This window comes from Pezoporus wallicus, unplaced genomic scaffold (genome assembly GCF_028554395.1).
Source record: "Pezoporus wallicus isolate ANWC-B61680 ecotype Strahan unplaced genomic scaffold, APGP_CSIRO_Pwel_v1 contig_6428, whole genome shotgun sequence".
NCBI lineage: Eukaryota > Metazoa > Chordata > Aves > Psittaciformes > Psittacidae > Pezoporus > Pezoporus wallicus.
Genome location: NW_026639269.1, coordinates 3,253,074 through 3,397,252, shown reverse-complemented (window position 1 = coordinate 3,397,252; position 144,179 = coordinate 3,253,074). Strand labels below are relative to the sequence as shown.

General features: G+C 39.1%; 1 protein-coding gene across 3 annotated transcripts; it reads right to left on the bottom strand.

Annotated features, from left to right (window-relative positions):
- Positions 1-33,808: 33,808 nt before the first annotated feature.
- PRIM2 (DNA primase subunit 2) lies at positions 33,809-143,773 on the bottom strand. Of its 3 annotated transcripts, XM_057414057.1 has the most exons (14): positions 143,723-143,773; positions 143,342-143,512; positions 142,569-142,672; positions 142,189-142,268; positions 139,417-139,537; positions 122,070-122,165; positions 121,096-121,233; positions 69,036-69,103; positions 65,310-65,382; positions 63,991-64,176; positions 47,075-47,201; positions 46,145-46,227; positions 38,882-38,950; positions 33,809-34,412 (listed from the first exon to the last, which is right to left on the bottom strand). In XM_057414057.1, exons 2-14 carry the CDS (start codon positions 143,493-143,495, stop codon positions 34,185-34,187), a joined length of 1,527 nt encoding a protein of 508 aa, XP_057270040.1. In that variant the 5' UTR covers positions 143,496-143,512; positions 143,723-143,773; the 3' UTR covers positions 33,809-34,184. The 3 variants fall into 3 exon arrangements, with proteins under 3 accessions (XP_057270040.1, XP_057270041.1, XP_057270042.1); XM_057414058.1 differs by lacking the exons at positions 121,096-121,233; positions 122,070-122,165; positions 143,723-143,773 and having other exon boundaries at positions 143,342-143,590; XM_057414059.1 differs by lacking the exons at positions 33,809-34,412; positions 38,882-38,950; positions 46,145-46,227; positions 47,075-47,201; positions 143,723-143,773 and adding an exon at positions 60,970-62,942 and having other exon boundaries at positions 143,342-143,590.
- Positions 143,774-144,179: the final 406 nt, after the last annotated feature.

Sequence of the window (144,179 nt, the reverse complement as noted above, 5' to 3'; positions counted from 1 at the left end):
CTTGCCAACTGATTCCTTTTCTGTAGTGATCCCTGCACATCACTAAACTTCATGTGAAGACCAAAGGTCTACTTTATGGCAGTAGTGCTGCTTTACTGTTTCATTCCCTGTAGAAGTGAAACTAGAGCAATGGAGGCTCTTCTTTTCCCATTGGCATAATGGCATTACATTGACATGAGTGGTATTAAAGCTTACTAACAAAAGAAACACTCACTGTCTGCCTTCACACATCTTACTCAGAAACTAAGGACCTGCGACAATGACAGCTGTAATCAAGGGCAAACTTGCTGCCCCTATGTCTCCTCTTATTGATGGATGCTATTCACAACATAGTTAAAAAACATTTAAAACTAACCCTAGCATGAACTAGTGTCCTCCGCATGCCTGAAAGTTTTATTCCTCTTCAATGTGGCGTCTCAGGGGTATGTCTTAAACAAAATTTTGTTTCAAAAGACAGCTGAACTTTGCAAACCCATTCTGCACAAGCAGCATCAAAGGAGTTCCCATGTGTTCATGGTTTATGTGAGAGTTGCCCATTTCACAAACAAGGAGATGGGTATTTCTGACTCCTGCTGACCCAGGGCTCCTTCTGTGTTACTCCCGAGCTGTACACAACCTCCACCACTGAAATTTTCATGTCCTTTCTCTGTGCCTTTAGAGTCCTCCCACAGATCTAAATGGGGGCTCAATTTGGCCCTCCAAACCAAATCTTACTTCATGGCTCTCTTGCGTTGGGAAAGTCAGAAGAAAATCCATTTCATTCCTCTTCAAGTGTATCTGCAGGCCATGAGCAAGAAGAAAATAAGCAGAAGTAGTTAGGAAATTCATCTGCAATGAACAAAACTAAATCCAAATCGGTATGCACACAGGAAATGAAATTGCTCCATAAGAATGTTCCACTTCTATACATTAGCTCTCCAGAGATAAACTGCCCTTTAAGACGTGAATTCTGGACAGCATGGGTAAGCAACAAGAGAATGAAATTCCAGTTATTCGCCTTGTGCGCTAAGAGGAAAACTCAGAAAATAAACACACTGCTTCTACTGTCCCTAGATGCCCTACCTATACACAAGGGCCAGAGAGAGTTTGTGATCCCCTCCAACGTGAACAGCAAAATAGATAAACAATAAGTCAAGAAAAAGAGCTCTTATCTACTTAATGTAGACAAGTGAGCATATGAACAAGAGGCCAAGGGGATTCTCTGGTGGAAAGCAACCAATTCTGAACTTTGATCCAACACGATGGTCACAAGATACTTCCATGGGGACTGCAGCATGCCGTAAGACAAACAAAGACGAGGACATTACATGGAAGAAAAACATACAGGAAAAAATACTTGCCTGTTTGATAGAAATGCGATAATGGAGAAAAGAAGTTCAGCTCCTTAGAATGTAAAGAAAGCATATCATAAAAACTACCAGAGTAAATGCTAAACCATAAAAAGCACATCAGATAAGACAGTTGTATGTTTAACTAGCTTAGAAGTTACTGTATGTATTTAGCCAACCTTCATCTTATCGCACATATTAACACACAGCTGTATGAGCACACTCACCTGGGTAAAATATGGGTTTGGCCACTTACGATGACTCCAAGGATCAGCTGAAGATCACTTCCCGCCGACAAACAGGTCCCCAGGTCCGCTTTGGCTGGACAGCCTTTGATGCCTGGGTCACTTGGTACAGCACCTCTGGTGACACTGGGAGACAAAAGTCACCCCTTCCCTGCACTGCCCCTCCACCTGCGCAGCACAGACACTCATGGAACAGCACTAAGACACAGACTACAGCAATGGACTGGACTGAAATAACCCTCCCAGATGAGCTACCTGACAGGCCACTAGCTTGACTTCCAATTGTCTGTTTAAAACTTGTGTTTTTCTTCCCCACCCCCAAACACCACTGTAACGACCACTTCAGCATGCCACAGTTGGAAAACTAACTTTGCCGATTTTATGCTTTTTGTGCAGCTTAGCACTTTTCACATTTTTTTCTGGACCTGCTGAAAATTCTGCTGTGGCCATTTTGAACCGAGCCCATACCAGGCAGGACCATAAAGCAGCATGTGAAGCAATCAGCTATGAAGAACAAGCTAGAGAAGGATACGAAGTGCAGAACTGTTCTCATTTTTAAGTACAAAAGATACAACTGTAATGCATTATCTTCCAGTTACTAATGGTTACTGAATATTTTATTATCTCTCATCCTTTTAATATCCCTTTTCCTGGAGAAATAAGGAGCATGTGTGATTATATGCAACTGACCACATCTGCTCCAGTGTATTCCGTAAAGAAGTATAATTTATGATCACCATTTATTATTTACCAGATGGTTTGCTGGACAGTAAGAGCAGAGCTCTTCAGTTTTTATTGTCAGCGGCAGAGGATGAAGAAAAGAGGAGTTGCGAGTGTTAGAGCAGCATGGCTGAGTGACCTAGCCCCCCATCTGCATGGCATGAGAGGAGCTGCAGCACTGCTCTGTGGAGTCAGCAGTCCAACACAACTCTTCAGAATCATTTTTGACATTTTACCTGTAAAACATTGATGGTTTTTGAGCAGCAGCTGGCAGGTAAAAGGGCAAGGAAAAGGTTCCTGCCTGGCATGCAGCAGAGATGACCTGAGGGCCACTATGCCAGGCCCATTCCAAAGAGGACATCCCCAGCATTGATGGAAATTGTTTATAGCTCATTTGCTTCCTCCCTTCCCTCATAAATAAGATAACAGGCACATCATTGCTGGGACACTCCCAGCCTTCTTGAAAACTGCTTGCATTTCATAGCTAAAGACAGGAATTACATGATGAAATGGGTCATTAAATAAAGCATATGCTTTTATTGTAGCACATTAACTCCTGCTTTATTCTAGAAAAAATGCTTACGCTTGCCTGAGTGCATGCTCCATTCCTCCAAAGCCAGCCACTAAGCTTAAGCCATTTGTCAAGCATTAAGGGAGTCAGATCTACACTCTCAGAGGTCACTGACTGCCTCACACATTCATTTGCTGTAACATTTTTTTAAGCATCCAAGGCACTTCTTTACAGTACCCGCACATCTGACCTGGCTCCATTTCTTGTAATGTCATATAGCGCTTATGGCATCTGTCAACATCTGTAGCTGCTCCCAAGGTAATCTGGAAGGCCACCCTCAAGGAATAATCACCCTGTTCAGGAAGCAGCTTCTTGGGTTTGGAGGGTTGGAGGTTTGGAGGGTTGGAGGTTTGGGTTTAAGGTAACACAGTGCACTTGTGTCTGTCAGCCCAGCTGATTTTTTCAGCGTACAGAGAAACACCCTGTGGGAGTCACAGAGCAGGTGGTGCACATGGGAGTCTGGGAAATGAGATTGGGGGTTTTGTTTTCCAGAAAGGACACGGAACGCATCTTCAGGAAGGACAACAGTGCACAACAGAGAAAGGATAGAGCTGGGTAAAGGGGGGAGGAAGAGAGGAACACCCTGAAAGTCCACCTCACAGCATGCTTAGTGGTAAAATCAGATCCTTTTAGCTTCTAATAAGATGGATGAATGGAGCTTACCATTTTGTTTCTGCTTGAGAAAACTGTGCTGATGCTTGGATACATCTAACATGCACTTTCATTTTATGGCAATACAACTTTTAACATTTCAACTGCTCATATCAAAAGTTGTTTTGATGCCAGCTGAGTTTCTGAGCACTGTTTCATTGGAAGGGTTTTTTTTTCACCCACAACTGTAATATGTTTTTCCTACCAAACAAAAAATTATCCAACAAAGGTAGAAAGAGAGTAACTCCACAGAACAGCTGTGCAGTGGGATTCGATTCTTCAGACTAACCCCATTAAAAGGATTTTGTACTGGCATGTCCCCCCTCTCCTTTTTCAGGCTTTTGAGTGTGCCCCTAGGTATTTGCACTGCAATGGGACAGGCATCCACTACACCTACAGTCTACAGGAGCAAGACCCAGATGTGCCACAGTACAAGAAGAAAAGTGCAGCAGCTTCATACATCAGAGATTGCTCTGCAGGCCAGGGTGCCCTCATCGGGTGTTGTCAGAACCCCATACACGTCTCCTCCTACCTTGGCAAGAGCACTACAGACACAGGCCTCTGCAGGTTGGAACATAAGTCCCTACAGCATCCTCCTGGTACCAGGTAGGTCTGGGTAGCAAGGGAAAGCTTCCCTTTTGAAAGGGAAGAAGATTAAAAGAGAAAAGGATCTGCAGAAACCGGCAGTCAGTTTCTTTTAAGCATCAGTAAGCCAAGAACAGATTTTCCTCCCAGTGACAGTAATTTTTTTTTACTCTGATAGATACATTTCCTCACTGGAGCATCACCTCTCACAGCTGCCCAGGCAGTGGACAGGACAGGATGCCTTGTGCCACCTGCCCTGTGAACACATCCCAGTATTTTCCACCAGCTGCTATATCCTCCTTTACACTAATTCAGCATAAAATACATTGTTTAAGGTTGTCCAAGCCATCAAAAGCAAGAGCTGCCTTTCTGCCTCTCAGCATGCCGGCAATCCAGCCCTACAGGACAGAGGACTAACCAGGGACAGGGCAGGATGGAAAAGCACCAATGATGAGATGGAGGGCCAGCACAGCAGCTCTGGACAGCTTCCTCCATTCTCAGTAGAGGGACAGGGATGGAGGACAAGGGAGTCCCAGGGAGAGAAAGGACCCAAGGCTGCCCCTCACATACAGCTGGGAACCACTGCAGCAGCTGTCCAGGGCTCTGCCAGGGGCAGAGCATGGCAACAAAGGTCATGGTAGCATCCCTGATTCCCTAGGCACCTGCCTCCTTTGCACATGAAACTGAAATAAACCACATGGGATGGGATAGGGATGGAGGGGAGGAGGGACTGCAGCGCCCCCCTGCACAGAGGCTGAGCAGTGGTAATTTTTTTACACAACTCTGCTCCTCCTGTGTCAGTTCTCATCTGAGGGGGAAATAATTAAAAGCTGTGGGTTGATACTTTTTAAACCCTTCTAACAGAGGGGCAGAGTTCCTGCTCTTATACCCTCCACAGCAAAGGAAATTATAGTTTAACCCTCAAAGTTAAACATCTATTCCTCGCCAGTATCAAAAACCTTAGTGATTAACCAGAACCTGAAGCTTACTCCAGCAAGGAGATTTACACTGTACTATTGAAATGTAAATTAAGGTCTCTCAGGGCTGCACTCTAGCAATTTAATTTTAGGCTGTGCAGAGCTGTGGAGAAATGCCAGGAAACAACCCCCCTTCCCCTGTAGAAAAGCCAGGTTAAAATATGGAAGCTGGTTTACAGTCTTTTGTGCTGTCGTTCACCCCATGCTACCTGCGTCAAACAGCTGGGAATCAACTGGTCATCAACAAGTCTCAGAAACATCAGTGAACTTTACATGCAGCCTTCGTGCTTTGGACTGGGTACCAAAAATACCTCACCAGATGAATCCTCTGAGGTGAAGCTGCAGAAAACCAGTGCTCTACACCTGTGAAGCACCAACCATCATAGTATCTGCACCGGAGCAGAATAGGTGAAGCTTCACGCAGAAAGACCATGGGGGTGAGAAGAAAATGTATTTCATCTGAAGCTGCCAATGTTGCCAGAACCAGGGACTGTGTGGTGGGAATTCAGGTGCTGAAGTAAGTGCTCCTCTGCTAAACACTATGACATAAGTGGCACTAAACTATAACCAAGTTACATCCCATTGTAAAGCAGAATAGAAAAGAAAAAAATCAGTCTCTTCCCCTCACCACAGTGGAAATGAAGCAGGGGAGGAAGCCGAGGGGGAGAAAATTCTCTTTAGAAGCCATGAAATACAGAATAATTTCCAAGACCAAACATTCATTCATCCCCTCTTCTGCCTAACCCACTCTCTGGCAAAATTAATTCTTGAGGCTACAAATTAGCATGTGTGCTAGTTCACTCTAGAAAAAAGGCAGTCAGCCCCTAGACGTCTTGCTCAGTTTTGGGGACCCCACCATCACCAGTGTAACAGAGACACCAAAGCTATTTTATCACGCCATGCAAGTCGGATTTGCCATCCACAACCACAAGAAGAATGCACTATGCCTTGTACAATGCCCTGTCCAAATTCCTTCCAGACCAGATGAGGGAATACTCTAAAAAGACCATAGCTGAAAAGAGAAAGTAAACCCATATATCCTGACTGCTATTAAAAAAATTTATTCAGCCTTCTTCAGTAGAATTAGAAAAAGTTGCTGTATTACATCCCAAAAAGAAAAAGCTGTGCAACAAAATGTTCATTTAACCCTGCTGGCTGTACCAGAGCAGCAACCCTTCCTCAGAAATTACGGCTGGAGAGACAGAATTGCTCGTGGCCTCAGTCTTGTGTCTCCTCAAACCCGCTCTATCCCTTCATGACCACAAACATCCTTCATTTCCCACCTCCCTTCACTGCAGGTCTCTCCTCATTGCTTTCTGGGTCCCCGAAGGCCAACACTTGGAAGGAAAGTCCTAAAATCAGCAGCGCAACCTATTGCTCTGCATACTGCAAAGGTTGTACCCATGTGAGGTGAGGTTCATTCCTTAGCTGCAATAATGACTAGGCAGTCCTTTCACACCAGTGGGAGTGCTGCTTCTGAGGACAGTGGTGCTGAGCCTGTGCCCCACAGCGTGCTGGCCAGATGGCTTCTCCTGAGAGAGCTGGGTGTGAATTAAACATGCAGGAAGCACAGGGAGCAGCAGATACTCTGATTTATTTTAACAGGAACTGGTCCCCATTTATAAAAACTTGAATTTTTGCTCTACAGTGGTGTGATAAAAAGCCTCTGTAAGTCATTCCCTATCCAATAGTTACATTGAGTTATCACATGAACAGCCATCGCTCAGGGTGACAGTCTCAGCACAACAAGCCCATGTTGAGGGCACATGAGTTTATGTCAACATGAAACAGATGAACCTAATGGATATCTGCCTGGATGAGTCCAGCACCTGCACATAGCCATCAGCCTGACCGTACACAGTGGGACAAACCAACCGAGCAGTGCATATCCCCAGCATTACTGTCTGCACAGTAAGACTGGTGTTTTTCTGCTTTCTTTTAGATAAGCCTCTAGTAAAAATAACTCCCAGTTAACAGCCACCAGTCACATCTGGCAGCATGTTTCGCAGTGGGACGGGCAGTAACCTCTCAAAGGTGATGGGAGAAAGATAACAAAGATACACAAAGGTCTGGCTATGCAGCTCACTTTGGGGAAGAAAGAGGCTGTGTCCAGTTTTAGTGCATGTTAGACCAATCTTGGAGGCTATTCTAGCCCAAAATCTATGACCTTCTTTAGCTAGTTCTGTGGTCTTACCTGTTTTATCAAACATCTTGGAAGGCAAGTTTTCTAAAGCGCTATCTGAGAAAGATCAGGGTTTCCTCCTTGGCTCTGTCTCTTGATTAGGAGATATTTCCTTACTGCAAGCAGACATCACAGATCTGATCTGATCCCAAATCATTTTTGCTAAAACCTACAGCTGAGCCTCACGGTGCAAAGAGAGGATTAATTCCCTAACCAAGGATAGCAGAGAACAAATACAATACACACCAGTTATTTTCCTACTGCCAAGGTTACTTCATTGTTATTTTTTTAATACACAATTCTCTAAATTACATGCTGAAATTTCCTTCTTCTAAAAAAATTAACGAAAGTCAATGTCTGAAAGTAAAATATTCATCTGACTTTTTTTACTGCTGTTTTAGGCTTTTATATCTTCACTGCATATTAGAAGGAGGAAAAAACCAAACAGTAAGTAGCTAGTGAGATAGATTTCTGGAGCTGTTATTTAATCTCTGGAGGTTTTTTCAGCACTTAACACAACATAGCCAGTAGGCAACAGTCACATTTTGTGTTCATTCATCTGCTTAAGGAGAAAAAGTAACTTCGTAGCACCAGACATTGAGCAGGGATTAGCCAAATAACCAGTGTCTGAGTCATCAAGCCCATCCCTCCCCTCTGTCCATCTCTGCACAGCCCTTCAAGCAGGGAGATGCAGGGCATCAACACTCCCAGCCCCTGTGGTGCCACCACTCCCAGAGCAGGGGCCAGCCAGGGCCAGCACCAGCCCCTAAGAGCTCCCCACAGCCCCATGGTTAACACAGTTCCAGCAGAGCCAGGAGCCAGCAAGGGGCTGAGAAAGTCCTCCTCACCATGGGCACCAAGGAAATGCCACCACAGACAAGCCAGAGGGAAATTACATCTATCTGGAGTCTTTTCTTTGGAGCTTTGTTTAAAAGGTACACCAGGCAGATGGGGGTAGAATAAATCCAAGGTGAGAAGTGAAGTGGGATAACCAATAAGACAACAATACTGAACTCTATTCTTCAGCTACTGCTGAACCCAGGACATATTCTTATCTAACAATATGTCCCTTTAGTGATAATACACTGGAAACAGTGCAAAACCACATTAATATAACTAATGGGTGGCTGTTACCAGAGCTCAGTTTAAATGACAATGCTGTCTATTAATGTGAATTCTTTAGTATCCTCTTCCCTGGATATCTAATTTACAACTAAATTGTTTGGGGGCTTATGCTGTACACAGCCCTGACCTGATGCTGCAGTACTTTTACTCCCAGAGAACCAGAGGTGGGAGGGGTGAGGAGCAGGCTATCTTCTGAACCATTGTGAAACACCAACAGGAGCAGCACAGCAACTTCAGTACTTGATCAGGCAAAACCTGCTTTAAAAGGCAATGGCTATTTGCAGAGAGAGTAAAGAGCAAGAGATCAGAGCTCCACCGTGTGACACAGCCACAAGAAATTGCACCATATCTCTCTGACCAAAATGGAGAGCACCACTTACAGAAACCACAGCAAAATTGGTTGAGTCGTCCTCCATCCATCACAACGTCTGCAGCTTCCTCCTCAAGGCGGGCAAGATGATGATAAATATGGCGCGACAGTATTAAAGTGTGTCTTTTTCTGAGCTGCAAATAAAGCTGCCTGCAGGATCTGCCTCCCCAGCAGTAGATGCCAAGAAGAAATCCAGGGAAAACAAAGGGAGCTGGTTAATTGAGTGATGCCCACATCCCTCAACAGACATGATCCGAGAGAACGGAGCATGCAGTCTCAATCTGGCACTGTTTACAAACACAATGCAACTGGCATCGTTTCAGTACTGTTGTAACAGGTGAGCACATGCATAGCCTGGGGAGGAAATAGCTTTTTTATTGTCTGGCAGATTGCAGTACTACGTTACATTGAACACCCCACTGAAAATGGAGTGAGCCCTGCCTAAAATACAGCACTGTGCAAAGGTTAGCAATACAGTGGCCATTTTTCCAAGCTTTGCTGTAAAGCTTTGTGGGTACAGCTATGTTGGTTATGATTGCTAAATAAATAAACAAACAAATGCATACTGTATCGCAAAGCCAGCTTATCTCTGCCAGGGGAACCCATTGAGTAGGTACGGATATGCTTTTATGAGCTTAGTGAAGCTGTTCGAAGAAATAGCGTAACAAAAGTGGCATCTATGTCTGTCTGTGCTGCAGAGCTCAGCAGACACACAATGCTGCAGCAGCACTGCTTCCGCCTTAGATCACCCTGATGCAAGTTCTATGCATGTGTGCATGCACATATAGATAATGTGTGTCTGTATATACATACTCTGACCCTCAAGTCCCAGTTCCAGCTGTGGCCATGGCCTTTGGCTGTTTCTGGGGCATGCGCAGTCCCCAGCAAGCTCCTGACATTGTTGACAGTCACTGCACTGGCCCCGCCACCTCTGTCACTCTGCACTTCTGACCTGACATTTAGCATACTTTAGCACTGAAGGTTTTGCGTGGATCTGAATTACATCTCTGCTAATTACACATCAAGTTTTCCTCACTGACAAATTCATGACTGGCATTTGGTTGACTACGATTTCTGCACTGAGCTTCAATCTCTACAGCAACCAGTGCTCAAGGACTCATCAATATCATTAATCATCAAATACCACAGAGAGTGAATGTTCCATGTTGTCAAAAACTAGGGCTGAAGAAGGCCCCCATGAAAAATTAAGTCACTTAAAGACCTTCAAGGAATGTCGTGGAATAGCCAAATAAGTCTGGATGTGATGACCTTCTTGTCTTGCAAAAAATTTTTAAAGGTTTTGGGTTTTCCCTTGAATGCTGATGTAATGGGATTTTGAAAGAAAACTGGACATCATATATTTCTCAGAAATTACTACTATAGCAATCAGAACATGTACTCCAATGGAGAAAGATGGGAAGTAAATCCCTTGCCTGCCTCTTTCAGACCAGGAAGTTCCCTATGAAACCCATTCTCTCTGAGAAACCTGTTTCATAAATACGTAAAAAAGAAATAAAATGATAAAATTTGGCAGCCTCTTTAACTTACCTGCAATGTAAATTCTGCTCTGGACAATTAGACAAGAAGGAAAATTATAACAGCTTACATTAAGGTTAGAAACACGTATATTTAAAGTAAGCTTTCGCTGATAGCTGAGCCAGCCCTGAGTGCTGGCAGAGCTGACCGTTCCATCAGCTGCCTGTTCTCATGCTTGTGCAAAGAAGGATGTCCTAAAAGCTGCCTATTTCTATTCCCTAAACAGCTACTCAAGAATGAAGCTCTTACAGCCGGGTCTAGTGTGAGGTGGCCCTGCCCATGGCGGGGGGTTGGAACTACGCAATCTTTAAAGTCCCTTTCAACCCAAACCATTCTGTCATTCTATAATCTCACATCCTGTGCCACTTGCCCCTTCCCTGAAGTCAGAATCTGGCCATTCCTGTCCAGAATGACAATGCTCAGGTCAGCATCTGGTGCTGAGCAGCTCTGAGCCAGCTCTGGGATTATGTTGGCTCAGTCACCCTTAACCAGCCAGGCAGAGCTCGAGTCTCCCAGCTAGATTTACTGAAACAGCAATTAATGAAAAACTGGAGATATTTCTCCCACTTGTTGTGTCATCAGCATGCGCATGGGCCCTGTGTATGCTGAAGAACAATGAGGAGACATCTGCAGAGTATTCACACATATGTCTCTCCACCTTTTTAGACACCAAAAGCTACTGGCGCTAGAAAAGCTTTACAATGTCCCCTGGGCTCATAGACCTATATAGCATTCAGTATCCCTTAAACTCTACTGCACATTTGGACAGAGCCAGCACAGCATTTCTTTCATTGACTTCATGTTACACAGAGTCACAAGACTCCTTGGATGGAGCACAATTGGAAATCCATTTTGGGGAATCAAATCTATTACCGCTAATTATGACACTGCTCATAAACACGGACAGGGAACACCAGTGTTTAGACAACTAACAAACTCATATTGTCTACATGTGGACACCCTTGCTCAGTTACTGCCAGTCATTTCTCAAGTACTTGTCAGCTTGGACAAGTGGAGAGGGGGACTGGGAAGTAACCCACTGCCTAGGAAGCTGCTCTCTCTTTCTTGGCTTCTCCTTTGGCACAGCTAAGTCTGGGGGGAGGAAACAGCAGGAGGACCCTGCCCCAGGCGTTGCACTGGGCTCTGAAGCTCACACTCCATGTGTGGTTATGCTTCCTGCTGATTTTCAGAAGCCTGCTCATTCTTTCAGAATAGGCTGCTCCCATGAAAAGAAAAAACCTCCAGCAAACACAGGAGATGAAGAGCATGAAATTGTGCATGGAAAAGTGGGGGGAGGATTACCAAAAAGTAGTTTTTCAATTATCAATTTCTTCCAAGGTTTGAAGTTAACCTAAAATATTTCTGCAGTCGCCTCAGCCAGCTCATGCTCTTAAAACACATGGAAATTTTAATTTTCAAGATAGCATTTGAAGGCCACACTGGATTCCAGACTCTTTTTAATCACAAGACAGAATAATCATCAGATCACAACCAATGAGGCCAGAAGGAGCCAAACCCACTGAAGCTGAAAGATACCTCCAAAAGCTCTAGTAGGGTTTGTTCCAGAGTTTACCTTGTACTCTAACCACCCTAACGGCTGCTGGCAACGGGATGGTATGATTTCACTATTTTCATCATGAGAGTCACATGAATCGATAAATGGTGCTTCATTTGAAAGCTGGGTGCTTAGTCCCTGGCTTTAATAACACTCTGCAGACTGATGACTGATTAATTGACAGCATTTTTGGGATACCTACTGATGAATATCAACAACAAAGTGAAATGTCAGCGAGTGAATGAAATACATTTCAAGGCTTGCGTGGATTATGAGAAGTTGCATTATCAAACAAGACAACCAAGTCAAGGGATAAGCAAGTATAGAATCAGAGCATCCAGTAGGACAGTGACAGTTAAGACCATGGAGGTAATTTTATAAACACAGATTTAATGGCTTTACTTAGATTCTCATCTTATTTTGTATAACCAGTAGGTTTATTCCAAGATCCAGTTAATAATCCACTCAAGTAGAACTGGCAATGTGAGTTGAAAAGGGGCTGCACCGATGAATAGTTAGGTTGAAGCAAAGCAAAATTACAATTTCCCTGCTGCCTAATGACTTAACAACTTCAAATCTGATCTATAGGGGGCCACAAAAGGAACCTTTTGAAATTCAAGCAGGAGTTTCATATCTGTTATGCTAATTCTCAGACAGTAATGTGACTGATTTTATATATAAACGACAATTTAATCTGTCATTTGGAGTCAAGTTGCAATCCTTTACAGTAACAAAAATATCAGCAAGTAATAATGTCCCTTAGGCTAGAATTATGACCCTGGTGTCACCCAAAAAACAAGCTGTGTTAATCAAGTAGCTGCAATGCCATGAAAATAAACCCATCAGTTTATGGGAGCTGCCTGTTCTTACATACCTGCTACTGGGTGCATCATATGCACCACTGTACATTTATAAGGAGGCTAGCCAGAAAAACTCTGCTTAACAAAATGGTTCATATTTCACCACATAGTTTTGCCTGTTCTAAGGATAAGCTGGAACAACTGTGCATGGCTTTGGGAAGAAACAGGAGAAAAACTTGGTGGTAAGATAATTGCTGCAGATAGCCAGTGTTAAATTACCATTCCTTGAGATCCCTGATTTCCCAGCAGTCCCCCAGCCATGACACTGTGCAATCAATATTCCACACTGCACATATAAATGAAATGACTGTCTTCCAATTCGCAGCCTCTAGATCCCTAAGGAGTGCTTTAAAGTTGTCCAAGAGAGGAAATAACAAAAGCAAGCTCCCATAGTCCACATATGATCGGGTGGAGAGGTTTTCAGTGTCCACAAATTGCTAGAAATTGAAATTCCCTAAAAGAAGTTTTAAATAGGTTAAGGGGAGTGGTAACACCAAAATCATGAGGCTTGACCTGCAGACTCAATAAAACAGTGGAAGTGCCACAGCCATCAAGGGTTAATTACCTCAATATTTCTGATGCACACACCAAGCCAGAGTCTGAGGAGCCTTTCTAACAGAAACCCCCTTGAAACATTTGCCCAAAACTATTCATTTCAAAAGATGGTAATTTTCCTACATTAAAAACTTTCCAGCCACCTGTAATAAACACAGGTTTGCACAAAGAGCTTCAATCCATGGGTTTTGTAAGCTTAGAATCAACAATTGAACTGGAAAACTGAAAAAAGCCTCAGTGTCACAAGAGATCATAACTGAACAGAATTACCATAAATTAATATGAGAACAAATATATATTCTTTTCAAACACTGTAAATTCTGATATCATATTTAAGCAATTGTTTCATTATAGCAGTGCTTAAATACCTAAATAACTACAATTACATGTTGGTTTCTATTGCTCAGACCATTTTCTATGAACACATAAGGCTAAGATATAAAGCCCAGGTGGTGATTATTTTTAATAGTGCAATTATTTTCTCATCGTAATCACTGGGGTACTATTCCTGTTAAACTATTCGGCATTCCTTGAGAAAGTTAAGTAAAAATCAATCTGATTTACTTTAAGGTAAGAGCTTCCCAGCTCTGTTCTTTCCCTCTCTACTCAAACAAATATAAATGTGTACTGGCTATGGGGAAAATCAATGAAATTATATTAAACTTGCAATTCAGCCAAGTGTCTGCAAATTCAACTAATTATTTATATTTTGAGTCATGTTGATGCTCTTGTTATTGAAAAGCTCAACAGCCAATCTCTTTAATGTAAGCAATATCCATGGCTTTTAGACCTCCATTTCATTAAAGTTAAAACATTTTGTGGCCCAGTTAAGTAGTGTAGGCAGTGTTCTAATTGTGTACTGGAAATTGTGAAAGAAAGTTTAGTGTCCTGAAAGCCATTTTGTAAAGTAGCACATCTTGAATAGGTGCTGATAGCTTAGTCGACATGCTGTATAAAAAGATCTGCACGTTTGGACCTTATGAAATCATGACTGATGATTGTGTTTACTTTCCATAAGACTTCTCTGAAGAGTACTTGGTGAAGGTGAGAGAGGAGCAAGTCCCTCCAGACCCCATACAGCAGGTCCTGCTCCAGAAGCTCTGTAAAAAAAAGCCAAACCCCCTAATCTTCCCTATTCCAGCAGTAAGAAAGCGGTTAGCCTGATGTTAGTAAACCCTAACAGGGATGAGGAAAGCCAGCCCAAAGACTGTAAGGCAATGAATTTCAACCTATAATATGACAGACGTTGGTGTAAATACCTCAAAATCAATTTGAATCCGCAAGGATAAGTTCACCGCAAAGACCTACCCTCCTGCAGTTGCTAATCACCCTATGACATTTATCAGAGGAGTGCAGGTAACAACCTCACTTCTCTTTGCTGATTACATTCTGCCTCCATGAACTCACCTTTAAAATTTCAAATGGAGTGTACATTAATTTCCTCTTTCAAAATGCCCATTATTACCAAAAAATGACATTTCAGTAGAGAGAGACATGATTTCAATGTAATCTGCAAATCGATTTGTAAGGATTTCGGCAAAGCAATTAGGGGAATTTCTGGACTACAAACACTGCGTAATGTGAGATTTCATCTTGATTGATAGACCCGCCAGGATTTCCACCCAAAAATACAGCTGTGGTTCCCTCTTCACCACCCCACCTTTTCCTGAGTTATATCTGAAAGTTTTGTTCTTTCCTGTATTTATTATTGGCACTTTGGCACTTTACCCAGCTTTAATCCATTTTAATCCTCTTGTTGTCCCACTGAGCACAACAGGTGCTGAGCAGGACTGGAGAAAAGGAACAAATTAATGCCATATCTTCAGGGCTCAGGAGCCACCAAAGAGAAATGCAGACCCAATTAAAAACCTGTAAAATATACTGAGTGCTCGTTGGGCAGGGAAAGCAAGGCTGAACAAAGCTGAGTTTGGGTACATCATGCAGCCTGCAGATGACAACCAGTCTCAATACGTCCTAACAAAATAGGCAAAATGCAAGATTAAAAGTTATAAGCACTGCCAAAAGGCCCCAGGGCATCGTTTTAGGAAGATACATGGCTGGGTTTGGGGTGCAGAATTGAGATTTTTTTATCCCTCTTTCTCTGTGTGAATTCATAGTTTTGTTCCGGTTTCTTCTGAACTGTGCACCAGAGACATCATAAATAACAACCTTGCCGCCATCTCATTAAGACTCAGAAATTTTCCAGCCATTAAAATCCTGAATTCCTTTCACATTTGCAGGTTGTGCTGTCTCGCTGGCAGCTTCCTCTGAAAGGTTCCCTGACATCCCAAGCTTACTGCAAATAAAATTAAAACCTTCATTTATCCTCAGTCTTCTTCTCCCCCAGCTCTTTGTAAGAAATGTCACATTCACAACACTATTTTCAGCCCCATCTCTCAAGGGTCATCTGCAGTTTCCCCTTCCCTCTGTTATATCCCATGTCAGTCAAATCTATTAAGATATATTATTTTTCCTTTTCTCCTTGGAGGCAGTCATGTCCTGGTTTGCTTATTGCACTTTCACTTCTGGGGCCCTCCTTCACTTTAATTTTTGCTAGTTCATACAACACCAGTCTTCCTTTCTGCCTTGCAAATCCCTTCAAACCTATCAGGAAGGTAAGTGTAGATGGTTAAGCCAAACTGAGCTGAAGTAATTATATATTGCACAGGTATAAAGCAATGTCTTATGAGAAGCTGGCATCCCCACACCAAGCCTAGCTCTTATTTTGACCTTCCTGTCTCTGCATCATCACGCCACAGTAAGAGAAATTCATGAAGTATTTAACCAACTTGCAGAGATTTTGTGTTGGAAATAGAAATAAACAGAACAGCTGAGCTGGTCAAAAGCACCCAGCTAGGACCCTCTTCCCTAGGCTTCAGACACAGCCATGCCGGCTGCTCTGGGAGGGAACAGGAGCACAGGTAAAAAGAACATTCAAAATAATTAAATATCTACAACACTACAAATGACTTAAGCAGAAGTTTTCATGCTCTGAAGGAGTGGGATGGAGCTGCTCACGACAGACTTCTCATGTCTGCATCTGAACTGACTATTGAAGAGAATAGGAGAGCAGACAAGTGAACTCAAGGCAAAAGCGGCCCACACTACCCATGTAACCAGAGGAAATTTCCATTTCCTACCTTACACACACCATGCTGCAGCCCCGACACACAAACAGTACGTGGCCCTTAGGAGTACAGCAGGGGATATGTTGTGAGAGGGGAGTGGGAACAGTTCCAGGTGAGCTGCAATCACTGGAAACTTGAAGGCAATATCAAACGGCAGACAGAAATCTAGCATCCTGCACCAATGTGAAATCCAACAATTACAGAATTAGCAACCAGGAATGTCCCAAACACCCCGAAATTTTAGCATCAGGATGCTAGAGGAGGCCACCTGGAATATTTGTGTCTATTATAATCCAAAGTTATTGTTCAAGTAAAATACAGCTTTACACATCAAGTGCCTGGAAAGAGAACTTTTACCATTGCTCATTGTCACTGCAGGCAAGCTTGGAGAATCAGCTGAGACAGTGCTCTCACTATGCTACACAAAGTAGCAGACACAATACACATGGTATAGCCCGAAGTAGATGGCTCAGAAATGGGGTAAGGAGGAATGTTTCCTCTGCCTTGCAGGTGAGGCAGGTAGACAGTTTGCCATGGATCACCAGGGAACTCCATGGTCGCAGTGCAAACTGAACTGCAGCATGGCCTTTGAGTGGTAAGAAAGGTGACGGTCAGTGGGTAATCGCTAACAGCAGTGATGTGGTTGTGCCTGCTCAGCCAACATGATACCTGGTACATTAAGAAGGAAAAATGAATGCATTTCACTCACTCTTGTCCCAACATGTCCAGCACCCCCCCACATAAGGGCTTCTCTGGCCACTGCTGGTACACAGAAGCTTGCAGCTCTGCTGGTCAGTCCCCATTCCCTCAGCTTGTAGGAAGGTGTTTTCCTCTCCTTTTGAACAGCCCTCCAAGCAACTCTCCTTTATATGTAATAACGTGATGCTCTTCCTAAAATTTGTCACTTGAAAAACAGGCATACACAAAAGCATTGTGAAATTAGCACCTTTCCATACACAACCAAAGCCTCATTCCGGGCTCCAGCAGAGGCCTTCATTTTTCCACTTCCTCCTGTTACGCAGAAAATGCCATGTAATTCCAGATTAAGGAAATGAAAGTGGAACATGACTGCTTGTGTCAGGAGCACAGCCCATGGTCAAGCTCATTGAGGGGAGAGCTGTGCATTTACTCAAAACATCATGGAGAGAGGAAGAGATTAACAGGGCAGGAAAAGCCAGGGCCAACAGCAAAATCTGTTGCTGCAGCTGCACCGCTTGAGATCTTTAGACAGCAAATTGTGTATTTGTGCCCTTCCACACAGCTCCCCAGGCAGAGCATGCTATTTTAGAGGTATGACCAGATAGATGCAGGTTCAGCCCCACCAAAGTTTCACAGTAAAAAGATTTTGCAGTCAGGAATATTCTGGAAATATTCTGGAATATTTTGGAAATATTTGGCCTTGGGCTCACCTCTGGCATTAAAACCTGTCAGCTCCTGGGAAGCAGGAAAGACAATGTTTTTCTCATCATATCTTAATGGTCTTGCCATCATTTCCCAGTTCACCAAGGCAAACCCTATTTCACCTCCCTCTGATCAGATATCTTGGCAGGATTACCCTCCTAGCCCCCATTTACCATACTTCATCATGCAAGCTGAATACTGTACCTGCTTATACAGCCTGAAGCTGTGACTGCACATTTTCATTATTCTCTTTGCAAACCGTTCTGTATCCTTTTGTACTGCCAGTAGATGAAATTGTTTTCCCCCTCCAGGTCCAGGAGTATTTTAATTTCTTTAAATATTGAGTGAAACAAAAAATCACGCTAAATGACTGCTTTAACCTATACTTATGCCTAAGATATGCCACTTTGTGGTACACTAATAACAAATACGTGTCAGAACACAGAAGCTGCAGGTTTGCCTGCAGTCTATTGTGACAAAGCATTTATTTCTGACTGTATTCAGCCACCATCTGTGGTCACTGGGCAACTTGACAGCTGCCACTGGTGGTGGGACCTCCTGAGTAATCCTTGTTAGTACAGCTTCTTACCCTAACATTTAAGGAAAAGGAATGACTATGAAATAGCTCCCAAACGTGCACCTCTCCCTGCAACTAAAATTCAAGGGATGAAGCAAAAGAAAGAACATCTGGCAGAGAACAGTATATTTTATATATTAAGCAGCAGTGGAGAGCAAATAAAACACGTTCGGGAAACAGAAAATTGAATTCTTCCAAATCAGGAGAGATTATATCTGTCTATGCTGAATAGGAAGAGCAAGTGACTGACCCTGCATACAAGAGCATTCCCAGTTAAAGGCTCCCAGCTGTTCAGGAGGTGTCAGAAACACTCCCTCTCCCACAAAGGCTGAGGTTTTGGATGATGGAAACACCCTGCCATCAGTGTAGACTTCAGGCATTATTTAAGGGAGTAAGGTCAAAAAAATATTTTGTGTTTTTGACCTTCCTGTTGGGTATCTTCCGGCTATTTGATGCTGTTTGCTTGGAACAGAATGCTCAAAAAGCAGCTAGAGGAAAATGAGTTTTCACTCTTCTCCACTTTTTGTCAGGAACAAAAGCATTTGCTTCCTGAACCACCTGTGGAGAAACACAAAGCAAGACTTTGCAAAAACCCATTCCAAATCAGAAACACAAGGTAAAAGCCAAAAAACTGGAAGCCTGATCAAGGATCACAGATTTCCTTACGCGACTCCAATCCTCTTACAAGTTCAAGTCTCTGCTCCTGAAAGTACTGTTAAAAAAAAAGAAATAAATACATGGGGGGGGCGGGGGGGCGTGGAAGCTCTCCTTTAAAGCAATTCTGGAATGGCAGGCAGAAATTAATTACGAGACCAGAGCACTGTTGTGAACGTGTCCCCAGTGCTCATGAAATATCTTAAACATACTCAACCAACAGCTCTGAAAATAAAACCCTCTATGGATAGGAATAGCTGAAGAGAAGACAGAATATGCTTCTTGCTTAGCTCCAGACATGTCCCTCTAACCTTAGCACATTAGGGGAACATATCTACAGTGGGATGAATAAAGTATCCAAGCATCTATTATGGATATCCAACCATCCAAAAAAATGTTCAAATTATTAGGTTGCATTTAAACAGAGGATAACAAGAACAGGAGCTCTATTATTCTTTAGTCAACCAAGCTGCCAACCAAAAGATATTTTTATTGCTTTTTTTCTTAACTGTGTATTAATTTGCATATTACAAATTGTTAATAGCTATAATTATGTGTATATATAATTTTTATATATGAAATTATATATGTACTTATATATAATTATGAATATAGAATTTACATATAATTTATATCATTATAAAATATTACAAAAAAAACAGACCAGTTCTATGGCACGAATCCAAAATCGTTTGCTGCAGCACATAAGCTAGCGTATGAAACTTGCTGAAGCCAGAGTTTTGCTCCAGCTGCAGTATCACAAGACTACAATACAAAACGGCATTCAAATACAAAGGATTTATGAACATTAAATACCTGTGTTTAAAGGCTATGAGATCTGTAATGCTCAGAAGAGACAGCAACTACAAAGTGCACACAATCCTGTTCTTTGGTTGATCTTGTGCCCTCAGCAAGTTTGCCGATGACACCAAGCTGTGTGGTTCGGTTGATACGCTGGAGGGAAGGAATGCCATCCAGAGGGACCTTGACACGCTTGTGAGGTGGGCTGATGCCAACCTTATGAAGTTTAACCATGCCAAGTGCAAGGTCCTACACCTGGGTCGGAGCAATCCCAGGCACAGCTACAGGTTGGGCAGAGAAGAGATTCAGAGCAGCCCTGCAGAGAAGGACTTGGGGGTGTTGGTCAATGAGAAAATGAACATGGGCCGGCTTCAGTGTGCACTCGCAGCCCAGAAAGCCAACTGTATCCTGGGCTGCAGCAAAAGGAGCGTGACCAGCAGGTCAAAGGAGGTGATCCTGCCCCTCTGCTCTGCTCTAGGGGAGCCTCACCTGGAGTATTGTGTGCAGTTCTGGTGTCCTCAACATAAAAAGGACATGGAACTGTTGGAACAAGTCCAGAGGAGGGCCACGAGGATGATCAGGGGACTGGAGCACCTCTCGGATGAAGACAGGCTGAGGAAGTTGGGGCTGTTCAGCCTGGAGAAGAGAAGGCTGCATGGAGACCTCCTAGCAGCCTTCCAGTATCTGAAGGGGGCCTATAGGGATGCTGGAGAGGGACTCTTCATTAGGGACTGCAGTGATAGGACAAGGGGTAAGGGGTTAAAACTTAAACAGGGGAAGTTTAGGTTGGATATAAGAAAGAAATTCTTTCCTGTTAGGGTGGTGAGGGACTGGAATGGGTTGCCCAGGGAGGTTGTGAATGCTCCATCCCTGGCAGTGTTCAAGGCCAGGTTGGATGAGGCCTTAGGTGATATGATTTAGCGTAAGGTGTCCCTGCTCATGGCGGGGGGGTTGGAACTAGATGATCTTTAGGTCCTTTCCAACCCTAACGATTCTATGATTCTATGATCAGTAATTATAAAAATATTTTCTATTTGGGGCATTTCATCTCATCTTCAAGACCTCACATAGAGGAGTATGGTGATAAAACACAGGGCTGGCTTTGGCTTTCACAATACTGAAATCAATCAAGTATCTGTATGCAGTCCAAAGGGACAACAAATCATGTTTGTCACACCTACAACCAATCTTCTCAAAACAAAAGATGTAACAATTCAGAGATCCTTAGATGCCCTATATTTATCCTTTCTCTGAGAGCTGGAAGTGAAGACACAATCCACCTCTCCCTTCTTTTTTTTAATAAGTCTTTTTTTATAGACCCTTTTATTGTGGTAAATTTGCTACTACAGCTGAAGCTTTTGCCTGGGGCGTAAGACGTTTGAAGTGTTTGAAACAGAACACTCTGTGCTCCATGTGGCCTAGATTATACTTCATATAAATGAAGTTATTATATTAATCTCAACATTCATCATGAAGTATGACAAAGTGTAAAATGTCTTAGATTTGTTATGAAAAACAGTATTAAGAAAAATCCTTCCTGTTACATCTGTTTAATTTACTGACTCCTTCTACATATATATATATTCTAGCTGCAAGACATGTTTGGGTTTTTTATTGGTAAACATTAGAGCAATATGAGAGACTAAATTAGAAAAAACACGTGCTGTTGTGAACTCTTAGTTACAGAATTACTTGCTTCCACTGCACTGCCTAGATAATTTGTTGATCCATATACCCTAATAGATATTCACGCAGGTCGGTCTCAAGCACAGATCCTTATCAGGCAGACATGTTTGAGGCTTATCAGCTTCTGGAGCCAAGAAAACACAAGAGATCCATTTTTTCCCTCATCGTGTCCAGCCACCTTTGGTTACCCCTAGCCAAAATTACCAGGTACCCAATTAGAGCTAAGTTAGCTGGCAGCAGCCTTCATGCAGGTTCCATGTGAGATGTGAACTCGTGCCTCTGGGTGCACAGTGAGGCTCATTAGCTGCACTGTAACAGCAACTGAGGAAGTCTCTGGAGCACAGGGACCGCAAATACGGCTTGAAGTCTGGGATAGAGATAAACCACAGACAAAAAAGACAGGAAAAAGAAATATCAGAGGCATAGAAGAACATCCATGTGAAGAAGTATTAAACACAGGTGGACTTCTCAGCTTAGGAAAGGAATAACTGAGGAAGGACAGCTAGGACCGGTTACTCTGAGAAGGTGAAAAGAACAGTTAGTTGCTGTTTCTCATCATTACAACATAATGATACAATCAGGCACCAAGCTTAAAATAATGAAAACAAAGTGTTTTTTACATAATACAAGACCACATCATGGGAACTATTGTTATACAAGCATGCAAAGGTATAAAAATTACTTCAAAAAATGTTTTAAAAATTCATGGACTGCCCAGGGAAGGATCACTGCCCACATGTCCTTTTTCCCTTCCTAAGCATCCAGCCAGTTACAGCTGCCAGGAATGAGATACGGACCAGGAAGCTATCGGACTCACTCACTTAACTTCATTAGGCAGAAAGCACTCATCTCAATTTAAAATGCTCAGGGAGTTCAATGCAGCAGCAATAACAATGAAAATTTAAGATGTGCCCATCAGAATAAACAATATACCAAGTAGGCAATAAGTATATATCAAGCTTGTTATTGCCATTCTATGTTATAAGAATTAGAGCTGGGATTGAGAGATTGCAAGCAGCTCCAGTATTTCTCACCTGAATTACAGTGCTTCTTTCTAACAGATGGTCTTTCAAAAGACGGAATCATGACTAGTTCACATTCATAATATTTACTTACTTACTTGGATTGAAGCAAGCGAAGAAATCCAGGCTCTAGATGCCCTTGCGATCACTCATAAATGCAATTTAGTGCATCAAAACCCAATGCATTAAAATAATCTTTATAAATAATTATGAGCTAACACCTAAGAGCTAACACAGCTGAAATGACAAATGAGAACTGTCATCTCACGGTGTGTGTTAGCCCAGTGTCACTCAAAGCCAAAGTATTTTTACTCATACCAAATTAGAACTGCCAGCTAGTCTGGGGGCTTTTTTTTTAACTTGAACAAGGTACAGCTGAAAGGTCTGCTAAGACAAACTTGACTTTGAAGCATTTCTTTTGGAGCAATCCATAAACCATCTCCATTAATGCTGGACATAGGAGCAGGGCTGCTGTGCGTCAGAATGCTCACATGACAAAAGGGCTTCTTTGGAAAAACGTTTTTTTCTAAGCTGACAAAAAATGTTACAAAGCTGAATGAAGGAGACTTAGGCAGCAATAAAACAGAAAGACCTGGGCTGTTCTTTCTCCAAAAGTCACAGGCAGGGGAACAGGTAGAGCTTTCTGGACTCTGACAAGAGCAACATCATGAACGAGGTCTTGCCAGACACCAAAGCATCCTCAGGGACACACATGTAAAACAGGCACATTCCTGTGCTTTTTGTTATCGATGCAAATCAAAAGAGCCAGAAACTGAAGGCCCTTACTTAGACAAGAGCTTCTGCATTGTCAAAGATCCTGAAAAGTTTGTAAGCAGCCAGAGAATTCAGACAGTAAAGGAGGCACAGGCTTCAGCTCAGGGCTATTTAGCATGTAATTTGATTTCATATGTTTTCCTGCTTTGTATTCATTGATTTAAAATCCTTGCTCAGTACCCATTTCTGTCAGAATAGCTATGGTAAATTGCCAGCTCATATTAGATAGGCAAGTGGCCAGCTGAGACTATGAACGTAATTAATGTGTCTATTTTAACAACCCTCCTCAAACCTTCAATCTATACAGCCCATCAGTGTATAAACATCTTCTGGTCACGGTCCTTTCCATTTTTTTTTATCATCTGCCCCTCATATTGGTTACATTCACCCATCACAACATTCCATAATTTAAATTGTAAGCTGCTGAGGACAAAAAAAATTCTGTTTTGCATATCCTTGTGCAATGAGACCATGAACAATGAGACCCTGTCACAATAGCTCCTCCGGAAACTAATACACACAATAATGTTATTATAACCTTACCACCATTTCCTTAGCATTTCCAAGTATATTTTTTAGGCAGAGCAGTGAAAGCTGCTGTCTGATTTGCATTCAAACGTGAATAAGATGCCAAGTGCTGAACCTCTTTGCACTTTGCACTATGTGCTCCTTACAGCATGCATCTTCCACAGAGAAAAGTGTGCCACAGCAGCAGCAGATTAAATGAATCCAGACAATTTTTGTCTTTCAGGGAAAGGCGCCCAGTCATGCTCCAGTCTGTTGCTGCTCTGAAGTCAGAGGATAGCAATCTGCAGTACATGGCATCTCAGCATTTGCACTTGAGATTAGAAATGAAAATTGTGATCTTCTTTAGGAAAAAAAAGATCTTTCACACAACATCTAGTGACCAAAGTGCTGCAGCTCTGGTGAGTAGTTATCATTTAAGCAGCCTTCAGCTTCCCACAAGGAAGTAGAGGGTCTTAACACATTCCTGGTGCATATTTTCCCTCTTCCCAATTCCCTAAACATAGAACACATAAAACAAGACAATGACAACATGAAGTTCATCTGAATGTTTACATTAGGCCAAACCTGTTTTGAAGACCAAACCTGACATCAAAAACCCACCTAGGGAGTGTTTTCCGTTGAAACCCTCCTAAGAGAGAGCACCTGCAGATGCAAATGCCTGCTTCCTGCCAAAGGAAAAAAAGCTCTTGGGGTTGAATCACCCATCCATTAGTAGCTGTGAATAATAACAGCATCCTGTAACCATGAATACTATGCCCTGAAATGATCACTGCATGCTATTTTGCTTGTGGCCAAGGGTGTTCTTAATGGTTTGGGGGTTTTATGCTAAACAACCAGGTTTAACATGACATGTCTTTTGATATTGTGTTTCTGTGCATTCACAGAAATTAAAATCTATATAGGATTATTTTATCTTTATTCTTTTTTTAGGTATTTGTCTTCTAATAACCATGAAGGTTATTAACCTGAAGAGAATATATATATAAGTATATATATATATATATATATATAAGTACAAATATGTGATACTTCCAGCTTTGTCAGAAACCATCTAACACCCATTTTTGTGCAAACTTGGAATAAACAATTACCTCAGTACTGCGTGTGAATTGGCTATTGCACAATGGGTAACAGACCCTCTTTTCAGGACAATAAAACTCACCCCAAAGGACCCCAAGGACCAGCTGGACTCCCTTCAGTGCTAAAAACTGCTCTGAATTATGAGCCTTTCTTCATCCCTGGGAAGTTAAGATGTTACCAGGCACTTACAAACATTCCACAGAGACTAGTTTATAAGTATGTATTTATTAGACTTCAGTTTCCCACGCGGCAGAACAAACAGATGCAGAGTAACCCATGGCTTTAATCATTTTCCCTCCATAGGCATAATTCCGTCATACATCTAATTTGCGCAGTAGATTCTGCTTCATGAAGCCCTGTGAATTATCCGCACAAGCAAAAAAAAACACTTCCAGAGAGTACATTTAGGTTAGACATCATACAAGGATTTGTATGCAAGACGTTCACCACAGTGAACCATGAAGACATTAACATCATGATACACTGAAAAGATACACCAAATGTATTTATTTATTTAGAGCACAGACAGAAGCCAACTTTTCATTCCCAAAGCAATCATTCAGTGACAGCTGAACACTAAAACTCTTCAAAAGTAGCCAGGGATAGCATGTAGTGGCGATGTTTGTTTAGTTTTAATTAATGTATTTAGACATCTGGAATTGAAGGGAGGACCAACAACCTTCAACTTATTGGTAGAGAGAGAAGATAGGATACTTCTACTATATCCCTACATTTTAGTTCACACAATTAAAAACATCAGTCCGAATTAACTTATCTCCTTGTGTAGCTATACACTGAATATTCAACTTCATGTAAGATCTCTGCTTGCCTGGCAGATCTGAGTACATAATCCTTAGCTGAAAAGAGTAATGAAGAACAAACAGCTTAATCTGATACTATGAATCGTAGCTCTACTAAGACACCAGTTGATACCAACTGCAGTATAAATCATGCTCAGTATAGTAGAAAGAGTCTATTCACTTCTTTATAATGTCAGTTTAACAATGTCTGTTAAAAAATGGTCTTTACTAAAGCTTGGAATGTGCCTATTTAGACATTTCTCCCAGGTTTATGGACAACATCAGGTCTTTGTACTTAAATGATCCCTACAGTTATAATGACTAAGGTGGTGACAACTGAATATGTAGCACTACATACAGAACTACTTTCTTTTCTGTTTTAATATATTGTTCTTGCAGGGTACAGAAAAAAAAATCCTCAGATAATTTTTGCTAGAGAAAATGGTTCTTGCACCCATTGTCAATAAGGAAGTCTAATGGCTCATATAGGTTTAGGTCTACTAACATAGAGGGAAAAAATTAACATAGAGAACAAACTTCAGCACTGGCAATAAGCTCCAACTGACTTTAAGAAACTGTAGTAAGAGACCATAATTAAGAAATGCAGCATTTTTCCAAACAGATTAAATATGATTAAAAGCTTTTTAATTTTATTTATTTTTTAACATTTCCGAGAAACACTGGATCACTACAGCTGAAGACAGGAAGTAAAATTTTTGAAACAGCACTGATCTCTAATGAAGAAAACCAGCAATTCTATTGTTACATGTTCAAAACCAAGCTCAATTATTAACTAGCTTTTTGAGAAACTGGATCTGAACTGAGAACCAAGAGTGCTGGTGGCTGGGATTACTGCAGAGATTTGAGCAGCATTCCCAGAGCACTGGGCTTAGTGTGTTTTAAATTCTGCAAACAGACAATATAATAAATATTGAACCTATCATGTAATAAGAACATTGCTTGCAAAAATAAGTGTTACCACTACAGCTATTATTTTTTTCAGACATAAAAACCATTTATCAAAAGTACTTTAGCAGAACCAGTTATAAAGCTATATGGTCTACAGGAACAATTTCCTTCACCTGGGCCCCAGGGAGGCAGCAGGCTTCCCTATGTGTGATTCAGTAGGTTTCTTGGTATTTTTCTGCAGCCAGCCACTTCTCTGAAACTTGTAGTTGGCCAAGCCACTGACACTACAAAGACCTGAACACTGAGTAGCTGAAGCACACATTTCTTAGGTCTCTCTACTTAGATTGCCTCTATATTCTACCCAAAAGCACTAGAGCATGTGTCTGAACCAAGGACACTTTGCAGCTTGGAAGATTAAATTCTTATTAAACTCAAAAATAAATCCAAGTGTCATAGACTTTAATGGCCAAGCCAGATCATCTACTGTGAACAGTCCAACACAGACCATTACATTCCATCCAGTAGTTCATGCATCAGTTTGGCTAGTTCAGTTTGAGCAAAGACATTTCTTCTGATCTAACTTGATTTTCACTGTTCACTTTTTAAGTGCTTCCATGAAGCATGGCAGAATTTCTGTTTGCATTATACCTCTTACAATACAACTCTGACCCTGAGTAGAACATAACGTTCCTCTAAAAAGTAAATATTAAGATTATGCCATATCTACTTCTGCTATACTAATGTCCTTCTCATTATCCCATGTTCATGAAGAATATTAATTAAGGTTTATATGACAGAACATCTTCCGACTTGGCTGAGAACTTTTATTTCAGCTAGAAAGATAACATCTTGTGATGCTTTCATTGTGGATATATTTTATTTTTCAAGAGATATTTACAGTTCATACATCTTGCTGCTTTTTGCAGACTAATCACCAATTCCTGTTCTCCCTCAACAGATCTGTGTTGATATCACCATCCTGTCTGCAGCTATTAATCTAATTTTCACCTACCCTAACCCACTTCTAAAGTCTTCCAGTGCTTCCTCTGTTAACAAGTTAGTATTTAGGTATCTATGCCTACCTATTTCCCAGCTACAATTCACCCTTGACATTATTCCAGACATTTTTATATCTGTTTTCCAAGTGATTTACCTATGTAAATGTGTCAGGTTCCTTGGGGTACTGAATTAAACCCACTGACCATATCCTTTGTCTGATTCAAATACGTTAGATCCTTCAGCATTTGAGGGATTTAAACAAATCTTAGCACATAATGGTGCTAAAGGATGAAAGTCTGTATTTTACTTTTTGTTAACTAGACACCAAAGGTAGAAGTTTTCATAGAGATAACACTGTTACCGGGAGTATACTTCAAGAGTGCAGATCCATGTGGAAAGAAAGGTTAATAGTCTCAAAATGGTCTGTTAGAATCAGTGAAGCACTGTTGTAAACTAGGCTTCTGATTCAGATAGCACAGCAACATTTGTACAGTAGAAGGGATAATAAAACATGAAAAGCAGTGACTGGAGAGCATGGTAGCAAGGACAGGGCACTCTGCTAATGTGAACCAAGAAGTGGAGTTCATATAAGTTCTAAAAACCACCATCAGTAACATCTACCAGATAGCAGATAAGGAAGAATACAAAGGATGGTGATGTAAGGAGACTGAACAGCAGAGATTAGTTAAAAGACTTATTTAGTAAACCTACAGTGCAGTAAAAAGAAGCTGAAAAGTCCTTGACTTAGTTAAGTCCTGCTCAGCAACAACTAAAACATTAGTGTGTTATCAACATTATTCTCATCCTTAATACAAAACACAGCGCTGTACCAGCTTCTAGGAAGAAAATTAACTTTATCCCTGCCTAAACCAGAACAAATTACAAAGGCTTGAGACTGAAATGTTCATCACCTTCCAGGGAATCTCTCAGTCATCTCCATCTATTATGCTTTGGCTCACACTGCTTATCACTATGAGTGTCTGCAAACTGGATTCCTTCTGGAAGAGTCATCCAAAAGGCTCACTCTGCAATGCTCCTCTATCTGCTAATGATCACTACAGCCATACTGTGAGACCGACACTAGTCCAAAGCAAAACTCCCAAAACATGCATGCCTTCAACACCATGTACTCAGCATCAGCTGTTTTACTGCATGGGTCCACTTTTATCATGCCACAATGGTACTGGTTGCTCTCACTGTTCCCCTTGCTGGGGCAGACCTCCACACCTCAGCAGAGCAGTTCATAAGCAACACCCAGCTTGAAAGCTCCTCACATCCTTCTGCTGAATGCCCATTAGTAAAGTTCACTTTTTCATTAGGTTTTTTCATTAGGTCTTGAAAGGCTTTGAAGTCAAAGACTGTTTTGTGGGTTTTGATGCTAGCAATTCAAAAAGATCACAGGCTATGGACCATCATTCCTTTTCAAACATCCACCTCTAAACTGAACTGTAGTACATTTAAGATCAGATGTTGTGAAGAAGAGCACTTCCCACATGAGCACCATGGCTGCACAAAGCTATCTTTGTCACAGTGCTTCCCCTCAGAAATGCAACCAAATGTTATCTCAGCATCTCCTTTACTGACCTGGGTGTTTTGACCTATAGGTGTTTTGTCCAGAACAATTTCAAACTTCAGATGTTTGTGCATCTCTTGTTGTTTTCCCAAGTAACAAAACATAACAAAACTTACTTTAAAGATCCACTTAGGAGAGTTGATGCTTGCAAGGAGATTCATCTGCAATGCTCTACTCCTGAAAAATATTTTCTTTTCAACTTGTAAAAGACCAGAGTTTGGGATTTTCTGGGGGTTTGTTTGGTTATTGATTTGATTATTAGTTTATTTGGTTATACAGTTTGTTATTATTTTTGACTACTGTATAATCATAGAATCATAGAATCATAGAATTATAGAATAGTTAGGGTTGGAAAGGACCTTAAGATCATCAAGTTCCAACCCCCCTGCCATGGGCAGGGACACCTCACACTAAACCATACCACCCAAGGTACCTGGTCTTGAACACTGCCAGGGATGGAGCATTGGGCAACCCATTCCAGTGCCTGTCCTTTTATCCAACCTAAACTTCCCCTATTTAAGTTTTAACCCATTACCCCTTGTCCTGTCACTACAGTCCCTAAGGAAGAGTCTCTCCCCAGCATCCCTATAGGCCCCCTTCAGATACTGGAAGGCTGCTATGAGGTCTCCACGCAGCCTTCTCTTCTCCAGGCTGAACAGCCCCAACTTCCTCAGCCTGTCTTCATACGGGAGGTGCTCCAGTCCCCTGATCATCCTCATGGCCCTCTTCTGGACTTGTTCCAACAGTTCCATGTCCTTTTTATGTTGAGGACACCAGAACTGCACACAATAGCCCAGGTGAGGTCTCACGAGAGGAGAGTAGAGGGGCAGGATCACCTTCTTCGACCTGCTGGTCATGCTCCTTTTGATGCAGCCCAGGATACGGTTGCTTTCGGGGCTGCAAGTGCACACTGCCGGCCCATGTTCATTTTCTCATCAACCAACACCCCCAAGTCCTCCTCCGCAGGGCTGCTCAGAATCTCTTCTTTGCCCAACCTGTAGCTGTGCCTGGGATTGCTCCGACCCAGGTGTAGGACCTTGCACTTGGCATGGTTAAACTTCATAAGGTTGGCATCAGCCCACCTCACAAGCGTGTCAAGGTCCCTCTGGATGGCATTCCTTCCCTCCAGCGTATCAACTGAACCACACAGCTTGGTGTCATCGGCAAACTTGCTGAGGGTGCACTCAATCCCACTGTCCATGTCAGCAACAAAGACGTTAAACAAGACCAGTCCCAACACCGATCCCTGAGGGACACCACTCGTTACTGGTCTCCAGCTGGACATTGAGCCATTGACCACAACTCTTTGTGTGCGGCCATCCAGACAGTTCTTTATCCACTGAATGGTCCATCCATCAGATTGATGTCTCTCCAATTTAGAGACAAGGATGTCGTGTGGGACAGTGTCAAATGCTTTGCACAAGTCCAGGTAGATCATGTCAACTGCTCTACCCCTGTCCATCAGTTCTGTAGCCCCATCAGAGAAGGCCACCAAATTGGTCAGGCAGGATTTCCCCTTAGTGAAGCCACGCTGGCTGTGACCAAGCACCTTGTTGTTTTTCATGTGCCTTAGCATGCCTTCCAGGAGAATCTGCTCCAAGATTTTGCCAGGCACAGAGGTGAGACTGACTGGGCTGTAATTCCCTGGGTCATCCATTTTCCCCTTCTTGAAAATGGGGGTTATATTTCCCTTTTTCCAGTTGTCGGGAACTTCACCTGACTGCCATGATTTTTCAAATATGATGGCCAGTGGCTTAGCAACTTCATTTGCCAGCTCCTTCAGGACCCATGGATGGATCTCATCAGGACCCATGGACTTGTGCACGTTCAGATTTTTAAGACGGTCTCAAACCAGATCCTCTCCTACAGTGGGCCCAAGGTCTTCATTCTCACAGCCCCTGCATCTGCCTTCCAAGACTTGGGTGGTGCCATCAGAGCCTTTGCCAGTGAAGACTGAGGCAAAAAAGTCATTCAGAACCTCAGCCTTCTCCAAAGCCAGGGTAGCCAGTTCTCCTGAGAGCTTCCTGAGGGGTCTTACGTTCTTCCTAGTCTGCTTTTTATTTGCTATGTACCTGTAGAATCCCTTCCTGTTATCCTTAATATCCCTAGCCAAGTTTAATTCTAATCATATCAGGGTCATTTGGTTTTCAGAATCCTTATCTTGTGACTAAATGTAAGTTTTAATAGCACTACCACAATGCAGGAAGTGTTTCAAATGACTGATTTACATATTCTTAATGACTTTGCCTTTCTAATTTCAAACAGCTCTATAATCAAGGAAGAAGCAATTCTTAGCGAATTTACAACACATTAAGAGTTTAAAGCTCCTTTGTGTCCAGCTGCTCAAAAGCAGGATTCTCATTTTGAGTTTTTTGACATTATCAATTCCAAAATATTCTGCTTTCAAAGAAAAATCAAATTATCAAAAAATATGCAAAATATGAAAATTACCATTTTCTTCAAATAGCAACAAAAGCATTAATTTAAATCTTTCGCTACTTACTTGTAACTGTATATTATAATTTGTATACTTTTCTGTTATATACTTTTTTATAGTCATCCTGACAGGTAATAAAAGGGAACAAAATACAGTGTAAAGCAATTTGTAGTACTATTACTTAAGAGGTAAACTCACAGTAATGAAGCAAACCAATGAAGGACAAAGGCTTTGTCACAAACTGTTAAGTTTGTTGCATTTCACATTAAGAATTTTCATTCAGAGGATTTGTGCTGTTATATTCTCTCCCTTGCAATAGAGACTTATTTAATTTTATATTTGAATTCCTAAAAATAACTTTATGCTGCCAGTGTAGCAATCTGTTGTGAGTTACTGGAACAGGTTGCCCAGAGAAGTTGTGGATGCCCCTCCTTGGAAGTGTTCAAGGCCAGGTTGGATGGGCACTTGAGCAATCTGGTCTAGCGGAAGGTGTCCCTGCCTATGGCAGGGGGGCTAGAACTAGAGGATCTTTAAGGTCCCTTCCAACCCAAACCATTCTATGATTGCAGAACACATGAAGCAGCCCATTCCCAACATAACGGATCTCGAAGTACACATAAAACTCAGAAATAGTTTTATTCACACAGCCAGTGATAATGTCTACATGAGCAGGGTTAGGGTACAACAGAATGTTTCTACTGAATCAGAAATTACAATTTCCCTTGGCTGAGAAACACCACTTACATTCAGTTCCTCCACCACCTCCCAGCTGTTTCACTTAGGAACATAAATCTCATTGTAGAACTGAAACCATTTCCCGTCTAGTAAAAGGATCCATGATGTCTACTAAGGCACTTCCAACTCAGGCATTCAGTAACACAAAATTAGATGACAGTTACTGCTTGCAAGGACACTTGAAAACCCTAAGGTCAAGTTTCTTAACCATCTACTACAACCAGTGGACTTCCACACATCAGGTAGGGTGCTGCCAGGAGCTTAACCAGCAAGAGAAACCAAGCCCACGGCTGTTTGTAAGTGCTTGTTTCTTGGGCCCAGAACCAACAGCACCCTGCAGGATCCAGGTGCTGAGCCTTTGCTCAGGGTGGACTTTTACAACTCCTTTGAATATGCAATATCCAAAGGAGTGAGAGGCTTGGTACTTTACACAAAGCAGCCCCTAAATAAATTGAGGAATAATTCAAGGAAGAGAAAAAGAGCAATGCATCCTGGCAGATCCTCTTCTAACAACAAAAGACTTGTTTTAATTTTTAAGCCTGATTTTGCACTGGTCCTGTGTGAGTTATGTGCCTATAGGGGAACACTCTTCATATGAGTTAAAGATCTACAGATAGCCCAAATTCTTATGCATAATCAAACAGTCTTCAGCCCAGCCACAATATTAATAGTCAATGATTGCAGAGAAAATGTCTGACATAATACAACTGCCAAATGCTACCTATTCATACACTCTCTTGAATCTATCCTTTTCTGTAGCATGCACACACTTTTCACTGCCCAATGGGGTCCTGGGATCAACAGCAGTAAGGGTCCCACATTGTTCATCACAAGTAATAGGATGCCAGTGGTGGGGACTGTTCTTTCTTCTCTCCATAGTCCACCTGGAGAACTATACATTTCCAAAACCATTCTGCTCCTTGTTCTTTCTTCACTGGTCTGGCAGTTCCACATTACAGCCAAATAGTGTGGTTTACTCATGTACCAGCTATACTTAGAGCTTCCACCTACTGCATGGTGACCGCTGCTCGACTGAATGCTGTCTATGTGTTAGGCAATTTAGGATTTGAGGAATGGGTGGAATTTAGGTGACTTAAAGCTGCTAAGGTAAACACAGCTGTTTAGCTTAGCAGGATACTGGAGGCTGCAGCCACACTCAGGAAACTGGAAACGGAACATATGCTAGTAAGTTTTTAACTTCTTCAAATAAGTCAGATGGTAGAGTATCAGCTTTTTGGATTACTTTCTTAGGCATCTAAAATAACTGCTTATGTTCGACCACCAAAACAAGCTCTCTAAATTTAGTTTCAAATTAAGAAGCTGATTTCCCTCAGGTCCTCATGCAGAAAAAAGACAGAATCCTCCAGAGGGTAATTTTGATCATAAGAACTCCTACTTAATTACCACCCAAATATGGCTAAAAAAACCCAAAACAAACCAAAAGAAACCCCACAAACAATTAATTTATTAAGAAGAAATATATAAAAGTGACCACAAAATGGGATAAAAATATTTAAACATTTTGAGGAAATACAAAAAAGGTAAATCAAACAAAAATCACCTAATTGTGAAGGAACTCTCATTTCCTATCCTTCTACATGCCACATAAAACAGTATCCTAAAGCAGCAAGAGTAAGTACTGGATTAAATTGCAGCTTCAGTACCTATCTTTCTTTTCTTCGGTCTATTTAAAGCACAAAACACCTGTTTCTTCCAGGAAGTGGAATGCATACTCTTTAGCATAGCGAAAAATCCAGCTATAGACGGGAAAGAAAGAAAACAAACCAAGACAAACCAAAAAGAACAAGTAACACAGCTGCTTAGTCTTCAGTGAAGTATTCGTCCAGGCCCTCCAGTTCTGCATCAGATGTTGCTTTCGAAGAGGGGAGAGTAGAATTTGAATTCATGCCTTCCTGACTATTATTTTTTTGTTGAGAGTTTCCTGAATTACTTATTTCCTTCTTTAGTTCTCTACCACCATTTAACAGCCTTTGACTCTCTGTAAAATATTGATTAGGGTGATTCAAAGAAAACCCAGTATCATCAACCTGCACATAAAAAGAAAAGAAACACTGAGTTATTATATTTATTTCAAAAAGTCATCCTTTTCACATTCAAGGACAAGTGAATTAGCAATTTTGTAAGTTCTGATTTTGTTGAAGAAGGTGGCATCTCTTTGTAAATACTACCCCAGTAAATATTAGCATGACACGGATTTACTTTCATAGCAAAATGTCTTCATATTAGAAGGAAAACCACTGCTTGGCATATTCAAACAATATTTCACAATGTCCTTGCTACAGTACAGAAAAACAACACCCCAAAACATATAAAACAAGTAAATGGCATATATTTACACATGTAGGACAATCAAACCTACACCTTAAAATAGCATTTCCCTACCTAAAAGAGGGACTCAGACAAGTCCAGAGTGCAAATGACAGTAGGGAATACCACCATAAGTTGTAACAACTGCACAATATAAATACAGGTCCTGGGTATCAGTGCGAAACTGTGAATGGAAAGGGGTAACCAAAAATGCAATATTTGCAAGCCAGAAGGCTAAGACAGAAGCCCAACAGATCTATCTTATCTCTTCTCCATCAGCATCCTGAAACTAGATGAACAACCACTGCCAAAGAACAGTAGTCTTCAGTGGAAAGGAACAAAGAAAACCAGCATAAAGGAAGAATATTTTTATTGCTCCTCTCCACTAATAAGCACATTCTTTCAGGTCCGTTATTATTTGACAAATGAACATTCAATTAACGCTTATCAAATATTTCAATTCAACAAAGCTTTCAGTTTTCAAAGTAAGTTATGCTGATAATATTCACCACAAATCTCAGCTATAACCTTTGTATTTCTTTTTGAGGGGCTCAGAAGTTGGAAATGCTTGCTCTAAAAGATGCTTCCACCTAGTACTCAGGCAATCTGCATCTTTTTTTTCCTGTCGGTTCATGTGAATACTAAGAACATTTTAAGAGAAACACTACTCTGGAAAAACTTTGGCAAACCTTCCAAACCTGGGATACAAGAAACCAAGGAAGACTAAGAAATATATACTGTTCATTTTCTGCTCCCGCTATTTTCCCTTTTTCCCAGAAGGGTGGAGCTAATTCAAGCATAACAAGCAACTTTGCACACACAGAGCATCTCATGAGGACACATACTGTGGCTGATTTAATATGCCAAAATCCATCAGTTTAAATTTCAGCCACTTGTGAAAAATCATAAAGCAGAGGATCAATGTGTGGTCTAAATGGCACCCTGATTAAATGCATTACCACTGCCTAGCTTAGCTCCATCAGAAAATGGTGACAGGTGTAACAAAATCTAATTCAGACATGAAAAAGACATTAGCAACTGCAGTAAGTGACCTTGCTTGAAAAATCTTACAAATAAGTGACAGGACCAGCACACTAATTTGGTACTCAAAGGCACAAAAGCAAAAAAATAAAAGAAACCCAAATCCACCACTGAATTTCATTTTAGCCTTATCTGGATGAGTTTCTGCCAGCCAGCTTTCATCCATGCTCCAATTTCCATTATGTTGGAACTAAATTACTTTATTCTTTACACTAAAAAGTCTTAAAAAGAAATGATATAGTGAAAACTTGGCTTTCCTAGAAGCAGCTCTTAATTAGCTCTGGATTTTTTTAACCTTAAAAGCTCAGTTTTCCTCAGACCAATTCAAGAGTCACTTTGTAACTCTTAATTTTGTCCTGAACTTATCTCTCCCTAGCAAATTGGAATAAGCTGTAGAAGCAGCTCATTGTATAAATGAAATCTACAAACAAGTTTTTAGAGGTGATAGAAGGTATTTGGCTAAAATCCATTTACAAGTTGTTAGTTAAAATTGTAGTATGACTCCACGTACAATTTCCCCTTTGCAAACCTGAGTACTACTAAAATAAAGCTCTACTGGATGAAGCTTAGATGATTCTATTTTAATTAAAAGATTTCTGCCCATTCAAACTATCCCCTTTTTCTGAAAGCCTAAGGAGGGAAAGGGAAAACTTTTCTCATAACCATCATCTTGTTATCTAGTCATATATAAGCAATTCCATCCTGTGTAATTTTCAACAAGGTTTAGTGAGTATTTCTCTGCATAAAAATATTCTGCTCTGGCTAGAAATACACAACAAATATGACCACAGAAACAGAGGTGAAGCATACAAAAATTTCCTGGCTCTTCATGCTAGGCTGCTTATGTTACTTTATGTAAATTTACAATATTTTTAGGTATGACAGATCAAAGAACATAAATTTTAAAAGCTTCACCACTAACTTAGAAATAGATTTCTCCAACAGCTTTATCCATTCACACCTTAAATCTACCTGGAGTCCACCGTGCCCAAAGAAAAACGCATTTTCTGTGCAATCAAAAATTTAAGCTTATAACATGTATTGACTCAAGTAAAAAGGCCTGTCACTTTGGTCAGAATAGTTCATTCCATCTCAGCAGTGATACTAGCATAAGACTGTTTTTAGATTCAACAGATTTTGCACGTACTGGCTTTCACACAAACATTAATTTTGTTTTTCCACTATAGCAAATCTTGTTTTGAAAAACCTGAAATGATCATTTTGAAGCTACAGTATCTTTGAGTTTTAACCAAGAACTTTCAAAATGACAGTTGATAATACTACAGCTAATACTACAGAAAAAACATGCAAAGGAATCATGGTGCTACAATAAGTTATATCAATTAACCACATCCCTAAAAAGGTGTTCTTGCAATTTAATCACAAAGAACTAATGAAAACAGTTTTCGCATATGGTTTTAAATAAACAAAGTGTTTCTTCTGTACCAGGAAGTTTCCTATGCGTTAGATGTCATTTACTTCTTAAAAAAAACCACAAGGATTATAAGATATCAGTATTCAAGAATAAAATATTTAGAGATAAATATTTCATACAGACAGTCAGCCATTACAGCTGTAACTGTAACAAGTAACTAATATACAGCAATACTCATGTAACCAACATTAACACCATTGGCTCCTTTGGAATATAACTCAGTGACACAGGCATTAGCCACTTAGACATTCTTACTTATTCACAATGCTCAGGCTTGTAAAACAGTAGATTTATACACAATCAGATTTTAAAGCACTAAGTATTTCTGCAGGCAGCACACTGTCACAAAAATCATTTCTTAAACCTCCTAGTAGCTCATGGCTGCTAGCATCAATCTGTTTTTCTGGTCTACATATACATAGCCAAATCTCCAGACTGTTTGGAGTGGAAATATTTTTCTCTGGTTTGAGATGCCATCCAATTCTACCAACTAAAGTAAAATAAAATCTTGCCACTATTACGACTACTATGACTGAACAACATATCCTATCCCTGGAAGTGTTCAATGCCATGTTGGATGGGGCTTTGAGCAACCTGGTCTAGTAGAAGGTGTCCCTGCCTGTGGCAGAGGTGATTGGAACTAAATGATCTTTAAGGTCCCTCCCAACCCAAACCATTTTACGATTCTATAATTCTGTGATTACTGTGACTATTTATTTTGGGTTATGGTTACACTGCTTACATTTTCAGGATGTTATGTTTGGAGTGATGGTATTTGTCTTCCCAAGTAACCATTACACTGGACATAGGTTCAGTGTCTACCTTTACTATATACTCACACATATGACTGCTGGAAATTTGGGGGGACAACATTTAACTCAAATGTGAAAACCAGTAAGAACAAAAAAGTCAATGGTAAATGTCATTTAATCCCCACCCACATTTTTAGCAAGGCTGTTCTACAGTCTGCTGTTTGAAAGGGATGTTTCCATTTTTTCAGTTGTTGGTAGAAAAAACATCTAAGAAGGTTCACTGCTTCTGCTTCATTGTTCTTTCCTGATGACAAGGAATCTTGAACCAATGCAAAAGCTAGTTCTTTGAATCAAGAAATCACATAGCAGACAGACTGTTGCCATTTACTATCTTACAGTTTTGTGGAGGATCTTACTTTAACTGTGCCTGTGATTAAGCAAATGGGAAAGATATGAGAATGTTCAACTTGATTTAACAACTAATCACACATGGCTAAGGATGTGGAAAAATACCAAGTGAAAATTAACAACATTAGGTATGTATGTGCTGGGAGATTAGAATTTTAATAACACTTTTTAGATCCTTTTTGTTTATTTTCAAGTTATATCTCAAAATATGAAACTTGCATAACAGGTTAAAAAACACAGATTTGATTAAAAACAGCATTATTGAAAAAACAGAATGACTTAAAATAGGTAAAATTCAACAATATTGACATTTCCAGAAAGAAAGCATAGCTCACTACATCTTGTAATGTTGAGGGTATTAATAATATCACTATATAAATGCTGAAAATGACAAAAAATATTTGAAGTTATTGAAATAAAAAATAACAAGGCAAGACAGCTAATGATGGATGTGAAAACCGTGAATAGTCTCTTGGCTTCACACATGATTTCCAAGGCCTTCCTAAAGATAAAGGCAGTGATTATAATTTAACAAAAATTCAGAGGTACTTACATAATGTGTCAACTCAAAGTACTTCTGACAGGCCAGCTGATAATGCATGCCCTTCACCAATTCCAGGATCTATACAGAGGGAGAAAAAGGTAACCGAGTCAAATTATAGATCTTGTTGATACCTACCAGGACAAGATATTTCACCCCAGCCTTGTATAATAGCTCACATAAATTTGCAGCACATAGCATCTTTGACATCTGTGTATCCTGCTAAAACCTAACAACATTTCGACATACTGTTGTTCTTTAAAAATACCCTAGCTGCATTGAAAACAAGATAAAACAGCAGGAAGACACGCCTAGTCCTTAAAAAGCAATTTCAATACTCTTAACTTCAATAATAACTTGAATCGATATTTTGGTAATATAATTGTGACAGTTATTGTCAAAGTATCATATTGCAGCATCTCTTCCATAATTGCAGACATAAATCTAGTAATTCAAGTGGTTGAAGCATGAAGCAATGACAGACACGATTTGTATTTTTATTTTCCACATTAGCAGTTCGTGCAGATGCAGAATAAAATACTACAGTGCTTTCATCAAGACAATTTAATGCAAATCCTTTAGACAAGTATCTGTGAGAGGGGAATGCTTTTACTTTCAATCAGATTTGTCCTTTTTGAAATGAAGTTATTTCTAGTCAAGCTCAGCAGAATATGTAAGCAAATGGCCTGTTTTGAACACCTATTAGGAAAATCATGCCATCTTTTGTAAATACAATTTGCTTCCCAATTCTACTTCAGGTAATCTCTGTGCTGCATAGTCCCATTCTTATCAACAGAATGCAATGCCAGTTAAATTTTTTTTAAGTTTCATCACCTTCTCCCTCCTTTACATAATCAAAATGTGTGCTCTCTCTGCTTATCAAACAGAGAAAATTGCTGGAATTAAGAGAGCCTCAGTGGAAGGAAAAATAGTTTTTAAGAAATGTTAATTTCAAGCCCCTATCCCACACAAGGTTGACCTTTGTGGCAAACACAGCAATACACTTCAGCTTAAATCCCTGCTGTACTCATTATTGGATGCCACCTCGTATTTATTGGCAGATGTATAAATAAATTACATTTGCTGAATGCATGAAACAACATCTTACTGCCAAGAAAGTATCTAGCCACATTGTTTCTCCGTAATAGCCCAACTGATTACACTTTTATCCCTCTTGCCACCTCCTGTTAAATCTTCTGTAAAAGAACAAGGCCAAGGCCAACTAGGCAATGAAGTCTGAAATCTAGATCTCTGTGTACATACTTTTTCTTTATTTTACTTCCTTCCTCACCTGACATTGACTGAAAAAATTAGCGTCGCATTAAGTAGGTAAGGACTGAAGAAACTCAGCTATTCTAAACAGTTCAATTACGTTGCCTTGTGCTTCCCTACTTGTTCCTTACAATAAAATCTATGCATGTAAAAGAGCTATCCTTATTTTTCAGTAAACACTAACAACATTACATGTATGTACTTTCTTAAAAAGTATCTGACCCACCTGTGTGTACTCTGTAAAATAGTATCTGACCCACCTTTAAGGTGGAGAAAGGGACTTTACTCAATCAATGCTGCTGACATGAAAGCTATAATGGTCACATTATCAGAGTTGGCATTGAGGGACTTAAAATTCTGAAAGAGCAACCATGTTATTTTGTAGCAGCTCAGTCTTTGTTGCCCAGCTACACTGCCCTTCCACCAAGAAACTACTCTCCCACATCCCTGACAACCCTCTTCAGACCTCTCGGAGGCTGCTATTAGGTCACCACACAGATTTTTCTACTCTACTACTATGAAGATATGTATCTTGGAGGAACCTCTACCAGCATTTTCCAGTGAAGTTCAGTAAATAGGTCTTCATGTCATTTCTTTTCCCAATATAGAGAGTGCTCCATAGAACAGATGCCCACTAGGGCAGACTTACATCCAGACTTGCACCCAGTTTGTTAAATTTATTAACATACATGATTGCACTGGTAGTCCTCACTTTACACCTGCCTCATTGCCCTCCCCACCACATGAGCTCCCCCACTGCCTGATGGCCAATTTCAGCCAAATTTTACAAGTACAGATGTCAAAACTATACAATTCCTACATGTTGATTAAAAGTGGTGCTTGGCTAGAAAAGCCATACCAACATTTCTGGCTCATTCAGAAAAAAAGCAGTTACAATTCAGCTCCTTCATTCTGAGAGGCAGGCAGAAGGCAGCTAAATGATAAGCCTGGTATTTAGCACATATGTAAGTTTAAACCAGTGACATCAGAGAGGATCAGGTTCACCTTCTGCATTTATGATAGGGTTGGGGAGTCATTAAACATATCCAAAGAAGAACAGGTTCAGTAGATTAACTGGTTTTAACAGGGAACAAGTTTCTAAGAAAAGAAACAAAAAAAGATTAAAAATTGCAATAGATTGGAGACCAGCTAGAAAGGAGTCCTGTGTGAGAGACACTAACAATCCTCTCTTTAAATGAAATGGAATCCTTTCCCTTACATATATTAAGACATTTACATTGCATTGCTTTATTTTGCAAGTAAAGTTACATACCAAAGGACTGTTTTTGTTAGTTCCTATGTGCTTTTATCTTTTGCTGCCATCTGCAACTTGTTTTCCTGATGTTGCTTTACTGACTACTGATGAGGTTAAGATGATGTTTGGCAGCTGTACGCAGCCACCTGCTTTATAGATCCTCAGTATTCAAAGCTGAGATGTTGCATAGCAGGAGTTTGGCTCGGTAATTATCCATTGTTATTTCAGAATCCTAGATAGTTAGGGTTGGAAAGGACCTTAAGATCATCTAGTTTTACTCAGAGTTAGTTTCTTTCATTTGAAAACTGCAGAATTAACTTATATTTTCCAAATTCAAATCTTTCTACTATAGATTCAGTTAAGTGTGACTTATTTATTGCTTTCTTTTTATTTCAAAGGTGACTAAAGATACAGTTGGGTGCTATTGCTAGATCACACATGAACACATTCCAGTTTCTTTTATTTCAGGCCACTTTGTGACCATCTCAGCACTAATCCTACCCTAGGACTGCCCAGTGCCCTTTGCTTCCTGGTCAGTATAGCCATCTGTCCTTTCTGCTGCTTTCAGATGCTACCTTTATATTTTAAACTGATTTTGAAGATTTCATGCTTCTAATGTACACATGTAGAGCACAATTCCCTCAGATTTAAGCTGTTTTCCTTAACGGACTGACTTCCAGGCTGGAAAATCATTGTTACTGCTTTGCCAGAACTCCTTTTTCCTTTACACTCTTTGACTTGTCATTTGTAGTGAAGAGCACTTGATCACACAGTGTTCAGCACTGCACGTGGTAGTACCTCGGGCACTACATCAGATCAATTTCTCCCCTGCAATTTGCATCACAACTGTCAAAAACTGAACTGTATTCCAGCACACTTTATAGAAATAAAAGAAAGAGGCAGTCGTGATCCAGAAGAAGGTATTCATTAATATCTCTTAAAAATACCTGTATTTTTCCCTCCATTTTTAAAGTATAGGTTTTCTAGCCTGTACTTCTTATTTCATGTATGTCAGTAAGGAACTCATTAGATACTTAAGATAAGTGAATGTCTGAATATGTTGATATGTTCCCATGTTTGCAGAGATAACCTGTGGGCAGCTTATTAAATGAAGACAGACCTTAACATAAACTGAGTAAATCACTTTAAAACGAAACAGCTCTAATGATAGTTGGTTTGTTTGCTTGTTTGTGGGCTATTTTGCAAAGTTTTATAGTCATCTGCTAAAAGTGAATGGTGCGAGAATCAAATCTAGAAGGGTTAATGCACCCAAGTATTCCACTTCTCTGTTTTCACATAGTTCTAAAAAACGTTATACATATTATGATTAGAAAACTTTTGGCTGTTTTTCAGTGACACATTTTTATTTAACTGACAAATCCACTTATTTTAAGACAATTACGCCTGGGTTTAGATATGATAAATAAACTGCATTCCTCTGTTGCAACGCTAAGTCAAAGTCCAGACTGTTATCAAGGATGAAAGCAAACATCTGAAATAATTCAAAATTAAAAACCAGATACAAAATAAAATAAAAAAAAAATAAATGCTTCATGCACATTGTAAGTATGCAACATAACTGTTTGGGAGAGCAGTGAGCTGACAGTTTCTTATTTCACATGTGTGTTCTTTGTTGTCCTGTTTTGTCATCCTGAACTGCATGTTAATCCCTTTGATTTTTTTTTTGTGTGCTGCTTTTTGACTTCTTTCTCTTCTAAATAAAAAATTCATGAGTAGTCTAATACACCATAAATTGAAGCTGCTGAACTGTGAAGACACAGCCCCGAATTCTATCCACCCATTCCTGCCAACTCAAAATGAGCCTCATTCCTCCTCACATTCCCCAGGTAAACCTATAGTTGGATAATTTTTTTAATCTGTTTTACCATGTAGTCATAAGGCCAGCACAAAGGAAGGAATGGAAACTCAACAGGCAGGGATGAATGGAGTAGCACTGCCTTCCACACCAGCAGGGCCCATTAACTGCTCCTGGAACTGAAGTCTAACGTTAAAGAAAATTCTCCACCCTAGGTTTCCCACAGCAGAGTCTCAGCCCTCTGATTCTTAGAAAAACAGCTGGAGTCGGATGCCTTCAGGGAGGGACCCAGAACAATGAAATTCCTGGGATTTTTATACCCTTAAATTCTGTGCACCTGACCATCACATGCTGTTGCTGTTCATGTACCTTGCATGCACCTCTTGGGTCAATGGTAAATTTTAGTCTTCTTGTCTTCTTGTCCATCTCGTTTTTTCACTGTCTCCAGGCAGGAGTAAAGCATAAGGCTCCAGCAACTTCAGCTGTCAGTGCTAAGCACTACTCATGCTAAGCAAAACTACTCAGTTAAAAGAACTCAGTTAAAGGAAGTCGCCTAAACTTAATTCACAACAGTCAACATCAGTTGCAATCTTCCCTAGGAGTCGCTGTGGTATCCCTCTGGCCTTTGTCTGCATTATTTCAATCTACTCTTATGGCAAGGTCTAACCATGTTTATCAGATCTCCAGGCACTGGCAATTAGCTCTGTTTGATAATTACAATCCCAACCAGGATCAGCCTAAGGCCAGGCAGTCCAACTTCCCCCTGCCTGTAAGTTAATACCACATTCTTTCCAATTATCTTATCCTGTTCATCTGAACAAAACTCTTTCAGTAACAGGTTAACATCAGCCCAAGATTGGCCATGTATCAAACAAAGGACAAGAAAATAATGATGCAAATCAACCCACATCTTCCCTTAATCTGAGTATTTGACTTGTCCACATAACAAAATCCTCAGGGTTTGCAGGTGATGGGTGTATATAAAAACAAAGAATCCAAAAGCAGTCCACAGTACAATTGCTCACCACCCAGTGACCAATGCCCAGCCTGACCTGAGCAGTCCCCTCTGGGTAACTCCCCCCAGTTTATATACTGGGCATGATGTGCTGTGGTATGGAATACCCCTTTGGCTAGTATGGGTCAGGTGTCCTGTCTCTGCTTCCTCCTGGCTTCTTGTGCCTCTCCTCACTGGCAGAGCATGAGAAGCTGAAAAGTCCTTGATCAGGGTAAGCACTGCTGAGCAACTATAAAAAAACATTGGTGTGTTACTAGCACTGTTCTCAGACTAAAGCCAAAACACAGCACTGCACCAGCTACTGGGAAGAAAATTAACTCTACCCCAGATGAAACCAGGATAGAGATCAATTTCTGAAAACCCAGCCACAGTCAACTTTTTTTACTATTAAGCTTTAGGTAGAGGGTATTTTGTTCTGGGTTACCTTTGGTTTAACGCTAGGAGTGGCCACTGCAGAGCCATGTACCCCGACTGCACTAAAACTGACACCACAAAGTTTGTACACACAACAGAGTCCATTTCAGGGCAAAGGTGACACTGATGGAAACAGGTTTTGTTAGTCACTTTTGGTAAGAAAATGTAAGACTCCTAGTGAACCCCAATCCAGCCTTACAAGAGAAAAAAACCCAAGCACACACAAACTGAAACCCAATTTATATCAAGTAAGGAACTGTGTTAAACATAAAGATACTGCCCTACTGCACAAATTCACCGAAGAAATAACCTTTACTAAATCCTATCCACACACAGCAAGTCAGCTAAACCAGTAAATCCTCACCAATCTTTCCAATGATTAGCAGGATAAAAATCTCACAGCAGCATCAATTTTTGATGCATATAAAATTGAGAAAAGCCAAAGTATCTCTAGTGCCTGTCAGATACATGGAAGACTGTCAAATGCTTATTTATACGAACAAGGAGAAAAGAAGACAAAACCAAAAGGAAAAACATTCCTAGGAAAAAGTCTGGGTATTTCCAAATTTGTTAAGAATGACTATGAGTGAAACTCTTTAAAACTATTATCTTTTAATTTGTATCTTAATCATTCCTTCCAAGAGAGACTACTCTAAGTGGAACTTCCACATTCTTCTCATCTAGTTCTAGCTCAACACTTCGTGGATGCCTGCTAAGCAATGGTGACACTCCACAGAAACTAAAGGTGACAACTTAAAGCAGGTTTTACCTATGGACCACTTAATATACACAACTTTTTGCTGAACTGTCTCAGTTTAACTTGAACCCATGTGACTTCCTCCAGTTAAGACGATGGCATCCTTTTACAGACTTAACCTCCTGCTAAAGGTAGCCATGGAATCACAGTCCTTCAGTATACATGCTGAAAAGTTCCAATTCCCGCACTGTGCTTGCTGTATAAGATTTGGGTTTCAATTTCATGCTAACTTTTAAAAAACTGCTAAAAAACTCTGCTTAATTTCACTATGCATTTTACGTGCTTTTGTGGGTTAAGGGAAGTTAGCACAGTGGATGATTAAGAATGTATGTTTTTTTAGTTTATGACAGAAAACAATTGCTTACATGTACTGACTACAGAGCAGAGTATTGCACAAGTTACTGCAAGAATAAAAATAAATTCTCTAAAATACTGACAGATTCCTTTAAACTTTTTTTTATCATAGTGCAGTAAAACAAAGTGAAACAAAATTCTGAACTGTATCCACTATAGTAATAAACCAACTCATAATATTAAACAATAAAAGATTAGGACAATAATCAACACATCAGTGGGAGCACTAGAGCCAGAAAGCCACGATTCTGGTTTAAACCTTTTATAAGAGGAGATACTTCACAATACATACTGACAAACTGCAGATAGCATTCCTAACCAAATGGAAAGTAAGAACTGAAAGGCAGTGCTTTATTAATATTAACAAAAGTGCCAACCAAACTAAGCCTTACCTGAGTTATTCCACTGGGAGCGATCTTGTATGACTGCAGCTTCTGCTTCAATAGCTCAGGATCACTGTGGCGGAATGGGCACCCTGACAGTAAAAAACACGTAATCTCATAAACAAGGCTGTTTACCCAGGAGTTAGTGCAGTAAGGCACTCAAGAGACCAGCTAAGCTGTTCCTAATTGTCTAACAGCTTATTAATAAAGAAAGTTAATTGCCCATGTGTACAATTGCTTACTTCTTCTAATAATTACTCCACCGCACGGTTATCAAGGCACCACAGGCTCAAGAGTTACATAAAATATCCCAACATAATATGCCACAATTCTCATTCACTGACAGGAAAAGAATTTTAGTTAGCTTTGTCCTGATAATGACAGCACTGGTACATATAATAGCTGGGAAAAAAAAATACAAAAAACCAGGAAAAGACAAGCAATAAGAGTCAACTGGTCTTTAAAGCATAGTCTTTTGTATAAATATTACTTCTAAAATACCTTAGAAAGTTCCACCATCATTTAAGAGTGAGGGGAGTTTTGTCCCAGAACTAGTTTTGAGATACAACTAAATGAATAACTTGGTACTAGAATAACAACAGTGAAACCATTGTGGGTCTTCCATGTTTAGTCACATAGAGGAATAATGCTTTAAAGTACCCTAGCAAACTTCAGAATTTCTGCACAATTTAATTAATCTCAAGACACCTCTAACTGGTCGCTTTTTAAAGCATCTGTACACTTAAAGTCCCTTCCACTGCATGACTCAATGTCTAGAAAAACAGAAAAAGAGCGATCCAGTGTGATCTAAAGAGAACAGTGCAAGCCCACTACAGCCTTGAAGTTAAACATGTAATTTAAGGGACTATAGAAGCAAGTACTCTCTAACCAAGGTTTTATGCTGGTTTTAAACTTCCCCTCTCTCCCCAACGAACTCACCATGATAATCCCCTTGACTTGGTGGATTGGACATGATAATCTTCATGCAGCTATATGGGGTATAATCAGTTCTCTTCCCTTCTTTTCCATAGTTGTGGCGAATGCTATAAGCGTATCCTTTGTCAAACTAAATAAAAGCAAAAGAATTCTTGCATGTTGTGCCAGTGATTCTATCTGCTCTGCAAATAGAAATACTGGATAACAAAATAAATCTTACAATCATATTCAAACTGAGAAGAATCAAAACCTAGTTACTTGCTGCTAGCTTTGATTTTTGCGCTAGATGGTACGCACATACATGTGTTTTACAGATGTGTCGTGAGAAGTGATTATGAGAAGTGATCTAAAGTCTTTTCAGCTGATGCAGTAATCACTTCAAAGATAAGATAATTTCAAGATCACAGTTTTGAACCCCATGATGTTAGTAAGTGGAGAAAACACACCAATTTAAAGTCCTTCATGAATTGATTGCTTTATCAGGGCAAACACCAGAAATATAGATTTCTTTACTCAGGTTCATATTCTTATTCTCCCAAAGCATGCTTCATCTATACTTTGTTTCAACACTGAAGTTCAATTCCTTATATCCTAAAATGGAGTATACTTCACTTGTACAAAACAGAAATATTTTAGCAAATCTCTTTTGTCTACTGGTAGATTATCAGCTCCTCCAATAAAATGAAATCCTCTAAAGTAATAGAGACGTGAACAGATATTTATCTTGGCAGCTGAGTACAGTGCTATCAATATATCATTTTAGATAAGTCCTGTGGAGAACACACAATGATACGAGTTCGTGTTCTTTTATAAGTGATAATAGGTGACAGAAATTCTGTAGTAGAATCAGGTAATCTAACATACTGATTCCATTAAGTTGCATTAGTTACTATAAGACATCAAGAAAGATTTGTTCAAATACTATACTGCTAGTCCTAAAACCAAACCAAAACAAAACCCCAAATGGGATAAGATAATGAAACATCATATTTAGAATTACACATCCTCTCTTCTCCTCAAAAAAGCTATGACAGTACATGAAAGAAAAACTGTGCTCTTGCTCAATTCAAAATTTTAGGATTAAACTTATGCAAAGTTCTGTGTCTGAATATAAATAACTCCCAGAAGAATTTGTTTTCTTCTCCAAAACCACTTTAAAATAATTCTGTACTCTGGTTATTTTATCAGTATAAGACAACATAATATACTAGGAAAAATCATTCAAGCATACAACTGATAGCACTACTACTTCAAGGATACTCTCATTTTCACATAAAAAAGTAGTTCCCTGTTTGGCCTGTGGCCTTCCAAATAGTAATTCAGTATATTCATATACCTATGAAATACTTTGACCTGCTAGAACATGCCTAAAATAAAGTAGAAAAATTAGTGTATTTTTCTTCCTATAAGATACTATAATGTTTCTGAAAAATGTAAGTAATTGAAAATCTATAACTTAACATGCAAATACATAATGAACATGTATAAAAATATACACAACTTTTAAGAATAAAATCCTAAACTGCACCTGGTTCAAAAGGTAAAAACAGTTAGCATCTTAGATACTAGTCATAATCAAAGTCAATATATCAAGAAGAGTAACATTCAACACTCATTCCAAACAAGGTTCCAGACATCCAAAGCTCTGAACAAACACTGGAAAGAGAAAGAATAAATACATAGCATTGTGTTTTCCAGCACAGCCACAAGCAGGATCCCGTATGTAGGAATATTCCTATCTAGTCAACATTTTGGCTTAGGAGAGAAAAAAACTGTTTGGAGGAACAGTAAATCAACACCATTTTTGCTAGCAACAGAGTTGGGCTTACAAATTCTTCATTAGAAAGAAGAGTAAGACTGCAGGTGTGTGCAAGTACTTGGGAAATTACAGGGGAACAGGTAGTCTCCCCTTAGCAGGGCAAGCAGCAGGTCCTGAAGGAGCTGCAAATGGTATATCTATTCCTGAAAAACAGAAAACACCAAATACAAAGATGTGTGTATTTTAATTCCCAACCTCTGAGTGAACTTGCTGACTAAAGATGGAGTCTATCATCCCACAGCCAGCTATTCGTCCATCCTCATTGTTTATTAAAAATGAATAAAGCATATTTAATTTGATTAACAAAGGATATTTGAGCAAGCAGTTAAATTATTTTTCTGTAAGGGAAAAGCAAATCTTGAGTGCTTCAGGATGTATTGCTTAGTTTACCGGAAAATTAACACCCCTCTTTTATGTGTCTGTATACCAAAATCTTGAGCTATGCTTTTCACATCACTTGCCTTAACATCCACAGAAATTACTTTTACTACCTAACTTATTATTTTATGCTGAGAAGCAGCTCTTGCAGTAAATAGAAACAACAGCTACATAATAACACAGCCTTGGGATGGGTTGGATATTTTCTCATTGCTTTCTTGTAATCCTGTTTGGATCTCAAGAGTTTTCACAGTGGCAGAGAGTAACATAGCTATATGGTACAAGTTAGCACATGCACAGTGACATGCTTTAATAACAGCTCTCATTCTTGTGATTCAGCATTTCTTAATATTGATCAAGGAAACAAGATTTTAGCAGGGCAAATATCCGACAGGCTGTGTGGTCATCCTCGGTGGAGAGAAACCATGAATTGCGGCATTTCATTTCAGAAAACACATCCTGTGGCACAGCCCTTTCTGTACATTGGCAGATGAACTTAATAATCAGTCTCATTCTTTACTAATGCCATTACTCTAGGACATGCAGAGATTACAATCCCCCTCAGAACCAATCTCTTTTGCCAGCAATTATTAATATGCAAGGTATAAATAAAAGTGCATTAAAAAAATGTATAAACTACACATTTGCAACTGGTATAGCTTGATGCCAGATTTCTACATTCCAGATAGGAATTTAAGGAATTGCTTTCTTCAATAAATTCTGATCATATAAATCCACAGAATATCACTGGATATGGAATGAGGATGTGCATCAAATGGACCATTTGGCAGGTATATGCTCTCCTTTGAAGAAAAGCTTTCATCAGACAAAGCAGGGAAGGATGGGTCATGCATACCTCATAATTATCAATTTGACACAATTGAATACACTTTCAAAAGAGAACAATAACAAACAACATTCCCAAGGCATTCCAGTGACTGCAGACTAAGTATGTCATGACTGAGTTACTTTCCTTAGATCACTTTATTGTCATATTTGCAGATTAGTATCTGGAAACAGAACTAGGTCCTCCATAAATTTTGTTATCAATTCTGACATTCAGCATGCATGTTAGAGCGGAAAATAATTTGCTGACAGATCTTTGTATGCTCAGGTTCACACTTCTGCAAAACTTTTCATATTTAAGTACTTTTATATACTTGTGCAAATTATTATGCATCTATTCTTTACAGTACTGGGAGATTTATTTATTTAAAGTCTAACAACTAAGCAAACTGATGGCAGTAATTTTATCTAGCTTCTTGGCTGACCACCAGATTAGTTCCAACTCTGCAAAATTCAAAGAAGTAATGGTTTCACATCTTCTTTTTAAACACTCATTGGGTAATTTCCTGTCTAAAAATTGTTGAGCCTGTATGGATAACAGCTTCCAATTCATAAATTTATCGCACACACTTGTGTATCTTCTGAAGTAATTTGTTCACTTTTTCATCCATTTCCTAGGCAGTTGCTCAAACCAGTACTGTTGACATTGCTTAGCTGGCATATCTTTTTCCAAGCAGCTTTTTTAAGCTCACCATTAATATCACCTCAATTTAGATTATCTTTTCCCAAGCACAGCTGTCATTTAGGAGCACAAGTAAATGCTTCTCTATCTGTCAACAAGAAGTTTCAATTTATCCTAAATTCTCAACCTATAGCACGATTTACACCTTAAAGGCACAGATCAGAGACATCAGTTAAAACTGAGTTGGAGAATTCCATTACATTGTGTGGCGGTGATTACAGAAAAATTCACACTAAGTACAAAAAGCTTCTTCCCCTCCAATTTCAGGTTTTCCAAGCCACATGAGGCAAGAACTGCTTTGCCCTGGAGATGATTCCACCTAGCATGAGGAAATCAAAAAGGTTTCATCAAACTCCTTGTATACTATCCACAGGAGTGTAAGCTGCGCAGCTAGTGAGCTAGATTTTGGGCTACCCCAGACCACACATGCAAAAATACAACAACGTATCCTAAAAGTATCTAAAGTAGCCTAAATTGCCTTAATATAACTCAGCCCAAGATACAATTCATGTGCACTATTTCTCCACGTATTTGCATGGACTAAGACTTTGAAGCAGAAGCATAAAATAAACTACAGCAGGATGTCTTCTGCCTTAAGACACTGCATCAAATTAACAGCACAACAGATCGAGCAACCTGGTATAGTGGAAGGCTTACCTGCCCGTGGCAGGAGGGTTGGAACTAGATAATCTTTCAGGTCCCTTCGAACCCAAACCATTCTGTAACTCTATGATCTTAAAGCCATCTCTTATAAAAACACAGTTTTTCTTAGGCACACACTTGGTCATCTATGGACAATTTTATTAGCTACTTCAAGACACTGCAGAATTTCTTTCTGTATAAATTATCAACACCCTTTTTTTTTTTTTAGTCTGTTGATGTTTCATGTACATTTTACTAAAAAAGAAGTAGATGCATTTTGAAACAAATGGTCAGACACATCTCAATTCATGTTTGAAAGGGGGTCATAAAGGTTAAAGCTACTACAAAAACTACTTTAAAAAAAACCTAACAGCACATAAAATTCTGACTTGATTTTAATGCTCACCAGTAAGAGTAGAAGGAGAAAAAAAACTAAGTGATTTTTATTGTGATACGTGATTCATTTCTACTTCCAGAAAACTGAAATGTCTTTGTAATTACAGAATTATGCAGCAGTCTTTGTTTAAAGGTTATTTTTAAAGATCTGATTCCCTTAGCATAATACCCTACATTCTTGGAATAATATCATATATACAGCATTTTTCTTTGATAAAAAGATACATCTAAAAAAAAATAAATCCTTTCCATATTACACTGCACCAATCTTCTTTATGGGATTACAATGCTTAAATCATTTCACACAGTCCTCCACTAATTATACTAGTAATTTTCTCTGGTATCTTTACTATTTCAGAAAAATCACAAATGTAGCAAACAATGAATATGCTATGTATCTAGGAATATCGCTGTTTTGACACTCCCAAGAATCATTATTTTTCCTAAATATTTGCTTAACCTACTTCAAAATTTTCTTTGAGTAACACAACCCCAAAAAAGAAAAAAAAACGAGAGAGTGAAAGAACAGCAGCTTTAAGATAAAAATCAGTTTGTGGGTGACTGATTTCACCCATATCAGAATTCCACTAACAAGTTAATACACAGACTCATTGAAAATATTGAAAGTTTCATGCTGGCAGTTCAGAGTGTTGCTGAACAGAGATGCAAATATCTATAATTTCAAATAAAACAACTACACAGTCATGCTTATGAATTATAATTAAGAATTATAAGGAACCTGGAAATTATAACAAGAAAATTAGTATTTTAGATGGTAATTAACACTGAACAGGTGATGAGAAGTTCTGTTGCTTTGTTTATAGTAGAAGAAAATAGTAAATCTTATTTTAGACAAGAATTAAAACAGCTGCATTAAAACGGCAATATTTGACAGCACCATCAAAGATACCGTGCTTTTCTTAAGTATCTATAAAAATACATTGCTACTTTCCTTCAAATAACAAATGAACACTCAATAAACCACTTTACTGTTATTTTCAACAGATTTATGCAGACCATTCTCTACAGTTTAAAGGAGCTCTTAAGAAAAGTCTTTCTAATATCAGAGAACAATCCTGAATCCTTTACTAATATTTACTCTGTAACATACTCATTTAGAAAGTCTGATATTATAAAAAAATCCAATAATTAATTTTTCAACCAATGAATCTCATTCAATTAGGAACAAAACCCACACTGCATTTCTGGTACTCCATCAATTACAAGTACACCAATGCCTTTCAGATTTTTATGTTGATGTTTTTCAATTGCTGTTTCTCACATTTCAATATCCAGAGAAGTCAAGTGATGCAACTTGGAAGTGTACCTTTTCAGGTAAGCAGTAAATTAATGAGGCTATTCATTTCATCAGAAGTTGCAGAGAGAAAATAGGAGACTCAAAAAAATTCAATGGCAAAGGAGAACACAGAAAACATCACTGAAAGAGATGTAAGAGTGTAAACAGATTGCAAAGTAGACAGAAATTTGGCATGTGGTACAATAAAACGACTGTAAGTTAAACAGAACAGTAACAAACTGTGTGCATCTATAGGAATAAGATTCAACTCCAGACATCTAGAGTTCAGACATCTCCCATTACTGTCAATGCAGGTCAATGCAATCCAAGAAGCCTGGGGAGCAGTTCAATTTACCCTGATATAGGCACCCAGAGGCTAATTAAATACATCATTCTCCAGACTCTATTGACTGTATAGGCTAGATGTCTATTGATCATAATGGCAGCTTAGGATCCCAATGTAAAGAACATGTATACCAAGGAGAAAAGAACCTCAGTAAGTCTGTATCAGAACTGGGAGAAATCCATACTTATACATTCACTACTGTGGCATATATTACAGGTTTCCAGAGAAGATGGATGAAGACTGGTTATGGACTCAAAACTAAGTTAAAAACCTAAATCCCTACTGCTTTTCCAAGCTCTATCAATACTTTGAAGAAGAGTGCACTCAAATGATGTTCTATCGTTTTATTTGAACATGTTTACAGTCTCATACAGTTCATGTTCTGTAATACTGTAGCATATACCACAACCTAGAGTAGCGTGTACAATAAAAACCTAAATATACAGGGAAGAAATGGGAAAGAAAACTGATGTCAGACATGTTGCCATTATGTGAAGAATCCTGAAATGTATCCAACTGGACTCTGATTACAAGACCAACCAGCGATGAAACACAGGACTGGGACATGAGGTTTAGACTGCACACTGAGACAGGGTTTAGTCTCGCTAGCCTGTCACATCTTAAAGCTGTGGATGAGCATAGGCATTCAGAAGATCAGACTGCAATATGCCAAAGTGGCAGCCAACTGGACATAGGAAGATATTTAGGAGAGCCACTACTCTCAGCTCCAGCTCACACCCCAGATATTTCTACTTCACAGAAAATAGCGCAATATGTTATCACATCAAATTGTTGTCACAATTTTGTTGTCACAAAAAGTCTGGCATAACAGGCTCCTGCATTCTAGTAATAACAATTTTCCTGATAAGGAATGAGAAAGTGCATACCAGAAAACAAAGCTATTCAAGCAGCCATACTACACACTGGAAATTTAGAAGGGTATGACTTCCAGGTCACTGAAATAGCAGAAGAGAAACTCACAAATGAGAGGAGGTCTGAGGAAAAAATGTGTCAGACATTCCAGGCAATCAAAATTAGCAGGAGTTGCCTCATTTTGAACATGACTCTTGGCATTAAAACAACAGACACATGTTCAACCACAGCATCAGAAATGAGTCCAAAGGAACAGTGCATATTGATCTGCTCTTGAAAAGGGCTGCTGCTGGCATGGGTTGAAATTTACCTGCTACGGTGTTCTGAAAGACAGGATACTGGAATTAATCCAAGGAAGGCTGGCTCATTATCCAATATTCCAGTTCTACTGAGGACATCTGCCAGAATCAAAAGATCTGAGCAGGTTTACCACAACAGTTGGAAGTTCTTTATCTATGCATTGTATCAGGAGCAACCACCTCCTGATAAAGCGGAAGACATCACAGAAGCTTAGAATCACAGAATGGTTAGGGTTGGAAAGGACCTTAATATCATCCAGTTCCAACCCCCCTGCCATGGGCAGGGACACCTCACACTAAACCATGTCACCCAAGGTTCTGTCCAACCTGGCCTTGAACACCATCAGAGACAGAACATTTACCACTTCTTTGGGCAACCTGTTCCAGTGCCTCACCAACCTCACAGTAAAGAACTCATTCCTTATATCTAACCTGAACTTCCCCTGTTTACGTTTGAACCTGTTACCCCTTGTCCTATCACTACAGTCCCTAATGAAGAGTCCCTCCCCAGCATCCTTGTAGGGCCCTTTCAGGTACTGGAAGGCTATGAGGTCTCCACGCAGCCTTCTCTTCTCCAGGTTGAACAGACACAACTTTCTCAGCCTATCTTCATACAGGAGGTGCTCCAGCCCCTTGGTCATCCTCGCAGCTCTCCTCTGGTCATGAGCTCACCAAATTGCTGGTTGAACTATGCAGCATTCTATAAACATGTAAACTTTGAAGCATGGACTGGAAGGTTTTGCACACCTTTTTGGACTACTTAAACCACAGCAGTGTTTTTCCCTTTTAAAACAATGTACTTTGCATGAGGAGTTTCCCTCAGCAAGCCCCCCATCTTGACTGATTAGGTATTACTGCATTACTTCATTAATTTATTACTGAATCGCCCTGCAGGCACCCTTGCAGTGTAGCAGTGTTATTAGGAATCCTTTACAGACTGCTATTCCTCAATCTATACACTGATCAGAATAACATCTAAAACCAAGTTCAGCACTAGATGACAAAAGGCATGTAAGAAGCAAGGTGTGCTAAAGGCAGGACTTCTTCACTAATCGTGAGATTGAGTGGTAAATTGCTGTAACCCTCAGGTTATAACAGCCCACCAGCACAGTAGTCCTCACTGATTAGAATACTATGACTGACTCAACCTAGTCATTTAAATGAGTAATGAAATACAGTAAAGTCCAAGAGATTCAATTTTACTCTAAGCCTCAGATATGCAGAATCATCAGTATTACTCAAAGAGATACAGTGACTTGGGTTGGAGAATATCCCTTTAACCAATCCAAGGGACAGTTATCAAAATGTGATACAATTGTGGCAAAAAATTGCCTTTTACCGAGATGTGGTCAAATCTCTTAGACAAGGACTGGTGTCAGAACACTAGGATGTTAAGTCTCCAATCACGTAATGTCTCAAGATACCAGCAAATCTCCAGTGTAAGTGCAGAAAAAGAATAAATTAATTTTCTGGCTAAACTGACCATTGGAAAAAAATCAATTCTTAAAATGAAACTACAAGGAGGCTGAGTAATTAATATGTTTCCTTAGACTGATAAGTACTCCTTATATCTACTCTTGAAACATGTACACTTAACATTTTCAATGCAGTTATAAAAGAATGACAAAAACCAAGGCATTAAAACACAAAACTGTATACAGATATTTGATGTTTGTCAACCCTTTTGAACACACAGTAAACTAGATATTAGAGCTCTCCAAATAGCACGGTTTGATAAAAAACACATATTGGCCCTTGCTGTCATAGTAAGGAGAACTGCTTACATATAAGGACCCTTTAATACCCTATCTTATGCAGAGTGCACTGTAATCAAGACATATTTGACCTCTAGAATGCAACCATGACAAGAGTCTCTCTGAATTCATCAACAGAAGAAAGCTTGTTTTAAAATACACAAAACTACCCAGACACACCCTTTTTTTAACTTTTGTTAATTCATCATGGATTAAAAGACAGCTTCACTGCAGGGGAAATGCAAACAGAAAAATAAAGAAGCTCTACTGCCAGACTGCTCTGAACTGTCTCAGAAGGAACATATACCTCAGTTTTTAGTGTCTGCTGTAAGGTTCTAAAAGCAGGGAAATAATTCTGGTAAGAAAGTACATGGAAGAACCCAACTACTGTTATTAATCTTAAATAAAGCTCAATCTTTCTTGTTTAAAAAGAAAAAAAACAACAAACACTTCCTGAGTTTCACTGGTGTTGCTGCAGTTCTCATGCCCCAAACCCAACTCCATTAAGCAGACAATTTAGAAAAATAAAAAAGGAATTTAAACAACAGACCTTGCCATAAAGACCCCTGGCTTTTGCTAGTTGTTTGAGGGATGTTTCATTTTTCAACTTGTGTAAGTGGACTTAAGAACGGGCACAGGGAACAGGAAAAGCTAAGAGCATACCACATTATGCGGAATTCCGTTTCACAACTAAATAGCATTGTACATTTCAATATAAAATCACAACCTAACCTAAATCAATATATTAAATTTCTGAAACATAAATTGTGCATAGCCTAAATAACATATAAAAGTGCTGTCCTGTATTTATTCACGAGATTCAATAGATTTCAAAGACAGCAGCAGAATGCTAAATCAATTCTGAAAGTAAAAATATATTTTTAATTACGTCTTGCCTATGCGGTATATCAGCAGAGTGCACATATGATAAAGCATGCTGCTTTTCTGGATGACTGAATATGAAATACAGACACGATTTACTGGCTGAACATAGACAGATGGAATATGACATCTGTATGATGTTACAACAATTACATGGATGTTATCAGAGAAGGTAAAGTATACAGGATTCTGGGCTTTGCTTGGGAAGGCAGTTCATACAATTACAGGAAATCCAACACTTAATAAAATAATTTTAAAATATTCTTTCAAATTATTATATCAAGATAAATGAACTATTCCATCAAAACCTTTCTGTTCAAAAAGCACAGGAAAGCATCTGGGAGAGACCTGCTATGTCATTCAGTTCATCTTGGAAAGTAAGAAAAAGACACAAATTAATTTCAGGACCAGTTAACCTCTGACTTAGAACCTGGGGTAAACAGCTGAAGAGCTTAAACACATTACTGGTGGGATGTGTGGCAACATATAGCAGATAAGTTTCAGCAGCTGGATACAGAGAGCTGTAAAGTTAAGAAGGTATTTGACAAAGCCTGCTAAAGAACATACTTGGTGACACTCAGTTACTTCACATTTGCTGAACTTAGAAATTTGGCAACTGGATAGGCATAACCATCTATTACTTTTCTTAAAATGCCATGGACTTACTTGCTGTTGCTGTGATGGCTAATAAAATAGGACAAAATAGGACTGCTGACAAGTACACAGCCTTTCTACAGCAATAATAGTGCAAGTCTGACAAGTGGCTGAAGACTACAAAAGAAATCTTAGAAAATTTAAGGTCTAACTTTACCATCCTTTTTTACACATACAATTTTAAAAAGATACCACAGTATGGAAAGCAAATGTGTGCTGCTGGGAATAAAACAAGTCATAAGAGAGCCAATTCTGACCTAAATTAGTTTTAATACAGGAAAGACATTTATTGCTTTCATTCTTGTCAGTGCAAGAATCTTATTAGTAACCTGTTCATACACCAGATTACATAGTACAGATTTCAGGGCTTAATATGTAACAACCATGGAAATTGATTCTATTTCTTTCTCTTCTTGTAGCTAGTATAGTTAAAAAATTAACTATAATTATGCCAGCAGTGCAGTTAATATCATGGAAGAGAGATTATGTTCCTAAGACATGCCACATGCTTAAAGACCATCCAAAATTTTCCCTTATAAGTCCGATGATGAAAACTGAGAATCAAAAGGAAGAGAAGATACAGTTTAAAAAAAAAGGCTGAATAAACTGAAGTACTTCAAAGTAAATAATCACAGGAAAACGCCTCCACAACTTTGGCTTCACAACAAAGATTGGAGAATTCCAGTTTTCGTAGAACATAATTGAGAAATCTGGTAGCAACTGAAAAGGCAATTATGTTTGGAGTGAAAGAACACACACTTGTACCATAGCAATTAATGTGATTCCTAGAGTATTTATGTGCCTACACAATAACCTCCAACTACATCACAGCCTAAATTATTTATGTTTTCTAGTACATCATCATTAGTTGATATCTATTTGAATAACACCCACAAAAAAAAAAAAATGGTAAAAAAACAATGGTTTTATACCAATTGCATTTCATATAAGAAATACTGCTTTAAAATTTCAAATTTATTACACGAAAAATAGCATTTTTAAATTTTAAAAAAAACCACAATGTTTCAGTAACAAAAATGCTGTCATTAAAAAAAAAGTTAAAATAGGAAATGAGAGTGAAACAGATTCTTGTCACTATTCAGTAAACTTAGATAACTAAGGTACACTGAGATGCTGATTAGTAATTTACAGCCTGAGAAAACAAAGTGTCAGAGGGGAATACACAGAAGTATGACCGAGTTTAATATGCGTCTACATTAGCTATGGGGCATAATTAAAACTTCATCGTTCTCTTAAATCTACATAATTACGCCCCAAAGACACTTTCTCTTTAGTATCCTTAACTTTACTGATAAGCCAGTAAGAACCTTGGGTTTAAAAGGTCAGGCAAACATTGTCTTAAAGTAAAATATATGCTTACAAGTAAAAGGGTAAAAAAGTAAGGCACTGGTTTGGGTTTATTCCTTCTAGTGCTCAGGCCTCCAGGTGTGGCAGGCAAAACAAAATTCTAATTGACACTGAAAGAAAACAGTACCAAGTGAAGCTGCAGATTACTCCCCTGTCAAAAAGTACAGGGAATTGATGAAGCATCTGCCACTGGGGGAGGGTGGGTATATGTGGGAAGGGTGTGAAAATGGCTAATTTTGGAAATACAAACAACTCCGTTAATTGACACTAAAAAGCATCATTAATTTTGGGGGTGGGAGAGTATCTCTTTACCAGTGAATATTCTACCTTTACATTTAAATACCACGTAAGTTAAGTAGTTGAATTCAATAGTACATTATGCACCACCTGCCCCATATTATTACTATTCTTAATCCAATTTTTTAAACTTCTGAATACAATTAAATCATGTGCATGTTATATATACATATACACACACAATACATATAAATTTATTACATATATGTTTATATAAAGTTAAAAGTTAACAGTACCTTTCCAGTAATCATTACACAGAATCACAGAATCATTTATCTTGGAAAAGATGTTTAAGATCACTGAGTCAAACTGTAAACCTAACACTTGCCAAGTCCACAACTAAACCATGTCCCTAAGCACCATACTGCTTGGAATACAACCAAATGCAACCCCTGTGAGCATTCTTTCTCAGTCCTCTCACTTCCACAGTTCATTACCCATTTCCTTCCCAATGCTTTGTTCAATAGGTATACAAGCAAATTGAAGAAATCAAACCATGCAGTCAATAATATGCCAGCAGTATTCATCCAAATGTTTCCAAATTCTCAAGTGCTCCACAAGAGAGAATGGTAGCAAGCACAGGATACAAAGGACAAATTCCCATCTATAATACAGAACTCTTAATAAAAATAAGATTGCAAGAATTTTGCATAGACTTAACACACATACTGTGATACATTTAATATCAACAATAACCCAATTTTAATGGCAGAGGAAGTTTATTTTCATTCAGCTGAACTGCATGGCCAGACTACAGAGTTTTTGTAAAAAATTCCCAGTTTTCAGCCTCAGCTTCAACCATTCATATGGAATCAAATGGGGAAGAATAATGGCTATCTAAAATGTAAGTCCTCAGGATTTGAGTCCAACTCCTCACTGCTTCTTATTAGCAAATTACCATGGCCAAAAGAAAACAAAATCTTTTTCCAGCTACAACCAACAAGAAAGCAGTATTAATTCAGCTTGACTCAGATGCAAGCAACAACAGCAACTCATGCATTTATGGCTTCAAGTCATGCTTCTAACTCTCATGCCTAGTCGCATGAATTTTCACTGTAAAACACACTCAAAACACCTCTTCTGCATATTGTTTATTAAAATATAAAAGTAACTCTTCAGGCAAGATCACACCAACTGATCAATCTCAGCAGCCATCTCTCTTCACATGAGTATCACCTTCAACAATGGATATGTCCCATTTGAACAATGTACACAGTAAACTCCAGACTTCACAGTAAACTCCAGACTTCATTTTATATGCAAAAATAACAAAAAAATAAAACATTAATGAAGCTGTATCAAAGGAGTAGAACTCCTCATGACTGATGCACTGTTATAAAGCTGATTTCTGGAAACTAACATGACCTCAAACTATGGGCATTTTTAACTTGGTGTTCAGTGTATCACTGTTGCAAAGGCTGTTCAGCTTCTTTGCCATAGTGGAGCTGTGGCACCTTGGTTGAGTCATTTCACACTTTTGCACAAATACTCGGATTTCACAGACCTGGCCGTTCAGAGAAATGCCATAAAGGACTACACCAAAAAAACCAAAAACACTCAAAAAAATGCAAACCAAACCACACAAAAGAAATAGGGAATAGTGATATCCGAGAGTCCTTTTCTTTAGCCTTTTTGGTTGAAATTCAAATTAAAGATTAATTTTCACTTCAAGCCTCCATGCCTAGGATGCACTTGGACCACCTACTGTCTTGAAACCCTCATAAACAATTGCACATTACTGTTTTTCTTCAAGCTTACATTAAAACTTTTCTTTAAATACAAATTCAATTGTAAGTTTAGGCAGCAAAATGAGCTTGTACATGAAAATGGATTTTCATGTTTCTTCTGACAATTAAATCACTTTTTAAATGACTGCTATTAAATCCATTTCAAGAGCTAACTTTGTAGAATACAAAAAACATTTGGAAACATACCATAAAAAAAAACTTTCTTTATGCTCAGTTATACCTTGTAAGCATCGCCATTCAACATAAAATAATGTTACGAATAGTGTCATTTTGCCAGTACAGAAGAAAAATGATTCATGACACATCTTTAAAATTCACTCATTCTATCTCACTACAACTACAGTATAAAATGATAATTTCCAAGTAATGAAAGAGAAATACAGACAGTAAATGGTTCTACTGAAGCTAACTTTTACAGTTGCTGATGGAAGGAAAAAATATTATTTCATTTCATTAGAAGTTTAACAAAAATACAATTTAATCAAGAGCTTGACTACCTAGTCCCACGATAATCAGTGAAAGCAAGGTCAATATATTTAACTATATTAATGCTTTATTACCATGACAAACAATTCCACAGAATTCAGGGGCATAAGTGCTTACAGGTAATATATGATGCTTTTCTATTACTTTTTTTTAACATACATTCTAGAAGACAGCAAACATTTTCTGAAAGTTCTGTAGCAGCCTTTACACATTGAGAATTCAATCTGGCCATCTATTTGCATTACAGTACTACTGACGTACCATTAAAGACCAGATTTTAATCTGTATAGAGGAATTTCAATTATATTTATATCTTTATCTCTTAGATGTTAAGTATTGTGGCTTGCTGTTCAACATGTCACTCTAAGCTGCAGATTTGTAAAGTTTAAAATAATTCAAGAATACAGCAAATTACATTTAACTAGAGAAAGATAATAAAAATAGGACAGAATAAAGATGCTTTTCTGATTTATGAATCAAAATATGTTCCCAAAATAGTAGGCAACATTACCCAATATAAAGGGGGCAAGTAAAAAAGGAATCTAGCTGCAAATCAACCCCCAAAACTCAAACAAATGTAAATTTGGTAAAATACCAAAACCAAATGTAGCTAAGTGACTGATAAAGGAAATATTCCTGGGGATTTAAGGAGGTGGAGGTTGTTTTAAAGAACCACCACATCATCCATGCGTTATAAATTGCCCTGGGGATAGTCATGTGTGCTTAAAAGCACTGCCCTGCAGATTACCAAGTGCCTACTTCCATTTTTATTTAAACACACAGGGGTGAGGAGGGTGTGTTATAATTGTATAGACCTACAAAGCAGTATAGCATAAGCAATTCCATTTTACATCTGCACATCAAATTTGCTTATTTTTTATGATCTTGTCTCCCTCTAGTGGCTGGCCCTCCCAAAAATGCATTTATACTTCTATGCGGAACCACAAAATAATTCAACCTGGAAAGAACCTCAGGAGGTCTCTAGTCCAAGCCTCCCCTCATCGAATTTGTGGTTGGCCCTGTTAGAAACATTCCCAACCAGCTGTTTGCAATCAAGGTAAAGCCTCCCACCTGAATCCAGATCCAAGGACCTCCTAAGATCATCTGGAAAAGAAATGGAACAGCCAGGAAAATCGAATCCCTGGAACTATCTCAGCAGAGACTGAAGTCCTTAACAGGAAGGAAGTTGTGTGCCAAAAACGTTTACGAAAGAATTCTTGTGGGACTTGAAGGCATACATACCATAATTCACTGCAGCAAGCAGTACTTGCTGCCCCATGTCTTGTATAAATAGCCATGTCCCACAGAACCTAAGCTGACAAAATACTGTCTACCAAACACTACAAAATACTTCATAGCAATCTGGAAAGCTGAGATCTCACAGCATCAAACACGAAGTATCACAATCCAAACAAAACTGTCATAAGATCTGGGAATTTTTGTTCTAACACATACCACAGGCCAGGCAGATAGATGAGTGAAAAAGCCTGCTTGATTCTACCTAGCTTGTTCAAGGTAAGGAACGGGTCGCAAACCTCCAAAAAACAGCATATATTTTTCATGCTCTCAAAAACACAGCACATATATGTTACACTTTCCTCACTCCCAGTACTCTCACCAGTATTAGAAAGGGTTAGGTCATTGACTAATATACCTAATAATACCTTCTATTGCACTGAACAGCATTTTCTCACTATTGTCTAGAAAATGTTCTGTCTTCGCTCACCTTCAGTTTCTACTTTTATTATTAGACTGTAAATTTGCTCAGACAAGCTCACCACATACACAGCTGTCCAATTATTTTTTTGATTAACCAACAAAAAAGGCTAACCTTGCTTTTCAGATAGTACTGTTTGTGGTCACTGCTTGGTGAATTCATTTAGTCACATTCATATGTATTTCATAAAGGCCATTGGTTTCCTATTGATTTAGTAAGACTTTTCTAGTCCTCACCTATAAAAAGGCTCTTTGTAGCTTGCTTTGTATCCTTAGGCTTCAGGAGGATGACCAACAAAATGATAAAATCATAGACATTACTGTGCCTTGTGCCCAATTATCTACTTTTAAGAAGTATCTATTCTAATATGTAGTACAATATGCATGTTAATTACATCCTCACATTCACATATTTAGATATTTTTCATTTAACTACCTTGTCTGCATCCACTTTTCCTCTGATAAATTCTTTCTTCCAGAATTCCAGTGCCTGTTCCAGAGTCAAGCCGATGCCTTTTAAGAACAGTCCGTATTGCATACGGCCCCCGTGACGGAGATGATGGTTATCACGTAGAGCTTTGTGCAACTGGCGCATGCACAGTGGGAATGATCTCACAGAAAGCTGTCAAGAGAGAAACTTGTATTTAAGGCATACTAATCATTTCGTTTGTAGGATGGATATATGCTTATTGTGATTATTAACTGGCATCACCTGAACAAGCCAGTGGCTGGAAGAAAAGATATACATGTGCAAAATGCCCTGGGACTAATGATAACTGTGTCCGCAAGCCTTCACAGCCAATAACCACCTCCAGAACAAAATCCAAAGGACAGAGTAATACACGTGGTAGTAACACACTATCTAAAAAGTAACATGGATTTGTTTAATTGCTGTAAGGAAAAATACACCCACAGTTCCATTACAATGTTTCTTTCTTCTTTATTTTACTTTCTGGAATGGCAAGGTGATTTCTCTTAGAGGTGACTTTTCTTAGAGTAGTTGGGGATCATGTGAGGGCATGGGGTTTTTTTTAAACATCTTGAAAAACTACAGGCATGAGTAAAATCTACTGCAAATGATCTGCAGGTTTTTTCCCTGGAGAACAGTATTTCTTGTAAAGCAAGATCTCAGATACAGAAAAATGTAACATTCAAGTTTACTTGGGCTTTGTGTTTTTACTTTTACCATCCAAGTCATGCCATGGAATTCACTACCGAAGGAACACTGTTGTGGTTAAGATGGACACTAAAAACATAAATTATTAAAGTTCAGATAAAGGAGTTTTAATGTGGTTTTAATTGTCTCTGCACCAATGATGTGATTTTACAATCCATTTCATTTACTTTGTTTTGAAGAACCCTTCAAATCAAAAGTCAAAAAAAGAGCACTGAAAAGGCTAATACTGCAATGCAATAATCATAAAATAAACATCATGGGTTGCAAAACTATTAAATAAGAAAATTTTGTTAAACTCTGCTTATAATTGTTATGTATTTGTGAAAGCACACAGAACTATGCAGCAGATTAAGCAATTCATTATAGCTCCAGCCTAAAGCCTGATTAGATGCATTTTCAGTGAATTCTGCTCCATTTTAAACTTTATCACAATTTCATTCAAGTAGTACTCAAGAGTTACAAAGCAAATATGAACCAATAAAGATCAAAGCTTTATATGTTGTCTGTACATATAATACTTAAATTTTAAAAGTTACGTATGAACATACAATATAACTCAATAAGCACAGAGGACTTACAGCATCAACCTGGTCTAGAGAAATTTTTCCTGTGTTCTTTTGCACACTGTAATCTGGGCCCACATAAGAATGGCTGAAAAATAAAGCAATACAGCATCATTTGAAACTGTTATTTTTATTTTTTTTTAAGTTTACAAATTTAGAAAGAAATTATTTAACCAGTTAAGGGCTGCAAATATTTTAGACCAGCATACAGGTCTAAAAATCAGCAAAGACTGGGTAAAAAAAAATTTCTTCTTGCAAGAGGGATTTTGCAACTGACTTACAAAGATCATTTCTTACATCTTCTGAAGGCTTACAGAGGTTAATTCCAGGAAAAAGGAATATAGGTAAATGATGATACTTGGTACTACAGACTATTTTGTGACATTTCAATGCTGTATAGTGTGAAGAGCATAGAACGAAGAGATGATTTTACTACAATACAAACAGTTTAATTATATATGCATTCATTTGTCCTCTAGCCTTATTTCTGGCACACACTGGAGCACTAAGCAAGCTTACTATACTTAATAGATAATTTTTTCATTACACAACAATAGATAAATAATTAACAGTATTTGCGCAATGTCTATTACTACTGATCCTACTAGAGTAGTATCTAAATTCCCTTGTAGAACCAGATCTGCATCACTCAGGCAAACTACAAACAAAAATCAGTCCCTCAATATTACAATCGAAGTACAGAACAGAAAACAGCTGTTGCTTAGGCAAAGTATTTTTCTTTTTAAACAACCAATTATGAAAATGACCATTCAGTCAGTTATCACATCCCAGGATGTGATACAAGCTGCTCTACCATAATCACTGTAGATCATCTGCTTGTATCCTACAGTATTTATGATAATCATACCAATACTGAAAAAAAAAAATTACTATGCTAAAGAAAACTACTTCATCCTGGCATCCGCAGAAAGAATTGGCCCGTGAAGAAGAGCTCCAAAGAGAAGACACAAAAGTTTTCCTACACAATAAGTGAACAAAATAAGACTTCAGAAATTACTGTTAATAAGAAGACATACTCTGACTCTTGCTGACCATTATATCTGGAGTTGGTAGAAAACTTTACTGCAGGGACAGAAAATTAAATGTCAAGCTGGGGGAGAAGAAATTCTTCTACTTTTCAGACTTTGAAAAGGTCAAATATACTCAGCATGGTAAGCAAACAGGAAAAGTTTCTCATAAAAGTTTCCTTACTTTTATATTGAAGAGTAACATATGACCTTTACAAGGTCAAGGTTTCTTGATACCTGACACCACTCACCAAAGAGCTGAAGCCTACAAACTGCCTTCAAAGGTGATGCTCTGAAAAAGCGTATGCTTTATCCCTTCAGAATATGTGGTAGGCTGGAGTGGGGCATAAGGAGGCCAGCACTGGTCATGAGGCCTTAGCAGCTAGGCTGCTGGATTCCTGTCCCAAGGAGCTCAAGGAACCAGCAGATGAAATCCATAAGCATAATCTTGTATCAAATATTTTACCACGTTTAGTTAAAAATGTTCTTTTTTTTTGTCTAGTACAATTAATATTAAAAAGTACCAATGAAACAGAATAGAACAAAAAGAGGACGTAAGTCACAGATAAAATACGTACTTAGTCTCAAAGAGTCCAATTACAAAGTAAGTTACATCCATTTGAAAAAAAAAAAAAACGGGGCATGGATTAAAATATCTACATGGACAAAATCCACAGTAAAATGACCTTTCCTGAGGACTAGCTATTTTATAAATCACAAGCAGACATGAATAACTTCTAAAAAATGTGTGGGGTATTAACAACCAAACTGCTCTGCAACCTTCAACTACATGCTTTTTTCATACATTTTGATCAAAAGTTTTTGCTCCCCTGACAAAGCACTATTGACTATGCCAAAAATAAATACTGCTGCAAGAATTCACACAACAAAGGTAAAGCCTATAACTAACTAATATTCTCTTTTCTTAGGAGCAAGATGAAGCAAAAGCAAATCACAGATTCTCAGAAATAAATACCAGAGAAGAGCTATCTGGTCATCTGTCTCTTCACTGCCAGAGCTTGTTTTTCAAGTTGTAAGGTTTGATATATTTTGCCTATTTTAAAGGAACTTCCAAAAAGGCAATTTGGAAACATTTGCATAGTATTTTTCAGTTAGTGACATACCCAAGTTAACCTAAGAATGTGCCAAAAATACCTTTTACATGACTGCAGTACCCCTGTTAAAGTAGCTGCTGTTAAACCAGCTTTTGTTACAACCTTCCCTTTTCCCATATTAAAAAAAAAGAGCACAGAGAGAACTGCAATTGCTTGACTGCTATCCTGCTCACAAAGAGGCACAGCATGTATCAAAAAGAAATCTCAAATTTCTCAGTAATTACTCCTAGGAAGCACGATATATAACAAGCCAACCTAATTACTCTTTAGCTTTAAATGCAAAAAGGTATGCCACTGAGGCGTATTTTTTTAAAATCCCAGTAAAATGCGTGGTAAGATGGAAGGTTATAGGCATCCAGAAGTATCACCCAACCAGCTACGTAACACGCTACAATATTTTTGTTCTTTCACTGCTCTTGATCAAATTTCAATCATATTTAAATAAGCAGAGATACAATCAAAGCTATTTTTCCTATTCTCTTATACACTAAAAGCAACAAAACATGAAGCTGTTCCTATGTAATAATTTATTTCTTTTTTTTTAACCAAAATAAAATATCAGGGTTTGGGTACAGAGCAGTAGAGCAGCACAGGAAATAGAGAGAATGCTAACTAGACCTGCATCCTAATTCCAGGGCAGTCCTGTCATGATGGAGTCTCACTGTTTCAATTTCTAATTCATCCAACATCATTTCAGCAATCTTAATAGAAAGCTGTATATGTTTAAATACAGAGTTTTCATTACTGACATGCAATATTTAAGCAAATTTATATCCTTAGAGATATTAAAATTTCAACTAAATAAATACCTGAGCAACCTGATCTAACTGGATCTGCATTGAGTAGTGGCTAGCTTAAATATCTCCAAAGGTTCACTCCAAGGTAAATTATTCAGTGATTCTAAGGCAATGTATCTCCTGGTAATTGTATGGACTTTGGCCTCCTGCATATTACTGTAGCAAGAAAACTCTCCCGAACAATATAAAGTGGTAAAAATTAATCACATACATAAGAAAGAGACCAAATCTATGCTTAACCCGAAGAAGATCAGAAAAGTATGTTTTCTTACTCTTCAGCACCACATTCAAAGAAAGCAGAAAGCTTCTATATACTGTATAACTACTAAGAGACAGGCCAACTATTTCAACTGTGTTGTAGGGCACCTTAACAGTCCACACGTTCATCTCTCTCCTTACGTCCATCAAAACAACAAAATAGGACTGCATTTCTCAGCGACAGTGAAATCTTTCAAAAAGACCATAGAGCATAAAATAGTGAAGGCCCATACCCTGAGCAGTGTAATTTGGAATCTGTTTTGTTTGTAAAGAAGCTTAACAACTTTGTATCTACTATTTTAAAAGTTTTTATAAAAGCTACAAATGTTTTCCTGTTACTTAGAAGCAACACTAGCTCTGTAAATTATGGTTCCTGTGATTTATAAAGCTTTTGCTAGGGTGAAGGGATACTGTCAGGGTGTTTTGGCACATATGAGGTGTGTGGAAAAAAAAACCCAAACAACCTTGTAAGTAAAACAGTCAACTAACAGCATTACTTTCATCAGCATGAAAGAATACATTTGTGCTTTCAGTTTATGTTACCTGAGATGATTAAGCAGAGGTTGTAGTCGCTCATCAGACTGTATGGATGGCAGCGATCGTGCTGTCAGCTAAAAGAAAGCAGAAGTTCAATTTGTAAAATATTAGCTAAAAAAACTTGACAGTACATAGCAAGAATGATGGAAGAAATCACCCTGTACAGATAAGACTTTACACAACATCAGATGAGACATACTTTCTTCTATTAAAAATAACTAAGCACAGACATACTGAATTGGAAGTTAGCAGAAATATTTACAAGTTAACAAAGCCAAACAGTGAAAAATAATTTCTCTAAAATTACAATGTTATTTGAAATAAATAGCAAGACATCACTGAAAGAGGTATATTTGTTCCCAAACATTTGAACTAGAAGTCATAGTGTACCTAAACAGCCTTCTATAAATCGCATAATGTGTACAGTCCATTAAGCTATATTAAATATATCTACATTTGTACAGAAATATTTGCATTTGTACAGAAACATTTACATACTACTTTGCGCTATATGACTTCTATATAGACATAACTGTGTACACTATTTTTTTCAATAGGCATAACTGTATTATGTAATTTGACTGTTTTAAGTGTATTTTTCTTGTAACTCTTTCCTATGCCAAGTTAAAACATTAAACTTTTCTGAAAGAATAAACCTAGAAATCTAAAAGAAAAAATCAAGTATGTCACACTATTGCAGAATAATAGTTAAGTGGTATATTAACTAAAATTATCGTAAAAAAAAAATATTAAATTTGATAGTATCAGTATACAGGTGTCTACCTAGGCCTGCAAAAGGTACAAGCATTGCACTTTGGATATTGCTGACATATACCTAATATAGTATAGTTCTATAACATGTATTTCATAATTCTACTGCTGCCAAGTTAGGCTGTATTTTAAAAACTACCTTCATACAAATTTAAAATTTCAACATGTTTTACATTGTATCAATCACCACCAACTTCTTACCTATGTACAGGTAACTTAAAACAGCATGCATAGTTAAACATACACTCTTTAAGAATCTTATTAAGAAAACCCAAAAACAAAACACCACACTTTTAGCACCATCAGCATAGCTTCACCTTGGTGACTCCAGCACACAAGTAAAGGCAAGCACATATATATGAAAAATCATGGCAATCAAGGGAAGTTCCCGATGACTGGAAAAAGGGAAATATAACCCCCATTTTCAAGAAGGGGAAAATGGATGACCCACGGAATTACAGACCAGTCAGTCTCACCTCTGTACCTGGCAAAATCTTGGAGCAGATTCTCCTGGAAGGCATGCTAAGGCACATGAAAAACAACAAGGTGCTTGGTCACAGCCAGCGTGGCTTCACTAAGGGGAAATCCTGCCTGACCAATTTGGTGGCCTTCTCTGATGGGGCTACAGAACTGATGGACAGGGGGAGAGCAGTTGATGTCACCTACCTGGATTTGGGCAAAGCATTCGACACTGTCCCACACGACATCCTTGTCTCTAAATTGGAGAGACATCAATTTGACGGATGGACCCCTCGGTGGATAAAGAACTGGCTGGATGGCCGCACACAAAGAGTTGTGGTGAATGGCTCAATGTCCAGCTGGAGACCAGTAACAAGTGGTGTCCCTCAGGGATCGGTGTTGGGACCGGTCTTGTTTAACATCTTCGTCGCTGACATGGACAGTGGGATTGAGTGCACCCTCAGCAAGTTTGCCCATGACACCAAGCTGTGTGGTTCGGTTGATACGCTGGAGGGAAGGAATGCCATCCAGAGGGACCTTGACACGCTTGTGAGGTGGGCTGATGCCAACCTTATGAAGTTTAACCATGCCAAGTGCAAGGTCCTACACCTGGGTCAGAGCAATCCCAGGCACAGCTACAGGTTGGGCAAAGAAGAGATTCTGAGCAGCCCTGCAGAGAAGGACTTGGGGGTGTTGGTCGATGAGAAAATGAACATGAGCCGGCTTCAGTGTGTGCTCGCAGCCCAGAAAGCCAACCGTATCCTGGGCTGCAGCAAAAGGAGCGTGACCAGCAGGTCAAAGGAGGTGATCCTGCCCCTCTACTCTGCTCTTGTGAGACCTCACCTGGAGTATTGTGTACAGTTCTGGTGTGCTCAACATTTTAAGGACATGGAACTGTTGGAACAAGTCCAGAGGAGGGCCATGAGGATGATCAGGGGACTGGAGCACCTCCCATATGAAGACAGGCTGAGGAAGCCTGGAGAAGAGAAGGCTGCATGGAGACCTCATAGCAGCTTTCCAGTATCTGAAGGGGGCCTACAATGATGCTGGGGAGGGACTCTTCATTACGGACTGTAGTGATAGGACAAGGGGTAACGAGTTAAAACTTAAACAGGGGAAGTTTAGGTTAGATATAAGGAGGAAGTTCTTTACTGTGAGGGTGGTGAGGCACAGGAATGGGATGCCCAAGGAAGTTGTGAATGCTCCATCCCTGGTGGTGTTCAAGGCCAGGTTGGACAGAGCCTTGGGCAAAATGGCCTAGGGTGAGGTGTCCCTGCCCATGGCAGGGGGGACGGAACTAGATGATCTTAAGAGTCCTTTCCAACCCTAACCATTGTATAATACTAACATGGACTAACTAACAGGCTGCAATTTCTATTTATAATCTACAAATAAATATACCCCAGAAAAAGCTGCTCTTGTTGTGCTTGTGTGCACAGGATTATTTGTATGAAAATCTGAGCCAAACTCCACCAGTTCATAGGTAGACTGCATGAATATGAAGGAGTTTAATATTTTGCTGAGAGATCACATCCATTTCATAACCTTTGCTGCTAGGCAGATGCCAGACTGTGACCACATTTTAAACTCATGCCTTGAGCTAGCAATAGTAACCACCAGTTAAATAAATAGGAGGTTCAAAGCAGCTGGTTTGTCAAGTGGAAGTTGAAACTACTGAACACGAGGACAGCGGGGAAGGAGGAAACGGGCATTTCAGCTGTTAAGCCAGGTCTGGCCTGCAGCAATCACTGCTTCAAAGCACAGCACTTTTCAGTCCTGGGTTATTCAAGTGTACTCATCTGATCTGACTGCTGCATAAATGCAAGTCAAGCAGTCTCAGCAATCCATTCACCTTTCTTTTAAAAAAGGCTGATATCTTGGCAATTAAATCATTACCCGCATTCCCTTATTTTATGGAGCTAGACCAGGATGCATATGGTATACTAAAATTTCAGTAAGCTCTGTAGTTAACAGCAAGGTTTTTTTTTATTTAAAAAAAAAATCATTTTCTTTTCATTAAAAAATAATAATTTTCTTACCACTGAGTATTAAGGGCCAATACATGTACTGTTCTATATTCCTGTCCTCCATAAAGTAACCCTCTATTTTGTTTTAAACATAATCACAAAACCAGAAGCTCTTCCTGAAGAGAAGCTGGAGGCCCTCTAAATACCAGCCAAGTTATTCCACTTGGCTAAAATCAGGATAGAGCCTGGGTGTCGTGGTTTAAACCCAGTCAGGTAATTCGTTCGCTCACTCCCCCCCTTTCTTGCCCTCCCCCTGCTCTCGGAGGGACGGAGAGGAGAATCAAAAGAATGCAACTCCCACGGGTTGAGATAAGAACAGTTTAGTAACTAAGGTATAACACAAATCACTACTGCTACCACCAATGATAATAATGATAAAGGAAATAACAAGGGAACAGAATACAACACCTCAGCACCAGCTGACCGATAACTCGCTCCCCCAAGCCCGACCAAGCTCCGACCGATACCTCCTCCAACCCTGCAGTCTCCCAGCCTTTCCGGCTAACTCCCAGTTACATCCTGGGCATGACGTGCTGTGGTATGGAATAGCTCTTTGGTCAGTTTGGGTCAGGTGTCCTGTCTCTGCTTCCTCCCGGCTTCCCCTCCTCCCTGGCAGAGCATGAGGCTCACAAAGTCCTTGGCCAAACCAAAACATCTCTATCAGCTCTGTTCCCGAGCTGAAAGTCAAAACACTGCACTGCACCAGCTACCAAGGAGGAGAAACATGACTGCTACTGCTGAACCCAGGACACTGGGTTACCTGAAATACCATTTACTTCTCTTTCTATTAAGAATCTAAATGATACAGAATATTTGTGTGAACACTCACATCTATATTTTTACATGAGACAAGCATGAGACAGTCTCTACACACACATACACCTTTCAACTCTCACCACAAATAATTTATGTTAGTCCAAATGTTTATTTTGAAGATGTGGGATCATCATGACACTGTTAAAGACAGTTTTTCTTAAACACAGTTGAGAAGACCTCAACACGATTGAGGAGAACTCATCAAAATATTTGAAAACTTTTAATTGAAAGTGCATATTTAACTTACCCGGATTATGAAAATAAAAGGTAAAATTTTGATGTATAAAGTCTTTCCTCACAACTGTATTTTTCTCTGAGACACACTGTAAATAAAATTGGATTTTACAAAGCTGGTGGTAAATTAACACTAGTGTTTCCAAACATCTAAGAATTTTATGTCCTTTTTCAACAGTATTTTTCGAAAAGAAAAAGATAATCCCAATTACAGTGGCAGTGGCACTTCAAGTAATACTGAAGGTAAAAGGATGGCAACTAATAGCTTGATGTCCAAGAACTAATCTGGTTTTCCTCCCTCATCCAAACATAAGACTAGGACATGAAATTGCAAGTTATGAAAGATTTACTATCTTTGCTAGTATTTTTTTTTAAGTTTTTTGTTTTAAGAATTTAGGGTTTTTTTAAGTTAAAGTTAACTTGACACAAAGCCTGAAGTAGTAGCTTCACATGCTATCAGGAAGGCAATGACATTTTTACATACAGCAGTTAAGAATAAGATTACCATGACCCAATTAACATGTCTCAATTTTTTAGACAGTTGGTGAACTTCTTGATTTTGAGCTTATCATGTGACAGATATCTGCTCCCTACGTGTTTGGGTTTTTTTCACGAAAAAAGAGCTATCATTTTCACAGAGTTTACTTTCTAAGTGAGATGTCTTGTGCATTGCACAAGAAAATTTCAATATGCTGTCAGACAATTTATTTCTGATTATCATCCATATAATCATTTGATAAATACACTATTTTTTGTTAAATCACACTGAGAAAAATGACATGGAGGGCTTAGGAGGAAAGCACAGAAAGGTTTGTGGCAAAGGTTACTTTTAGCTGAGGCAGGCTACTGACTTACTCGAGGCTCTTCCTACAATTTACCAGGCAGGGTAAAAAAAAAAACAAAAAAAAAGTTCCTTTAGGAGGGACATTAGAGAGGCTGAAATATAAATTATTACCAGGAGTATTTCCTTATCCAGTGCTAAGTACTCCTAGAGAACAAGGAGTGTCTGAAGGCATGTGGTGTACATGCACATCCACAGCCTGTGAATTGCCTCTACACAATCTGTCAAGGCCAGCTGTTGCGGTTTTTTCCATATCCTAGGACTACCTGTGCTGTCACTCATGCTATTTCTTTCATATTTAAAAAAACACTGTACAAGGAGGATTAGAGTGCTTTTGCCTCCTGAGTTCTTTTAGAACCCAGACAAGCCGGATTACATCATATGGGACTCATATTTAAAAGGGAGGGTGACTGCACTGTGGGTATGTCTACTGACAGGGTATCTCAAAGAACACTCAATCCCTGGGAAGCTACCTTGCTTCTTCCCCCCCAACAGACGACTGCTCTACCAAGCACTAAATGCACTATCAAGCACTAAATACTTTTAAAGATGAGCCCACAGTTCCCAGCAGGCTTTCTACAGTTCTACCTGAATTATTTAACCTCTTATCTCCATAGGCAGTTCCAGAACAAGCTTCCCCTTCATATGTGCTGCACTTCTCAGCGTAATAAGGTCTGGCTTAAGACCAGGCATAGTTTTTGAAGCCTTCTGTGGCAGAGATGAACAGATTTTCCTAGAATGTTATTCTGTTTGTTTCTGCTACAATAGTTACACCACTAACAGTACAAGAACAAAGAATGAATAAACCGAAATCTGAGATAACAGTGTCAATCCAACTTCATACTATCTTTACAACAAGAACCACAAAATTTCCAAAACAAGGATGTGAAGGAACAGCTCTAATCCAAATACAAAGATATATTAAAGTAGGGATTGATCAAGGCAGCCATAAAAAATAAAGGCTTTAACAAAAACACCCAAAACCAACAAACAGATAAAAGTTACCTCTGTCATCTGCGGAAGTCTACCATTACCTGTGACCACGTAACATTATGCTCAGCAATAAAAGGTGCAGGGCAGTTTTTTTCAAAGTAGCAATTGCTCAGGGCCTGGCTGGACATTGGTCTGCTAGTGATGAGCATCAGTTATGGGTTTTCTCTTCCCTTCCTGCCCCTGTCTTACAGAATCTAAGAAGAGCTGCCATTGTTCTGTACAAAATCTACTGAAAGTGTATCTATAACACTTTGTTTTAACCTTTTACACTCAACAGCGATTTTAGTCATTTTAATGAACAACAGTGATTTTGATGAAGCACAGAATAATTCAAGTTGTTAGGCCTTTGTTAAATTAGATAACTAACAAGAAAATTATAGAAAGTAGTAAGAACATAGAAATTACAAATGAGAGTATCAGAAGGGAAACAAAACCCTATTGTTTTGAATCTTACACTACAGGTTACAGACCACATTTTTATGGGAATTGAATTTACCCTGTGAAGGCCCTTGCATCTTCCCATTATATGTATTGATGAACAGATAAATAAATGATTAGGTAGCTAAAAGATTAAGTAAAGAGAGGAAATTTCTACTTAGAAAGCAAAGAAACTAACCATGGATTAGTGTATTCTTTTACAGCATTCTGGACACTTTAGTCCATTCTCCCCAAAACAACTATTTGTTCTCATGACACTTCAATGCCTTCACAGTTACAGGCACCCCCTTCCTGAATTTCTGTTTCCCAGTTGTTACAAAAAGAGAAGACAGAGCCTAACAAAAACCAGTATTAGTCTGGACACCAGAACTTCAATTTCAGCCTTCCAAGTGGAAGCCTTAGATAGTTCTTAACTGCTTTAATAAAATTTAATAAATATTTTTATGAACAGAGGAAAGAAACATTGTCTGTGCTATGTCAACAATTCAACATATTCAGAGTGAACACATCACTAAAATGCTTCCTTAATAATGTTGTATGGATTAAAAAAAAAAACAACTAAAAAAAAACAAACAAAAAAAACCACTCAGGTCAGACATTAAATTACTACAGTTAGGACTTTACTATTTTAAAGAGTGAACTTATTTAAGTCTCTCATTGCTGCCTAAGGAATAAGCTGTAACTTACAAGTTTTCTATTCCATTTGTTTTGTAACATGCCCCTTCGTATCGCCCTGAAGTATTTAGTTAGATGATTCTTTCCTGTCTGCTCTGAAAAGGACCCAATACATATCTGATGGTTCAGAAAAGCATTAGTTTTTAACCTGAAGGGTTATAGTGGCCTAGTGTGTTGTCTAAAAGGAAAGCAAATACATGCAAGTTTAGGTTGCTTACTAGAACCGGTTTTGATTAGTTTCAATTGCAATTACAGATTTAGTGCTGATGTTACATAAGAAAGATTTTCAACTAAGATTGGAGCAGACAGGGAAAAAGACACCACTATTATCCAGTGGCTTAAACAAACCAGTGACTTTGCACCTCTACTGGATTTTCCCCAAGAGATTTGCAAAACAAAATAATGTGGAAACCTTGACGCTAACATAAATTTGAGAACTTTGTTTCTGTAGGCAACAGCAATTATACCATAGCTTAATCAGTGTTAACGAGTAGAAAATTAATACATGAGCTAGACAAAAATAAGAGAAACATGGTTCTATGGATGTAGACTTCACAGAAGCCTTCTCAATGTGACATTATGCACCATGTTTCTATAAAGTCAAGATTAATTTTAATAGTGAAAGGTCCTAACACTACATGTTGTTGGAAGTTTTAATAAAAGTGACTTTTTATAATAATGTTTCTGTGATCAGTCAGAAACAAACTCAGCTTAGAGGTAAAGTAGGATCTGGCCTGGTGACCAGTAAGACAGAGGAAGAGGAAACTCCTTTTGCTTGTGCTATACAAGCAAAAACCAGCTTCTCCTGAAATTCTTCAAGCCTGCTATTACAAAGGTCCTGATGTGAACAATTTATCTCTATCAAAGACTACACAACAAGCCTATTTTCAGAAATTTAAAATCTATTTATCTAGCAAACAAACTTTCACAGAGAAACAGAGGTGGTATTAACTGCATTGCTCCTCAAACCATTCAATTCTTAGATAATGATTAAATGTCATTAAGCTGTACACCTGTTAGAAAATCCTCCTTCTTACATGTCTGACTGGGGTCTATTTGAGAATGAGCTTGCACAGTCATAAGTGTAAGAGAGAGATAAGGTAAAAGATAAATGGAAACAAAGATATGAGTAAAATACAATATTGTAGTAGCACCTGCAGCAGTAACACATCCAAAGTAATGATATGCAACTAGAAATCACCTTTTGTGGAATGAAATTATGTTTTAGTCTGGTAATCCAATGCTACTACTCACATCTTTCCCCTGATTTTTTTTTTTTTTCCAGAGACTACATTTAGAGATACCTATTTAACATTACTAGGCACTACACTTGTTCCAACTAACTCCTTAATACTAGACAAGATTTATCCAAAGATTTGCTGGGCCAGCAATGTTTTAAGTTGTTTTCCAGATCAAGAAAACGTATCAGCTTCTTTTACCTAACCAAAACCAGATATACACTTTTTATTGACAGCACAGTAGCTACAACATATCTGAGAGTCAGAAATACAGATCCCAGCCTTCCCCTCACCAGGGTATCTGAGAAATGAGAAAGGACACTAAGATGTGGAAGTTTACCACCTTACTTCAGGATTTTTCTCCTTATCCCTAGTCTATCTAGATTAGCTATCCTTCTGAAGTCTCTGCTTGATCAAAAGCAAGAACAACCTCCAGGAGATGCTACAAAAGCATCTGGCTTTTCTCCCCTCACACGAATTTTAAGATACAGAACATGTTAAAAATAATGCTGTAGAAACATCTTAGTTCTACTTACTTAAGGACTGTGCCATAACATTCGCCGTATTGTTACTGACACACTAGGCACATCAAAGTACTCTTTACATATTGATAGTACTTAGGATCAACATGAACCCTGCACATACCCCAGCACGATTACATTAAAGAACAGACCTCTTAGTCTCAGTTCCACTTATACTGAGTCCAACTAAAGTGTCTCTGAATGCATATAATCAAGATCATGCTTTTATTTTAAAGGGAGCCTCTACAACACACTGACATCCTATTTCAAACACAAATACCCCAGGTAAAACACAGGCATCAAAATACTTGCCTCAAATTTAATTTAAAACACAATGTCTAGAAAGTTTTGTACTTCTGAAAAAGTCTTAATATTGCTTTCTTTTGCCTTTTTTTCTTTTTAAAGATACCTCAGAATTATTACCTAATATGGTCTTTTGCAGCCACCACTACGAAGTCATGAGATGTAGCTATTACCAGAACCCAGGAATTCAGTTTAATTATATTTCACAGAAACTTCAACATCCAACTAAGTTTCTGGCTGTCTCGTACCAACAAAACCTGATTAGTTTTGAAACATCAGCTATCTTGCTAATGTTGTAACAAAATGTCACAATGCAAATGCTATGTGGCTGGGGAACCTGTAATAAGAGCACAGTGTTTGCATGCCGGTGTGCTGCTAGACAGTTGACATTTTAGTGCTGATCAATCTTCTTTTGAAAAAAGTTGTGCTTTAACCTTTCACAGCACATTACAAATCTCAAGTGTTGCACAAAATTAGTAACTCATTTTCGCCAAGGCTTTTTCAGCTATTAAAAGTTATTTCAGCAGCACTTACACTGAAATATGCTCAATAAAAACTGAAGCAAACAATTAATATTACATTTATACCACATGAATTGTTTGCAGACAATCTATATGACAGGAGATGACATGTTTCAAAACTAACAAAACAAGCAAAAATATTTTGGACATTACCAATTTATTTTTTTTTTTTCAATGGGCCAATATAATATAATCACAGAGCGGTTGGAGTTGGAAGGGACCTCTGGAGATCATCTAGCCCATGCCCCCTGTCAAAGCAGAGCAGGTCACACAGAAATGTGTCCAGGCAGGTTTTGAATGTCTCCACAGAGAGAGACTCCCCAACCCAGTCAGGCAACTCGTTCACTCATTCCCCCCCACCTTCTTTCCCTCCCCCTACTCCCAGAGGGACGGAGAGGAGAATCAAAAAAATGCAACTCCCACGGGTTGAGATAACAACAGTTTAGTAACTAAGGTATAACACAAATCACTGCTGCTACCACCAATAATAATAATGATAAAGGAAGTAACAAGGGAAGAGAATACAACACCTCACCACCAGCCAACCGATAACTTGCCCCCCCCCCCCCAGCCTGACCAAGCACCGACTGATACCTCCTCCAACCCTGCAGTCTCCCAGCCCTTCCAGGTAACTCTCAGTTACATCCTGGGCATGATGTGCTGTGGTATGGAATAGCTCTTTGGTCAGTTTGGGTCAGGTGTCCTGCCTCTGCTTCCTCCCAGCTTCCCCTCTTCCCTGGAAGAGCATGAGACTCACAAAGTCCTTGGCCAAACCAAAACCTCGTTGTTATCAGCTCTGTTCCCAGGCTGAAAGTCAAACCACAGTGCTGCACCAGCTACCAAGAAGGAGAAAAATTGACTGCTACTGCTGAACCCAGGACACAAGGTAACCTGGAATCTGTTCTTCCGTTCAATTAACTACACACTGCTGCTTTAATTAACTTGTATCAAGAAGCATTATTGGAGGGGGAGAAGGTCATCCAGACAGTAGTGATTTCCCCAACATTTTAATGTTACTATTTTGAAGCATTCTGCCCCTCTTCCCTTTATTCATGAGAAGGAAATTAAGAAAACCAACATCTTTGCATAATTTGGTAGAAGTTCCCAGCCAATACCACACAAGAAGCAATCAGCTAGAAAGCATGAAAGATTCATTAGTTCTTCATTAAATACCCTCAAAGCTGCTGTCAGAAACCATGGTAGGTTTTTTCTCAATGACAAACTTCATCAGTCTACTATTAATGTTGTATTCCAAAACTGCTTTAAGAACGACCATAACTACACTAGCAAAATTTCTGCAATGACAAAAATACACAGTCAAAAAGAAAAGAAACAAGTGTCTATACAGCCACTCAAAAACCTTGATTAAAATGTCATTTTCCATAGTCATCATTACTACTACAGGGCTTCATATATTGTGTGTAGACCATCATGAAAATATTGAGTTAAAAAGCCATTAAGAAGTTATTAATCTTGGCAAGCATTATTACTAAAGCCCTATGCCATCCAAAAGGCACTGGAGTCTGTCATTGTATAGAAATCAGTTCTATTACAGAACTTCAGAGGAGATATTTAATTTTCTTAACAGGACATTACTATTAGGAATCAATTACTCAGTCCAGTTCTAGGCTCCCCAGTAGAAGAGACAGATGGAAGTGTTGGAATAGCATAGGGCCACAAAGGTAATTAAGGGACTGGAGCATCTCTCCTGTGAAAAAAGGCTGAGGCAACTGGCACTGTTCAGCCTGGAGAAGACTCATCAGAGATCTTACTAATGCATATAAATACCTGAAGGGAGGACAGAGATAGGCTCTCTTCACAGATCCCCAGAGAAAGGACCAGAGGCTATGGGCACAAACTGAAATACTGGACATTCCATTTGAATGTCAGGAAACACCTTTTCTCTGTGAGGGTGACTGAGCATTGGCACTGGTTGCCCAAAGAGGCTGTATTAGTCTCCCAAGGACAGATACTCAAAACCTGCCTGGACAGCAGTCCCCAGCAACCAGCTCCAGATGACCCTGCCTGATCTGTGGTGTTGGACCAGATGATCTGCACAAGTCCCTTCCAACCTCAGTCATTCTGTGATTCTGTGAAAAACTACAGGAGATCAGACAAGTTCTGCCAGTCTGCTCAGCTGCCCAAACATCAAAGATGGTAAAAAGAATTATGGTTGTTTAAAACCAAATAAAACAATATGTAATACAGACCTCTAGTACCAAGTATTTCTAAACAACTACTAACATTCTTATTTTCCATACAAGAACTTCTATTTTCTAAGCTTCCTCGAAAGTCCACATCTGCAATGTGATGAAATTTTCAAAATTACTAGTGATTAGCATTTGAACAATTCTAAGAAGATGGCTAAACTCTTTTTCAGGAGTTATAAGGATGAAATTAAGTGATATTCTAGAAAAAAAAAAATCATTTTACCCTTAGATTGCTTTCAGAGAAAGGTAATTAACAAAAATCCCAATAATATTTCTTTTTCAGGACCATAATTATTTATCAAAATAAACATTGCCAAAGGCTGTGTTCCTATTCAGTCTTTAAACACTAGGGTGAAGACATTAACATCTAAGGAAAAAGAATCCTATTAGCAAAGCATTTTCTCTGTTTAATGAGTTTCTCAAATCTTCATGTACTCACTTCTTTTCCTTGAGAAAGTTACTATCCAACTTCAAATAAATTTAAGTAATCCTTGAGAATGCTATACTTGATCCTCATTAGCAACAAATATTATCACAACAGTCTGTGTGACGCCAACTCTTACTTTCAAACCTCAGACGGCGGCATTTGAAGTTCAGTGGTGTTGTGGTTTAACCCCACAACACTCAAGAAAGCTTGTGTTTCTTTCGTATTAGTTAGTGGAGACATTGCTGTTATCTTGTGGATCACATCTGTCGGGATCTGGCGACGTCCATATTGCCATTTTATTCCCAAAAAATGAATCTCCTGTGCAGGTCCCTTGACCTTACTCCGTTTTATGGCAAAACCGGCTTTCAGCAGGATTTGGATTATTTTCCTCCCTTTCTCAAATACTCCTTCTGCTGCATTACTCCACACAATAATGTCATCAATGTATTGCAGGTGTTCTGGAGCTTGCCCCTGTTCCAGTGCAGTCTGGATCAGTCCATGGCAGATGGTAGGGCTATGTTTCCACCCCTGAGGCAGTCAGTTCCAAGTGTACTGGACCCTTGAACACCCCTCCAAGTAAAAGCAAACTGTGGCCTGCACTCTGCTGCCAAAGGAATTGAGAAAAAATCCATTGCCAATATCAATTGTGGCATACCACTTGGCTGCCTTTGACTCCAGTTCATATTGAAGTTATAGCATGCATGGCTAGTTCTAGCACGCATGGCTAGTTCTAGCACATGCTAGTTCTAGCATGTACAGCAGCACTCAATGGTGGTGTGACTTCATTCAGGCCACGATAGTCTACTGTTAGTCTCCACTCTCCGTCAGACTTTCACACTGGCCATATGTGGCTATTAAAAGGGTGAGCAGGTGATCACTCCTTGGCTCTCCAGTCTACGGACCAGCTTATGGATGGGAATCAAGGAGTCTCAGTTGCTGAGATATTGCCATCAGTGCACTGTTGTGGTCATGATTGGCGCTTCTTGTTCTTCGACCTTCAGCAACCCCATAACAGAAGTATCCTCTGATAGACCAGGCAAGGTGGACAGCTGCTTAATTTCTTCTGTCTCCAAGGCAGCAATACTAAATGCCCATCAGTACCTTCTTGGGTCTTTGAAATGCCCTCTCATGAGATAGTCTATGCCAAGGATGCATGAAGCCTCTGGACCAGTCAAAAAAGGGTGCTTTTGCCACTCCTTCCCAGTTAGGCTGATTTCAGACTCCAGTACAGTCAGCTCTTGGGATCCTCCTGTCAATCCAGAAATCAAAATGGATTCTACCCCTTGATAGCTTGATGGCACCACAGTACACTGTGCACCGGTATCTACTAGAGCCTTATACTCCCGTGGGACTGATGTGACAGGCCATCTGATCCACACCGTCCAGTAAACCTGACTGTCCCTCTCCTCCACCTGGCTGGAGACAGGGTCCTTCTAACAGCCACCGTAAGATTCTCCACTTGTTCTACAAAGGGATTACAATTACTTTTCATAGGAGTTGGAATAAAATCAGCTCGTCCACTCCACCTGGGAAGCTACTCACCTGGAGCAGCAACTTTCTTGGGAGGATCATCATTGTGACTGCTGTTTTCCTTTTCAATTCATGAACCTGTCCCTTCAGAACTGAGACAGATTTTCCATTCCACTTTCTCAGGTCTTCTACATGATCCTGAAAGTAAAATCACAGAGTGGCCCATGGCATGTACCTCCTGTATCTTCCTTCTTAAGCACCTTCTGTTAATAGCTGAGATGCAGGTCTGAGCAAGTGGGGGGCTGGATAGATCATCTCTCAATTGCTTGAACTCCTTGGATAGGACTTTTTCCACAGCTGAAATGATGGTAGGGATGAGACCGTCTTCAAACTCCCAGAGCTGACAACTCACTTCATCCGCTATAGGTACCACTGCATTCCTTCAACTCACTGTTGCCAATGAGTTGGCGTATGATGATGGTGCATTTCATGTAAATTTCTGCCACATGGGTCATGTACATTTGACTTCATCTGGATCTATAGGTATATCCCCGGTATCCAATTTACAACAGATCATCTCAAGTTTATTCTCTCAACATGTGGTAGTGCTTGGAAATACTTGTTGTGTTGCTAAGACTGGGAAAATATCTATTAAAAATAAAAAGGTATTTGCAATACTTCTGCTCAGTTATACGTATTTCACAATATTGATTTTTGGGTGGTTTGTTTTTTTAAAAAAAAGCAAAATCAAATCTTGCCAACCTTTGAAGAGTTTTAAGCCCCAGCTTCCCGCATGTTCAAATACCAGTGATTACATTCTTATCTTTACTGAATAGAGCTAAAAACATGTCAGATTCTCAAATTTTGTGCTGCTAAATACCAAAATTAATATGAGCCTACTTATCATCATTTTCAAGTATTTTACTTAATCTCAACTCTCAATTGCCAGCAACAGCAGTGACATTTCCCAAATGTTTAAATACTTTCTTTTCAAAACAGAAAAGGACATGTGCATTAAGGAAAACTACTAGCAACTCCAACAACATGCAATTTTTTATTTCTTTTTAAAATGTTGATTATTTATATTTGCAATTATTACAAATATTTTACTTCTGAATAAAATACACTTGGAGATTAGAACACTTCCCCCAGGACTCAAGTTCATGAAACAGAAATCCAAGCCTTCAAAAAAAACTACTTCATTATAAAACACAGAATTGTTGCCTCAGAAGTTAACTATGGAAGCAGGACCTCCATTTGACTCCCATTAAGTCCTGTGGTTTGGTGCTTTTAAGTAGATCAGAAGTGCACATAATAAGCTGCTACAGAGAAGCTGAAGTTGGTGGGCTTCAAGGCCCAGGGGTGTTTTCCTTCTCAGCCCACCACAGCCATGCTGCTTCCAGCTCCTGACCCTTGCCCCAGCCAGGAGCAAGGCTGACCATGTACCACTCAGACACAAACACTCACTGCAAACACTGCTGGCCACCAGAACACCACCACAAACACAAGAACAGTCACCACACAAAAACAACATATGCATAAACCAACTACAGAAATTGTTTAATCTGTTCATACATGCTGACTCACCTCATGCATGTGAGCCTCTCATAACTGGCCACAAACTGTGGTCTTGTCCAAGAGGCTGCCTCTCAAAAGCCCTGACTCTCCCTTTGGAAGCTGGCATGGACATCAGCCCCTCCAACCACTGACTCCCAAACCCCCTGCTCTCCCAGGATCCTGCACCAAGACATATGGGCTCTGCCTCTCGGTCCTCTGAAGCTACCCCAGCAGCTATTGAAGTTCACTAGCACCAAGCACAGAGAACAGAAAGAATCCTCAACTGGCAAAATAACTGAATATCATTTGGTAAGACAGATTTCCTTATTAAGTTATTACTGCAGTGATAGGGCACTGGACACAATCTTTTCTTCAGTACATTTCTTACGCTCCCCTTTCCTGCCTTTGGCTCTTTCGCTAGATGATCCATAACAACTTTTACACAATCCCACAAGCCCCTTCAAATATCCCATCATAAATTTGCTCTTCTTCATGAGACACATGATAACCTTGTTTTCCTCAAGGCTTTGAGTGGCTCCTTCAGTGTTCCATCAACCAATAGTCTGATAGTTTTGGTCTTTGGTATCTTCTTAATTATCTCCCATTTTCAAAGTCTTCAAAGTCAGTGTTTAACTTATTACTTGTCCTAACTTTTGTCCCAGTTTTTCATGCTGAATAGCCATTAACCAGATAAGCTTGCATAAGGATATGTGGATTGTAAGACTACTTCCCATGTTCAACAGTTAGATGTGTTTTATCCCTTGATGTTAAACATTAACAACAACAGCAGCAATATATTTTACAGAATTAGTAAGATAGCCACTTACAGATGAGGTAAAGCAGAGAACACAATAGAAAGAAACCACTGCACAGCTCAGCCCAAACTGATAAAAAACCTCAGTTACAGCTCTTGAAGTATTAGGACACATCTTGGGCTAACAAGAACCTTATGAGGTTCAACAAGGACTCACATTATTTATAGACATCGATAAGATCCCTCTGAGACGTGCCTTCTCCAGGCTGAACAGTCCCAGCTCACTCAGCCTTTCATAGAATAGAACAGAATCATAGAATCAGCTAAGTTGGAAAAGACCTTTAAGGTCATCAAGTCCAGCTGTTACCCCAGGACTGCCAAGACCACCACTAAACCATGTCACCAAAGGCCTCGTGTACATTTTTTAAACACTTACAGGGATGGTGATTCCACCACTTCCCCAGGCAGCATGTTCCAATGCCTGAGCACCCCCCCTCTGAAGAAATTTTTGCTAATACCCAATCTAAACCTCCCCTGACACAGCTTGAGGCTGTTACCTCTTGTCTTACCACTTGCTACTTGGGAGAACAGACTAACCCCCACCTCACCACAACCTCCTTTCAGGTGGCTGTACAGAGCGATAAGGTATCCCCTGAGCCTTCTCTTCTCCAGACTAAACTACCTCATTTCCCTCAGCTGCTCCTCGTAAGACTTATTCCCCAGACCCTTCACCAGCTTCGTTGCCCTTTTCTGGACCTGCTCCAGCACCTCGATGTCTTTCTTCCTTTTCTGGACCTGCTCCAGCACCTCGATGTCTTTCTTGTAGACATTTCCCCACAGGAGAAGTGCTCCAACCTCTTCATCATTTTAGCGGCCCTTTGCTAGACCTTCTCCAGTATGCTGATCTATCTCTTGGACCGGAGAGCCTAGAACTGGGCATGGTACTACAGGTACAGCCTCACCAATACTGAGTAGAGGGGAGGGATCACTTCCTTAACATGCTAGCAACACTCCTCACAGCCTAGTCTTTGCCATAAGGACACACTGCTAATATTCAATTTTGCCTAGAGAGAGCTTTAGTAAAGTATAAAGATGAACATCAGCTATTTTAGTTGTGCATTATGACATCCTCATCCTACATACACTCTTCTTTAGAAGCCTCCTACTGGATTTACATATTTTAACAGAAAACACCTTAGATTTGAAAGCCTGTGACTTTTCAAGAAAAAGGGCAATTGCACAAAGAAGTACACAGAATAAACTCGCTTAGGTTAGCAAACACATTCCTAGCTAGAGAGTAAAGTAAATTCAGTCCTTTCCTAAGGATTAATACTATGAAAAGCATTACTTCTAATAACATCAAGACACTGAATCTTTCCATCTCTATGCCCCCTCTGGACAGTAACTAATACAGCTTCACTGACAAATATAAACTCATTTTTAACCAACACAGATCTAGAAAATCAAGAAGTAAGTAGATACCATGACAACTATTTTGTACATTTTCCCCAGAGAAAATGAAGCTAGAGTGATCCTGCTATCTACACTCATCTTTAAGTGTTAGAATTAATAACTTTTACCCGGTTTAGCCAATCTCACCATGTTTGATAGTGAAAAGAATCTGAAAGACACTCAGTCCTAACAAGTTTTATGGAAAAATATTAGGTGAGAGACACTATTATCTCTCAGAAAGCAAAACGCAAGCAAAAAAAAGAACACAAACCATACATAACAGCAGAGGCCGTACAAGGAAAATGTAGTGTATGTCAATTACAAGAGAATTTTCAGAGTTTTCCGTTTGTTAAATTCTAAATTATCCAAACAACAAAATAATCACAGGAAATGAGCCCCCCTGTTCAGATAACGATGTAATTGAAAACCTTAGCAGACAAATAGAGAACAATTAACTAGTAACTGAGGGGCATCTACTACTTTCCCAGGACAGATTTCAAGAACAGAACAGGACACCAGCAAAACAACAGAGGACACTATTAGGACCATGATTCCCACCAGCCTGTATTTTTTTATGACTACTGGTCATTTGGAATAAAGTCTGAAAGCTGCATTAACTAATGTAATCTGACTTACTGTGAGATGACTAGTGAAAATAATTAGACACTGAACAAATAAATGCACATTATGACAGCAGCACAAGGGTGGAAAAAGACTATGGAGTCCAGCAACAAAAAGTGTACAAGACTGAAAGATGTAAGTGGCTGGCTGAAGCCAGCTTAACATGTAAAAGAATACCCAAACCAAAGAAGTGCCAAACCAGGAATTACCACTGCATTTCAGGAGAGAAGTTACTTTATAGCAATGCCCTCAAAGTGGGCATTAAAAACAAGCTTTTAAGAAGAACATATTCCCCAAACCTTAGTCCTTGAATACATACAGTATCCATTTTCCAAAGCAAGGACAACAAACATATTGTTAGGCAAAACCTGTGAGTAAATATTCATTGTATTACTCTAGCATTCTTCAAACTACAGCCCATGATCCACTGGGAGCCATGAAAATATTCAATGGGTATTGGCCAAGCATCTGATGGCAACAGACAGCAGAAGTTTGGTTCTGCCTGAATTACAGCTGTTCACCACCCTTGAGGCAGAGGAACAGAGGATGTAATTACTATTGGCAGAGGATCAGAGGCTCTAATTACTAGTTCAAGTACTTATATTAGCCAAGGAACTCCTGCTAGCATCAAATCTGTTTTGCCATGGCAGCTGAGTAACTTAGAGCCCTGAAGGACCTAAGCTGCTCACAACTACTTGTAGCATGCTCTCATGACAGAAAATAACCCATGTAGAGACAGACTACAGAAAGTACATTAAAAGCTACTTTCTACATAGTTCAGCAAAGCCACTGTTAAAATATAGTAAAAAAAAAAAAAAAAATCAGGTCTATTCACCATTAAAAGTTAGAAGTGACTAGACCCAAATATGGATCAGTCTTGTTCTCGGTAGTTCAGTAACAAAACAATAGCAAATAATCATAAATGATCACTTGTCAGTGACAGTCAACTTACTGATACCCATTAAATACTTTCTCAGTTCCTGAAACATGCTGATGACAAGGCCTACCAAGCATACCTCCTGCAGCACTCAACATATTCCATCATCTCTACGACTACAAAAACCAGACTCCAAATTGTCACAGTTCTGACACTTTAATTTCACTTTTTACAACATTTTCTCTAATGGTTACTGAAAATCATGTGTAATGCCACTCTCCATTTTGTGTAAGAACATTAGCTTCTTTCGACACTAACATGTGACCTCATCAAGACTAAGTCTATACAGACTATGCAAGCAGGAGAAAATTATAAAGGAAAATCAGGCTACTGAGGCTGGGAAAATAAAGTTGTTTTCCAATATGTACAAGAGACAATGGAAGAGATTAGGAGACAATGGAAAACAGAATCACAATCATCTCATAGCCCATATACAACATTGTTTTAGAAAGCAAGTTTTAATGTGGAATTATTTGTCTAAAAGATTATCTCTGCTTTTTAATTTCAACTCAGTAAATCAAAACACAAGGGCACATGCTAACTTTTATATGATTATTTACTTCAAACTTTATGTGCCAAATGACTTTAATAAGTGACAGATGAAAACTGTATATTGTCCGAGCCTGCTTGGAAGTATCGACTGGAAAATAAGACTTTGACTACATTTGTCCAACACTAACTCTTCAGATGATTCCAGTATACACTATAAGCACATACAGTATACACTATGCGCAGGACAAAAACAAAGAAGCGTGGATGAACTTGTAACATCTTTACATTCTTACAACACACTTGGGCCAGAAAGCCAAATAACAACAGCACCTTGGGTAACAATAACAAGTGGATTTTAGATATGGGAAAGGTCAAAGAGATAATATCACCAATGGGGCCACTGACAGTTTATACTATCTGCCAAAACTAGGAAACAATAAATAAGTGAAAACGAATAGCCCTGGGTGACACATCCGCGATCATCCAACATTGCAAAAGGCTGAGCCCAAAGGGGAAGCAGTATGCATGGAAGCCAGGCCATCAGCCAAGTCCTGAACCCCTTGATCAGCTGGAGTATGCTGCTCAGAGCACACAGCACCAGTCAACAGCTTTGCAAGAGAAGATGACTTGTTTGATGTGATTCTGTATTCTTCGCAGAATGTGAGAGTGGGTCATAAAATAGAAACCCTAAAACAGCTTGGTGGGTGGACCTTGGCTAAGCACCAACTCCCATCCAGTCATTTACATACCCTACTTCCTCAACAGGAGGGTGGCAGAAAATAGATCAAAAACCTCATGGATTACTTACCAATTACTGTTACTGGCAAAACAGACTCAATCCGGGGACAGGTGATTTAACGTATTGACAATTAAAATTGATCTCAATGGTGAGAAACAAAAGACAGCCCAAAACACCTTTCCATGCCCTCCCCCCCCGCTTTTTCCGAGGCTCAACTTCACCCCTGTATTCCCAGTTTCTTTATCCAGCCCTGCCAAGTGGTGCACAGTGGATGGAAAATGAAGAGAGTAAGTCAGAATCAGTGTGCAATGTTGTATTTAAGAAATTGCAATGTTTTTAACTATACATAGTTAAATATATATATTTATATATTATAAATATATTTATAAATATGTTTAAAATATAATAAATATAAATATATATTTATATATTTATAAATATATATATATATAACTCAAAAAGGCATATTAATGGTATGCTGCCATGAAACAGAACATGCAAGGTCCTCCATCAGGGCTTCTGGGTATAAACAGAGAGGTGATAGAAAACAAGTAATACAAACTAATTAGTAAACCCTAGAGACAACAAAATTTATATTTATATATATACTCTTCATAAAACATTGTTTAACTCAAATATTGCATTTAAAAACCTAGCAAGTTTTTAAGGTAGAGATTTAAGATTCAGGTAAGACATAAACATGTCTTATAAATAGAAGGTTTAACTTTTGCATATTACCAAATACTCAGAAACAAGAATCTGCTAATTCTCACATCATTTTTCAGTAACAATGCAACTGTTTTCCCTAATGGCTAACCAAGTACACTTAAGAAACACACCACCCCCACAAAAAAGAAACTGGAATCTCTATCAAAATCCTATAATATTTGTTTCATATATTCAGCTTGTGTTTTTAATGTTCCTTATGTGCCTCAAAGAATTTTTAATTACTTAGTTGATATAAGGAAGACTGGGTAAGTACCTCCCTTTTGAGAAAAGTACTCAGGACTAACAGGTAAGCAAACAGAAATTTAAACCATTCTACCATTCATCTTGTTCATTAGTGAGGCACATCTTGTTTTAGCAATGACACATTCAGAACTTCATTATTCAAACACTAAATGAATCTGCCTTCTCCACAACAACTGTCTGATGACAGCAGCAATGAGTATCCTCAACTTTAATTAAATAGTAAATTCAGTGAAACACTGACAGTTTTATTTTCCTAAAATGTTCTCTTGATTCAAGTTTCAGATAATGAAAAAATGCCTGAACATACACATTTAAATATATATAACTTACAGTACTCTTTTAGTTAGTGATTACAAGCATTTAAATGCATGTAAGGTACATCAACGAATACCAATTAACTTTTTTTTTCCGGGGGGGGGGGGGGGGGGGGGTAATTATTAGGACTAGCTTTAACTCATAAAATGCAAGTTCTAGGGTTGGTTCAGAATCACTCTGTATGCCAGAGACCTTTCAATCCCTCTTGCAGATAAATGAAATTTAACTTTCTAATAACAAATAATTAAGTAAGCATATCTGACACTGCCCTTCTTCAATAAAGACTTGCAGCTTTATGGGTCAGCATAAGGCATGAAAATACCCTTTCAGGTGCTCAAAATATCTTCAGATACCTTGTTTTTAGAAACAGATGCCTGCTTCTAAAGAGCAGCTCCATGTGGGGCCTTCTAATTTAAAGCTGCATAACTGGATCATAAGCAGAGTTGATTAAACTGTATTTTCAATTCAATGTAGTACACAAGTATATACAGCACACCGCTATTCTGATTCAAACTTCATGAACAAGGTTTATAAATACAAGTAGCTAACTGCAAGACAAAGACAACTTTTATCACTGAGGTATCACCAACATCTTATGGTTAGCATTTATAAAGTCAGATACGTACTACTGAGGAAGTACTTCTCCTCTTATTTTTTTTATTATTTTGAGAAAGACCATTGCAAAACTACAGGAGGAAACTTTGTTTCAGGAGGGAAACAGCAAAACTGAGCTATACAAGTGCTGCTTACAGACAAATTATGTCAGAAAACATGTCAAATATTTTTCAAGGCTAATTTATTACTTTACATGCCACAAGAGCAGACAACTGCAGAAACAGATGAACACATTTCCAATCTGATGTATTTTGTTACTCAAGTCTCTATTTCAATGGTTTACCAGCTGGAACATCAACAGCAACACAGTTTCAGCCCATTCCTGATGTGCAAAACAACCTGATTTTATATTGCCGCTTAAATAAGGTAGACCTGAGCTGAATTAGAAGCAAATCTGAACTACATTTGCAGTATATTCAAATTCACACGCAGTAAGGCCATACAATGTAGAATCATGTTCCAAATGTACTAGCCTCCGTGTGTGCTAGACCTGCACAGCCATCACTCGAGATGCCACCACAAATCCGAGGGACAAAATCATTACATTAGCATGGAACTGCATCTATTACTACTTTCATCCACTTCTCAGCTATCAGTCACAGCATGACATAACACAGATATGGAGCTGAAGGTAACAGAGCCACATGCAGCTAATTCTGTTATCTCTGCAATAAGCTGCACACTTACCACCTAAGCATAACCCTTTTTTTTTTTTTTCAAGGCTGTGGCTCTACCAAGAGTAAGCAGTGTGGTTCATTTGTTTATTTTTACTGTAGATCTCCTTAGTAGACTTGTGCTTGGGATTTCTTTTAAGCCTGCTGCAGAACTGGATTTGCTGCAGCAATGACTTGGACAACGTGAGGCTGGGGAAGGCCACTGTAACAAGTAATCTGTCTTGTTGGCTTTGCTTTTATGCCTGCTGCTAAGAAGACATAGGAGCTACATACTGTGACTGAAAAGGGAAGTTAACAGAAAAGCCAATTACATTAAAATTAAGCAAATTCAAATAAAACTTCTAACCCTGATCAAGTGCTACATATAGTTACATCATATTCTTGCATATGTGTCCAGGTATAGAGCAAGGAATGATGACCTTAGCATTATGCAATTATTTTGAACGGTGAAACCTAGAGTTGCATACAAGTAAGTACATCCACATTGAATATTGAACTACCTTTGCACAGGGGTTTGGAGGGCTCATTAAAAGATCTTTAAACTAGATTTGAAGGGGGAAAGGGCTAAAACCAGGCTCACTAGAGATAAGCCTGGAGGCAGCATGCCAGTGGTTGAGGAACAGTGTGCTAGTAAAGTCATTCAGTCCACTGTCTCAGTGGAGGTAGGGGATGGAGAAACATGCAGCAGCAAAGACACAAGGGTTATTGATGTGTTTGAAACCCTGGAAGCACCTGATCTTGGTCATGTAGGAATTAGGGCTTCTTCCCAAAAAAAAGGTAGGGGCCCAACTGAAGTGCATCTACACCAATGCATACAGCACAGGCAGCAAACAGAAGGAGCTGGAAGTCACTGCACAGCAGGAAAGCCACAATATGGTTGCCATTGTGGAAACATGGTGGGATGACTCCATGACTGTGGAGCTTCTTGGCAAGTTTTCTCTTTCGTACATTAAAAGATGAGAGTGTGCAAGACACCCTCCCTCCCCACACTCATCTGCCAGGAAACAGGTAGCTGATAGGGATGAGAAGGATACATAAACACCTCTCAGTTGCTGTTTCTGAAAGACATGGATGGATATGCACTTGATAATGAGGACTCCTGCTCCAACAAAACACCAAAACAAAATCAGTGTGACAAGTAAAGCATCTCCAAAGAACATCTAGTCTTGAGAGATCTAGATAAGGGGCAAGATTTGTAAATTTCTTTCTTCCTTCAATGAAAACACAGGGCTTGAGGCCATCCCACCAGCTGTCAGCATGACCTAGTATAATACAGTTAAAATGTAAGACCTTTTGCAAACTCTTACATGTACGATCCTTTCTTCCTTTCCTGATGATTCTATGACGGGTTGAAGATAGGGGTCTGTGAGTTTGAATGGTATATCCTCTCCTTGAAAACCTTCTGTTATTACCTGAAATATGCCTTTTCTATAAGAAAACTGACATGCAGCGTACAGCTGTGCTGACAAGAATAAAAAAATCTGAGACAGGAAACAGTACCACTGTGACTCCAGAGCATCAGGAAGGGCTGTGCTCTTCATCCAATATCAAATGCAGGGCATCCCTCTAAACATTCAACTAGTAAAATGGTATCTGCAGAGATCCAATAAGCAGTATTTGCATTAAAAAAAAAATAATAATTCCCACATACACACAGATCTTAAATCATTTGAAGATGGTCTAGAATACTCTGATTAAGATCAGGTGTGATGAATATAACCATGTTAAGACCAAGAACAAGCCTCTTAACACAGGGATGACTCTTGACTCTTACAGTCAGATGTACACTAACGATCCATCTGCAGTATTCCAGGTTACAGAAGACCTGAGAGAACCCGAAAAGATGCTGAAAGAAAATGCCCAAGTAATAACTTAAAGCTGAAAAGACATGAGAACAGAAGCAGAGTTTTCAAAATGAGTGACTAGCTAGTTGATTTATAACAGTTTTCTGGTTTATGGATAAGTCCAAAAAGCATTATTTCCCAAGATCAGCATTAGTTGGTAAAAAAAAAGTATTCTGAGAGAAAGAACCACTGATCCTCTGAGGACAATAAAAAGCTTTTAACTTATATTATTTAAAAAAAAAACGAACAACAAGTGCCCGTTTAAGAAGAATACAATTGATGTCAGGAACAAGATTAACTTAAGATCTAAGGAGAAAAAACAAGACCAGGAACTGCCATAAGAATCACTGCTAAGCAGTCTAAACAACAATTAAGAGAAAAACATAATTGCTATTTATGGGCAAATACTCTGTTCAGTTGATGCTGACTTTCATGGAATTAAGCCTAATGCCTCAAAGATTAACCTATATACCCATAGCATCATGGCCAAAACATAATAGTAGCTTAGACACTGAAAACTTTCAATGCACCAGGTGATATCCACTCCATGAGATTAAAAAACAAAATGAGCTACACATCACCAATACATAAAAGCCTAGTAACTATGAATGACATATGCAAGCAGACTCATGAGGCTACTGTTAAGACATCATCAGAATTTTTAAATGTTTATAATTTCTTAACTTTTGCTTATCAGTTCATACTGACAGATACAGGGAAATTAATCACAGAACTAAAAATTAATGACATTTAGCAAAAGACTTATTTGCATTTGGTGTACATCAACAGAATAAAATCCACTTCATTTACATACATTCTGCATTAGACCAAAGGCAACACATTTTTCTTTAGAGTTAAGAACTCAATCCCATGTCTTCATCTCCTCCTTAAAGGAATACCACTGCTGTACAAAACAGCTGCATTTCAGGCACAGGTCTCCTGCGTTACCTGTTCAACACTCTTGCAATACCCTCTGATGGCCAAGGCCAGAAGGTGCAACTATAACCTCACAGCCCAGTTAAGCATAAAATCATACAATCACAGAATACTTAGGGTTGGAAAGGACCTTATGATCCTCAAGTTCCAACCCCCCCCCGCCATGGGCAGGGACACCTCACATTAAACCATGTCACCCAAGGCTCTGTCCAACCTGGCCTTGAACACTTCCAGGAATGGAGCATTCAGAACTTCCCTGGGCAATCCATTCTTGTGCCTCACCACCCTTATAGTAAAGAACTTCTTCCTTATATCCAGCCTAAACTTCTCCTGTTTAAGTTTTAACCCATTACCTCTTGTCCTATCACTACAGTCCCTAATGAAGAATCCCTCCCCAGCATCCTTATGGGCCCCCTTCAGATACTGGACACAAACGCTGTAACCATCATGTGTCAGTCAAGAACCGCAAGAAAAATGCATTGACAGTTTGATTGTGAGAAGAGATGCAACAGTAAGCCTGAATTTTCTCCCCAACCTCACCCCATTAACTGTGTGCTGACCAGAACTCTCACCACAGCTTACAAAGAGTCAGCTTATGAAACACAAAGTTCATCAAGTTGCTCCACTCCAAAACTCTGCAAGCAAAATGTCCAATTAGACTGCATGACGTAAGATATGGAGCTGCAGTGACCTGGACAGAAAGCTCACACATAAACATTTTTCTTTTAGTATTTTGTCTGGGGTTGTTTTTATCAAAATGAAAGGCTCCTTGAATTCAAGCCCATCACACAAATCGTTGCTTTCACAGAGCTTACTTTAAAAAGCTGAATAAACACTTCAGACAAAAAAGAATTTTAAATTTAACTTAAAAATTGATGGAATTACCCAAAAATATTTTGCATTTTCCACTCTCTGCATTTTGAATCCTGCAAATATAGAAAACTTCTGCTGCAGCCCAATTATGCAGTCAATGAAGTATAATTGCTGCACCATTTCCAAGTGATACTAGAAGTGCAGAGTTTAATTACGTTTACTGTGACAGGACACAGTAAACAAAAAAAGGGATATTACATGCTGCCATTTCAAATTTCCAAAATTAAATAGAAATAAATTAGATCTTAAGTGTTTTAGCTTCAAAGACTACCGCTACAAATTAGACAAATGCAAGTTAGAGAGCAATTCTACCCTCTACATTTTCTGCTCATCTTTACTGAAAAGGTTTCCAGACATTTATGCGTTATGACGATTGTTCAAAGAAGTGAAGAACTACTAAATAGCATTACTAAGTGACCTACCGAAAAATCTCCTCTCATGCAAGTCTGTGGAACCTGATGGGACATACCTCCCGGTGCTGAGAGAACTGACATTATGAGCCTGCTCTCCATAACAGCTGAAAAGCCACTGCAATCAAGACAGGCTCCTGAGGATGTGAAGGCAACTCTCCCACGCATCTCCTGACAGAGCAATAGGAATGACTGGGGAACAGCAGGCCAGTCAGCCTTACTTCAGACCCTGGGAATGCCAGAGCAAGTCTTCTTGGAATGCACTTCTGAGCACACAATGGACAAGGTCATCAGGAGCAGACACAGGGATTTATCAAAGGTAAATAATTTGTATTACTATTTATTTTTTACTAACCTGGCTACCTTCTGAGACAAAATGAGTAGCTCTGTCACTAAAGAGCAGTGGATGTCATCTGAATTGGCTTTAACAAGGCTTTTGATACAGCAATCTACAGTATCGCTGTATTTAAGCTGCAACTTTATAGTCCAGGTAAGTTGACTACTAGGTGCGTGAAAAGTTGTTGTATCACTGTAGTGATCCTAATCAAAAGATCATTACACAGCATGGAGTTAGGATTCCCTGAACAGTGAGCCTGAGTAGGGTCTTGGCCTTCAGTACTATCCTCTCTCTCATATACTATCTCCAGTAAACAGCATTTTAAGCAATATTTTACTGAGTCTGACGGCCTGTCTTACTGAGACAAAAACAAACCAGCAGCTGCTGATGAAAACGAGTCATCATGCTCCAAGGGTAGCAGTAATGTTTTATATACTACCTGAAGGCCAGCTATATGTGGAGTTCCTCAAGTGCCTATCCTAAGAGCTATGCTGTTTCATATCTTTACCAATTACCTAGAGGAGACAAAATGTGTCTTGATCAGGTTCATAAACACATAAAAAAAACAGTTTAGGGAAAGCTGACATTCAGGGGGATCTAAACAGGGTGGAGGACTGAGCTAACTAGAACCTCATGAAATTCATCAATCACAACTGAGAAGTCCTGTACCAATGATAAAACCTTGCACCACCACTGTATGGTGTCTAACTTGCTGGAGAAAAAGCTCTTCTGGAGAAGACCCGAAGATCTGGTAAACAGTAGGCTCAACTTTGTCAAGAAAGGCAGTAAATGTAGAGGGCAGAATTCTACTACACTTAACCCAGTTTATCAAAATCTTTCTTGTAGTAGGAGCCTCCTGAGTATTCTAGATGTGGTCTAATGAGTGCCAAGTAAAGGGTGGGGGGGTCTCCTCCCTCTACCTACATACTGTGCTTCTGTCGATACAGCCCAAGATACTGTCGACCTCTGCTGCCAGAGCATTCTGCTGGCTCATGTGGAGGCTATTGTTTGCTTAGATGTGAACTACACTTAATCCAAACGGTAATGCTTATACTGAAAGAAACAGGATCACACAAATACAAGTTGTATCATAAAACTCAGATACACAACCCCAATGCGGTTGCTTTCTCTATGCCACTAGGTGGCCGAAGGAACATACATAAGCAGCCAGGGAAGCTCTTGGTGACTGCGACGTAGATTTCAATGGTGCTACCCAATACTCACAAGAAAACCTAAAGAAAAAACCTGAATAACTAATCCTGGCCCTGGAGCAATCACCTGTTAGAGGAGAGCATGCTATCTTCTGCTATATAAAGCAGTAAATTTCTATGCTGAACTGGATCTTTAAAAAAAATACACACCACCACACACAACACACAGACACAAGCAAAAGCTGCTTCTTTTCCCAGGAGATTTCTCTGTGGCTTCTGTACACTGTCACAAAGGCATAAAGGTTATGCAAAAAAGATACTGAAAGAAAATGGATTTCTTTTTCAAAATATACCCTCCTATTATTCATAATAGCATTGATGCCTGAGGCATGGAAAGCCTTCCACCTGAAAAAGTGCTCACAATGACACCCGTACAGCTTCTGCACAGAGGTGCTAGCACTGCTGGCAGAGCACCCTGCACAGGGCAGGTCAGGAACTTTCATTCACTACGCCACAGCTCCCTTTTAATGCCTCAGCAGTAAAGCACAGATTTATACTCGGGCATTGCCTGATGTATTGTTCTTTGCATCAACAGAATTGACATATCCCCACACCTGCTCATGAAACAATCCAGCTCTCTAAAGAGAAAAGTGGACTAGGCTGTGGACTTCACAAGAATTACCCATTATATTTGAACTGTAATAAATTCCCCAAGGTCACAGATCACTCTCTGCATAATGAGATCTTACTCTTTAGCCTACCTCCTTTGTCACATTTTGTTTTACCTATATGTTCATGCAATGTGAGATATCACCAACTCTCATTGAGAAGTTGGTACTTGCTCTGTCACTGAACGGTGTAATGCGATTTCCCGAGGTGAGCAGCTCCCAACAGGACGCCTGCAACCCCGGAGAGAGGGGAAACCCCGCGTCCAGGAGCCTCAGCTCTGACCGGCGAGAGCCACCGAGAGAGCCCCGAACCCTCGCCGGGCCCTGCCCAGGGGCCAGCAGCTCCGCTGAGGCGAGCACGGACTCACAGGAGGTGAGTCAGGCCGGAGGGACGGCCCCGCCCTGAGCTGGTAAAACCCGCCCTCGGGAGAGCGGGAACAGCGCGGCGAAGCAGTCCGGGCGTGGCGCGGCGGTTGGCTCCTGCCGCGCAGCGGGTAGTGAGCGGCATAGGGAGCGCTCGCCTCAGGGCCGCTGCCCGCTCTGGGAGCTCTGCTCCGGCTGCTCCGGCGGTGGCACCGACGGCACCAGACAGAGCCGATGAGAGGGGAGGCTGCAGTGCAGAGCTCGGGGTGTAGAGAGTGCCTGCACTGGTCTGGTGAGGGGAGGGTGCACAACGGGCAGGGCTGCACTCGGTGCTCCCTGGTGGAGGTCCTCCTGCAGCAGGTGGCTGAGCTGCGGGACGCTGTCAGTAGCTGAAAGATGTCAGGAGAGCTGAGGAAGCAGCACTCCTTGCTCCAGGCCCAACCTGTGCAGAGTCCTCAAGCGTCCACCATAGCTCATGCAGGAAAGGAGGAGGGCATTAACGCAGGACGCTGGAAGCTAGTAACAAACCCACAACAGGGGCTTCCTCGAAAATCCAACGTCCCCAGCCAGAGCCTCGTTGCAGTTCTGCAGGGGGCAACGAGGAAAATGCACACCGCACCAAATGAACAACCAGCTGATGCACCTGTAAAGAGGATCACTACTGGTGCCGCCAAGGAAAAGTGGCGGGTCACAGTAGCAGTTGACTGTACTTTGAAAGGCACAGAGGCACCCATCTGTCGGCCTGACCCTGTCTCGAGGTATGCTGCCTACCAGGAACTCAGATCAGGGATGTTGCTGAGAGGCTGCCTGCTCTAGTAAGTCCCACTATTACCCACTTCTAGTGGTCCATCTGGATGCTAGCAATACAGATAGCAGTAGCCTGGAGAACATTAAGAAGGACTACAGAGCCCTGGGAGAGGTGGTTAGGGGCTCTGGGGCTCAGTTTTTTCATCAATCCTCCAGGATAAAGGGGAGGACATTAAAAAGGCTGGGTGGATCAGGGCAATCCCAGGCACAGCTACAGGGTGGGCAGAGAAGAGATTCAGAGCAGCTATGTAATGTGTGGGGTTTGTTCATCAAGAAGTTTGGGGGGAGGGAGGCTCTCTGTGGCTGTCGTTATGTGGAACCATATTCCTTTTTGTGTTGTAACTGTTGTACTCCGTAAGTTATGGGGGGGAGGTCAGTTGTATTATTGCACAGGATTGTGAGGGAGAAAAGAGGGAGGTTGGGTGGCTCGAAGTTGTGCCTTGTTGCAACGTTTGAGGGGTGGGGGTTCCGATGGTGAGGAGGCTGGTAGTGGACGCTTCTCGAAGCCTCTGGGAGCTTCTCGAAACTTCTTGATGATGAGACCTCTCCAACAAAGGGAACCAATGGGGAAAAGCCATGTCAACATCCAAGTGAGGAGGGGTGGCAGGATTGGCTGGGGCCTTGAACCGAAAAGTATAAAGGACCACCTCCCAGAGACCGTATGTGTGTCTTGGGCGGAGCGGAGGACTCCCCGGCGCACCCAGCGCTGTTTTATCTGCTATCGCTTACTCAAGTTCAATAAAATTTATACTTTAAACCGAAATTGGCTATATCATTGACAACAAATTGGTGCTGTGACTCGGATGGAGAAATTCTGATGGGACTCACATCCTGCGGGGGGGGCCCCACTCACAGGAGTGGCCCCTGTTTGTGGTTCATTCCGCCAGCTTCTCCACCGACGAACCTAAAATTCGATAGCAGATAAAAGGTGAAGTTGGCACAAAGTTTGTGCACGAAGCCTGAACGAAGAGGACAGAAACAAGGACGTGAGTATATTGCGAAACTGAGATCCGTTCAGTTGGGTTTGGGATCCCGGTGTGTGCATGCGTGAGACATCCAGGTATGGACGAAGCGAGTATGGACCTCTTAGTAGTGTGGCTCCCATCTCCCGCGAGGGACTGGGCCACGAGGAGAGGGCATACGAAAGACTGAGTGAAACAAGGCACACCGGAAGATGGGACAGAAAAAGAGTAAGGGTTCTGATCCCATGGGAGGTTCTAAGGAGAGATTAAAGTTACCTCAGATACCTCCAGATAGTCCTTTAGGTCTAATGATTAAGTATTGGAATGACTATCCCTCTAGAAAAGGGAAAGACAGGGCAAAAATGATACATTATTGTATGGAAATATGGGGAGGTAAACAGATTAGGACTGATCACCTATACTGGCCAGTATCACAGTATCACAGTATCACAGTATGCTAGAGATTGGAAGGGACCTCAAAAGATCATCTAGTCCAATCCCCCTGCCGGAGCAGGAACACCTAGATAATGTTACACAGGAATGTGTCCAGGCGGGTTTTGAATGTCTCCAGGGAAGGAGACTCCACAACCTCCCTGGGCAGCCTGTTCCAGTGTTCCCTCACCCTCACTGAGAAGAAGTTTCTTCTCAAGTTTAAGTGGAACCTCTTGTGTTCCAGTTTGTACCCATTACCCCTTGTCCTATCATTGTTTGCCACCGAGTAGAGCCTGGCTCCATCCTCGTGACACTCCCCCTTTATATATTTATAGACACTTATAAGGTCACCCCTCAGCCTCCTCCAAACTATAGAGACCCAGCTCCCTCAGTCTTTCCTCATAAGGGAGATGCTCCACTCCCTTAATCATCTTAGTTGCCCTGCGCTGGACTCTCTCCAGCAGCTCCCTGTCCTTCTTGAACTGAGGGGCCCAGAACTGGACACAATATTCCAGATGCGGTCTCACCAGGGCAGAGTAGAGGGGAAGGAGGACCTCTCTCGACCTACTAACCACCACCCTTCTAATACACCCCAGGATGCCATTGGCCTTCTTAGCCACAAGGGCACAGTGTTGGCTCATGGTCATCCTGTCGTCCACTAGGACCCCCAGGTCCCTCTCCCCTACACTGCTCTCTAACAGGGTCTTTTGAAAACTGGATATGTCAGGCCCTGAATATCTGTGTCAATTCGAAAGAGCCTTTTGATTTGGAAGAAAGTGAGTATGCCCAATTGTGGATAGGATCAGAGACTAGAGCCAATCTATACCCCTTAAAAGAAAAAGGGGGATGAAAAAAGACTAGGACAGAGGAGGAGGTTCCCATGTTGCCCTCACCGTATATACCTCCTCCTCCCCCACCTCAGCCTTTGCCTCCACCCAAGAATCCCTCTAACATTCCAAGTGCCCCAAGGGACCCGGCGGCACCCCCCGATACTTTTGAGACTGAGGGACCGGTCACACGAAGTAAAAGTAAGAAACAGACTGAAGCCCCGCTATATCCTTTAAGGGAAATATCAATGGGAGGGGCACACCCAGAAATGGGATATGTTTCAGTACCCTTAAATTCAGCAGATGCTAGAGAATGTAAGAAAGAAATGAGGACTTTGCTGGAAGATCCCTTGGGGGTCACAGAGAGAGTGGATCAATTCCTAGGGCCTAATATATATACTTGGGAGGAGTTGCAGGCAATACTGGGGATTTTGTTTACAGCTGAAGAGAGGGATATGATCAGGAGAGCCGGTATGAGAATACGGGACCAACAACACCAACAGGGTCCCGCAGCTGATACAAAATGGCCTCTACAGAGACCTAATTGGAATAACTAAAACAAAATACACAGGGGTCATATGCAAGATCTGAGGACTATAATAATCCAAGGTATAAGAGACTCGGTCCCCAGAAGCCAGAATATCAATAAGGCTTTTAGCGAACATCAGAAAAAGGATGAAACTCCCACAGAATGGCTGGAGCATTTGCGAAAGAGTTTCCAGCTATATTCAGGAGTAGACCCCGACACGCCTGTTGGGCAAGCATTGATTAAGGCCCAATTTGTAGCTAGTTCATGGATCGACATTAGGAAAAAATGGGAAAAGTTAGATGATTGGCAGTCTAGAGGGCTTGATGAATTATTGAGAGAAGCTCAGAAGGTATATGTAAGACGAGAAGAAGAAGCAAACAAGAGACAGGCCAGAGTGTTAGAAGAAACCCATAGGAGACACACACAAATGTTAGTGGCGGCTGTTAGGGACAAAAGGAACTGGGAAGGGATATCTGGGAAGAAGCCTGAGTATAAGCAGGATCGAGGATTTAAAGTCCCTCCCAGGGACAGAGAGAGGGAACAACTGATATGTTTCTATTGTGGGGGTAAAGGCCACATGAGACGTGAATGTAGAAAGTGTATAGCTGACGAGAAAATGTGGAAGGAGGACTAAGGAGGTCAGGGGCTCTATTTGCTGGGGACTCGAGAGACCAAAGAGCCCTTGATAAAACTTAAAGTGGGTCCCTGGCAACAAGAAATCGAGTTCCTCGTGGACTCGGGCGGAGCGATCAACTGTTCAAAGACTTCCTTGGGGCTGTAAAAAGTCTTCAGAAATTGTACAAGTTATAGGGGCAAAAGGGGAACCCTTTGGGGTGCCTGTAATTAAAGATGTGATATTTGAAACAAGTTCTAAAATTGGGGTAGGGTCACTGCTACTCGTACCTGAGGCAGACTACAATCTTTTGGGAAGAGATTTAATGATAGAATTAGGAATTAGTCTAGAAGTTCAAGATGAGGAACTGCAAGATTAGTCGACCGAGAAAAGATAAATCCGGAAGTATGGTATAATCCTGATACAGTAGGAAAACTGGGTATCGAACCCTTTTCGGTAATAATTAGAGACCCGGATAAACCTGTCAGGATCAAACAATATCCTCTCTTGGAAGAGGGACGGTGGGGGTTAAAACCTGAAATAGATCGTTTACTCGAAAAGGGACTGTTGGAGCCCTGTATGTCCCCTTTTAATACTCCAGTCTTACCTGGGAAAAAGGCAGATGGAAAATACAGGTTGGTCCATGACTTGAGAGAAATAAATAAAAGAACTGTTTCTAGATTCCCTGTAGTAGCAAATCCATATACAATCCTGAGCAAAATAAATCCCAAAGATTGTTGGTATAGTGTAATAGATCTAAAAGATGCGTTTTGGGCTTGTCCCTTACAGGAGGATTGTAGAGATTTCTTTGCTTTTGAATGGGAAGACCCTGAGACACATCAGAAGCAGCAATTAAGGTGGACAGTTCTCCCTCAGGGCTTCACAGAATCCCCTAACCTATCTGGACAAGCCTTAGAGCAGATATTACAAAAATACGAAAAGGCGAGTAGTGTGACATTAATACAATATGTTCATGATCTGTTTTTAGCGGGAGCACAAGAGGAGGATGTTCGGCGAGAAAGTATTAGATTATTAAATTTTTTAAGTTTAAAAGGGTTGAAAGTATCTGAATCAAATTTACAGTTTGTGGAGGAGGAAGTAAAATATCTGGGACACTGGCTCAGCAAAGGAACAAAGAAACTAGATCCAGAGAGAGTTACTGGTATATTATCTCTAAAAGCCCCAACTACTAAGAGACAGGTACGGCAATTGCTCGGTTTACTTGGTTATTGTAGGCAATGGATAGAAGACTATAGTAAAAAGGTTAAGTTTTTATATGCAAAATTAACCACGGATGGCCTATTAAAATGGACCGAATGAGACAAGACTCAGTTACAGGAGCTGAAAGAGGATTTAGTCAATGCACCTGTCCTAAGTTTACCTGATCTGAAAAGACCTTTTTATTTGTTTGTAAATGTAGACAAGTGTACCGGGTATGGGGTTTTGGCGCAGGATTGGGCCGGACGGAAAAAACCTATAGGATATCTATCAAAATTGTTAGATCCAGTCAGTAGAGGGTGGCCGACCTGCTTACAAGCCGTGGTGGCCACTGCGCTTCTGGTAGAAGAAGCCAGAAAAATCACATTCGGGAGGGAATTAAAGGTATTATCACCCCACAACATTCGGGGAGTACTACAGCAGAAGGCTGACAAATGGATTACTGATACTAGGCTCCTCAAATACGAAGGAATTCTAGTTTCTTCTCCTAAATTGGAATTAGAAAGCACGAGCCTCCAAAACCCCGCCCAATTTTTATATGGGGAACCAACTCAAGAATTATCACATGATTGTATATGTAATATAGAGGAACAAGTAAATACACCCAGATTTGGAGGAAGAAGAATTAATAGGAGGTGAAAAATTCTTTGTAGATGGTTCTTCAAGAGTGATAGAAGGGAAAAGGAAGTCAGGATATGCCATTATAGATGGGAAAAACTTTAGCGTTGTGCAATCAGGACCCCTGAACCCCAGTTGGTCCACGCAGGCATATGAGCTATATGCAGTATTACAGGCCTTAAAACTGTTGAAGAATAGATGGGGCACGATATGTACAGACTCCAAATATGCATATGGTGTAGTACATACTTTTGGAAAAATCTGGGAGGAAAGAGGATTGATAAATTCTCAAGGAAAAGGCCTAATCCATGAAGAGCTAATAATTCAAATCCTCCAGGCCCTGCGAGAACCTGAAAGCATTGTGGTAGTCCATATAAAAGGACACCAAAAAGGAACAACATTCGAAATAAGAGGAAACAATTTAGCAGACATGGAGGCAAAACGGGCAGCTCTGGGGGTTGTAAAAATAATGCAAAACTCCTCTATGGAGTCTGAAAAAATAAATGATGCACATAAATTTACTCAAGTAGAAAAAGAAAAATTGACTAAAATGGGTCTAGAAGAAGAACAAGGAAAATGGAAATTAGAAGATGGGAGACAAGTTGTCGCAAAGACTTTAGCTCACCAAATTATGGTGAGAATACATGAAAAAAAACATTGGGGAACCCAAGCCCTTGTCGACCAGTTTGCCCTGCAGTATATGTGTATAGGAATATATGATACAGCAAAGGAAATAGTAAGATCCTGTTTAACTTGTCAAAGGGTAAACAAACAACATCAACGAAAAACAATTCCAGGAGGTCGCGAGTTAGCTGTAAGACCCTTTTCACGAATACAGATTGATTTTACTGAAATGCCTAAGATTGGTAACTACAAATACCTCTTAGTGATGGTAGATCATCTAACCCATTTTGTAGAGGCATTTCCCACCTCCCGGACAACGACACGAACTGTAGTAAAAATTCTTTTAGAACTTATAATTCCAAGATATGGAATTGTTGAAGCTATAGACTCAGATAAGGGCCCACATTTTACTTCAAAGGTAATTAGAGAAATCAACTGGGCATAAAATGGGAGTATCACACCCCTTGGCATCCCCAAAGCTCAGGACGGGTGGAAAGAATGAACGGAGAAATCAAGAAACAATTAACTAAAATCATGATAGAAACAAAACTCTCCTGGACTAAACGTCTACCACTAGCTTTGTTAAACATCAGAACACAACCCAGGTCCGATTTGGGAGTTTCTCCCTTTGAAATGTTATATGGTATGCCTTATAATATGGAAATGCCAGTTGAACATCCAATAATTGAGGACATAATGTTGAAACCATACCTAATTCATCTAACCAAACGAAGAGAGGAGTTACATAAACAAGGTATGATATCTCAACAACCTCCTTTAAATATGCACTTTCATTCTATAAAACCAGGGGATAAGGTATTAATTAAAACTTGGAAGGAATCCCCACTAATCCCTCATTGGGAAGGACTCTATCTTGTTTTACTCACCACAGAAACCGCCATCCGGACAGCAGAGAAGGGTTGGACTCATGCGAGCCGTGTAAAAGGACCTATCAGAGACTCGGACCAGTCTTGGGAAGTTGTGAGCCCACCTGGAGATCTGAAAGTCACCCTCAAGAAGGTTTAAATGGACATAGAGGGGACTAGGATATGTAATAACAACAATAACATTTTGAGACTGGTGTGAAATCAGTTGTCTGTAGGAGTGCCAAGAACGGTGGTAATCAAATACATCAAGTTATATATATATATAAATTGAATATATCAAAATATTACTCCAAAAAGGAACTGGGTAAGGGAACTATATAAACGGAGGCAAACACCCGAAATAGCACTCCCTCTCCTGAAGACTACCCCTGCTACTGAGAAGATGTTATCCCTCGTGGCTCGAAGCAACCAAGTCAACGAGCGAGGTAGAGAGGTAAAATACTGTGGAAAACTGACTCTTGTCATTAGAGCTACACGGGAGTACTGGAAGAACCGCCTCAATGCTCAAAGGGACTTGAAAGTCCCTTATAAAAAGCATATCCAAGGTTCTAATTGGAGGGATAATATTAGTATAATTGATCCAAAACTATTAACAACAAAGAAATGGAAAAGATTCCACCCTTTTTGGCACATCCTAGACATACTGCTTATTCTACTTATAATATGTATACTACAAACATGGGCTAAGGGAATGAACTACCAACCCCACCAACCTTTTAAGTGGACCCTACTCCGATTTGAAGATCAACAGGTTATCGCAACCCAAATAACACCAGGAGAACCAAGCTTTAATGCTACTCTATGTCAGCTTGTCCCGAGACCCCGATGCTGGGAGTACCTGGGATTCTATATGTGCCCTAGTTCGAATCCTGGAAAGGGATATTGTAACTACCCTAATCAATATTACTGCAGTTATTGGGGTTGTGAGACTATAGCCCCTTGTTGGATACCGGGTAGTGGTATAGACAAGTACCTAAAGGTTCAGTGGGGTCCATATGGGTGCAGACCACCACAAGGGTGGGGAGGACGTGGAAACTGTAAATACCTCTTCTTAAATGTCACCAGCCCTGAAGACATAGGATGGATAATTGGAAGAGTGTGGAGAGTGAGGTATACGGAACCAGGGACAGATAAGGGCGGTTTAATTCTCATAAAAAAGGAAGTAGTCCCAAATGATCCACTGCCAGTAGGCCCTAACCAGATATTAACTGATGATTGGCTGAAGGAACAATTGATAGTACAACGAGAATTCCTAAGATAGACAATATAACGATAACTCCTGAAATGAAGATTACTCGAATCACCCAAACTCCTGATGAAACCCTTGGGAACAACCCAACCCCTAATGAAACCCCTGAAATTAATCCCCTTTGGAAATTAATGCACACTAGTTACTTGGTGTTGAACAAAACTAATCCAAATCTTACGGAACACTGTTGGTTGTGTTATGGGGTGAAACCACCCTTTTAGGAGGCTGTGGGAGTAACCAGGAAACCTAGACACATAAATGGTACTAACCTGGCACAGTGTATGTGGGACACAGAAAAACCAGGAATTACCTTAACCCAAGTGATGGGACAAGGCCTGTGTATAGGAAAAATTCCAGAACACAAAAAGAGGTTATATGCCAATACTGATAAAATAGGGTCGAAAAGACCTGAGAAACCTGCAAAATGGTTAGTACCAGCTGATAACACCAAGTGGGTTTGCTCCGCTATAGGAGTTACACCTTGCCTGTTGTTAAAACATTTTAATGAATCCTCAGACTTTCGTGTTCAAGTAACAATAGTCCCTAAAATTTTTTATCACCCTGAGAACTTTATTTACGATGCATACATTACTCAGGGACACCACCTGACTAAACAAGAGCCATTTACGGCATTAACAATAGCCACTTTAATGATCTTGGGGGGCGTGGGAGTAGGCACAGGTGTAACCTCATTGATACAACAAAGCCAAGAATTTAAAGCACTGAGGATAGCAGTAGATGAGGACCTGGTAAGAACTGAGCAATCAGTAACGGCTTTAGAGAAATCCGTTAGGTTGCTGTCAGAAGTGGTCTTACAAAACCGAAGAGGACTAGATTTAATGTATTTACAACAAGGAGGGGTATGTGCAGCACTTAAGGAAGAGTGTTGTATATATGCAGACCACACAGGGGTAGTACGGGATACTATGACTAAATTATGAGAAGGATTGGAAAAAAGACGAAAAGAACGAGAGGCACAACGCAGTTGGGATGAACCTTGGTTTAGACAATCCCCCTGGCTTACAACCTTACTGTCAACAATAGCAGGTCCCCTGATATTGATTATATTGGGATAAACATTTGGACCATGTATTTTTAATAAAATACTAGAAATTGCACGAAGTAGACTCGAAGCAGCTCACCTAATGCTGATAGGAACGAAATATGAACCTGTAGAACAAGAAAATTCATTGCTATTAAGCCAAGATGTGTTACAACGATTTGATGAACAAAAATGATGAAAAGAAAAAGGGGGGAAATTGTAATGTGTGGGGTTCATTCATCAAGAAGTTTGGGGGGAGGGAGGCTCTCTGTGGCTGTCGTTATGTGGAACCATATTCCTTTTTGTGTTGTAACTGTTGTACTCCATAAGTTATGGGGGGGAGGTCAGTTGTATTATTGCACAGGATTGTGAGGGAGAAAAGAGGGAGGTTGGGTGGCTCGAAGTTGTGTCTTATTGCAACGTTTGAGGGGTGGGGGTTGCAATGGTGAGGAGGCTGGTAGTGGACGCTTCTCGAAGCCTCTGGGAGCTTCTCGAAACTTCTCGATGATGAGACCTCTCCAACAAAGGGAACCAATGGGGAAGAGCCATGTCAACATCCGAGTGAGGAGAGGTGGCAGGACTGGCTGGGGCCTTGAACTGAAAAGTATAAAGGACCACCTCCCAGAGACCGTGTGTGCGTCTTGGGCGGAGCGGAGGACACCCCGGCACACCCAGCGCTGTTTTATCTGCTATCACTTACTCAAGTTCAATAAAACTTATACTTTAAACCAAAATTGGCTATATCATTGACAACAGCTGTGTGGAGAAGGACTTGGAGGTGTTGATCGACAAGAAAATGAACATGAGCCCGCTTCAGTGTGCGCTGGCAGCCCAGAAAGCCAGCCATATCCTGGGCTGCATCAAAAGGAGCGTGACCAGCAGGTCAAAGGAGGTGATCCTGCCCCTCTGCTCTGCTCTTGTGAGACCTCACCTGGAATATTGTGTGCAGTTCTGGTGTGCTCAACATAAAAAGGACATGGAACTGCTGGAACAAGTCCAAAGGAGGGCCACGAGGATGATCGGGGGCTGGAGCATCTCCCACATGAAGACGGGCTGAGAAAGTCAGGGCTGTTCAGCCTGGAGAAGGCTGCATGGAGACCTCATAGCAGCCTTCCAGTATCTAAGAGTGCCTACAAGGGTGCTATGATTCTATGGCTGGTATTCTACAATCGTGCCTGGAGACTCAACTCTCCCAAAAACTACTTTAAAAGCTTGTCAGTTGGAATAAGAATCAATTCATAGTTTTATTCATTCACTTTGACAACTGCTGGTTTTTTTCACTTTTTAAAGAAGTAATTCAACCTTCTCATGTACTCCAAAAACGATTCTTCTGGTTCGCAGTTCTGGTTTAAAGCAAGGGTGGGGGAGTGTTGGGATTTGCGAATTTTTTATTTTTATTGTCTACAAATCAAAGGGATGGAGAGGTGAAAAAAAAACCAACACGCAACAAACCCACAAATCCTTCAGGATTAACAAAGCTGGTAACAGAGCAACCTTCACCTCATTTTGGCAGCATAAGTAGGAAAACAACAGGGAAAATTCATGGGGTTTTCTATTACTTAAAAAGTTCTAAGCACTACATCCAAATTTAATCCATTTCTTTCCTATGTACATATATAAACAAAGGCTGTAGTCATTAATAAACCATGTCATTTTGCTTAACTCACAACATAAAAATCCAACCCTTTCCTTTCTGATATTTGTTCAAGACTACAGATTATTTAATTAAACATCATTTCTTACAAACAGAAACATCCTAGTATTTACATGAATTTGTTTACAAAAATACAGAAAAAAAATATAGCTAAAAAGCTCTTTCACAAGCAACATGTAAATTGAAGATGTATATCTTCACCAGTCTGTTCTTCCCTGATACTTCATCTCATTTTCTGCCTTTCTACAACTCAGACACTGAACAGCTAATTCAGTATCCTTTCCAAATCTACAGAGCACATAAAAGCTTTTACAAAATTTCACTTATATGTGGAAACTCTCCTGTGACTTTGGGTGCTGAATAAATCCATTGTTGTCTTTCAAAATCCATTTTCACTACAAAACATCTGTACTGCAGTACACTTTCATGCCCACTCCCTCAGGCAGATGAGCCAATACAAAACATTTACATGTATACTTAACCTTGACAGATTAGCAAACATACCTAACTCATGCAGAAGCTATGGAAAACCTCTCCTGGTCTTCTATTTCAGAGGAATAGAAGAACCAAAAAGAATAACAAAATCCAGCCCAGCTAAACTCACACAGACGTGCCTACTAATGTAAAGATTATTGCTACAAAACCACCTCCTCCTTACACACGTCAAGAGAAAAGAAAACACTTCAGACAAAGACATTTCAGGTCAGAACAATGTCAAAGTGCTCCACATGAAGTTACTATGATCTTTTGGGACTCCCCTGCTTCTAAGTATAGGCAGGCTTGAAACGCTGACAGATTAAGGGAAACATATAAAGGCGGAACACAGCGGCACAAGGCCTCTCTTAAGAAAAGCTCACTCAGTAATATTTGTGCATCCAACTTTCAATTCATACCTTTCTTCAAGCTGAACAGATCTCATGAGAAAACTGGATATACAGATATAAAATACAGTACACCTCCTGTGGAAATGCAAGGCTACACTCCTCAATAAGGAGTGGAAAATTAACTAGAAAATATGCTCCCTAGTGAGAGGTAGCTTGCACTGGTAGCTCAGTATTTTCCTTTAGGTCAGAAATTCAGGAATTTAGCAAAAATGTTTGGGAGTGAACTACAAAATAACATGATATAATCCAGCAGCAGTATAACCAAAAGAAGCCTCAACTAACCAACCACCCCAAAATAAACCCACAGCTCTCACAGTCTGTGTCCAGTACCCAAGAGAAACTTAACAAGTAAAGAGCTGAAGGGGCTGTCAGTTGAGCATAAGACACCCACCAATTACCCAATTCTTAAATGCATCCCTGCAGTAAAGATACTCAGGGACAAACCAGTACCCTCCTCAGGCAGGTAAGTTGCTAGCCTCTAGGAGAAAAGGAAGTGAAGATCCAGTAGGAACTTGGCAGCAACATACAGGCACTTCAGAGGCACCTGGTGATCTCCTGGAGGCAAGTCATTGTTCAAGTAAGGATCTGCTTCTTCACAAGCCAGAGGTATGAAATGAAGCCACAGCTGGGAAGTGAGTGGGCCAGGTTGTACACCAACAGGCCCAACGCTATTAGAGCCAAGTTTAACTATCCTAGCTGTGTATTTGCAGGCTGATTTTATCACGTTTCAAGATTTCAGGAAGACAGAACCCCAGCAATTTCAGTGACAGCCTGTACAGACTGCTCATAAGATGCCAGAGTATGTTTAAAGATTCTGCTCAACTCCACTGCCTCTGACACATACCTTGCTCTCCTATTACCAGGAAAAAAATATTCTGACAAATAATCTTTGTTTATAAGAACCACAAAAAATTACCACTTCCTCTCTAGCATAAAAATGCAGATTAGCAATTAACTGCAGAAGAAATACATTAACAGATGAGATTCCCTTTGGGAAATTGCAGTAAAATGGAAGGCTATACAATGAGACCACCCAGAAAACAACTGCTGCAACAGCAACAGTGACCAGCATTTCTAAAAGTACTCACTTCATCTATATTTAAAACAGTTTAAAAAATAACTATCCAGTATGACAAAAAAAAAAAAAACAATGTACTGCTACAGTTTTTCTTAAAAGAGTTCAAACTAGTTGTGTAACCAGTAAAATTAATGTGGGGTTTTTTTATAAACTAGTCTTACAGCAGAATTTCTTTTAAACATATCTTGGCAAAGGCATTTCTGAGATGAGACTTGAACATACTTTATTCTTACACATACTGCTTAAAGAAGTGTTCCAACCTCTATAAAGATTCTATACATTAATTAACCAAGTGTCATCTGATATGACTATCAGTTGTCCAGTTTATTTCATGTCTGACTTTGAGCTACTGATAGTCATTTCCCATTTCTCTTTCTGATGGAAAAAACAGATCTTTATCATTAGCAGGAATGGGAAAAACATGTTAACATTACATATGCGATATTATAAAACTCTACTCAGGAGAACAGCAATTCTCCAGATTTCACAGAGAAATGGAAAAAAAAATGATGTAATTGTAAGGGTGGTCATCACAGTTTTTAGTGATTCAGACTATTTCTTTTTGCCTGCTACATAAATTTGCATTAAGCATTTCTGTTGTTAATCCAAATTCTTAATTCAACCTGTAATTGTAACTTAAGACACTACAGCTCGATTTAGGTCTCAAAATAACTTGCATGACTCCATTTTGTTCTTGAATGCTTAATCTTATGCTGCTCTACACACTACTTTCAATGGCTACAAACCTATTGATTCCATTGTGACTACTCACAACAGCAAGTCTGTCCTGGGTTCAGCAGTAGCAGTCATGTTTCTCCTTGTTGGTAGCTGATGCAGTGCAGTGTTTTGACTTTCAGCCTGGGAACAGAGCTGATAACAATGATGTTTTGGTTTGGCCAAGGACTTTGTGAGCCTCATGCTCTTCCAGGGAGGAGGGAAAGCCAGGAGGAAGCAGAGGCAGGACACCTGACCCAGACTGACCAAAGAGGTATTCCATAACACAGCACATCATGCCCAGGATGTACCTGAGAGTTACCCGGAAGGGCTGGGGGACTGCAGGGTTGGAGGAGGCATCAGTCAGAGCTTGGTCGGGCTGGGGGGGGCGAGTTATCGGTCGGCTGGTGGTGAGGTGATGTATTCTCTTCCCTTGTTATTTCCTTTATCATTATTATTACTGGTGGTAGCAGCAGTGATTTGTGTTCTACCTTAGTTACTAAACTGTTCTTATCTCAACCTATGGGAGTTGCATTCTTTTCGATTCTCCTCTCCGTCCCTCTGGGAGTAGGGGGAGGGAAAGAAGGGGGGGAGTGAGTGAACGAGTTGCTTGACTGGTTTTAAACCACGACAAAGTCCTATAAGCATCTGTGTTTGGTATGCTATAAAATATTATTTCTAAACAAGGTGCAACTTGCTGGGAACCTGTACAGTAGGTTTATAAAAGTGTGCAATATGTTAGCCAAAATTTAACAACTGGACAAGGGCATGTATGCCACAAAGCTTTCAAATAGGAGAAATTTTAATTTGGCTAACAGCAGTGATTAAATGAATTACCAGAGCAATTTGGACAATGAGGCAAGCAAGAATGAACATATTACTTATATTCTATAGGAACTGAAAATTTAGCATAGATACATGCAAAGTTTAAGCCATAAACAATTTGAAAGTTAGGACAAAAGTGGCATACTCCTTAAAAATGTTATAAAAATGTAACTGTCAGGATTAGACCATGTTTGTTCAAAAGCGTCAGTGAGGCAGCAATATTGCTTCTCAACAATCATGAATTTAAGAATCCATTTATTAAGCCCAGTAAATAACTGTTGTGCTCTAAAAGCAACTACATCCCTTGAAAGAAGTGGTTTAGACAAAGCACAGTAAGATTTATGCTCCTTTACAGAATCCTACAACATTGTAGGCAAGATTCAATATATTAATTTCAAGGTAAGTTTTTGATTTACTGTACATAGCAGTGGTAGATAAATTGTGTCTCTTGAACCACCAATAAAAAATGGTAAGTGGTTGAAACTTGGATTTCAATAATGAGCCTCTGTTAATATACAGATGGGTGAGAAATCCAAGTCCCCGCTACCACCAAACAGATTCAGCTAGCATGATTGAGATACACGAATCAATTTTCCCCAAGAAACAAATGGAGACACAAATCAGTCTCATTCCACACTGAAGCAGTGGAAGGCTGAGAAACACCCTAGATACAGCTTCACAGGCAGTTTGGATAGCTCCCTGTGTCACTCAAGTCCTGCTCCATTGGTGGCCAAAGTAAACATCAGCTTGATTGCTACCAGTTAGCTTCCAGAAACTTACCAGCTTTCTCCAAGAAAAAGCCAGAACACAGCTGATGAAATAATCTGTCATTAACTCGGGTGTAAACCAACTCCAGATATCTACAGCTATCACACAGCAACTGCCTATGGGTCACCAAAGGCCATTAAGAATATATAATCAGGAGAAAACGTTAGTTTCTAAGAATATAATCAGGAGAAAACTCTTAATTTCTAACAGTGTCATCCTGAAACACAGATTTCTGTTCACTTACCAACCACATATGGCATTACAGTTCTTTCTTATTTGCCTCATTCTCAAATTACTGTTACCCACATGTTAAAACACATGTTGTCATGTGGCATTAGACAAGTACTATACTAAGTGATGCATTTCTGGGTCATCACATCTATCGCACAACACAGAAATAAAGCTGTACTTCTTATATATTCTATTCCAATAGTTTTTCTGAAATTTGGGGAACATCTCAACAGTTAAGTAAGCTTTCCATATGCTTTAAATCCTGCACATTTTGCTTCATTAGTTTTATTATCCCGAAGCACCCATATTGATTTGAAGGTGAAAGTATTTCCATATAAATGAAACCAAACAGGATCATGCAGAGACCACAGCAATTGTTTATGCTGCAAATTTAGCACTCAAAATCTTGGGACTTTGTAGTACATGCGAGAAGCAGATAGAAGAAGTAGAAAAATACTGAATATAGTCAAATTTCATTTAACCTCCTAATATTATTTATAATTGCTTCATGCTAGCAATCTAAGCAGTCTCTAAAAGAAACACATATACTTCAATTAGCAGAGGATAAAACACTAGAAGAATTGATTTCAGAAAACAGCCAACAAAAGGAAAACTCAGAGGCCATGGCAGAAAGAAGGTACAGCAAGTTTCCCTGTCTCACAGGTAACCATTCTGTGTACAGGTCTGAATTCCCTTTGGCACAAACATAGGCAGAAAAATCAATTCCCTTGATTTTACTTCTACTCAAAATATCACCATTTTCTTAAGCAGACCTGTGCCTTAGACAATGACCTTACCATGCAACACTACTCAGAAATGAGTATCAGCTGCTTCTCTGCCAACACTCTCACAACAAACTTTCATGAGAGACTCAGAGGACAGTCACTGTAATCACTTTACCCTGCACTGCCAAAGTTATTACTTCACTAACCTTGTATGTGCATATTATAAAAATCATCCATTTATGTTACAGTGAATTACTTTAACACTGGGAACACAACACCTGAAACTAATTTCAAGTGACAAGACCATAATCAATCATACTTTCTCAACATTAATGTCACTACATAAAGCTTTCTGCTTCACTGCTTGAAAACATAGGTGTTTTAGGAAGAAAATGTTTCGCAGATAGTGCTATGTATACTGATACTTTTCCCAAATTAGCAGGTTCTTTGAAAATACAGCATAAATCAACTGAAATAGCACATCTGTCTAATATTTAATTTTAAAAGACAAATCATCACAAAGATCACTAAAGCTAGAAGCAACTTGATGCACATTTCTAACAGTTTTGAAGATTACATGCCAAATAGGGAAAGGAATAAATAACAAAACAACAAAAACAAACAAAAAACAACCCACAAAAATTAGAAAATAGCAGTGAAGTCTTCTTTTTCTACTAAGTCCTCAAAACCCGACAATTTGATTTGTAGGCATTTTATCATATTACACAAGATCATACTGCAAAGTAAAAAAGCACAGACTTTCAATTCAGAAGAAACACATGCTATCAAGACTGTACATATTAACATGGGAATCTTGATTTCTTATGGTATCAGTGTTGTGGTTTAAGCCCAGTCAGCAATTCAGCCATGCAGCCCTTGCTCACCCCCCACCCCCTTCTTCCCTCCCCAGCTCCAGGAGGGATGGGGAGAAAAATTAAAAGAATGTAACTCCCACGGGTTGAGATAAGAGCAGTCCAGTAACTAAGGTACAACACAAACCACTACTGCTACCACCAATAATAATAATAAGGGAAATAACAAGAGGAGAGAATACAACTGCTCACCACCTGCCGACCAATACCCAGCCCGACCGAGCAGTGATCTCCCCCTTCTGGGTAACTGCCCCCAGTTTATATACTGGGCATGACGTGCTGTGGTATGGAATACCTCTTTGGCTAGTTTGGGTCAGGTGTCCTGTCTCTGCTTTCTCCCAGCTTCTCCTCCTCCCTAGCAGAGCATGAGATGCACAAAGTCCTTGGTCAGGCTAAACATTACTGAGCAACAACTAAAAACATTGATGTTATCAGCACTGTTCCCAGGCCAAAAGTCAAAAACACAGCACTGCACCAGCTACTGAGGAGAAAAATGACTGCTACTGCTGAACCCAGGACAATCAGTTTGTGTTCTGTTCAGTTAATATTTTAATTTGCAGACTGTTAAAATCCTGTATGATGTTCTGCTATAATATTCTGCCATATACTGTCACCTCGTGAGGCCACATGGAGCTGTTGGACAGCTGTTGGACAGCTCCATGTCCATCTTATGTTGAGGACACCAGAACTGCACACAGTCCTCCAAGTGTCATTTGCTTATAGCTTTAAAATGTAATGTTCAACAAGCACTACAACTTAAGGACAAAACACTTTCTGAACTGTAACTTTTGTTAAGGCTGATGCAGTGATTCAATTTAGTTGATTCAAACACTAAAGGAGGTGGCCCAGCATCAGGTTTTTCAGTATTTAGCAATTATCCACACAGGGCAGAACTCCTCTTCAAACAAGTCAGACAACTACCAACGTAATAGTAGTCATTTTCTCAGTTCTTTGAGGACACTGCTGATAAAGGCCAGTCCCAGGCAATAATTCAGCAGCCTCTTCTGTCTTCTCCCCCTTCTATTCCACTTGAGATTTTTCCAGAGCAGTCCTTTGTGCAGTATTCAGTATAACACAGCTCTGATACAGGTCTGTGCATCTCAATCACAACACTAAGCCAAATCTTCTGATTTCAAGAAATGAAAAATTAGAACAGTTATCCTCAGAAAAAAGGTGATCCAGGCCTGCCAATAATTTCACAACCTAAACTCACTAGATGACTACAACTAAAATTACCAAAATGCAGCACAGCATTACTGCAGAAATGTTTGTGTATTAGCGTAAACACAGTGAAACCCTCATGGAAAAAAAAATATAATGCAGTTTGAATTAGTAAAAGTTTGCTTTAAGTTATAAAACAATTGTAGAGCTAATATTATAACTTACATGAAGTACAGAAAATGTTTAAGCTTTCTATAGTTTAATCATCATTAATGGCACAAAAGAAATTATTTACTATCAAATGGATCAGAGAATACAGCAAGAAGGTCCTTGTAGTATTGATTTTGCACATAAAATGAACTTCTTCAGTTGCATTTGCAGTTGTCAAGAAGGCTTGACTAATATTAACTCCCCCTCTTACTGAGCCTCAAGGAATTGCCAGTAGAGATGTCAAACTTATTTTTAAGGGATGAAACAAAACATATGACTGCTTCATTGACTAGTAAGCGATTAAAGCATAACTCTGACTAAACTGAATTTGTGTCAGTGTCAACATACAACTTTTTTTAAAAGCAGAAGTCAGCACTATGAATTATTTACTGTTCTCTGAAAGCTCAGTATCAACACATCAATTCACTCTCATTATATTCCTCCTTTATAATCCAGTTAGAATCACCCTCTAACATGCAGGATGGTGGCAACGTGAGCCTGAAATGTAGTGAGTAATGTAATAAGGTGAGGCAACCACCCGAATTTTTCTGTGCTTTGGAGAACAAGAGTAGCTTTAACACACTCCCATCAAGTGTAACAGCTTCAGAAGACCTTGAAAAAGACATGCCAGGCCTTAATCATAAAATCATTCCTGAGTAGGGATAACTCCTAAAAACCTGTGTGTGTGATTGCTTAGAACAGCAACAAACAATGTCCGAGAGGCAAAACATGCATCACAGTACAAATAACACCACATAAACAACCCAAAATGGAAAACTATACTGTTTTAACATTGAAGAATTGAACTACTAATGAGAGCTGTAAAAAAAAGTTTCCACAGAACTATGTGCCTGAAAGGTCATCTTTCCACTATCTATATTCAAAGTATTTTGTCCCTTAGAAGCTTGTAAGAGACTGCCAGAGCCAGAAGTACTGGCCAAAGTCAAACTACCCCACAGAAGATACAAGTATTTAGCCTAACTTTATGACCCTGTGAAAATACAAACCCCTTCTTTAGAAAAAAAAATTCAAGCCTAATTTGGTTTATCACACCCTTAAGATCTTTAATTCTCAAATTCTAATAAAACAAGGATTGGCCATTAGAAAGTGCTGAGAACAAACTGTAAATAGCCAGATGCTGCAAAAATACTAAAACATGCTCCCAAAAGCACACATAAATAATGCTTACCAAAGTGGTAATGTTGTCAAATACATTAATTAAGAGACAAATTAAATAAGAAGGGTCTATTACTTCTTAATTAAATCTGGCCATGATGCACAACTTGCGTGCAAAGTCATAAAGACCTCTATACTACCATAGTGCCTGTAATTCAGCACATTTCTCTTTCTTGACTTTCCCTTTGCAGCAGACACATACAAACATCCATGTGCTGCAAAAGCATTACCAAGCACCTCTAAAATAGCTGTACTTGCAGAACTTAGGCCTAGATCAAATAGTATTTCAACAACTACTTTTTACAAACAATACTGGAAACGTGCCACTGTGTTACAACTTCCATTAAAAATACGCCTCTTCAGATAAGCCTGAGGAAAAGATTAAAGATATCCTCCTGATTTCTATATTGTGGGACAGCAATGGTTACCGTCTTCAGATTTTAAAAAAATTCCATATGTATAGTCCTTTCTTTAAAGAAAGCACCCTGTTTTCTTACACTTTCACAGAATTTTCAATAATTGATTGACAGTAATTGATGATTACAGTTTTGTCTCATTGAAAACTACACCAATTATCCAGCTACCACGTTAGGCCTTCAAATCCAGTTATGCCTATTTGGTGTAACAGAAGAACGTTAGACTGACCTCTGATTTTTAGCCTTTGCTTAAAAGGCTCAATAATATTCCCAGCATCTCTCAGCAGTGCACTGTGCTGGCTAAAATTAGCTGAAACAGCTTATTAAATGTCATTTCTCAAACTAAATTAGTTTGTAAATCAGTAAATCAAGACCCCACAAGTTCAAGTAGGAGCTTTGAAATAGGACAGAAACCACTAATTCTCTCTTATTTCTTACTCTGAAAATATGGCAAACTTTCATTAGCAAAATATACGTATTAAAACTAAAAAACTAATGCAAACCTGAAATACTGCAATAACTTAAAACACAGCAGTTCTATAGAAGATAGTTTTCCACACTCGCAAGAGCGTTAACAGTTTCTAACCCCTGACTACAGAGGGCAGTATAGAGCACTCCTTCACTATAAAGCAGCTATTGGCTTTAATGAAGTCATCTGGGTTAAACAAAATTATAAACTGAGTTTGTAAAAAAAGCTGCACATTTTTTCTCCAACTGAAAAGTCAGACAGCCAACTCATTACAGTTCCTTCTGTTTTTCAGACTTTTCAGCTTAAACTCTACAACAGATACTCACACAACAGGCAAATTCCAGAAGCTTCCCAAAAGTATTTTAAATAGATGCTGATAACCTTGTGTACTTCACCATATTTCTATAGAATACATTCATTCCTTTTAAATCCTACCCAAGTATTATCAGCTTTCAGCAATAACATTATGCATTAGCTGAAATGTCTCGTTACAGTTGTATTAGAGTATTAATGTATATGTTCACATAAGAGTATCACTATTTTTGACTTCACGTTAAATAATTTTATAGACTCTAGTTATATTCAAAATTAACAAACTATAAAATCAGCATACTGACAGCTTCTTAAAGGAATGCCTTTTTACTTCAGAGTGTTTGTTTACTAAATGCTCACGGTCAACCTTGATATTAATGCAGCATGGCAATGTAAGGCTTTGAAAACATTTTTTAAAGGCAATCTGAACTGCCTTCATGCTATGCAATGCCATCTTTTTTAGGACTAAAGCTCTGTGCATTCTACATGATCACCAACTTTTAAACCCTGTGAAGAGTCTCATATTGTAAAATTAGCATTTCCTAAATTCATCACCAAATTACTAACAGAACGTTCACATACAGTATTTACTATGTGTCCTAACTAGATCTGAGGCATTCCTACAGTGAAGACTTCATTTTTCCCTGACATGTTCCAACTTAGTTCTATTAAAAAAAAGAAAAAAAAACAAAAACAAAAAACAAAAACACCAACAAACACAAATCAGTATTTTGCTTGTTTCAACAAAACAAATGTTGCAAACTCTTCTGCGAGAAAATACCAGTACAAAGAGAAAAACAATCATGTGCATGGGGCTCACATTGTGAATGAAAAAAAAGTCATGTTACTCTCTATGTAGGAAACAATTTCAAAATCCTCTAGGATACATTTATTTACCATCTCCATCACATGCTAAATTCCATTTTAAAGTAATGAAACTCCAGTTCATAACAAAATTTTTTAGTACTGCCAGCATTTTTTACAGGGTTTCTGGTATTCTTCAGATGGAACCACATACATTTAAAAAAAAAAAAAAATCAAAAAGGTCTTTGTCCAAGAGTGTCACTAAACAATGCAACAAAAGTTGTAAAAACCAGTATCAGACTTACCGCCAGTGCTTTAGATAACTTTGTTCTATAGTTGCTCAAAACAATTGCATCGATATCCTTAAGTGGCACATATGCAAAGCCGTCTTTAATAAACACTCTTCTGGTTCTAAACAGATCCACAGCTTCTGAAAGTCCAACCTGAGAAAGAAGAAAACCCCACATTGTAGAATAGCAAAATGACGCAGTAACAATGTTTACAACCTTAAGATTCAAGATGGATCAGTACAGCTTTAAGTCATTCTCTGTCTTAGCACTCTATCCAGGCAAAATGCAAATGGTTTGAAATTAAGTGTTGATTTTGGAATAGCTGATCATTATTTTGGTGAAGAAATTGTTTACTTGGAGAGGGTCATGCAGCTAGGCAAAATAAGCTATTTTAAAGCTTGTATCTATGATTATTAGACCAATTATGTAGCTTTGCATCACTTACGGATTTGATACTTGAAAATGGCCTTCTGTTTCAGGCAGTTTGAAATATTTTATTCATGAAAAGCTGCATACCTTGGAAGTAGATCTGGAACCCAACCAACTTCACTCCAGAAAAAGAGTCAGGGGTTTCCATCAGACACATTGCTTCTCCCTTTGCTCTCTAGCAAAAAGAAGTTCAGACTAATACATTCAAACCAAACCCAGCTTCAGCAACAGATGCTTGAGAATGCCTCCAAACTGAGTGGTCTGTCAGCCAGGCAAGTTAAGTCAATTGTCTGGGAAACGTTAAAACTTAAGACCATTTTCGTGGTGAAAGCTAAAGGATGGCATAAGAGGACAGAAGACAGTAACAGTAGTCCAAAGCTCACTTCACTCGCAGTCCCTCCCTTCTACCTTATACTGACATGAAGAAGAGAAATTCTTATTAGTCTCAGTTGAGACACTTTGATTAACTGTTACCAATAATGTCATGTAAACATAATAACTCCAAGTTTAAGTGAAGGAGAATGAGTGCAAATCTGGGGAACTTGGCAGTTTCTACTTACCTTATAGAATATTTGTTCTTTTACTTTAGCCACACTGAAGCCAGGGGTTGATGTAAGCAGCTCATTTGCTAATTCATTTTTCATGTCTTCACTAATCTAAAATTAAGAGCTTGTTTTAAAACTTGAAATACTTCAGAATAAGGTTTGTTTTGGTTTTCTGTTAATTAACACAAGCTAAAAGATTACTTAATCTGTGAATATATCATTCCTTTCAGTGATTCAGCAAGCGATCACTAATAATTAAGCAGAAACCAGCAAAACACTAGTGATCAATAGTGTTAAATAACCTTCCTTCTGAAGGCATAGTGCAGATTTTAAAATATAATAATTTTAAGCATTAATACAAAACCACATTTTGTAAAAGTCAACCTTGTAAAAGCCAACAAATCAAAACTTGTGATAAACCCTGCTCATGTCTAGGTTTACTATATGCATTAAAATAAAGCCTGATGAGTCAATCGCGGCTAGTAACGGCTTAAACACCTTTGTCAGATTTTTGACAAAAACACGAGTTTCAGCTCATTTTTAAATCCAGACTCAAAAAAAAAAAACAAAAACAAAAACACAAAAAACAAACAAAACCCCACAACATGTCATCTGTGGCATACTTCTTGTTCTATAAATGTGAGTGCTTTTCCCGTTCTTGAATTGGGCAAATTAAGCAGCAATGCTCTAATTTAACAACTTGAACTGTTTAAGCCAAAATTTCTAGCTTGAAAAACCATGGATAATGCTACACTTCATAACATAAAAACTTAAAATACTCATAGGCATAACTATATGTGTTATACTTTTTTTGCTACTTAATAGTGCACCAAATGCAGCAGAAAAGCCATACAAAATTAGTACATTATAATGATTTTACTAGTCAATAAATCATTTCAGGGTTTTATACAACGGAAAATAGCAACAACAAAATTTGGAATCAATTTGTTCTGCCTTAAATCATTATTAAGCTCAGTCCTTAAAACCTGAAAAAAGTAAGAAATAATAAAAAAAAAATAAATCTAAGTAATCTACTCTGATAAAACAGATCATACAGGCTGGTAATCCAGCAGTGATACCTAGTAACTTAACTGCATGCAACTAAGTCTTAAATATTTGCACAATATATGTTCTTGATAAAGTACAATGGAAGTAGTCCCTGACTGAAAGGGATTAAATGGTAAGAAACACAGAATACCTTCCCAAAACACAGATGGACATAGGTGTCACTGAAGTATAACACACTGTGTGATAGTGCTCCAATAACTATGGAGAGGTGATACAAGGCTGCAGCCAAGACAGGCTTTTAGAGACTCGTCAGGAAGGCAAGGCAATCGCATGCACTAGATACCCACCCAGGCTCCAAACACAAGATAAAACAGACACTCAGTAGCATTCATATGCATGGAAGGAAATGTGCATGAACAGTTCAGTTTCTTTTCTGAATGGGACAGAATACCTAATTTGTTGACCAACACTTCTGTGCAATTAAATACGCATTTGATTTTTTTTTCCTTCTTCTCAGTTGAAAGACCGAGAAAATGAAACAGAACAAAACCCCACTTTTCTTGGAAGTCATAGGAAGGACTCTTTCACTTCAAACTTAGAGGAGTAGTTCAGCAAATGCTCTCTATGAAACTGATTTGATGGATGCATATGAAATGGCCAAGGCAGGGATGTCTAGAAGGTTTATGGTTACCCTGTCTGCATCTTGATGTTGATCTAGATGCAACTGTAGTACTCTCAGGAAAATCAGCTTTAAAGAATAATAATAAAGCCGCCAGCAAGGCAGAAGAATGCAACTTTGAAGACAGAGGAAATACACAGTAGCATTATATTTCCACATGTGACAATCTAATGCTCAGAGAAAAACGGGCTGTATGGAGAACATTTTTCTTTAGCAAAGTGGCTGTATCAAAATAGTTAAATGTGTTTGTGCAAGTAATTTAAGGAAACACTATCTATAAAATACTCCCACTAATGATCTCATTCATGTTAGTCTTCAAAAGATACCCGCTTTTCAAACATGACATGCAGAAACTATATACAAATTTAACACAGTGCTATCAAAACCCTGCTACTTCTTCCAGATGATGTATTTCTTGTTTAAATAACTACAAATCTAAGTCACCACGTGAGCCTGCAAGCTTGCCTTTCACCTAGTACAGTCCAAAGTTTTCATTTTAATTCCAGAATAGCGACTTCCATTTCTCAAATAGAACAGGTTTATGCTTTCACAGTAGCAATTGCCTACAAGAGCCCAGCCTACCATCGATGAAACTGTCTTCAAATGAAAACAGTGAAACATATTGTATAGCTAGAGTGGTTACAATTGCATTATTTCGTCTAGGATATCTCACTAAATAAAACATAAATCCAAGCCAAGGATTCTTTTCGTTTTTTTACAGACAGGCATTAAAACAATCCAGTCACTGCTTTACAGATAAAGCTTGCAGTACTGGGGGAGAATGAGAAGGGGGGAAAGCAAGGAATCCTTTGTTTTTCTAAAACTAATTAGCTCATTTTCATCCACAAAATCATTTAATTCAGTATTACATTTAATTTCAAGGTGTCTTTACCCCTTAATATACATATAAAATAATTATACTGACTCCAAACTTCACAAGCTGCCTAGAATCTTATTAGTCATTTGACCATACCAGTCTTGTTCAGATGTAAAGTCACACTGATTTGAGATTTTCTTGCATCACACTAGCAAAAAAATTAACACTGTTGGGGTAAAAGTGATCCTAGTGAAACCTCCAGTAAAACAGGTTAACGGACCACAACTACAGATATGGTTATGACCTGTGTTGAGTGTATCTTCTAAACAAACGTACGTTCTTGCAAAGCAATATTTACCGTATAAATAAATATTATTATAAAGCTGTTAAATAATTTATGTCTTACAGCCTCATGCACCTTATCACAGGCAAAATTTCAGGCAAACCCTACCAACATTTTGCTCCTTGCCTTTTCACCAAATTCACATTGCCTTCATGTTTTTAGCTAATGGAGAGAAAGGAAGAAGAAACAAGGATATTCCTAGCCCCTAAGTAAAGCTGGGAGATGACTCCAGAATGTATTTAAATATAAAACTTGCTTTTCCAAAGACTGGAAAATTAAAAATAATTGGTATTGGCATTAATGATTTCACTATTTTCATGAAAAACTGCATAAAACTGACTGAAGACACAGTGCAATGAAAATAAGCTCCTTATAATCCAAACTCAGACTGAAGCTTTCAGCTGGGTCATGCCTGTACCTCTGCATACAGAGCATCACGAAACATGCACCCCATTCTTACTTAGTTCATGGAAGCTGGAAAGGGATTTTTTCCCTTCCTTTTATTTTTTATTTTAAAAAGAACACTAAAGTTTGTACATTTAATAAGCTCATTTCTAAAATGGCACCTGCAAGAACACTTTCCGGTAATCATTAAAAAATTAGACACAATTAAATACAGCTTTTAAGATTCTAATCAAGATCAGAAAGATAAACAGACTGCGTAACTTTTGACAGAGCTCAATGATGCTTCCCAGATAAAATACAGGAAATTCTAAAAATAAATAAACAGAATTCTTCTGAGGGTGTCACCTGGTGCTCATTTGACCCTTCACACTGAACTGGTTCAACTCACTCCGCAGACATTAACTCCCTAGTTTTGCCTCATTTGTTGCCAGTTTAGTTAACAAACACTGCTTATCACCAAGTCATTCTTTACTTTGCACAAGCAAAAAGTTAACACTGGGGAAAAGGATCTTCCCTTTTCAGTGACAGTGGGTCATGTATTGTAGCTTGAAACAGTTTTAACATTTCATCTTAAGTTTCTAAGACTTAAAAAAATGAGGAAAAAATCACAACATGAAAAGGGACGGCATGAGAGGAAAGGAAGGAAGCAGATTTGGGACAACTTGCATTATTTCTAGTTTTCTTGCTTTATACATGCAGGTTATACATGGACTTTTAATCACAGAATTGTCCCAGAAACACAAAGACACATAAATTTAGATTAAAATATGAATAATTTAATATGTAAGCCTTGGTTAAACTAACACTGGCAGTGAGCCAGTCCAAAAACTTCAAAATACATTTTATAACGCTGCTCCTTTTTAATGGAGAGATGAAGATGCATGCACACATCGTACTACTATATATGCACAACTGCTTACTTCAGCTGTTTCTAGGTCTCCCAGTAAGGAACAAGAACTCAATGCACAAGCCCTTTACTTTTCCAAGGCTCAGCTTCAGGTGTTTATAGGCACACATTGCTGGTGTCCTTACAAAGTGAACTTCTTACAACTTGCTTGAGCAGCTGGTACTCAAGTGGCACAACACCCTTCTCAAAAAGGGATGGCATCAGCATCTCAATACTACACTACATTTCAAGTATGAAAAAGACAAAACAATCATTTCCTAGTCAATCTTCTCCATTGCCACACATCACAGTGCAAACTAGACTAGAACTAGAATACAAAAATATTAACTTAGATATCATTAAATTTAAGAATATAACTTTAAAGTGTATTCAGCCAGCTAACGAACACTAGCTTGATTAGGAAAGGACATCATTCCCAGCCATGCTACCAGTTAAAGCAAGCATGGACTTTAAAACATTTCAGAGGCTCAAAAATCTGATGACTCTTCTTAAGGGATATCAATTCCATTTTAGCCAGGCACAATGCATTAAAAAGAAAATTCTATTTCCGATGGTACTACAACTTCCTATTTTAGTTCTTGTTCAGGTTGCTGGCATCCCTTAAAACATAAAGGGCTGTTCTTGGAAGATTATGTATTCTTATCCATTGACTGAAACGCTGTTTGGTTTTTTTTTAAAGTCAGGAGTGGGCATGGAAAGGACATTTTATGGATCTTCCTCAAGTATGCAGCTAATTCATGCTTACTATAATCACAGAGTAAACTCAGAGACACAGGTCCAGTTTCCTACATTCCTGACAAACATTGCCCTACATCCATGAAAAGGGAAGCTAAACAAAACAATTACAACATATATACATACACGTATGCATGTAGTAATAAATGTTATATTACATACATATTAAAGTCACACATTACTGAGGAGCTAAGGGAAGATCCTTATGAGAAATATGCTAACAAGTTTTCTTCTGTTCACAGATAAGGATGCTAACATCAGACTCAATTTTGCAAACTTATTAACAAATGTTTCTCTAGGTTCAATCACAGGATTAGCAGGGAAGAGTATTTCAATGTTTGCACACCATTTTATAAAACTCACATCCAAAACAGCACCTAGTAAATTCTACTTACAGTGTATTTATATCCTCCACAAACTATCCTACAAGCTTTTATGCTGCTTTACTAAGGAACAATACAAACATTTCTGAAGTTACCATCTGCATTCACTGCAGGAATGTGAGGAATAAATTAATTTTGGAAACAATTTTAACCTTAGCCAGGACAAAATAATGCCTTCATTGTCCAAAGAATTTATTTTCTTCTTGAACAACATATGGACATCATTTTACAAAAAGCACTGTTGATTTCCCAGTCTTCTCTTTCTTTATGCCCAAAAAAGAACAAGAAGAAGACACTTGATGACACCATTCTCCTTGTCTTTACAATGTTTCTTCCAGGAATCCAAAATTACTGATTGCTACGAATTAAGGATCTATAGGGACCATGTTAGGAGTTGCTCTTCTTTTATCACTTCCAAGCCACTAGACAAAAAGCAGCACATGTGACCTGGTCAACTACTAAGTGCTAGAGCACATCATCACACAAGAAGTGTGGGTGCCCTTCCCACCTCTTCTGTCGTAAGCTGAAGAACGTGGTGTTGAAGACACCTATTATCCACTGCGTTTCTGGTACAGCTGCCACTTCATATCACTTTAGAAATCCAGGGTTACAGCAGAACATTTGTGTCAGGATTCAGTCTGTATTCCAAATGTCTGGTTGTTTTCAACATGGTTTGATTCATCATCTCATTTTTATTGCAGTCTTTTTTGCCATTTTCATTTCAAAGCACATTCATTTTTTCAAAGCAGGAAGAGGATATACTTTAAACCATAAAGACTGTGCATAGTCCCCAGCACAGAAAGATTCAACCTTAAACAGGACCTTTAGAGTCCACTGTAACTCAAATGATAAACCACACAAAGCTACTTAGTAAGAATCATAGTGCTCTAGTGTGCTACATGGGGCATAATTAACTGTACAGTTTGTGTTTTAGTTTAGTTTCACAAGTCAATTTTAAGCAGTAAGAGCTATCTTCTAAAGGTCCATTCAGATCTCTACAGATAATCAACATCTGTTTCTAATCAAAATGAGATGATTACCATATTAAAACTTTTAATTAGCATTTTGCATCATTTACAAACTTGTTCATTATGTTTATGAAGGTGAAAGGGACATCCCCAGTAGCTGTATATTCTTCAATCACATCTATTGCTTAATTTCACAATTTTATAGAACATCAACACCATATGTGCAAATAAATACATGCAACTAGAATTACTGCAGCAAAATGTTACTTTTCTCCATTACTAATAACAAAGTCATGTTTACAGTTCAAAGATCCATTAGAGAAGGATAAATAGAGCTCTTTTCTCATCCACCCTAACAGTGCACCAAAAAAATGGCAAGCGTATGTTTTCCACTCCTTCCAGCAAACTTCTCCCTCTTAGATTTACGAGATGTGTTTATACTGTCCTGTGAATTGAGCTTTATTTTGAAAATCTGTAAGAAGATACTACAATTCATTTTAAGCTTAGATGTTTTAATCAAACCTCACTCCATATCTACCCATTGCTCACAATGTTCACTCACTAGAATACTCAGGTTGCTTTGAAATCAACCCAGTTGTTCTGGATTGCAGTCAGTTAATAACACTGCTTTGCAGAAGACGTTACTTTGCAAACAGACCTGCCAGCTGGCCTACCAAATCCTCGGACTGCAGTACAATGACCTGAAGAGTACGACATACTGGTTTAACTGAATTCCCACACTGCTAATACTTCTGATGAAAGAGGTCCCCCTAGGATTTTCTTCCCCTAATACGTAACTACAGTCAGCTACAAGAGGTAGCCACAAACCTAGGTATCAGTGAGGGGTTTTTTCTTTATATGGAACAAAAAACCAATTATAAAAAAGGAACAGTCAATTCTATGATGAAGCCCCTGTTGGTTTCACTTAAATGTATTTCCTGAAACTTGAGTGAGAAATGTATTACTTCCTTCAAGTTCTGTAGGACAACAGTAACCTGTTACATTTGTAAAAGCATTAATGGTATATGTTTTGCTGTCTTACTGAACAAACTCTAGCATGGAAAAAAAAACACAAACAAAACAAAAACTAAACACAATCACAAACAAGGAAAAAAAAATAAACTGTTTCTAAATGTTTCCACATACAATATTGTTTCTATTATGACTACAAGCGCAGAGCTAAGTGATAGAATACGTATTTCTACTTTGGCAGTTAGGCACCATTTCCCACTTAGCTATGCATCACTTCTGACTTTTGCTGTCACCTTTAAGACAAGCATCACTGGTTTTCAAGGAAAGGGACAAACAGAAGATTCAAGCAGCTAGAAACAGAGATAAAATTCAGAACCATTTCCTTAACAAATGTAAACTGCAGCCTATTTGGGTACAGTTACTGCTTAGGCTTGGTTTAATTTTAAACACAATAAAATTAGGTTGCAGACTGTTTCCACTTTCAAGCATTTTTCCTCATCCTGTTTGGGAAGGGAAAAAAATATTATTTCATGCTTACAAAATGAAATCACATAAACCCAAGGAGAACAACATTTTGGTTTATACACCTGGCACCAAAATGAATAATTATAGTCACAGCCTTTTAGTGGCCAGACACAATATTGAGGGGTTTTTTCTTCACCCGTATCTGTCCTTACTATAAACACAAACTAGTCCCATTCTCATTAATCCAAATCTGATTTTAGAATCTCCCACACCTAATAAAGGCATCCATAAAACACTTTTTTTCCCCAAGAAGCTAACCTACAAATATTTATACAACGGCCCCACTACTGAGATAAATGCTGTTGAAGAAAGCGTAACAGTGATATCAGAAAGTCTCTCATAGGAGTGCTCTGATCATAAAAATAGAAATTAAAGAATTTTAATTTGTACTGCTTAAAGCTGCTAGAAAAGCACTTCAACTGCAACATCAAAGAGCTTCTGTGGAAAAAAAAAATATCACTAATGCATTTTGCTCTTGGTCTTTCATCTCAGATGCTGATAGATGCACTACAGAGCATTAGCTCCCCCAGCTGACTATTCTCATCTGCTGTTTATTCCCCGTTACTACAGTCCAAAGCATTTTCTTAAGACAATGTGCTTTATAACAGCATTAAAAAAATTAAGATGGTTAATTTTGCAACAACTGGCAGTTACCCTAAAACAAGACATCTAACCTAGAAGGTATAAAGAACTCATAATATTTTTTTATATTTCAAGAGTTTTCAGAGGTGAAGAAGTTCTAAGCTAATTTAAACAGGATTTTTTTATGCTCTGTGGAGAGAAAACAGCAACACAGAAAGATGTATTCAGGAAATATACTGCACTTTGAAGTTTATTTCTTGTGCGCCCTGCAGGAAGATAAAAGAACAGAAGCATTGCAGGGAATCTAAATTTAATTTTACATCATCTTTATACCACAGATAAAGACATGATAATAAGTACTAATTTTAATTTCGTGTAGAAGCAGCAAAGAGGAAATGAGTTTAAGGAATGAACAGTCTGAAGATGAAACAGAGATCACAGGATATCTGTACAGTCAAGATGATGACCAGAACATCACTGAAAAACAGATTAGGATAAAACTTTACATTTTATTCCACTCCACATTCCAGAGTATCAGGTTAAATTCCTGGCGAGGTACAGCAAGAAATCAATGCATCTGACAGCACTTAAGAAAAACACAGGAGACAACTAACAGCCCACACAGATCTGTCAAAAAACAAATTGTGTTCAGTCACTCTCACTGCCTTTATGATAGTGCAACAGACCTCATGTATAAGGAAAAATTAGGTGTCATATTGTATCAGAAGCCCTTAAAGCCACTCTCATAAGACACTTTCACAGGCAAACGACCAAATAGTTCCACTGAATATCCTATAACCTGGATGCAAAACCAATTGGAAAAGCCATGAATGGAAGAATTTAATTAAAAAATAGAAGGACATACTAAACCAAGTTCCCATTATTTAATTTTAAACTAAAATTCAATATTTTAGTTCCTAACCTGCATATTAAACCAGGTGCTGGTTACATATTTAAATGCTATGAGGCTGGGGACACCGGAAAGGCTCTAGAGAATGGGATCAGACAAGAGAATCTGGTCTAAACGTGAAAACTGCATTTCAGCAGAGACACTTCAGATTTTAAATCTGAGCCAGTTGTGTACAAAGCAAAAGCTGACTAACCAGGAATGCTAAGAAAAGCAGTTGTGCGACCAGCCCATCTCCAGCTTGGGAGTCACTATATGATACTATCTGAGGGAGGGGGAAACAAGAGGGGGGGAAGATGCAAAGAATACATTCACTTAACCTGAGTGTCATCTTAAAATTGGTAATGGTTCAGGTGGAATATTCTGGCTAGCTGACACTGCACCTAAAAAATAAGTAAAAAAAAAAAAAAAAAAAGCTGCCCCACTAAAAAAAGGCAAAGGACACCCAGAGAAATGACAAATCACCACACACAAATAAAGGCTAAAAGAAGAAACAAGAAAGCATGATGTCTGTCTTATAAGTAGAATGCAAATACAAAGAGGAAGAAAAAAGACCAAAACAAAAAAAAAAAAACAAACAAACAACCAAAACCACAACAACAAAAAACACCCTTTAGTGGACAGAACAGGAAGAAATACGTAGCATTTTGAAAGCAATGACAGAACATTTTGGTCCACGTGAAAAGGAGACCCTTGAACAATCCCCAGAGAGAGACAGAGTCCGACTGGTTAAGATGAAGAAATTCAACAGCAGGTTTTCACAAGAACCAGGTAGAAAGGAACCAGAAATTCACTGGACCTTCCAAATCGACATCAGATGTCTCATCCACGTACAGAAACCTGCAGCTGCAGCTGCTGAAAGGACAGATCTTTCATTTGATGTCCAAGAACAAGTGGTATGTCTTGAACAGTTAAAACTATGCAAACTGAAGCAGACAAAAGGCTGAATCTCAAGACTGGGGGCTTCAGATTAGATATTTCTGACATTCTGATATTCTGACTTTCTTACCAAAAAGTAAATGGCGTTCTAAGGAAACATATATCTTTGCAATACTAAACATAAGCTAGGAGAACATCCAAAAAGGAAAATGGGAAATACAAAACTAACAGAAAACAGAGCTAGCAGCAAAAGTTTTTAGCTATCAGGTAAGGGTTAAGGCCATACCAAACATCCATGAAAAAGAAGACAATTTGAAGAACTGAATTCTACTGCCCTCACCACAGAAACAGAACACAGAAAGGGTAAGTTGGAAGAAAACAGTGAATTGTTAAATTTTCTTCAAAACTCAAATGTTTTCAAAAGAAAGATTATGAACAGCCTAAGTGCATGATCAGTTTCAATGAAGCAGACTATGGCATGGCAGAAATTCCCAGAATTTAAGAGCAAAACTAGGGCCTGGTTCTGCTGAACGGTACACAGGAAATAGGAATGCAAGATGCTGAGATGTGTAAGTTAGAGGTTACTTTGTGATAGGAAGAGGAAGCCTTGTCCGATTTGAGAAACAGGAGAGAACAGCAAAATCAGTATGGCAGACCTATTCCAGGAGTTAGAAATTAAAGGTCCTAGAATATGTGGCAGTTATCTAAAAATGAATTAGACAAGTGACAGTTCCTATAAGAAAAGTTCTATGAAAAGGCAATGAATAAAGACGTTTTGTTCATTGTCATTTTAGGGAACAGAAGGATTGAGCAACAGCTGAGGAAAAAGCCAAGTTCACTGAATGAAAGAAGTGTTAATAATTACAGAAATTAACATGTAAGTTAAAGTCACAAGGAATGAAAAGAAAGATAGACTTGTGCTAATAGAGTTTCCTTTTAAGGAAACATTATTCCAGATAATTTTTTGTAACTGGCAAGTTAGTTGTCAATCCAGGGGACTCCACTTCTAACTATTGAGCAAAGCTAACAGTATGACTAGGCAACTTTTGACCCAATTTCTCCTTTAATGCTACAAAGCACAAGCTGACATGTATTAGAAGAAAAAGAAAGTGTAAATAAAACTCTAAAGAGAATACTGCCACCACTTTTCCTAAATATCTTAAAGCAGTTACTGAAAGAAGCAGAATATATTAGAGATGCCTATTTATATTTCAGAAGAATGCAAATATCCAGATTAAGATCTAGGAGTTATTATGCAATATGACAGACACAGCCTTGAAGGGCAAGAAAAAGATAAGCTGCATACAGAGTGAAGGAAAGAATAGATTTACTCTATTTTTATAGCTTTGGTTATCATCATCATCGTGATTATTTCCCAAGTGTCAGGTATAAGACCAAATATGTGAACAATAGGAAGCTCAACAACTTAATTCAGGAATTCCTAGGAACATCAGTGATCCAGGTATCTTGCAGTTTTATTCAAACCTAGACACACTGAAAGCTTTTTAATAGTAACTCGTGGCAGTTGCCATAAATATTCCGATTATATCAAAATGCTATCAGAACATCAAATCAATAAACCAGGATTTATCTCATACATTGAAGGTCTAACAGCACTATTTTAACAAATAATAAGTGTAATCACTCAAGGGCTTCTGATATGGGCATGCATAACCAACTACAAGAAAAAAGGGAAAAAGTGGAAAGGTTGGGTAGGAACAGGGGGATAAACAGGTGGTACATACATAGCAGGGCATGTGGAAAACCACACAGACAGACAATCTCAGTGATAAAATTACCTGAAAAAGTGGGGCTTGGACATAATGTTAACTGACTCCAAACAGGTCTTGTATCACAATCCGGCAGAAAAAAATCAGGCACTCCTAACTTAAAGGAAAACATCAGATGCCCACAGCTCATGGCAAGAAAGAAAACAACTTTCTAGTTAGAGCCAAGCTTCACCTACCTGTAAAACCATTTATTTCATACAGTTCTTTCATATACTGAATTTACTGAAGATTAAAATACTTTCTCTAATACCTAATAACTGTAGTATTTAAAATATTAATTAGATTTCCCTTTAAATATCTTAAAAATCTGTATTAGTGGCTTTTACTGTCAGGCATCATTGCTGTAATTACTCATTTATAGTAAGATTTTAATGCTTTAATCTCCTAAATTGATGTAAATCTCAGCTGCACACCTGTGTTTGCATATTCTCTTTGATGCTCTGTGACCTTAAATGTCAGCATTTACTTCTCTTGAGTGCTGCTTAAGGATTTCCTGTGCACACAGACTAATGTGCCCTGAGAGCTGAAAACTACATACCATACATAAAAAGCTTCAGTATTTATCTGGATGATGACAGCACTATCCCTTAAAACTCTTCTTTTTTTCCCCCAAATATAGACTGTAAATATTCTGAAAGACCTTCAGAACCATTCCACAATTCTCCTGTTACTATGATAGAAAACCATTCAACATACCAAAGGAAATATTCTCAAAGTATAGATGAAAAATAAGCAAGCTTTAGAAATGGGGAACAGATTAGTAAGTGTTTCTAGTTTATTTAAAAGAAAAAAAAAAATTTGAAACAATTATACATCGGAATCATCTTATATTGAATGTCCTATACTAAAGTGTCAAGAAAGGCAGTGTAGAACTTCTCTCAGGACAAAGACGCATCAAAAGCATGGAACTCTCACATCACAGATTAGTTTTGAGGCAAGACTGTTATCTCGTCTCTTCTCCATTAAGCAGTTCTCCAAAATTTGGTGGACACCTGACAGCAATCCATCCCTGAAGTATTATTGAATACAGTATTATAGACTGAGGTCCAGAAATTTAAGTGTCAAATAAGGGCAAAAATAAGCTTTACTGAACAAGGCAACTGCAGAATTACTGAAGAGAATGTTTTCTAAACTTCCTGTAAGTGCACTGCTCTAAGCTGAACTAGATGTTTTTTGCAAGACAGCAGTATTTTAACAAACATGAACAAGCACCATTCAAATACCTGTTTTCTCAAGCAACAGGTAACATCAAGAGAAGTACCCCACAACTGGCTATCAATTAGGCGACACTGCTCTAAGAAAAACTGTGTTTTAAATAAGCTAGTAAATAGCTATCAAAATATTATTTCCTAAGAGTACTGTAAAAATGTCATGTAACAAATGCTGCTCCCAGGCCAAGCCTAAAACCTCCCAAGTCAAGCCTAACCACTCCCAGGAAAATACATGGAAGGGAATTCTACGAAATAATATATCACAGAGTGAATGAGTGAGTATGTACTTAAAATAATTTGTTTGCCCTCAAAACTTGTAACTCCTGTGAAAGTTCAAAAGTTACATTTCTTCGGTGCCTTACTTGCTGCTGGAAAGGAGGCTATATTGTAAACATCACTTTTGACACCATGGTTCAAACACAACTTCTTTCAGAAAAAAAACAGGCTAAATACTGAATTGTTTAAATTCTCAATACAATAATTTTGAGGGGAAAGCAATGGAAGGTGTACAAATAACTGTTAAGATAGAAATAATCTTCAAAACTGAATGTTTTAATTTTTTAAGGTAGCTAAAAATCTTTAAGAGTGTCTGAGCAGCACAAATCTTAAATAATTTTTTTTCTAATGAAATACCAAAAGCTTTAAAGCTGTTTAGAAAATAAATCAGAAATTATGGAAATTAACTAGTTAAGACAATTAGCTTCAGACAAAGTACACCAGTTTGTATTATTTTCTATACTATTTGCAGGCAAAACAGCATTTCATTAAAGCAATATATGCCACTTCCCTCCCGCCCCCCCAAAAAATTGAGGTTTGGTGTTCTCATTAAGAGCCTGGCACCCATTACACTACACAGAATACTTTAACTAAAAGAAAATAGTGCAGTACTGCCCCAAACACTGGCCAAAATGCAAAAGCTGAAGCAAGTTACTGTCAGAGATGCTAAATACATCCTCTCAGTAAGAGCAAGTATTTAGTTATTTTAATAAACCCTTTGCCATGTATTTTGCTCCATCAGCAATATAGATGTTAGTCACAGGACAGAAGAAATCCTATTGTAAAAATTTAAACGCATTTTCATTGAATTTAATTTCTATTTTTAGTTTCAGAAAGCTCTTGCTCTTTGATTAAAATTCTCTTTAATCATGAGATCAGACCTACTGTCATTTCAAGCTCTCCTCAGTTGGCTGTCATATAAAAAATTCAGAAAGTCCAGCATTTTTTACTTATAGTTGCTTACAACTTCAATCTTCCCAAAAAGTTGCTAAGTAAGACCTTGAGTTCTAAAGTCTTCAAAGAAAGAAATATCTTGACAGCTGCATAATATTATCCCCCAGTGGGATTGAAGACTTCTTGATTCTACAAAGCAATAACTTTCAAGCCATGATTCATAAAATCTCAAGAACTACTCTGCAAAACCCCTGCCAAAATTTTCACGCATGTAAGCAAACATGAAAAGGAGAGAAGTGACAGATATGTCACTGTTTGGGTTACTTTGCTGGTGCTGTAAATGAAGATAACTGTGACAGAACTGTACAAAGTGATCCACTTACACCTCCTCCCCACAGAAAAAAGAACAGTTCTTCTACTAAATACTGAGAGTTGCTTCTTACATTGTTTCTCAGGATTGTTAACTGAAGACACAGCTATGCCAGTCTACACAGTAGTCTAAACTTCAGCAGCTCTGGCCTATCTCAGATTACAATTCTGAAACACAGAACCATTATCTAGAAAATGTAAGGCACCCGTCTTCTCTTTAAGGAGCTTTCACTGACTTTCTTAGGATATCTTCAGCAATTAAAATCCCACAGAGAATTTCTGTCTGTTTACCAGTATAGAAACTGAATTATAATATCAGCACTAATACCTTTTCCTGAAGACCATTCACCTTTCTGACAGGTGTTGCACAAAGTTTGATTTTCATGCATGCACAATAAGGCATAAAAACTTGCAACTTCTGACAGAGAAGTATGAAGAGTATAGTTGGTCTTCACTTCCTTTATAAAGCCTTTTACAAAAACAACATTGAGAAAAAGAGTATTGCTTTTACAGTGGCCTTAGTTTTAGGGGCACCTATACAGCACCATAGAGTTTACACCTGTTTCAGACATGTATTCAATCCTTAGTAATATTCAAATGTTTTATACATGATCTTGCAAGGAGGGATTACTTTTGCTTAAATTCCCACTGGAACTGGAAAGCAGGGAGGGAAGTAGAAGCAGAGAAGTGTATTTTCAATGAAATGATGCTTTGTCGCCTCAACAGGCGTAGGAAAGCAATACCTTCTTAATCATTTTGACATATTGAAAGCACATTCAATAGCACAGAACCAATCCATACTCCTAGCTATTTGCAGCAACCTGCAAACATTAATTTATTCTCACAAGGCTGAATGCCGAAACTGTGACAGGACAATATGAGACTGGGGAATAAGCAATGGAAATCTAGCTCCACAAACACACCGCTCGCTGAAAGGTCTGTTGAACCAAAGAATGACATTTCTAATAGTCTGTCAAAGACCCAGGAAAGCCTGTGTGTTACTGTTTAGCTAGACAAATTCATTCTCAACACTGCACAAATTACCTTTAGCCATCAACATGCACTGGTGTCAGATATTTTAATCCAGGAATACATCATGCGTGTCAGTCACATATTTTAGAATATTTAAGTTCTTCTAATTAAACAGTATTTTACGAGAAAGTTTTTTTTCAGTAGTGATGATTGTACATTAGTTTTTATTAAGTTTGCTTTGAGAGCTACAGGCAAAGCTGGAGCTTTCTAGAAAAAGAGCTCATAGCTACAGTGCAAAATTTTATTGAAGTCATTAATATAGAAACTGCAATAGACATTTTCAATTAATCCACTCAAGACAAAAGAAGCAGTATATAACAGCAGGAACTCATTTGTAATATCCCTAAAGCATCTCAAAACCCACAGTCATTTGACTACAGCTTTAGTATTTTCAAGGGTTTTCATAAGTTGGTAAAGAACTAAAATGAGTTTAAGTTACAAGGGGAAAAAAGCTTTGAATCTAAGTTCTAATGAAAAGCAACACCTGTAGAGTAAGAGCATTTACAGAATTTTGGACCCAACTTTTATTCTGCATTCTCCGTAGCATGTATTTAATGGGCAAAAATCAAATAGTCTAGTGAATGAAAATAACAGAACTTACATAGACTTCATATACACATACATGTACCAATAAACCTGTTATTTAATTGTACATAATTTCTTTTAAAATTACACATAAATCCTTCAACACAGGAGGCAATTTTTAACTACCATATCTAATATCAGCTTGGTTTAGGTTTTTTTTAAGCTAAATCTCTTTCTTGGTTATACATCCATAGCTGCAATAACTCACATAAGATGCACAAAACAGCAGAATTGAAATTATTTTGAGCGTGCACAAACATACAACCATGTGTCAAAAATATACTTGCAAAGTAGAAACCTATTGGTTTTAACGCACAGTGACAACTACACAGTAAGTTATGTTCTTGTGCAAGCCATACAGGATTTTCATATTTTATTATATTTTAATTATGCCCTCAACAGCTGAGTTTTTATCTTCATATAGTTTTCCATATGTCAGTTTTATGAAATGGTACAATGTGCACAGTCCCCAGGTCACTGTGGGGACCCACTGCCTTGGTTACTATAGCAAGAAGCCAGTTAGTAGATTGCAAAGCTTCTAGAGTAGAGTTTATGAATAAAGACATACGTTGACCAAACTAATTTCCAAATAAAGTCAGTAAACTGATGAGAATGGACTACACATATACTTTAGGCTGGAATCAAACACAGCTATTGCTTTCTTATCACTGAAACTCTTAAAGGTGAATTATCACACAATTCATCACTTACACATAAAAGAAGGCAAAGTAATTGTGACCTGAGTGAATTTGCCCTGATGGACATACAAATGCCACATCTGAAGAACACAGACTAGCTCTAACCTTTTCAGAATCTTGATTCAAAAATACCTATCAGCTTTTGTAGACATTGTTAACTTACCTTTGTAAGCAGACCCATCTTCTCTTGTTGCAGCACATAATTACATCACTTAATCCTCATTTCTGTGGCATGCACATGACTCTCCAGGTTCAGAAGTTCTGTGCGGTTGGGTTTTTAAAGCCATAACTTCAAATTTTATTTTCTGAATGGAAGTACTGGAGCTATCTTAATGAGAATTTTAAAACATAACAGGCACATCCAACATGACACAAATGCAGAAAGTAACATACTTACAGCTTCAAATGATAAGTTAACGTGTTCCAGAAATTTCTGTCTTAAACTGTCAGTTAGTTCATTGAAGCGATACCGCAAGAGGTCCATTTCTTGCTGAAGAAACCAGCGCCTGAGATCCTCACTGCAAGGAAATAATTTAAAAAATTAAAAATAACATATTCTGGTTATGCATTCTCTTTTTCGCTATAAACTAGATGTCAAACATAGTGAACACAACATTTAATATGCTGGCTTTGGCATGGGACCCACAAATGGAGGAGCTTGGAAGAAAAGGCAGGAAACCTTCAGGAAGGCGCATTCAATCCAAAAAGGCTTGTGAAGAGCCAGTACACTAAGAAGCATGACTGCAGATGTTTTGGACTAACAAAGTTAGAGCTGTGTTTGCCATTAAAGTGAATGAAACGAGATTATTCTATTTCCTGGTCTTGACAGATGTGACATTGCAAGATGCGCAAAGAGATGCAAAATAACAGTATGGATGAGACTATTCACTCAAGACTACATACTGTATCTTAGCAACATTATATGGAAATAAGCTTTAAATTCTCGGATATCAGAAGGCAGAAGGACAGACAAGAGAACATTACAAATTTAACTGACAAGAACGGTGCAGCTGGACACTTCAGACCATGTGAAAAACAAACCAAAACAATACAATACAGACTAGAAAAACAGCTGATGTAAACTCATACCCCTGGGTGGCACTGTTGGCCAAGTGGAAACTTAAAAAGGCGGTGCCGCAGGAAAACAAAACTCAATTCAGCCCTGTTTGCAGCTCTGTCTATTCAAGTACACTTTCAAACATACTTACCTTAATAGCTTTCATCAATTAACCTAATGATTTGTGTGAAGCTTATTTTTCTGACCCAATACAATAAAAGCTTAGAGAACAGTACATTCTCTTTGCATCCCAATTTTATCTTTTGGGGAACATGCCAGTTTTAAAGCATAGAAATATCCCTGAAATAACTGCTTCTCAAGAAAGAATGAAGAATGGTAGGCACAGGATCACCTCACAGTGCCTAAGTTACTATTTTCCATTTTATGAGTAAGCAGTAAGTCCACCTTCTCAAAGAAAGAAAAAAAAAAAAAAAAAGCTAGTTTAAGTAGAAACTGACTATCAAGCTGCTTTACTGAAACACTGCATCAAACTATCTGTATAGAAACAGGAACACAAAAATACATTTGCAAGTAGTTTTCAGAGTGCCCTGGAGCTCCAACCAAGGCCCCTCCTCCCTAAGAAGGGGTCTTTCTCTCTAGACAATAAAGCCAGGCTCTTTCCTTCTGATTCTGTGACCAAAAATAGCTTGTATTTATTTCTGCAAAGTGGTTCACTTTCAACAAGCTGCTCACCTCTCTCCTGCCTAATTATTACGATAATTCCCTGAAACACAGGGTTTGAACCATGTCTCCTATTTATTTCATAATCAAGCACTCAGTAAGTCAAGTAAGCACTTATACAAATGATAAGGATCTTTTTATAAAAATATAGCTTGCAGAGAAAAAGAAAATAGTCCAATTATCTGCATCTGTTATTTGGAATCAGGAGATTCCAGAGCAATATAGTGATGCAACACATGGTGGGGATAGACGGGCACAGCCCAGATGTTTTTTGAAAGGGCAATACAATGGGATGTTTATAATCCAGGAAACATCAGGGTGTTTAACGTCACCCAGGGCCTGCCATGGTGAGGTTTCCTCCATCTGGAGGCTTTTGAAGCCTCTGCTACCTCCTGTTCTGATCACGTGATCTGTAGTTTACACCTATCATATTGTTAGACACCTTGGTCTCTTCTCTAACACTTGCCCCAAACATTCAACTGTCTCATGACCCATTTCAAGGAAAAGCCCCATCCATTTCAGCTCCATATCTTGACTTATAGCACAGTCCCTCCTCACCTTCCCTATGTGTTTTTGCTTATAAATCTTTTTCTATCCATAGCAGCACTGTCAGCTACCACAGTATCATAACATGAAATCTACCACACTCACCTAATTTAAACTATATTATAAATTGAAATGCAGTTGAATTAACAATTCAAAACAGTATAAACTTCATATTTGCCAGGCTTAATTCCAAAAAAGGACTGCAAGGGCAAGGAGTCAGGAGTTCACTTTAACGCAAAACAAAGCTGCTAACAGGCATAAAACACTGACAACACAAAAACTACAGCTGAAGCAAAAGAAATGCACTCGACTGGACCAACTTTGTGCTTGAGATTTCACATGACAAAAAATTGCAGTGCAACCATCCACGGCAATGAATGCAAAATCAGTAGAGGAAACCTCAAACTCAGATGGCAATTTTAGCTTGCCAGAAGTAAGGCTCTCTCTCGAGACAATAATATAAAGCCTATTTACATAGTCAGCTCTTTGGTCAGTAATCAACAGTTTAAGTATATGCAGCAGTTAATCTAAATTAAATTCTCAATCACTGTGAAAGCCTAATAAAACCTTAATACTGGTGTGCTTTAGTCTTACAAAAGATGTCAAAAGGAAGAGACCCAAACTAATGTTCTATGCACAAGACACAAAACTTTATACTTTCATTTTTAAGTATTACAAAATCTGGATATTAATTTTGATCTCAAGTATCCCTTTTGGCACAGCTGTAATCAGGTTCCTAGGAAAAAAAAACCTGCTCTCTTTGAACCTACCTTTCTATTTAGTAGCCATGCAACTCTAAAATAACCATAATGTCTGTAACAAAGAAATGTAGTATCTGTGTAGACTTTAATAGTAAAAGTACAACATAATCCAAAAAGTACTTACGACTGACAGTAAGCAAGGCGTAGTATGAAATGAGATATATGGTCTTTTCTTCTTGCTTCATAATCATCCTCAGCCAAAGCCTAAAGAACATATTGCTATCAGATTTCAGATAATCTCTTCCAGATCAAATATAAAATTAATTTATCACTGATGTTCAATAAAACACTGTTTAATACTCATCTTTCAGACAATAAATGCAAGACTTTTAAAGAAAGGGGGTATCCTAAAGAAATATATACTCTCAAAGAAAAACTACACTTCTGACAAAATGGCAGAATTTAAGTTTTAGAGGTTTCATCACCTCTACTTTTATTCAGAATTCTTGAACAGTGTAAAGAAAATAAAGTGCAATAGAGTTCCCTTTTTTGATTTTTACTTACTTTGTAGGGAAACTTTAGTTTCCGGAGCTCAGCCTCCAGCTTAGTTTTGTATACGTCATTACCTCTTATGTAGCTCACACCAAGGTTTTCAACTACTTTGAGCACTGGGGAAAAATGGTTCATATTAGAGACAACATATTGAGAAGAAATGTAACTGTATTATGTCGTGGGAAATGCACAAACTGGAGTAAGGCCACGGGAACTGCTTTTAGTGGTATGGGGAGCTAAGGGGTAAGAAATACAGAAGATAATGTGTCATCCACAAGTGCTGAACAGCTCAGCCAATTCTGGGATGCATAGTCACCAAGGAAAGGAAGACAGCCAACAAGGAAAGGGAAACTGATGGATCAGTCTCAGAACATTGGTTTCCACCGTAATGGTGGAAACCTTGGATTCAGAGGTTTCCAGGAGGTCAGGAGAACCCTTGCCCCAAGCTACAACAACATGAATCACTGTGCTGAGACATCAAATATGTCACAACACCTAGAAAGGGAAACATGCTTATAAAACCCACCACTGTAAACCACAACCATACAGTCCTGATGGTTATATGCCAAACACTCGTGAAATCAATCATAGCTCTCTGAAACACCTAAAGCAGCACGTTTACCTCTATAAAGGTGGTTCATTTCAGCATGAGCAGGCTGACAGTTCACATTAATAACAGGCAACGAGCACCTAAACCCGCTAAAAATACATACAGCCACGATAGGAAGAATCGGAACTCCGAGGGAGAGACGTGGGGATGGAGGAGAGCCCAGCATGCTACTCACGCTTCAGGCGGTCGATGGCAAAGCTCTCAAACTCCACCAGAGAGATGCTTTCCGTGGGGGGCTCCAGGTAGAACTGCAGGCTGTGAGGGTACAGCTCCCGCCGGTCCCCGGCCAGTCGCGCCTGCCTCAGCCTCGTTCGACTGGAGAACTCCATCTGACCGGCCGGCGGGCCTGGGGTCAACACGGGCGCTCAACCGAAGGCAGCACCGGGCGGAAGGGGGTAGAGAACGGAAGACAGCCGCCACTGCCCCTGGGTTCGCCCAAAGCCCGCCCGCCACCGACTGCCCCGGGGTTCTGCCCCTGCCCCTCCCCCCCGCAGTGACAGACCCCCGCGTCCCCATGGCAACCGCCCTCCGCGCCGCGGGAACGCAGAACCCCCACCTGCAACCGCGCGCAGTCCAACCGCCGCGGCTTCCCGCGCAAGGGCGGCCCCGCCCACTTCCGCCCTCCGCGCCCGCCCGGACCACGCCTCCTGAGCTGCAATTGGCTCGCGGCAGCGAAGGGGAAGGAGTGCCCGCAGCCAGCATGGAGGTTCCCGCCGGGGGTTCGCTTCCGAGGGCGCTCGGTGGTGCCCGGGCCTTTGTACGCAGGCACCTAAGCTGATTAAAGGGGCCTTCTCGTGTGGGTATTCTGACAGCGGGTGATGCACCGTAGCTAACTTGCTGTCAAGTTGTGGTTTTCACTACTGAAAGTCTTTAAAAATGTTTGCCACCAAGTGAGACAAATGCTCTTCCTGTGGTTTTCTTCCAGCCTTTCATAGTGCTGCCAAACTGGATTGAAAGTGAAAGAGCGCAGTGTGCAAGCCCTGAGTAACTGTCTTTGAATACCATGATCCCAT

Bases quoted from the DNA above. Each gene is read 5' to 3' on its own strand.
- PRIM2 (XM_057414057.1), bottom strand. From the start codon at position 143,495: ATGGAGTTCTCCAGTCGAACGAGGCTGAGGCAGGCGCGACTGGCCGGG. The intron at 142,673-143,341 runs GTGAGTAGCATG...ATTTTTCCCCAG, and splicing joins TGCCATCGACCGCCTGAAGC to TGCTCAAAGTAGTTGAAAAC. The intron at 46,228-47,074 runs GTGAGTTCGTTG...TTTTACTGTCAG, and splicing joins AAGTCAAGGGGATTATCATG to GGTGCCCATTCCGCCACAGT.